The 144,179-nt window shown below is 40.6% G+C and overlaps 1 protein-coding gene across 1 annotated transcript; it reads left to right on the plus strand.

Annotated features, from left to right (window-relative positions):
- The first annotated feature begins 36,776 nt into the window (after nt 1–36,776).
- Nucleotides 36,777–100,530, plus strand: ARL14EP (ADP ribosylation factor like GTPase 14 effector protein). The gene is made up of 3 exons (XM_053688910.1): nt 36,777–36,893; nt 44,555–44,685; nt 99,361–100,530. The coding sequence occupies exons 1-3, from the start codon at nt 36,822–36,824 to the stop codon at nt 99,587–99,589; spliced, it is 432 nt and encodes a 143-aa protein (XP_053544885.1). The 5' UTR covers nt 36,777–36,821; the 3' UTR covers nt 99,590–100,530.
- Nucleotides 100,531–144,179: the final 43,649 nt, after the last annotated feature.

Consider the following 144,179-nt stretch of genomic DNA (forward strand, 5'->3'; position numbering starts at 1 on the left):
GTTTAGGGGTTAATAGGTTGTTTATGGGTGTTAGTATACTTTTTATCACTTTAGCTAAGTGCTTTATGTTCCGGCGTTAGCCAATAAAACTCTTAACTACTGACTTTTAAATGCGGTAGGAGTCTTGACAGGAGAGGGTCTACCGCTCACTTTTTCAGGCGATCGTAATACAGGCGTTAGGCAAATCCCATTAAAAAGATAGGATACGCAATTGACGTAAGGGGATTTGTGGTATGCTAAAATCGCGGAAAAAAAGTGAGCGGTAGAGTCCTGCCTGACTCGCAATACCAGCGGGCATTAAAAAGCAGCGTTGGGACTCCTCAACGCTGCTTTTTAAGGCTAACGCAAGACTCGTAATCTAGCCGATAGTGTCTTGTGGATATTTTTCATGTTTTTGGAACAGTGGCTTGTTCCTATATATACATGTTTTGTTTCTCCTTTGGGATTCAGAATAGTTGCTTTAACTTTTCTGTTTCTCGTTTAGGTATTAAAGTTAAATGTTTGATTTGAGCCATTATGTCTCCCAGGATGAGGCTGTTTAGGCAATCCCACAGCTATCTCCTTTTTGTCCCATGCTTCATTGGTGTCACATGCAGTGCCCTGCGGTTCCTCTAATCCTCCTGTTGGAGTATAATTGCTGGCAGATTTTACAGCTCAGGTATCCCCGGCAGTATCTACAGCTTTTTCTGTTTTTCTTTCCTACTGGGAAAACGCAAGATGACATTTAAAGATCCAGATAATAAAGTTCTGCTCCACAGGCTGTTCCCTCTCCTAGGTCTGGCGAGGGGGATTTGCTGGTAGTTTCTGAGGGTGAAATCTCAGATTTGGACAGTATAATTCCTTCATCTGATCCTGATGTCATCTCCTTCAGATGTATGCTTGCACACCTCGTGTACTGCTATAGGAGGTTTTAGCAACTTGGACGACATCGATATCCCTGTCGTTGTCAACCCTTGGAAGTTTTGTAAACGTGATCATTTCTATGATGTTACTTCCTTTGAAGAAAGGTTTCTAGATGTGCTAGGGAACTTTCCACAGGTGTAGGAGCAGTTAGGGATACCTTTCTCCCTGTCTTCCAACCTTTATAAGATTTTCCTGTTGCTGACTGACTCCATTAAAATGCACGGTACCCTATATAGAATGGAGTTTTATTTGTTATTTTAGAGCAATGCATTGTCTTATTATCTAGACTCTGTATCTAGAAGAAGTTTTCTAACAGAGGTCAGATATGAACGCTTGGTTTTTCAAGGATTTATTCCTTTTCCTCTCTCTGAAGTCTACTGTCCAGCCAACAGCAAGCTCTAGTTGTCCGGTAGACAGCTTAGCCTTTTACAACCAGTAGGTTGGGAGTTTCGAATCTAGCTGCAGCTGATTTTCCTTCACTTTCAGCGATTCAATATTGGAGGGGATTGGTCTAATGGTTCCCATAGACATCTTTTCTTTTGCTATTTTCCATAAAATGAAGAACTTTCTAATCTGTCTCATAGGATAGATCTACATCAGTCATCAGGAGACTCTCTCCCATAGTATTTTTTCAGGATTATCTATCTCAGGGCGTGTGCTTCTGGAGATATTTCTGGGTGATGTGACCATGGATGCCAACCTGCTGGGCTGGTAAGCGGTCTGGGTCTTGTTAATATTATGGACTCAGAAGTGTCTGCTCTCCTCTTTAACATCTGGAGTAGAGAGCGATTTGCAATGTGCTGATGGCTTGGCCTCAGTCGTCCTTAGCTTGGTTCCAATCAGACAATAGTATCTCAATGGTTTATATCAACCAACAGAGAGGAACTAGGGGTTTCTTAGCCATAATGGAGGTGACTTGGATTGTTCAGTGGGCGGAAGCTCACAATTGCTGTATGTCATCCTCTTCCCAGGAGTGGACAATTGGGAATCAGACTTTTAAACAGACAGATATTTTCTCCAACATTGGTGTGTCCGGTCCACGGCGTCATCCTTACTTGTGGGAATATCTCTTCCCCAACAGGAAATGGCAAAGAGTCCCAGCAAAGCTGGCCATATAGTCCCTCCTAGGCTCCGCCCACCCCAGTCATTCTCTTTGCCGTTGCACAGGCAACATCTCCACGGAGATGGTTAAGAGTATGTGGTGTTTAGTTGTAGTTTTTTATTCTACTATCAAGAGTTTGTTATTTTAAAATAGTGCTGGTATGTACTATTTACTCTGAAACAGAAAAAGATGAAGAATTCTGTTTGTTAGAGGAAGATGATTTTAGCAGACAGTAACTAAAATCCTTTGCTGTTTCCACATAGGACTGTTGAGATGAAGTAACTTCAGTTGAGGGAAACAGTTAGCAGACTTTTCTGCTTAAGGCATGACTAGCCATATTTCTAACAAGACTGTGTAATGCTGGAAGGCTGTCATTTCCCCTCATGGGGACCGGTAAGCCATTTTCTTAGTCTCAAGCAGAATAAAGGGCTTAATATGGGCTATAAAACTGGTAGACACTTTTATGGGCAAAATCGATTGCTTTATTTGGGCATTTTATACATGTTTATGCTGGTATTTCACACTTATAAACTTGGGGAACGTTTTTTAACGTCAGGCACTATGTTAGACACCTTTTCCTGTCAGGAAGGGCCTTCCCAGTTGTAGGCTGAGCCTCATTTTCGCGCCATTACTGCGCAGTTGTTTTTGAGAGCAAGATATGCAGATGCATGTGTGAGGATCTGAAGATAGTTGGAAAAGTTCCTAGAAGGCGTCATTTGGTATCGTATTCCCCTCTGGGCTTGGTAAAGTCGCAGCAAAGGCTGTAGCTGAGACTGTAGAGGGGTTAAAACTGTAACCGGCTCCGGTTTCGTTATTTTAAGGGTTAAAGCTCTGAAAATTGGTGTGCAATACCTTTAATGCTTTAAGACACTGTGGTGAAATTTTGGTAAATTTTGAACAATTCCTTCATATTTTTTCACATATTCAGTAATAAAGTGTGCTCTGTTTAAAATTTATGTTTAAATATTTTTATTGATAACATAAATCTTGTATACTTACAATACAAAGGCTGATCAACCATTTCTCCAGAAACATAATCATCAAAATAACAGTGGATGATAATCCCAGTGTACCCAAGCAATGCTCCCCACCATCCTCCCTCAAATCCCAATACCTTTCATAGTCCCAAAGAGATCTAACTTTGTGTGCATTGGGTGCCGGAACATTGCACCAACATCCAGAGACATCCAAATTGAGTCTTTGTATCCTGGAGGTTGTTCCAAATTGATTGTTACAAAATAATTATCATATGTGACTGTTGCTCAGTAATAAACCAGCAAAAAAACAAGGTTGATAAATTCTAAATTCTCGGAATGATCAAGTAAACATTTAGATTAAGGTATATAATTTTCCTCAAAAATTCTTTTTCAAACTTAATGATTTCAGAAAAGGGTAGGGGGGGGGTAGGGGGGGAAAAAGGGGAAAAGGAGGGGGAAATAGTGTCCCCCCTCCCAGCGATCCTCCAAGGCCTACGGAAGTTATTCAAATCCAGCCTCTAGGGGTTAAGTCGGCCAGCTCTGTCTCCTCTGGGGAGTGTTGCATTACTGATCCAGTAGTATCATGTCTTCTGAAAAGAGGCCCTGTTGTTTAGCGTGTCTGTTGCGTATTCATACATAGTGTAGGTGTGGCATATTTTATTGTATACTTCTAACCATGGTGGTGATCCTATCTTCCAGTATTTTGCAATGCATACCTTTGTCACTGTGCACAGAATTCTGATGAATGTGTTGATGTATCTGTGGAATCTATCTATGTTGTCGTGTAGTAAGGCTTGTTGGATATTGAGTGTAACCTCTTCTTCTAATAGTTGGCTAATGAGAGCGGAGAGTTTTTGCCATGTCCCCTGTATTTCCCTACACTCCCACCACATGTGTTTATAGGATCCCAGCTCTCCGCATCCTCTATAACATAAGTTGCTGCTATGTGGTTGTATATGGGCCGTCCTCACTGGGGTTAAGTACCATCTGAATAGGGTCTTTGTAACATTTTCCTTCAGGTCCATGCTAATTAACCCTTTATCAGCTCTTTGGAATAGTTCCTCCCATTCCTGTACTTCCTTACTTATGTTCAAGTCTTTCTCCCATTTTGCCATTATCATGGATTTAGATCTGTTTGGAGGTGTCTGTAGTGTTATGTATATTTTAGAGATATTGTGTTTGGTCCTTGTGAGGCTTGTGCCATAGGTCTCTAACACCGTATTTTGTCCCTTTTTTGAGTTTTTCAGGAATAAGTGTAAGGAGGAGCGTAACTGGAGATATAGGTACCAGTGGAGCTTAATAGGACTTAGTTTTGTCTGTAGCTGGGTAAAAGGAAGTAATTGTCCCCCCTGTATTGCATCCGCTACTCTGTAAAGCCCCTTGTTTTCCCATTTGGTCACTAGTCTACGGGAGTCTCCTGATAAGAGGCATCTGATTGGTATCATTAAAGAGAATTCCGGGAACAGGTCTGCTCTTTTAAGTGTCTGTGTCCAAGTCTTTATAGTCAGGTCCGTAGTGTATGTTTTGGTGTATGTCTTAGCTGGGTGATTGGTTTGTGCGTCCCATAGAATCGAGTCTCTTTCCTCCCATCCCCCCAGTTCCATCTCCAGGAACACCCAGGTGGCCTCTTCCGACCTTCTCAGGAGGCAGGAGTCTTGGGCTAGTCTGGCCGCTTTATAGTATTCCAAGAGATCTGGGGCTCCCACTCCCCCCGCCGCTCTACTCCTACAGACCACTTGTTTTGCTATTCTGGCCGATTTTGGCCCTCTAATAAAGGCTAATATATCAGCCTGTAGTTTAACAATATCTGTTTTGATCAGTTTGATGGGGAGGGCCCGAAAAAGGTATAATATGCGTGGGAGTATGTTCATTTTGATCAGCGCCACTCTACCCATCCAGGAGAAGCCACACATCCGCCACCCTGCCAGATCTTTTCTGAATTGGTTGAGGAGCGGAGTATAGTTGTATTTGTACAATAGTTGCATCTGAACCGGGAGATTGATACCTAAGTATCTTATTGTTTTGGGAGCCCACCGAAACTCAAAGTTGAGTTCTATTATTTTCCGCGTGTGTGGGGGAATGGCCACCGGGAGGAGTTCGCTTTTTTCCACATTTATTTTGTATCCCGATATATTTGAAAATTCACCCAGTAACAAATGTAGATTAGGAAGTGATATGAGTGGCTTGGTGATGGTGAGCAAGATGTCATCCGCGAATAAAGAGATTTTGTATTCAGAGTGGGCTGTCTGAACTCCCGATATGTCCGGGTGGGCCCGAATCTTGGCCGCCAGTGGTTCAATACAGAGGGCGAATAACAGGGGCGACAGAGGGCACCCCTGTCTTGTCCCGTTCAGTATGGGGAAGGAATTGGATCTATACCCCCCCGAAGTCACCTGGGCCCGTGGGTTGGAGTAAATAGCCCGCAAAGCGGACAGAAAAGTGTCTCCGAAGCCCATTTCTTCCATGACTGCAAACATATATTTCCAGTCTATCCTATCAAACGCCTTCTCCGCATCCAGTGATAGGACTAGAGAAGGCGTTTGTGTTTTTTCTAAGTGGTGAACCAAGTTAATCACTCGTCTGATGTTATCTGGGGCTTCTCTATGTTGTATGAATCCCACTTGGTCAGGGTGGACTAGGGATGGCATGATCGGTTTGAGGCGGTTGGCTAAAATTTTTGTAAAGATCTTGAGATCCTGATTGATTAAGGATATAGGGCAATAGTTTCTGCATTTTTTATGGTCCTTATCTGGTTTGGGGATAACTACTATTTTTGCATCTAGTAATTCCCGGGGGATGGGATTACCCTCTAGGATAAAATTACAAAATTTAGTTAAGTGAGGGACAAGTGTGCTTTTGAAAAGTTTATAATACTCTTCCGGGAAACCGTCGGGTCCTGCTGCTTTCCCCGGTTTTAAATCTTTAATGGCCCCTAGGATCTCCGCAGGAGTTATCTGGGCATCAAGGGTGTCTCTTTGTTCTATTGTAAGCGATGTTAGTCTGCAGTCATTTAAGAATTTTCCTGTTTGAGTCACTGTCTCCGCATTGTGAGTCACCTTTTCTCCGTCATAGAGTTTGCCATAAAAATTTGCAAAGGTATCAACTATCTTTTGGGGATGGGAGGTTAGTGTGCCCCCCTCTGTTTCTATTGAGGGTATCGCTGATGCTTTGCATCTTTCTCTAATCCTATGTGCCATAAATCTGTCTGGCTTGTTTGCATAGATAAAGTACTGCGATTTAAGTCGCTGCGCCGCCCTTGCTGCTTGTGTATTTAGTAGTGTGGTTAGTGATTGTTTTCTGTCTTGTAGGTCTCGCAGCGCTGCTGGACTCTTGGTCAATTTGTGCTGTCTCTCCAATACTTCAATATCTTTGTGTAATTGTGCTATGTGGGTTCTATATTTCTTGGTATGTTGAGCTTTGAGTTGGATTAATAAACCTCTAAGCACTGCTTTATGAGCAGCCCAAGAGTACATAGGATTAGTGGTGGAGTCGGTGTTAATAGTCCAAAATTCAGTCATGGCACGGAGTATGTCATTATGGTCTTGGTTGGATCTCAGCAAGGTGGGGTCATATGTCCAAGTCCTGGCTCTATTAATATCCCTTAATCCCTCTAGATCAGCCGAAATTATGGAATGGTCTGACCACACGCAAGCGTGTATGCTCGAGCTTTGTAACATGGGCAGCAGTATCTGGCTTGTATAGATGTAGTCTAGTCTAGTATAGGAGTCATGTGCAGCTGAATAAAAGGTAGTGTCTGTGGTAGTACCATATAGCGTGTTCCATGTGTCCCTAAGAGTGTGTGGTGCAAATGAGTCTTGTATGTCTTTGATAATGCGGTTGTGTCTGTGGTGTTTAGGAGTCAGTGTTTTGATATGTGGGGTTTGAATAGGGGTCATAGTTATGTTAAAGTCTCCTGCTAATATAATCTTAGTTTGTGACCAACCTGTCAAGAGTCGGGCCACAGTGGCAAAAAATGTATGCTGGTTATCATTGGGTGCATATATATTACATAGGGTGACCTCACTGTCCAGGATGCGTCCCTTCACTATTAGGTATCTACCTTCAGGGTCGGCTAGTGTGCTGTCATGATGGAACCCTACCGAAGAATGTATCAGGATAGACACCCCTCGAGTCTTCTTGGGTGCTGTGGCGTGGTAGTGTGTGGTGAATTGCTTTGTCCAGTATTTCGGGGGGTTGTCTCTAAGAAAGTGTGTTTCTTGTAGGAACACTATGTTGGCGTTCAGTGCCCTATACTGATTCATTGCCATCCTTCGCTTAATATCAGTATTGAGGCCCCTAACATTGTGAGATATCAGTCTGATTTTGTTATTCATAGGTGTTTGTGTAGGTTTGCATGTGTATGATTGGTGGAGTATGCAAGTACATGTATTCTAGACAATGAATTATCTTACCCCAGGAGTTCTGGTCCATTGTAGCGGGTTGCAGTTTATGAGCCTTTATTTCGGAGGGATCGCTGAGAGGGGGAAAAAGAGGAGCAAAGAGTAAATAACAACATATTAAACAGTCGATATCTAACTGGTCCCTAACAATGGGACAAATTAACAGTGCCCGAGGGCATCTTAAAGGTTGTGTGATAGCCACTCAACCTTAGGTAGTGGGGGGTATCTGTCCACTTCTTTGAGATATTAGCAGGGCGAGAGTAATCACAGAGTGCATCTGCCCCCCAACCAGCTAGGATAAGTGATGGAAGAATAATATCTGTCCATGATATGGTGTTAATCTCATGTAGTTCAGATAGCTGGTGGGGGTTAGTTCCAAAGGGCGGTCAATGATGCTCAAATGTTGAGGTCTCTTGTCTATGAAGAGTGTTTATGGTTTCCCCTTTCTCTAAGTCTCTTGTTGTATGAGAGGGAACCCAAGAGAAAAAAAAAGAAGGGGGAAGAAAAAAAAATTCACGATATTTTGTCTCTGGGTTCACTGGTTTTTTGCCTCTTATTATTAACCTTCTGCCAGGTTATTTGGGTTTTGGAGCTCCCTGAGGGTTCCTTCCGTGGTGGTGGTAAATCTTTTTCCGGGAGGGTCGGTGGCTCCAAGCCCAGTAAGTCACATACCTCCGGGATATCCTCTTGATTTTTAATATTTATGGTTTTAGAGTCCTTGAGGATGCTTAAGACAAAGGGGAATCCCCATCTGTAAGGGATTTGCTGTTTGCGTAAGATGGTAGTTAGTGGTCTCAGTGATCCCCTACGCTGTAGGGTGCGTAGACTCAGATCTTGGAAGAATTGTATTATGTTTCCCTGAAATTTAAAGGTGGGGTTTTTCCTAGAAGCCTGCAGTATTTTTTCTTTATCAGGAAAGAATGTCAATTTAACTATCACATCTCTTGGGGGTATTCCATTCTTTGTTTTAGCTTTAAGAGCTCTGTGTGCTCTCTCCACGTGGAATGTGTACTCAGGGGGTGAGCCTGTTATCTGGCTGAAGAGTTGTGCAATATATGCTGGGATGTTTTGATTTGCGACATCTTCTGGGATTCCCTTTAACCGAATGTTGTTTCTTCTGCTCCTGTTCTCTAAATCCTCCATTTTATCCTGCATGTCCTGTAGGAGCTGTTGTTGGTTAGAGACAGTTTGCGTTATTTCATCTACATTTTCCACCATCGCATCTTTTTGATCTTCCAATATGTCGATTCTGTTTCCCATATCTGTGAGATCAGATTTAATTTCAGCAAGACTGGATGTCACTGTCGTGTGTATGGTATCTATCTTCTCCCACAGCTTTTCAAAGTTATCAGTTAGGTCTTTTTTGGACACTAGGGAGTGCAGATCCGCTCTAGTAATAGGGGATTGGTCTACATTGGATGGTTGTGAGGGTTGATCTAATTCTTCGTCTGTCTCCATGTCCTTATTAATTTTGGTTGATTGAGAGGTTTTAAAAAAGGAAGATACTGTTGAAGGAGTGTTTGGGTTAGTTATTTTTTCTCCCTTCCCTCCTCTCCTGGTCGCCATTGCTTTGGTATGTTAAATATATCAGATATTGTCTCTGGGGGCGCCAGAAAGAGGGGTCACTGTTGTAGTTTAGGGTGGTGAAAAAGTTCCTTGTCTTTCTCTGTCTCAGGATATGGTGGAGCACAGTTCCAGGAGCGATAGTCTCCCCAGGTGGGGTAATATTTTAAGAGAGTTGAGGCAATAAGAAAAAAGAGGCAAAAGGAGAGAGAAAGGGGGAGGTAAAATCTCTCACTAAGGTATGGTTATATGTTAGCTGTTCCTCTTCATTTAAGTGACCGGCAGCGTCTTGCTTAGTCTCCTTTGCAGCATATGTCGAAGCAGGTGTCCCCCCCTTCTGTTGTCGTAGGCTACATGTTGCTTATATGAGGTGAAAAATTGTGGAAGGTATACTCAATAGATTGATGCATCAAATCAGCAGCGGGTAGTGTTGAGCAATTTATATCAGGTGCTTAGATCTTAGGTAGGGTGGATGGAACCCACTACAACCTCATAAAAGTTATCTCAATAGGTCTAGGAGGTGCAAGTAATTCTTTAGGCTATATCAGGCAGACAATACTTTATTTAAAATGTAGGAAAGCTGTCTGTTGGTTTATGTTGCACTTATCTGATGCCAATACTCTGTGTCGTGTAAAGGTGGTTGCTGTGCACTTAAGTCAGTAGTTGGATGATTAAGAGCAGTCAGTAATAAGTCTCTCCCAGATGTGGGGTTAGGAATTGTTCAGGAGGTTCGATTTTACAGTGGGGTGCAGATAAATATGCAGTTTAGAAAAGTTAGTATGAGAGCGTCCAGCTGCACGTTTTAACCACCACCCAGGCTCAGTTTACCTCCCGGTTTACTTACACTATTTCAGGTGCAGTCAATTTCGCAGGGAGGTTCTTCAGTGCCCTCTTCTTGGTTCACTACTTGCTTGCTCCTTAATCACAGTGCTCCGGATCGGAGTTCCGACCCCCCCTCCGGAGCAGGACAAAAAGTTAGTTTGCCGCCGATGCCTTTAGAAATGCTTAGCCAGTCGGATCCCCACGGCAGCAAGTTATACTGACTAGTGGCTATAAGACCGCCACAAGAATAGCTTCCTAGGTTCAGTGCAGTGTAGTGTAATGTCCAACTACTCGACTGCGAGTACACTGCTACAGGCCTCCTTCTCGTGACGTCAGTCACAATAATGGCGCCGTTCGCGCCAGTAGTTCCCGGTCTGCTGTTAAGTCTTCTCAAATGCCGCCTAGCATCAGCGGCTCTGCCACCCTCTGTGTACTCACTCCAGAGCCCTGTGCATAGGGCAAATCGTAAGAACTCCCTTCCGATCTTCTTCTGGGTTACCCCTTCAGCAGTAGCGCGCTCAGATGAGCTGGATAGTTCGGCCGATAGGGAAGGGAGTCAAATTATGGTCAGTGCCCTGACCTATTGAATCAGCAAGTCCTCCGGTGTGTTAGGATAACTTTGTGCTCATATAGGACACCTAATAGCAGTTGATTTATAACTTTGTATAGCCTAAATGTGCCGGAGCTCTATCAAGTTGCGTCTTCTCCCTTTCTAGGCTAGCTCCGCCCCCCCTCTGTTTAAAATTTAAAGAGACAGTAACGGTTTTGTTTTAAAACGGTTTTTGTGCTTTACTGACAAGTTTAAGCCTGTTTAACATGTCTGTGCCTTCAGATAAGATATGTTCTATATGTATGAAAGTCAATGTGTCTCCCCCTTCAAAATTATGTGATAATTGTGCCATAGCGTCCAAACAAAGTAAGGACAGTACTGTCACAGATAATGAAGTTGCCCAAGATGATTCATCAGATGAAGGGAGTAGACATGGTTCTACATCATCTCCTTCTGTGTCTATACCAGTTTTGCCCACGCAGGAGGCCCCTAGTACTTCTAGCGCGCCAATGCTTATTACCATGCAACAATTGACGGCTGTAATGGATAACTCCATAGCAAATATTTTATCCAAAATGCCTGCATATCAGAGAAAGCGCGATTGCTCTGTTTTAAACACTGAAGAGCAGGAGGGCGCTGATGATAATTGTTCTGTCATACCCTCACACCAATCTGAAGGGGCCATGAGGGAGGTTTTGTCAGATGGGGAAATTTCAGATTCAGGAAAAATTTCTCAACAGGCTGAACCTGATGTTGTGACATTTAAATTTAAATTAGAACATCTCCGCGCACTGCTTAAGAAGGTGTTATCTACTCTGGATGATAGTGACAACCTGGTCATTCCAGAAAAATTATACAAGATGGACAAGTTCCTAGAGGTTCCGGTGCACCCCGACGCTTTTCCTATACCCAAGCGGGTGGCGGACATAGTGAATAAGGAGTGGGAGAAGCCCGGCATACCTTTTGTTCCCCCTCCTATATTTAAGAAATTATTTCCTATGGTCGACCCCAGAAAGGACTTATGGCAGACAGTCCCTAAGGTCGAGGGGGCAGTTTCTACTCTAAACAAGCGCACTACTATTCCTATCGAGGATAATTGTGCTTATGGATAAAAAATTGGAGGGTTTGCTTAAAAAGATTTTTGTACAGCAAGGTTACCTTCTTCAACCCATTTCGTGCATTGTTCCTGTCACTACAGCAGCGTGGTTCTGGTTCGAGGAACTAGAAAAGTCGCTCAGTAGAGAGACTCCATATGAGGAGGTTATGGACAGAGTTCACGCACTTAAGTTGGCTAACTCTTTTATTTTAGATGCCGCTTTGCAATTAGCTAGATTAGCGGCGAAAAATTCAGGGTTTGCAATTGTGGCGCGCAGAGCGCTTTGGCTAAAGTCTTGGTCAGCGGATGTATCATCCAAGACAAAATTGCTTAATATCCCCTTCAAGGGTAAAACTCTCTTTGGGCCAGAATTGAAAGAGATTATCTCAGACATCACTGGGGGAAAGGGCCACGCCCTCCCACAAGATAGGCCTTTCAAAGCCAAGAATAAGTCTAATTTTCGTTCCTTTCGTAATTTCAGGAACGGACCGGCCTCTAATTCTGCATCCTCTAAGCAAGAGGGTAATGCCTCACAGACCAAACCAGCCTGGAAACCGATGCAAGGCTGGAACAAGGGTAAGCAGGCCAAGAAGCCTGCCGCTGCTAACAAAACAGCATGAAGGAGTAGCCCCCGATCCGGGACCGGATCTAGTGGGGGGCAGACTCTCTCTCTTTGCTCAGGCTTGGGCAAGAGATGTTCAGGATCCCTGGATGCTAGAAATAGTTTCTCAGGGTTATCTTCTGGAATTCAAGGAACTACCCCCAAGGGGAAGGTTCCACATGTCTCACTTATCCTCAAACCAAATAAAGAGACAGGCATTCTTACATTGTGTAGAAGACCTGTTACAGATGGGAGTGATACACCCAGTTCCAATGACGGAACAAGGAATGGGATTTTACTCAAATCTGTTCGTAGTTCCCAAAAAAGAGGGAACCTTCAGACCAATTCTGGATTTAAAGATCCTAAACAAATTTCTCAGGGTGCCATCGTTCAAAATGGAAACCATTCGAACGATTATACCTACTATCCAGGAAGGTCAATTTATGACTACCGTGGATCTAAAGGATGCGTACCTACATATTCCTATCCACAAAGAACATCATCAGTTCCTAAGTTTCGCCTTTCTGGACAAACATTACCAGTTTGTGGCCCTCCCATTCGGGGTAGCCACTGCTCCAAGGATTTTCACAAAGGTACTCGGGTCCCTTCTAGCGGTTCTAAGACTGAGGGGCATTGCAGTAGTACCATACTTGGATGACATTCTAATACAAGCGTCGTCCCTTTCAAAAGCAAAGGCTCATACAGACATCGTTCTGGCCTTTCTCAGATCTCACGGATGGAAGGTGAACATAGAAAAAAAGTTCTCTGTCTCCGTCGACAAGAGTTCCCTTCTTGGGAACAATAATAGATTCCTTAGAAATGAGGATTTTTCTGACAGATGTCAGAAAGTCAAAACTTCTAAGCGCTTGTCAAGTTCTTCATTCTGTTCCACGTCCTTCCATAGCTCAGTGCATGGAAGTAGTAGGGTTGATGGTTGCAGCAATGGACATAGTTCCTTTTGCGCAAATTCATCTAAGACCATTACAACTGTGCATGCTGAAACAGTGGAATGGAGACTATACAGACTTGTCTCCAGTGATTCAAGTAGATCAGAAGACCAGAGATTCACTCCGTTGGTGGCTAACCCTGGACCACCTATCCCAGGGAATGAGCTTCCGCAGACCAGAGTGGGTCATCGTCACGACCGACGCCAGTCTAGTGGGCTGGGGCGCGGTCTGGGAATCCCTGAAAGCTCAGGGACTATGGTCTCGGGAAGAGTCTCTTCTCCCGATAAACATTCTGGAACTAAGAGCGATATTCAATGCTCTCAGGGCTTGGCCTCAGCTAGCAAAGGCCAGATTCATAAGATTCCAATCAGACAACATGACGACTGTTGCGTATATCAATCATCAGGGGGAACAAGGAGTTCCCTGGCGATGAAAGAAGTGACCAAAATAATACAATGGGCGGAGGATCACTCCTGCCACCTATCTGCGATCCACATTCCAGGTGTGGAAAACTGGGAAGCGGATTATTTGAGTCGTCAGACATTCCATCTGGGGGAGTGGGAACTCCACCCGGAGATCTTTGCCCAGTTGACGCAACTATGGGGCATTCCAGATATGGATCTGATGGCGTCTCGTCAGAACTTCAAGGTTCCTTGCTACGGGTCCAGATCCAGGGATCCCAAGGTGACTCTAGTGGATGCACTAGTAGCGCCTTGGACCTTCAACCTATCTTATGTGTTTCCACCGTTTCCTCTCATTCCCAGGCTGATAGCCAGGATCAAACAGGAGAGGGCCTCGGTGATCTTGATAGCTCCTGCATGGCCACGCAGGACTTGGTATGCAGACCTGGTGAATATGTCATCGGTTCCACCATGGAAGCTACCTTTGAGACAGGACCTTCTTGTTCAGGGTCCATTCGAACATCCAAATCTGGTCTCCCTCCAGCTGACGGCTTGGAGATTGAACGCTTGATTCTATCAAAGCGTGGGTTTTCAGATTCTGTGATAGATACTCTGGTTCAAGCCAGAAAACCGGTCACTAGAAAGATTTACCATAAAATATGGAAAAGATATATCTGCTGGTGTGAATCCAAGGGATTCCCATGGAATAGGATAAAAATTCCTAAGATTCTTTCCTTTCTACAAGAAGGTTTGGATAAAGGATTATCTGCGAGTTCTATAAAGGGACAGATTTCTGCTTTATCTGTCTTACTACACAAACGACTGGCTGTTGTGCCAGATGTTCAAGCATTTGTTCAGGCTTTGGTTAGGATCAAGCCTGTTTACAGACCTTTGACTCCTCCCTGAAGTTTAAATCTAGTTCTTTCAGTTCTTCAAGGGGTTCCGTTTGAACCTTTACATTCCATAGATATTAAGTTGTTATCTTGGAAAGTTTTGTTTTTGGTTGCTATTTCTTCTGCTAGAAGAGTTTCTGAGTTATCTGCTCTACAGTGTACTCCGCCCTATCTGGTGTTCCATTCAGATAAGGTTGTTTTGCGTACTAAGCCTGGTTTTCTACCAAAGGTTGTTTCCAACAAAAATATTAATCAGGAGATAGTTGTACCTTCTTTGTGTCCGAATCCAGTTTCAAAGAAGGAACGTTTGCTACACAATTTAGATGTAGTCCGTGCTCTAAAATTCTACTTAGAAGCTACAAAAGAGTTCAGACAAACTTCTTCTCTGTTTGTCGTCTATTCTGGTAAAAGGAGAGGTCAAAAAGCAACTTCTACCTCTCTTTCCTTTTGGCTTAAAAGCATCATCCGATTGGCTTATGAGACTGCCGGACGGCAGCCTCCTGAAAGAATCACAGCTCACACCACGGCAGCCTCCTGAAAGAATCACAGCTCACTCCACTAGGGCTGTAGCTTCCACATGGGCCTTCAAGAATGAGGCTTCTGTTGATCAGATATGTAAGGCAGCGACTTGGTCTTCACTGCACACTTTTGCCAAATTTTACAAATTTGATACTTTTGCTTCTTCGGAGGCTATTTTTGGGAGAAAGGTTTTGCAAGCCGTGGTGCCTTCCGTTTAGGTAACCTGATTTGCTCCCTCCCTTCATCCGTGTCCTAAAGCTTTGGTATTGGTTCCCACAAGTAAGGATGACGCCGTGGACCGGACACACCAATGTTGGAGAAAACAGAATTTATGCTTACCTGATAAATTACTTTCTCCAACGGTGTGTCCGGTCCACGGCCCGCCCTGGTTTTTTAATCAGGTCTGATGAATTATTTTCTCTAACTACAGTCACCACGGCACCCTATGGTTTCTCCTATTTTTTCCTCCTGTCCGTCGGTCAAATGACTGGGGTGGGCGGAGCCTAGGAGGGACTATATGGCCAGCTTTGTTGGGACTCTTTGCCATTTCCTGTTGGGGAAGAGATATTCCCACAAGTAAGGATGACGCCGTGGACCGGACACACCGTTGGAGAAAGTAATTTATCAGGTAAGCATAAATTCAGTTTTTTTGTGAGGAGTGGATTCTCCTTCCGGAGGTGTTCTCTACGTAAACCCTCAAATGGGGGGTCCGGAAGTTGGCTTCTTAGAGCGTTTCGGCAGAACGCCAAGTTTCCAAGGTACGATTCACGGTCAAGTTATCCCCTGACTCCCCTAATAGATGTTCTGGCGTTTTTTTCTTGGATTACAGTCTGGCATACCTGTTTGCTCTGTTTGTTCTCCTTTCATGAGTCATTGATCGTATTCAACAGGAGAGAGTGGCGGGAATTCTTATAGCCTCTGCGTGACCTTGCAGGATCTAGTTTGCAGACCACCTGATAATGTCGTCTCTCCTCTTTGGTGACTGTACCTGAGGATGAACCTTCTGAGTCAAGGTCCCTTTCTTCATCTAAATCTAGTTTCTCTGATGCTGCCTGCTTGGAGATTGAATGCTTGTTTTTGTTTAAGCGTGGGGTTTCTGAGTCAGTCATTGAGACCATGACTCAGCCTTGCATGCCTGTTGCTGCAGGATTGACGTAGAATATGGCATACTTCTCCTTATTGGTGTGAATCCAAGGGCTTCTCTTTGAGTAGAGTCAGGATTCCTAGAATTTTGTCCTGTCTCTAGGATGGCTGGAGAAGGGTTTTCAGTCAGTACCCTCAAGGGTCAGATTCTGCATTGTCTATTTTGTTACATAAGTGTCTGGGGGTCGTGCCTGCTGTGCATTCTTTTGTCAGGCCTGGTCAGAATCAGGCCGCCTGTCTTTTTAAGTCGGTTGCTACCCCTTGGAGCCTTAATCTGGTTCTTCAAGTTTTGTGGTACATTCCATAGATTTCTTGGAAGGCACTCTTTCTGCTCGGAGAGTCTCAGAACTCTCAGCTTGGCAGTGTGATTTGATTTATCTTATCTTTCTTGACAATAAGGTGGTTCTTCGCACTAAGGTTTTCTTCCTAAATTGTTTCGGAGGGGATTAATATTTAGGAAATGGTTGTTCCCTCTCTATATCCTAATCCTTCTTCTCATAAGGAATGTTGATGGCACAACTTGGATGTTGTGCCTTTTCTTGATTTCTATCTACAGGCAACTAAGGATTTTTCGCCAGTTTGTTTTTTGTTTGTTTGTTTGTTTGTTTGTTTCTCTGGGACAGCTACTTCTCTTCCCTTTGGTTGGAAGTATAATCGTTGGTTATGAGACTGTGTGACAGCAGCCTCTTGAGAGAATTACAGCTCTTTTCCCTAGGGCTGTCTCTGCTTCTGGGCTTTTCTAGAATGAAGCTTCTCTGTAAAAGATTTGCAAGGATGCAACTTGGTCCTCTCTGTTTATTTTTTTCTGAATTTTACAAATTTGAGATTTGTCTCGGCTGAGGCTTAATTTGGGAGAAAGGTTCTTCAAGTGGTGGTGCCTTCTGTTTAGGTTACCTGTCTTGTCCCTCCCTTATCATCTGTGTCCTCTAGGGTACTGATTCCCTTCAGTAATTGATGATGATCCGTGGACTCACTGTGTCTTAAAAAAGAAAACAAAATTTATGTTTACCTGATAAATTTATTTATTTATTTCTTGACACTGTGAGTCCACGGCCCTCCCTGTTTTTCAGACAGTTTTTTATATAGACCTCAGGCACCTCTGTACCTTGTGTTATTCCCTTTATCTCATTTTCCTTTGGTTGAATGACTGGAGTTTGTGGGAAGGGAAGTGATACTTGCATGTTTAGCCTGGACCAAAGTTATAACAACAGGTGTTCAGCATAAAAATAAATGATTAATCGTATATACATTAAAATACAACGATAGATATTGAGCTAACAGATTATACTAAAATCCTAATGTAGATGAATAAAAAAACAACACATAAAATGCATATATAGTACTGTGAGCATTTCTGTTTACACCTGATGATTGTTATGTTCTGACAACGAGTATTCTTAATTACATATCTAAATACCAAAGTTTAGATCTGTCCATTTTATGTTATACACCAAGCTAAGTAGCCAAGCAACAATGTCAATTAAATATGACTGTAGATCTACAGAAAATGTATATAAATATACAGTATATAACTTTGGTGTCATTATTTGTAATGTTATTGGGAGAATGCTAAAAAAAAATATTGACAATAGCAACCTATTATGCGTTTCAGCATCTTCAAAATTATATCTAGTTGTAACGAAATACACCAGATATATATGCTGTGACATTTTGAGGATGTATCCTTAATATTCTTTAACTTCTGTGGTTACTATCCTTGTTAGTCTGACCTGTAAAGGGACGTAATCCGTGAAGTGCAGAAATAACTTAGTACAGCTAAAATACTTGGAATGAATCCCTTATAGATAAATATATTTGACAAATTAATTTGCTCTATTGCATCAAGGAATACTGGTTTACTGAATAACTACCAGTGGGAACCAAGAAAAATATTTCCATATCGCTAAAGATAAATACCAAAATAATATAAAAGTGGTTTATTGTATTAATTAAGACTGGTTTACTAAATAACTACCAGTGGGAACCAAGAAAAATATTTCCATATCGCTAAAGATAAATAACCAAAATAATATAAAAGTGGTTTATTGTATTAATATCTCCTTTTGTGTGTATCTTAGCTAGAAATGTGTGTTCGTGCTGAAAAAAGAAGTGAGAAAGTGTATTTCCATAATGAAATAAAGTAATTGGTGTGAATGATTTCAACTCTATTGTGTTTTTGTTGGATCAATACTGTGTAGATCCTAGAGTAAAAGCCATATTGAAACATTTTTTTACAAGTGAATGCAGACTATAACTAACTAAACATGTAAATAAAATATTGTGAAAAAAACATGGTGAAAAAAACCTTTGAATAAATGTGTAGAGTGAATAAGGTTTGTGATGTTAAAAATTACCTCTGTGTTATTGTTATTATCCTGTGAATAATTTTATATCTGATTTTTCATTTATACCTATTGGCGCTCCTGTTTGTAATGTGAATATCCAGAAGGTTTCACATTTATTTATTTTATCATGTCTATTTCCTCCAGTATTTATTTTGGGAACATGGTCAATGGCCTTAAATGAAAAATATTTATGTGGTTTATCACAATGTGATCTAAAGTGCTTAGCTACCGGTGTCTTAGTCTCCTTATCTGATAAAGATAAAAGGTGCTCCCTTATTCGATCTTTGAGCATACGAGAAGTACAACCTGTATATTGTTTTTTTACATAGTTTACAGGTGATTAGATATACCACAAAAATTGAATTACATGTCAAATTGTATTTTAATTTAAATGTTTCACCAGTATGGTTAGATGAAAAAGAGGATTCAACTTCAGCGTATTCACATGACTTGCATGGATTGGTGCCACATTTAAAAAAAAAAACAATCTTGGTTCTAACCAAGTTCTCTGTACATTATCAATTTTTTTGTCAAAATGTCTCTTTAGACTATTACCAATATTTCTTGCTTTTCTAGATACAAATTTTATGTTGTTTAAGGTACTACTATCAAGAAGTTTGTCTTTTTCTAATATAACTAAGTTTTTTCTTATTACTGAGCAAATTTGTTGGTATTGGCTACTGTATTTTGTTGAAAAGGCTACTGTTGATCCTGAAAAGTCCGTTTTTTTTACCTTATCTGCCAGAAGTACTTTTCTATCCATAGATAGGACTTCATTTGATATGTTTGTTAGTGTGTTCTTTTTGTAACCTCTGGCTGCTAATCTTTGCGTAAGATCATCAGCCTGTTGTTTGTACTGTGATATATTAGAGCAGTTCCTACGAAGGCACATATATTGGCCCTTAGGAATCCCTCTTTTTAAGTGTTCAGGGTGATGTGAATTTGCCCTAAGAATGGTATTTCCTGCTGTTGGCTTTCGATAAGTTTCAGTCTCTATTTTATTTGCATGGACTTTAAGCAGAATATCCAAAAAGGCTAATTGGGTCTTAGAACTGCTGTGTGTAAATTTAAGGTTCATGTTGTTATCATTTATGTATTCCAAAAAACATTGTAATTGTGTGTCAGTACCATTCCAAATTACCAACAGATCATCTATGTACCTAAAATATGCTTTTATGCATGATTTAAATGGATTTGTATTGGTATAAATTTTAATCAATTCAAAAAAACTTAGGTATAAGTTTGCATATGAGGGGGCAAATTTTGCCCCCATCGCTGTTCCACATTTTTGCAAATAATATTGTCCCAAAAACAAAAAATAGTTATGAGTTAAAAGATAACCTACTGTCTCAATGAGAAATTCAATGTAATCCAATTCATAATTGGTGTGTCTTCTCAGCATGTGATAAAGTGCATAACACCCTTGGTTATGGGGGATGCAAGAATACAGAGAAGAGACATCAATAGAGACAAGGATACAGTTGTCATCCAATTCAACCTGTTCAAGCATATTCAGGAGATGTTTGGTGTCTCTGACATGACCAGGTGTAGAACTAACGATAGATTGTAAATGTTCATCTACAAAAGCACCTAATTTCTCCCCTAGTGTGCCAATGCCAGAAATGATAGGCCTGCCAGGGGGAAATTTTGGGTCTTTATGTATTTTAGGTATATGCTTAAAAACTAAAATCTGTGGATGGGTCACTTTAAGGTTATCTGCTGTGATTTTTGTAATAAATCCTCTATGTACTGATTGGTTTAAAAATTTCTCAAGGTCTTGTTGAAATTTTATGGTTGGATTAAAACTAAGTCTACTATAAGTATCGGCATCTTCAAGTTTTTTTATGGCTTCCTTAATATAGCAGTCTCTGTTTTGGACCACTACAGAGCCTCCCTTATCTGAACTAGTAATGACAAGATTGTCATTACTTTTTAGCTTATTGAGAGCCATTCTTTCTAGTTTACTAAGATTATCACCCTTGATTTTCTTTCTTTTATTGTTCTTGTATGTGTTCTGATGTAGCTCAGTTAGTTCTTTTTCCACTATTGTATGAAATGCTTCTATTAGGTCACCCCTCATTTGAACAGGATAAAACTTTTCATTTTTTGTTTTTACTTTAACAGATGGTATAATGTGTGAACTGGTGTCATATCTAGAGCTTTCACTGTTGAGGCTGTTGCCACATATATACTTAGTGGGACTATTTATACTGACTGAATATCACAGGGGCTGTGAAGAAATAGGGGTTACAGGAGCTATTGGAACTTTATATTCTTTCGTATACATTTACTACACCTGATTAACCTCTGAATAAAAACAGCCACCCTGATTTGAAGAAAAGTTAAACACATCATTTATTCCCTTAGGCTTGTATTTGATATAGATACAAGTTATCTTTTGGGATATAGTTCAGTGTCCTTTTTAATTTAGGGAGTGTTAGGTTATGGGGCTTAGTAATTAAATTAGTTATTTGCATTGTGGGGGGTTTGCGGTTTAGGAGTTAATAGCTTAATTAGGTTTATTGGGATGTGGGGGTTTGGCGTTTTAGGGGTTAATAATGTAATAAGGTTTAATGCGTTGTGGAGGAATGGTGGTTTAGGGGTTAATAGGTTAATTAGTTACTTTGCTATGTTTGGTATGGCGGATTAGGGTTTAATACATTTATTAGGTATATTTACGATGTGGGTGAATGGCAGATTAGGGGTTAATACGTTTATTAGGTAGATTTGCAATGTAGGTGAATGGCGGATAAGGGGCTAATAATTTTTTAAGGTAGATTTGCAATGTGGGTGAATGGCGGATTAGGGGTTAATAAATGTATTAGGTAGTTTGCTATGTGGTGGATTAGGGGTTAATATATTTTATTAGATATTGCGGTGGGGGGATGATGGTTGACAGGTAGATATTGTGCATGCTTTAGGTGTTAGTTAGAACTTCCAGAGAGTTTCGGTGCTCATATATTCAGGGCAAGGCTTGCTGCACCTGCCTATGTGTGGCGAGGTGAAAATGGAGTAAAATTTCTCCATTTTCGCTGCGTAAGTCCTTGCACTGAATATTTGATACCGACTTGCGATGCGGTTCTATGTTAGTTTATGGGAGTAAAATTAGCAGGTGACAGGTGAAATATACTCGCTGGATTTATATACGGCACCCTATATGTAATAGCAATACCCGACTAAAAACTGGCAACGCCGGCTTTTGCGGGCGACGCCACATATGTAATTGCGCCCTTGATATCCAATTGTTAATTATGCAATTTTAGTGTGTTCAATGGTCCTTTACAAGTTTACTAGCAGCTAAAGACCAAAAAAAACTACAAAGGTTCTAGATGGGGGGAGGGAGGCTAAGAGTCAACACCCATAGTAAACCTAAAGTACACATCAGAGAGCTGTATGTAGGACCCAGCATTCCTGAAGTGGAGTATTTATAAATACTGTATTTGTCATTATTGTATTTGCCAGGGCTCAAAATTTCCACTAGCCCACTAGCCATTGACTAGTGGAAATTTAACATTGGCGAGTGAAAGTTAGTGAGTGAATGTCTACAAATAATATCTAAAGGAATATTATATATCCATAAAAAGGCAAGGATATGTTATTCCTCTAGGGCTATAAGGACCCCGTTAAAGCTTAAAGGGACACTGAACCCAAATTTTTTCTTTCATGATTCAGATAGAGCATGTAATTGTAAGCAACTTTCTAATTTACTTCTATTATCAATTTTTCTTCATTCTCTTGCAATCTTTATTTGAAAAGAAGGCATCTCAGCTAAGGAGCCAGCAAATTGTGGGTTCAGAACCATGGACAGCACTTGTTTAAAGGTGCTGTCCAATCAGCAAGGACAACCCAGGTTGTTCACCTAAAATGGGCCGGCATCTAAACTTACATGCTTGCTTTCAAATAAACATAACAAGAAAATGAAGACAATTTGATAATAGGAGTAAATTAGAAAGTTACTTAAAATTGCATGCTCTATCTGAATCACAAAATAATTTTTTTGGCTACAGTGTCCCTTTAAACTGTTACTTCTGAGAGGGTAAACAGGGGCAGAGAGAGATTGGAGAGGAAAAGTGAAAGTGGAGATAGTGTTAAAGGGACAGACAACACCAGAATTTTTGTTGTTTAAAAAGATAGATAATCCTTGTATTACCCATTCCTCAGTTTTGCATAACAAAAACAGTTATAATAATACGTTTTACCTCTGTAATTACCTTGTATCTAAGCCTCTGAAAACTGCCCCCTTATTTCAGTTCTTTTGACAGACATTTATTTTAGCCAATCAGTGCTTACTCCCAGGTAACTTCACATGTGTGAGCTCAATGTTATCTATATGACACACATGAACTTTTGCCCTCTAGTGGGGAAAAACTGTAAAAATGCATTCACATAAGAGGTGACCTTCAAGGTCTAAGAAATTAGCATATGAGCCTACCTTGGTTTAGCTTTCAACTAAGAATACCAAAAGAACAAAGCAAAATTGGTGATAAAAGTAAATTGGAAAGTTGTTTAAAATTACATGCCCTATTTGAATAATTAAAGTTTATTTTGGACTTGACTGTCCCTTTAAGAAAAGGGGAGGAAAAAAAACAGTGAAGAGATTTGAGAGAGAAGAGAGATATGACCTGAGAGAGAAGAGAGGGGGTAAAACAGAGATTGAAGAGAGGAGGGAGTGGAGAAAGATAGATGATAATTTTAAAACCATATTTTCCAATTCTGCTATCACCTCATATTAAAGAGTCAGTAAACCCAAAAATGTTTGTTTTTTTTTATTTATTCAGATAGAACATACAATTTTAAACAACTTCCCAATTTAATTCTATAATCACATTTTCTTCATTCTCTTGTTATCCATTGCTGAAGGGACAGCATTGCACTACTGACAGGATCACAAGACAAATGTGTGCAGGCACCAATTAGCAGCAGCTCCCACTAGTGTATGATATGTGCGTATTCATTTTTTAACAAGGGATACTAAGGCCTAGATTTGGAGTTCGGCGGTAGCCGTCAAAACCAGCGTTAGAGGCTCCTAACGCTGGTTTTGGCCGCCCGCTGGTATTTGGAGTCAGTGATTAAAGGGTCTAACGCTCACTTTTCAGCCGCGACTTTTCCATACCGCAGATCCCCCTACGCCATTTGCGTAGCCTATCTTTTCAATGGGATCTTTCTAACGCTGGTATTTAGAGTCGTTTCTGAAGTGAGCGTTAGAGCTCTAACGACAAAATTCCAGCCGCCTGAAAATAGCAGGAGTTAAGAGCTTTCTGGCTAACGCCGGTTTATAAAGCTCTTAACTACTGTACCCTAAAGTACACTAACACCCATAAACTACCTATGTACCCCTAAACCGAGCTCCCCCCACACCGCCGCCACTCGATTAAAATTTTTAACCCCTAATCTGCCGACCGCCACCTACGTTATATTTATGTACCCCTAATCTGCTGCCCCTAACCCCGCCGACCCCTGTATTACATTTATTAACCCCTAACTTGCCCCCCACAACGTCGCCGACAGCTACTTAAAATAATTAACCCCTAATCTTCCGACCGCAAATCGCCGCCACCTACGTTATCCCTATGTACCCCTAATCTGCTGCCCCTAACATCGCCGACCCCTATATTATATTTATTAACCCCTAATCTGCCCCCCTCAACGTCGCCGACACCTGCCTACACTTATTAACCCCTAATCTGCCGAGCGGACCTGAGCGCTACTATAATAAAGTTATTAACCCCTAACCCGCCTCACTAACCCTATCATAAATAGTATTAACCCCTAATCTGCCCTCCCTAACATCGCCGACACCTACCTTCAATTATTAACCCCTAATCTGCCGACCGGAGCTCACCGCTATTCTAATAAATGTATTAACCCCTAAAGCTAAGTCTAACCCTAACACTAACACCCCCCTAAGTTAAATATAATTTTTATCTAACGAAATAAATTAACTCTTATTAAATAAATGATTCCTATTTAAAGCTAAATACTTACCTGTAAAATAAATCCTAATATAGCTACAATATAAATTATAATTATATTATAGCTATTTTAGGATTAATATTTATTTTACAGGCAACTTTGTTATTATTTTAACCAGGTACAATAGCTATTAAATAGTTAAGAACTATTTAATAGTTACCTAGTTAAAATAATAACAAATTTACCTGTAAAATAAATCCTAACCTAAGTTATAATTAAACCTAACACTACCCTATCAATAAAATAATTAAATAAACTACCTACAATTACCTACAATTAACCTAACACTACACTATCAATAAATTAATTAAACACAATTCCTACAAATAAATACAATTAAATAAACTAGCTAAAGTACAAAAAATAAAAAAGATCTAAGTTACAGAAAATAAAAAAATATTTACAAACATAATAAAAATATTACAACAATTTTAAACTAATTACACCTACTCTAAGCCCCCTAATAAAATAACAAAGCCCCCCAAAATAAAAAATTCCCTACCCTATTCTAAATTAAAAAAGTTACAAGCTCTTTTACCTTACCAGCCCTGAACAGGGCCCTTTGCGGGGCATGCCCCAAGAATTTCAGCTCTTTTGCCTGTAAAAAAAACACATACAATACCCCCCCCAACATTACAACCCACCACCCACATACCCCTAATCTAACCCAAACCCCCCTTAAATAAACCTAACACTAAGCCCCTGAAGATCTTCCTACCTTGTCTTCACCATACCAGGTTCACCGATCCGTCCTGAAGAGCTCCTCCGATGTCCTGATCCAAGCCCAAGCGGGGGCTGAAGAGGTCCATGATCCGGTCAAAGTCTTCATCCAAGCGGGGCAGAAGAGGATCTTCCATCCGATTGAAGTCATCATCCAGGCGGCATCTTCGATCTTCTTCCATCCGGAGCGAAGCGGCAGGATCCTGAAGACATCCAGCGCGGAACATCCATCCGGACCGACGACTGAACGACGAATGACTGTTCCTTTAAGGGACGTCATCCAAGATGGCGTCCCTCGAATTCCGATTGGCTGATAGGATTCTATCAGCCAATCGGAATTAAGGTAGGAATTTTCTGATTGGCTGATGGAATCAGCCAATCAGAATCAAGTTCAATCCGATTGGCTGATCCAATCAGCCAATCAGATTGAGCTTGCATTCTATTGGCTTTTCCGATCAGCCAATAGAATGCGAGCTCAATCTGATTGGCTGATTGGATCGGCCAATCGGATTGAACTAGATTCTGATTGGCTGATTCCATCAGCCAATCAGAAAATTCCTACCTTAATTCCGATTGGCTGATAGAATCCTATCAGCCAATCGGAATTCGAGGGACGCCATCTTGGATGACGTCCCTTAAAGGAACAGTCATTCGTCGTTCAGTCGTCGGTCCGGATGGATGTTCCGCGCTGGATGTCTTCAGGATCCTGCCGCTTCGCTCCGGATGGAAGAAGATCGAAGATGCCGCCTGGATGATGACTTCAATCGGATGGAAGATCCTCTTCTGCCCCGCTTGGATGAAGACTTTGACCGGATCATGGACCTCTTCAGCCCCCGCTTGGGCTTGGATCAGGACATCGGAGGAGCTCTTCAGGACGGATCGGTGAACCTGGTATGGTGAAGACAAGGTAGGAAGATCTTCAGGGGCTTATTGTTAGGTTTATTTAAGGGGGGTTTGGGTTAGATTAGGGGTATGTGGGTGGTGGGTTGTAATGTTGGGGGGGGGTATTGTATGTGTTTTTTTTACAGGCAAAAGAGCTGAAATTCTTGGGGCATGCCCCGCAAAGGGCCCTGTTCAGGGCTGGTAAGGTAAAAGAGCTTGTAACTTTTTTAATTTAGAATAGGGTAGGGAATTTTTTATTTTGGGGGGCTTTGTTATTTTATTAGGGGGCTTAGAGTAGGTGTAATTAGTTTAAAATTGTTGTAATATTTTTATTATGTTTGTAAATATTTTTTTATTTTCTGTAACTTAGATCTTTTTTATTTTTTGTACTTTAGCTAGTTTATTTAATTGTATTTATTTGTAGGAATTGTGTTTAATTAATTTATTGATAGTGTAGTGTTAGGTTAATTGTAGGTAATTGTAGGTAGTTTATTTAATTATTTTATTGATAGGGTAGTGTTAGGTTTAATTATAACTTAGGTTAGGACTTATTTTACAGGTAATTTTGTTATTATTTTAACTAGGTAACTATTAAATAGTTCTTAACTATTTAATAGCTATTGTACCTGGTTAAAATAATTACAAAGTTGCCTGTAAAATAAATATTAATCCTAAAATAGCTATAATATAATTATAATTTATATTGTAGCTATATTAGGATGTATTTTACAGGTAAGTATTTAGCTTTAAATAGGAATCATTTATTTAATAAGAGTTAATTTATTTCGTTAGATAAAAATTATATTTAACTTAGGGGGGTGTTAGTGTTAGGGTTAGACTTAGCTTTAGGGGTTAATACATTTATTAGAATAGCGGTGAGCTCCGGTCGGCAGATTAGGGGTTAATAATTGAAGGTAGGTGTCGGCGATGTTAGGGAGGGCAGATTAGGGGTTAATACTATTTATGATAGGGTTAGTGAGGCGGATTAGGGGTTAATAACTTTATTATAGTAGCGCTCAGGTCCGCTCGGCAGATTAGGGGTTAATAAGTGTAGGCAGGTGTCGGCGACGTTGAGGGGGGCAGATTAGGGGTTAATAAATATAATATAGGGGTCGGCGATGTTAGGGCAGCAGATTAGGGGTACATAGGGATAACGTAGGTTGCGGCGGTTTACGGAGCGGCAGATTAGGGGTTTAAAAAAATATGCAGGGGTCAGCGATAGCGGGGGCGGCAGATTAGGGGTTAATAAGTGTAAGGTTAGGGGTGTTTAGACTCGGGGTACATGTTAGGGTGTTAGGTGCAGACGTAGGAAGTGTTTCCCCATAGGAAACAATGGGGCTGCGTTAGGAGCTGAACGCTGCTTTTTTGCAGGTGTTAGGTTTTTTTTAAGCTCAAACAGCCCCATTGTTTCCTATGGGGGAATCGTGCACGAGCACGTTTTTGAGGCCGGCCGCGTCCGTAAGCAACTCTGGTATCGAGAGTTGCATTTGCGGTAAAAATGCTCTACGCTCCTTTTTTGGAGCCTAACGCAGCATTTGTTTGAACTCTCGATACCAGAGTTAAATTTATGGTGCGGCCAGAAAAAAGCCCGCGGAGCGTTAGCAGCCCATTTACCGCCGAACTCCAAATCTAGGCCCAAGAGAACAAAGCACATTTGAAAATAGAAGTGAATTTAAAAGTGTCTTAAAATGACTTGCTCTATCTGAATCATGCACGTTTAATTTTGACTTTCCTATCCCTTTAATGTCAACACTCTCTGCTTTCTCTCAGTTTAACAACTTCCTTTTTCTGTCCAGCCGTTGTCTTCCCCAGAACCCTAGTTGATGTTGCTAACTGCTATGCACTTATTTTTGTTAATTTATTACTGTATGTAGCATTATATAATCTATGGCATAAAACGAAAACAATATTAAAAAAATGAATGCACAATAAGGTGTTTCACATTGGCTAAACATATGCAAAGAGGGGGCTTAGTGGGTATGGGTGGGTATTGGGTGGGATCAAAAGTGGTGAGTACCATTTTGTGCTGGCTAGTTGCTTAGGGCTTGAAAATTTGAGTCCTGATATCGGCAATTATTTTTATAAGGATATTGGTTAGTGCTTCATGGACTAAATAAACATATAGCCAGATATTCTGATCCCTGAAAAGGAAACCGATATTAAGTTTATAAAAATTTCTGAGCGCAGGGCAGAAGTGTTTAACTGGCACAATATATCAACATAACTCATAATACCTTTGTATGTTAATGCCTTTTATAAAATAAATTTGCTTTATTTTTTGTAAATATATGTCTTGTAAGGACAGTGCAAATCTCTGTTCTAAACCATTTTAACAGGGGAAGCTTGGATTAAAGTCTTAGTTATCTATTTTTAGCTGAGAAAAGTTGGTCTCCATGGACACGATAAATCCCCTTCAGATCTGCCTCTGAATTTACTGACTGCAATGTTTGTCTCCATAAAACTTATGAAAGTGGTCTGTTTAGAACATAGAAATATTGATCTATTTATTTAATAATACATTTATGTTACCAAGTTAAAGTGATGGTAAATTTTCACTAATTAAGCAATCAATTATTAATCATCAAGTACTTATAACATAAATCACCAAGTTTTTTGTTAATTCCGTTATTCCTATATCTAATAAATTAGTATTTTACTTACAGAGCGTTACCTCTGCTTGCTCCTCCCCCGGCATTACTTCCGGTTATTATCTTCATCCCGGCGACAGCGCTGAACCTCCCCTCTCCACGTCAGAGCATTGGCATGTCAATCTTTGTGCTTCGTTCAGCACATGCGTGTCTTTATGAATGCAATACATTGTATCTAATGTATTGTATACTTTGTGTTCATTCTAAGTGCAGCTTATTTTGGAGACAGAATACTAACGGAGATTCTAAATTTGTCTGCTTCTGAGTGATGCGAGATTCTATATCCTGTACATAACGAGCAATAGTCTATGTAAGTATTTAGCTAATATAACAATCTATATAACTTACTTTATCGGATATCTTTTATTATAATATCCAAATTATTTAGAAATTATATGTTTATTGTCATCGCACTATTTCCTACTAATTTAAATATTACTCTATACTTATTTTTTGCACAACAATTGCATATAATATTTATAATTTTAGTGAGTATAGACTTTCAGTTATTGCTTATTTAGATATGGTTTTATTTATCATCATTCAAAACAATAACGATATCCATCTTTAATTTACTTTGCTGTACAGGTTGAAAAATTGATATAGACAGCAGCTGCTCGATCGATTGAGAAAATTATGTTTTTAAAATCAGCGTTTAGAAAATCGCACCAGTCGAAAAAAACCCAAAAAACTCAATTGCCTTATACAATATTGCGGCCGATGTTATCCTCAATACAATGTTTCAGATCTCACTAAATAAATGTTGAGCATTCGCACAATTCAACGCTATAGCACTCTCAGGCAAGGATACACAAAGAAATGATCGTATCCCAGTGAAGGGATAGAAAAGCGCGCTCATAATATGAAAGAAAAAAATATAAAATGTCAAAAAAATAATGTACTTGTAAGTCTAATGAAACGGGTCTACCGTATCAGTTCTGGGATGTGTCCATATAATAATGGTAAATTGAAGGGATGGAAGTATCCTTCTTTTTCGTGTAGTGGGTCAGGCTGCTCCTCTTGATCCCAGAGAGTGTAGGACAGCTGTTGGAATACAAAGGGTAGAGAGAGGGTGCCACAATAGCGTGATACCGTCTGGAAATGCAGGTACAGATGAAAGTAAGTAATATGCTTACCAGATGGTGTAGCACTGTGCTATGACCAGTGCGTGAAAGCTGGCTAGCACTTAGCAGTGGCTAGTACACTGTGGAAACCAAGTTCCAAGGGTTCTTTTCCCGGTTCCAGCTTGATGTATGCCTCCTAGTAACTGGACTTCAATTGCTACAAAAGGTCAAATCTTTCTGTGTGTTGTTCTATTGGTGTTGGAGTAGCACAACACAGACAACTTCATAAATATAATAGCTTTAATGTTATGACGCGTTTCTCAACACCAACTGGGTCGTTTCATCAGATAAAAACGACCCAGTTGGGGTTGAGAAACGTGTTCAGATAGAACATACAATTTAAACAACTTTCCAATTTAATTATATTATCAAATGTTCTTCATTCTCTTGTTATCCATTGCTGAAGGGACAGCATTGCACTACTGACAGAAAGCTGAACATATCTATTTAGCCAATCACAAAAGACAAATGTGTGCAGGCACCAATTAGCAGCAGCTCCCACTAGTGTATGATAATGTGCGTATTCATTTTTTAACAAGGGATACTAAGAGAACGAAGCATATTTGAAAAAAGAAGTTAATTTAAAAGTTTCTTAAAATGACCAGCTCTAACTGAATCATGCAAGTTTAATTTTGACTTTCATATCCCTTTAACTCTGTGTAGTTAAAACAATTTTGCAGTATACTGTTATTATTTACTTGCCTCCTTCTCCATAGTTATTAACTATTTAATAGCTACCTAGTTAAAATAATTACCCAATTACCTGTAAAATAAATCCTAACCTAAGTTACAAATACACCTACACTATCAATAAATTAAATAAACTACAAATATCTATCTAAAAATACAATTAAAATTACAAAAATCAGATTCAAGTTCAATCCGATTGGCTGAACCAATCAGCCAATCAGATTGAACTTGAATCTGATTATCTGATTCAATCAGCCAATCAGATTTTTCTACCTTAATTCCGATTGGCTGATAGAATCCTATCAGCCAATCGGAATTCGACGGACGCCATCTTGGATGACGTCATTTAACGGTACCTCATTCGTGGTTCAGTCGTCGGCCGGGATGGATGCTCCGCGTCGGAGGAGCGACGAATGAAGATTGAAGATGCCGTTTGATGGAAGATGCTGCGGATGGAAGAAGACTTTGCTGCCGCTTGGATAAAGACATCGCCCGGACCGGATGAGGAGTTCGGCCCGGTGTGGTGAAGACAAGGTAGGGAGATCTTCAGGGGGGTAGTGTTAGGTTTATTTAAGGGGGGTTTGGGTTAGATTAGGGGTATGTGGGTGGTGGGTTGTAATGTTGGGGGGTGGTATTGTGTTTTTTTTTTCAGGCAAAAGAGCAGTTTTCTTTGGGGCATGCCCCCACAAAAGGCCCTTTTAAGGGCTGGTAAGGTAAAAGAGCTTTGAACTTTTTTTAATTTAGAATAGGGTAGGGAATTTTTTTTTATTTTGGGGGGCTTTATTATTTTATTAGGGGGCTTAGAATAGGTGTAATTAGCTTAAAAATCTTGTAATTTTTTTTATTTTTTGTAATTTAGTGGGGTTTTTTTTGTAATTTAGTTTAGTTTATTTAATTGTATTTTTAGATAGATATTTGTAGTTTATTTAATTTATTGATAGTGTAGGTGTATTTGTAACTTAGGTTAGGATTTATTTTACAGGTAATTGGGTAATTATTGTAACTAGGTAGCTATTAAATAGTTAATAACTATTTAATAGCTATTATACCTAGTTAAAATAATTAACAATTTACCTGTAAAATAAATATAAACCCTAACATAGCTACAATGTAATTATTAATTATATTGTAGCTATCTTAGGGTTTATTTTATAGGTAAGTATTTAGATTTAAATAGGAATATTTTAATTAATAATATTAATATTAGATTTATTTTAATAAGAGTTTAGTTAGCATGTTAGAGTTAGATAGGATTATTATACTTAATATATATATATAATATAATAACGATATTAACTATATTAACCCTAATATAATTAGGGTTAATATAGTTAATATATATAATATAATAACTATATTAACCCTAATATAATTAGGGTTAATATAGTTAATATAGCTGGCGGCGGTGTAGGGGGATTAGATTAGGGGTTAATACATTTATTATAGGTGGCCGCGGTGTAGGGGGATGTAGATTGTAGGCAAAAGAGCAGTTTACTTTGTGACAAAGCCCCGCCAAAAGCCCTTTTAAGGGCTGGCAAAAGAGCTGAATTCTTTGGGGAATGCCCCGCAAAAAGCCCTTTTAAGGGCTGGCAAAAGAGCTGTTACTTTGGGGCAATGCCACGCAAAAAGCCCTTTTCAGGGCTATTTGTAGGGTTAGACTTAGGTTTAGTGGTAGGGATAGTTTAGTATTTTAGGGGTTAAATAATTTAATATAGATGGCGGCGGGGTAGGGGTATTAGATTAGGGGTTAATAATTTTAAAATAGATAGCGGCGGGGTAGGGGCTCACTTTAGGGGGTAGGTAAGGTAGATGGCGGCGGTGTTAGGGGCTCATTTTAGGGGGTTATAGATTTAATATAGCTGGCGGCGGTTTAGGGGTTAATAACTTTATTAGGTTGCAACGGGGTTTGGGAGCGGCGGTTTAGGGGTTAATACATATTTTATTGTTAGGCTAGTGAGGGGGGATAGTGGATAGAGGGTTAGACGTGTCGGGCTATGTTAAGGAGGCGTGTTAGACAGTGCGGGTGATTTCATACTTTAGTCAGGTTTTGTAGGCGGTGGCAGTTTCTAACGTGGCGCAAGTCACTGGCGACGCCAGAAATTTGTACTTGCGCAGATTTCTGGACATCGCTGGTTTATCCGACTTACGGCACGTTAGCATCTGACGGCGCCGTATATTGGATAGCTCGAGATGCGAGCTGAAACTGCGGGCGACGCGGGTTCCCTTGCTTGCGCCGCAAACTACGCCGTATATCGGATCGCGCCATTAATTTGCTTTATTCTCTTGATATTCTTTGTTGAAAATCATTTCTAGATAGGCTCAGTAGCTGCTGGTTGGTGGCTACACATAGACGCCTCATGTGATTGGCTCACCCATGTGCATTGCTATTTCTTCAACAAAGGATATCTAAAGAATGAAGCAAATTACATAATAGATGTAAATTGGAATGTTGTTTTGGAATGTTGTTTAAAATTGTATTCTCTATCCGATTCATGAAAGAAAAATGTGGGTTTCATGTTCCTTTAATGCATCAGTAGTAATGAATATGCACTATAACTTACATTTTAATATAGATATGAAATTTAAATACCCCGTGCTCCGCCGCCTACTTAAAAAGTACATTTTTATGTGAGCTAACGGTTTCAATTGTTGTCCAATCAGCGTTCTCCCCATATGGCACTTTTGTTGTAGCTAGAGCAATGATTGGAGAGCAATTCCCACCGTTAGCTCAGAAAATTTTACTTTAAAAATGGGTGGCAGAGCGGGGGGGATTTGCATTTCATATCGTTACAGCGCATCTTCATTGCAACTGATGAATCCACCTAAAATATCACTAACATTACGCATCTGTTTTTAAAAAGAATGAAAATGAAGTGTTCCAATTCTCAAAACTGGAAGAGTACATGGCAGGCTTCACAAGCCTAACCCGTTTACATTGGTTCCTTACTGTCTTCAGCAGAGATTATTAAATAAGGAACTGCCAAACAATGAATATTTTGCTAACATATTAATCGTTTCTTGCCTTGTCTACTCCAGTAAATTCTTGATTGGTTCCATCACATAAGGCAACTGGTGTAGGGTTGCCACTTTTAGTTCAGGCCAAACCCAAGCACTCTTTTGCTGTGTACAACAAATTTGTTTTTACAGGGTACACACTTTGTATAATAGTACCTAAACACAAACTTGCACATAAATATTCACACTCTTACTATCTCACACACATTCTCAAACATGTTCATACTCGCAAAAACTCACACAAAGACTAATGCTCTCTCACACACTAAGACACACACACACATTCTCTCTCATACACACTTTCTCCCTCCCTCACACACACGTACACTCACTCTTTCACACACAGACTCACACACACAGAAAGACACAGACAAACAAAGACACACACAGACCCACTTCAACATAAGGACACATATGCAAGAGACAAATTACAGTAGGCATGTGCAGTATATTGCAAAAGCACAATGTCACCTTTTTGGCTGTGGCTGTTTCCTACCATACCTGGACATTTGCATGTCCGGGCCTGACTCGGAAATCCTGAAGTGTCTAGGTCATTACTGGACAGATTGCAACCCTAAACTGGTGGGAGAAGTTTGCCAATCAAAAAACAATTGCAGCAAGAAAGATGTTAATCTACTCAAAACATTTTTCAAAGTCACCCTATATGTTAATTTATTGCAAGTTTGCATACAATCTTGTAATTATAAGGTGTTCCCAATCCGTTTAAATATATATTTTAGTGCAAAAATAGCATGTTTTGATTTGCTAGAGCATATAATTTTATCACTACTGACCCGCCAAGTCTATGTGTTTAACCCCCAAAGGGCTTAAAGGGACATGAAACCTAAAAAAAATATTTTATGATTCAGATAGAGAATACAATTTTAAACAACTTTCCAATTTACTTCTATTATTTTAATCTAGAAAGCTCAAGAGCAGCAAAGAACCTAGGTGCTAGCTGCTGATTGGTGGATGCATATATATATATATATATATATATATATATACTGTATATAATGATTGTCATTGGCTCACCCATTTGTTCAGTTAGAAACCAGTAGTGCATTTCTGCTCCTTCAACAAATGATACAAAGAAAATTAAACAAATAAGATAATAAATAGAAGTAAATTAGAAAGTTGTTTCAAATTGTATTCTCTTTCTGAATCATGAAATAATTTTTTGGGGTTTCATGTCCCTTTAATTCAGTTTTGCGACTGATGATGCTAATTGGCTATTTTTTTTACCTCTGAAAACTATATATTTTCTAGGCCCATTTTGGTATATTTGATGTCACTATTTGGCAACAAAATAAAATTGTATAAAACTTAACTTTTTTGCAAACTTTGGGATCTCACTAAAATGATTTACACACAAATACTGAAGTCATAAGATAATTGGTTGTAAAAGCTTCTTTGGGGTCCCCTTTGATCTTAAACAGCAGGCATGCATAGCTTTGCCTTTGGTTTTTGGCAATTAGAAGGCTGACAATTGCAGCTGTGCACCACACTTCTGAAATTCCTATAAAAAATAAAATAACATAGTGTAGATCATAGAGATAAAATTACAATAATTAGAATTTTGCTTACCCACTGTCGACGCGTTTCGGCCCCCGATGTCTTGAAAAAGGCCTCACAGGGGCCGAAACTTGTCGACAGTGGGTAAGCAAAATTCTAATTATTGTAATTTTATCTATATGATCTACACTATGTTATTTTATTTTTTATAGGGCACTTCATCAAATAAGATTTAAAGATACAACAAGGATCACTTCTGGAGGATTGTGTTTTTTGTTTTCACTTTTTTCTCACATTTTCAATATATTTTTTCAATTTTCTGTTACCATTTTTTCCACTACATTTTTTACCACTTGTTTTTGTGATTTTGTATTATATATATATTTAGGTGCTGTGAAGGTACAGCAAAACAATAGCTTGGTCTTTTGTTTTGATGATACATATAAACGTAGTATATAGTTGAATGGTGATTGTAGATTTTCACCTATCAATGAAGAGGGGTGGTTCCACTGAATAGTGGTTGAATCCATTTTGAGCACTTTGAAGGGGTGAATCTTTAATATGTAGTATGCAAATTTGCACTTAATTTGTACTAATTTGATTATTATGATCAATGGTTATGAGGATACACGAGGATTATACTTATAATGATCTTTTAGTTGTTTCTATGGTATACACTTTCATAATTACACATGATACACTATCACTTGTCCACACCTTATTGTTGGTGTGGTCTTTACTTTTGCACACGCTTACCTGTGATTGGTAGCATTATAGGGGAGGGTCTGTATGGTCTATTTAAGTTTGAGTTTTGCAGTGTTTGACTGTCAGAAGAAGGGACAGGTCTGGTCCCGAAACGTCACTATCACAATAAATTTTGTCTTTGTTGTCAGAAGTCCAGCGAGTGCTTTGAATCATTTATCTACTACATACTCCTGAGAGCACCCTGGCAGTTGTGGAGATTTGGTGAGAGTGCAGATACTGAATTTTGCTATATATATATATATATATATATATATATATATATATATATATATATATATATATATATATATATATATATGTTCACTTATTTTCCTTTTTAATTTTTTCATATATAATTTTTATACATATATATTTTTTCACCCATCATATATTTTTTACATTTTTAATTTTTGACTTTATCACATCAGCTTTGTTATAGCCAACACTTGGAGAAAACTTTTTGTGACTCTTACTAATTGGATAACTATCATTTCTTGGACTTTACCCATTGGACAATTTATTGGACATTCATTGGACAGTATATGGAAACTTATTAGATCCGGATTTTATATATCTCATTTACATTGTACCACGGTTCATTTTATTTTTATACTTTTTTTAATGTCATTATAACCTGTAATAAATTAATATTTTAAATATATTTTAACTCTATTTTAATTCACCACCAATTTATTATGGGCTTTTAAACTTCGATCTCATTTATTATGGGCTTTTAACTGCTACCTGATTTGGTCAGTACATTGGGCGAGATATTACCCAGCCTTTTTAGGCGCTTTATACATTGTTTACATCATGCAAATTATTACACAGGTTGAAAATATTTAGTTGCAATTATTTTTCAATGGTCCATCCACCAATCCTGACTTGTTGGCCATTGTTATTTAGTAACTATATTTTATGTTACGGTCATCGGTTTCCCATAACAATTTTAATATATAGATAATACTTTCAGAATTCCAGCTAAAACACGAAGTCCCTAACTTTAATTTCCATAAAGATAAAAAAAAGAACTGTCCCGACTCCCTAAACGCCGAATGGAGAGCTCTGCGCTTGCGTTTAAACCATGGACCTTGTTAACATGGCAACGGAACTCCCCTCTCTAGTCATAGAGATGAGACGGAAAGGCAGCCAGCTGGTGATAAACTGGCCACTCTTCTAGCCGTCTTCTTTTAGCAGCTCTATGATCATTGTTTGTAGCTGCGTCAGTGGGCGGTAGTTACGCTGTGCATGGCGGGAAGGCGGGAGTCTGGGGCAAGTGGCGGCAGCACTATGCAGCACAAGAAGAAATCCCAGGGGAAGGTACGGCGTGCGGTGGGGTTACTCTCGGTCACCTAGGGTATTGTGCAGAATGATTAACCCATTAACTGCTAAAAGTTGCTTGATTCGTTTGGCAGGTAAAGGGTTAACCTACGCAAATAAATGGGAATTGAGTATCCTGACAGGTTAAATTCGAGAGTGTTTAATTATCCCAAGAGACAGTTCAGTTAAAGCAGTCACAGACAACCATATATTGGAGTGAATGGTATTCTGCATTGCGATATGCCTGTAGTGATACCTGGTATTATACACCAGTGTTTTTTTGTGAATGCAGCACCCAGAATTATACACCCCTACGTGTCCTTGTAAGCCTAGTACCCTTTATAATACACCCCCTATGTGCCCTTGTAAAATTAGTACCCTGTATAATACACCCCTATGTGCCCTTGTAAGCCTAGTACCCTTTATAATACACCCCTATGTGTCCTTGTAAAATTAGTACCCTGTATAATACACCCCTATGTGCCCTTGTAAGCCTAGTACCCTTTATAATACACCCCTATGTGTCCTTGTAAGCCTAGTACCCTTTATAATACACCCCTATGTGTCCTTGTAAGCCTAGTACCCTTTATAATACACCCCTATGTGCCCTTGTAAGCCTAGTACCCTTTATAAAACACCCATATGTGTCCTTGTAAAATTAGTACCCTGTATAATACACCACTATGTTCCCTTGTTAAATGCCCTGTATAATACATCTCTATGTGCCCTTGCAAACTTAGTGCACTGTATAATACAACAATATGCACCCTTGTAAGTTTAGTGCTCTGTATAATACACCAGTTTGTGTAAGCGGAGTGCCCTGTGTTAAGTACCCTGTGTAATACACAACTATGTGTCATTGAGAATGCAGCACCCCTTATAAAACACCAGTGTTCCCTTGTGAATGCAGCACCCTGTTTAATACACCATTGTGTGCCTTTGAGAATGTGGCACCCTGTATAATACACCACTCTGTGCCCCTGTGAAGGCAGCACCCTCTATAATACACTACTGTGTGCCCTTGTGAAGACAGCACCCTGTATAATACACCACTATGTTCCCTTGTGAACACGGCACCCTCGTATAATACACCAGTGTGCCATCTTGAATGCAGCACCCCATATAATAGAACATTGTGTGCACTTATGAAGGCAGTACCCTCTGTAATACACCACTAAGTACCCTTGTGAAGGTTGCACCCTGTATAATACACCACTGTGTGCCCTTCTGGAGGCAGCACCCCGTATAATACACCACTGTGTTCCCTTGTGAAGGCAGTTCCCCATATAATACACCACTGTGTTCCCTTGTGAAGGCAGTTCCCCATATAATACACCACTGTGTTCCCTTGTGAAGGCAGCTCCCCATATAATACACCACTGTGTTCCCTTGTGAAGGCAGCTCCCCGTAAAATACATCACTGTGTGCCCATGTGAAGGCAGCTCCCCATATAATACACCACTGTGTTCCCTTGTGAAGGCAGTTCCCCATATAATACACCACTGTGTTCCCTTGTGAAGGCAGCTCCCCGTAAAATACATCACTGTGTGCCCATGTGAAGGCAGCTCCCCGTAAAATACATCACTGTGTGCCCATGTGAAGGCAGCTCCCCGTAAAATACATCACTGTGTGCCCATGTGAAGGCAGCTCCCTGTATAATACACCACTGTGTGCCCTTGTGAAGGCAGCTCTCCGTATAATAAACCACTGTGTGCCCTTGTGAAGGCAGCTCCCCGTATAATAGAGGCGCCTTATGGGACAGTATCGTCCAACAACAGAAGAGCAGAGTAAGCAAAGCGGGGGTACTCACAAGTGTAGCAGCATAAACGTATGCCTCACAGTGCAGGACGGGACCTTTGGTCGCCCGACAGACAAACACACTGAACCTGCACGTGAAATCCAAGACCCAATCAGCAGCAACTTGCGGGACCACGTCACGATGGGAGATGTCTGTAGGTCCGTTGCTCCCCTCCCGCTCTAAAAGGTTTGACTGGAGCGGGAGAGGAGCAACGGACCTGCAGACATCTCCCATCGTGACGTGGTCCCGGAAGTTGCTGCTGATTGGGTCTTGGATTCCACTTGCAGGTTCAGTGTGTTTGTCGGGCGACCAAAGGTCCTGTCCAGCGCTGTGAGGCATACGTTTATGCCGCTACACTTGTGAGTACCCCCGCTTTGGGCTGCTTTGCTTACTCTGCTCTTCTGTTGTTGGACGTTACTGTCCCATAAGGCGCCTCTGTTTTCTGCTCACACAGATTCTTCTCATTGTTCCCACTTCCAAGAGTGCTGCCTGACCGTTTGAGTGATCTGCTGTCCCAAGATCATCTTGATACCCAGGATTGGTTGCTATCGATCAATTGCGCACCTCATTTAGAGACTCCTTATGCTCTATTATCTTATCCCCGTATAATACACCACTGTGTCCCCTTGTGAAGGCAGCTCCCCGTATAATACACCATTGTGTGCCCTTGTGAAGGCAGCTCCCCGTATAATACATTGTGTGCCCTTGTGAACGTAGCGCTCTGTATAATACACCACTGTGTGCCATTGTATAGAATAATAGTAACACCAAATAATACACACCACCATTCACCCTTGTGTATGTGTAGTAATAACATATATTCTCTATGTACCAGCTTGCGTTTGCAGAAATGCCAAGTATTTTTTACCATCTAGCTCACTTGCATGTACATGCCAATACCAAATATTATACACCACCATCACTTCTGTGTATAGTATCAAAAATTATGCATTGCCATGCTCTCATGTGTACTTAAATTGTGACAAGGTATTGTGAGTCATAGTGACAAAACACTATAATAAGCCTTTGTGTGTCCTAATATTATGTTTTATTATAACTGGGTTATATATGTCATCTTGTAATGTGTTATTAGTGCACTAAGTATTATAATTATACAGTACCTTGCCAAATTATTAGACCCATTGGTTAAAAAAAATCCTAATTTTGATATTAATTTCATATGTATTCTTATTAGTGTTGATTGTTTTGTCTTTTTATTTTGTAACCATTTTTTTATTCCATGTTTAATTGGCAACATCTGCAATACATTGTTACGTGTAATTTGATATAATATTACAAAAAAATTTGGTAAATTAACAAATGTATATGTTTTTACAGATAGGTAAACAAAGTGACTTGTTGTTAAAGTGATGGTCAAGTATGACTAACTACATCTTGCGATCCTAATGTAACTAGCAAAATAATGTGACTTTCATTCATCATTTCGCCATATTCATTCTAGTTTGTGCGCTATCTTATATTATTTTCCTACCTTACTAATATCCATCCTCCTCCTGTCGATTGTCCGCCATTGTTTTTTCTGCCGTCACGTGTTTTTATTATCCAATTACAGTACAGGCCACTCGGGGAATCAGCTCTAAGTAAAAACACCCTTATTCAATTCTGCGTATGCCCTAGCTCCGTAACCGCAGTGAGACGGAGATTAGGATGCGATTACGGAGCTAGGGCATGCGCAGAATTGAATAAGGGTGTTTTTACTTAGAGCTGATTCCCCGAGTGGCCTGTACTGTAATTGGATAATAAAAACACGTGACGGCAGAAAAAACAATGGCGGAGAATCGACGGGAGGAGGATGGATATAGTAAGGTAGCGCACAAACTAGAATGAATATGGCGAAATGATGAATGAAAGTCACATTATTTTGCTAGTTACATTAGGATCGCAAGATGTAGTTAGTCATACTTGACCATCACTTTAAAGAAAGTCGGTCAAATTGTCAGCCTGTTAAAGGCAAAAAAAACATGTTGCAGTACAAGATTGCTGAACTTGTAGGTGTATTACGTAGTTCTGTAAAGAATATTAAGAAAAAAATGGATTGTGGGGATGATTTGAACCCAAAACGGAATGGTGCTTGTGGTAGATATTGTGTTACTACTCCAAGAACTGACATAAGAATTCAAGATATCTGCACTCAAAATAGGAAACTGCCTGTTAGTCGTGACCAGGGCCACCACTAGAAATTTTGGGGCCCCATACTTAAAGGAACTGAACCCAAAAAATTTCTTTCGTGATTCAGATAGAGCATGCAATTTTAAGCAACATTCTAATTTACTCCTATTATCAATATTTCTTCTTTCTCTTGCTATCTTTATATGAAAAAGAAGGCATCTATGCTTTTTTCTTGGTTCATACCTCTGGACAGCAGTTTTTGATTGGTGGATGAATTTATCCACCAATCGGCAAGGACAACCTAGGTTGTTCACCAAAAATGGTCCGGCATCTAAACTTACATTCTTGCATTTCAAATAAAGATACCAAGAGAATAAAGAACATTTGATAATAGGAATAAATTAGAAAGTTGCTTAAAATGTCATGCTCTATCTGAATCACAAAAGAAAAAATTTGGGTACAGTGTCCCTTTAACCATTGATCAGGCCCCCCCCCCCACATTTGACATGTGCAATTTTTGACAAAGGGACTAAAATGTATATGCATTTTTTTCTTAAGTGTAGTCAAACTTGGAAATGTTGTAAAGGTAGTAACATACAGACACACTCATATACTGAAACACACACTCAAAGAAACACACAAACACATTAAGACAAAGACACAAACACTCGCACTTGTTTACATTGACCTGGCAAGTAATGAGGTAGACTACAGTTTTGTCAAAAAGGAGATTTACAAGACAAAATACTGAGTTCTGATAAACTTTTTTTTCACGGAAGATGCCAACTATATGACGACAACAGCATGCAGCGGCTGAAAGGAAGGGCCCTGAACTGCCTAAACAATAATTTAAAGGTTAAGTGGTGGATTGGGTAATTCCGGAAAGGTCTCATTATTCTCAAAGTCTGTAGAAAGATGTGAATGATCAGTAGTAAGGTCAAAATGTCCTAAAAAGGAACAGACAATGGACACACACAAACTTGCACATACACCCAAGGAAACGCCCACAGAGACAGCCTCAGAACGCACACAGACATACACACTCACAGAGAACGCACACAGACATACACACTCACAGAGAACGCACACAGACATACACACTCACAGAGAACGCACACAGACATACACACTCACAGAGAACGCACACAGACATACACACTCACAGAGAACGCACACAGACATACACACTCACAGAGAACGCACACAGACATACGCACTCACAGAGAACGCACACAGACATACGCACTCACAGAGAACGCACACAGACATATGCACTCACAGAGAACGCACACAGACATACGCACTCAGAGAGAACGCACACAGACATACGCACTCAGAGAGAACGCACACAGACATACGCACTCAGAGAGAACGCACACAGACATACGCACTCAGAGAGGACGCACACAGACATACGCACTCAGAGAGGACGCACACACAGACATACGCACTCAGAGAGGACGCACACACAGACATACGCACACAGGCGACCTACGCACTCAGAGAGGACGCACACAGGCGACCTACGCACTCAGAGAGGACGCACACAGGCGACCTACGCACTCAGAGAGGACGCACACAGGCGACCTACGCACTCAGAGAGGACGCACACAGGCGACCTACGCACTCAGAGAGGACGCACACAGGCGACCTACGCACTCAGAGAGGACGCACACAGGCGACCTACGCACTCAGAGAGGACGCACACAGGCGACCTACGCACTCAGAGAGGACGCACACAGGCGACCTACGCACTCAGAGAGGACGCACACAGGCGACCTACGCACTCAGAGAGGACGCACACAGGCGACCTACGCACTCAGAGAGGACGCACACAGGCGACCTACGCACTCAGAGAGGACGCACACAGGCGACCTACGCACTCAGAGAGGACGCACACAGGCGACCTACGCACTCAGAGGACGCACACAGGCGACCTACGCACTCAGAGAGGACGCACACAGGCGACCTACGCACTCACAGGCACGTGCTCACACCCCAGAAAATGCACAAATACAACACACATACACCCTCACAGACACCCACAGAAAACAGACATACGCGCACACATCCCTTCATAGACACCCACAGAAAAAAATACATACACTCATAGAGACACCAACAAATGCACAAAGACAACCACAGAAACACTCACAGGAGGTAAAATGTCTGCACATTGCCATCCCCTAAATCAACCATGTGTGACATGCATGATAAAAAATAGCAAAAATTAAGAGATCACTTTTTAAAGAATCAAATTTGTAAATGTGCAAGCAATAATACTTCTGTGAATTCAAAATTGTACATTAATGATCTGTCAGAATGGGAAGATGAAGAAAAGTGCTCTGGGGCGTAGTGTCTATGCTCTCTATCAGGGTAGGAGTTTGACAAAGGGTTCTTTGTAAAGAGGCCTTGCCCTTTGCTGTGTTGGGATCACTAAGTGCACTTAAGAACGGCTTTCCTTTAAAAGGACCTGAAATCCCAAATTGTTCGTTCGTTTTTTTTTATTCTTATAGAACATGCAATTTTAAACTTTTCTAATGTACCCCTATTATCAAATGTTCTTTGTTTTCGTTGTATCTTTTGTTGAAAAGCAGGGATGTAATTTCAGGAATGTGCACATGTCTGGGGCACTATGTGGCTGCAATGTTATCCATTTGCAAGAGCACTAGATGACAGCACTATTTCCTGCTATGTAATGCTCCATACTGAATCACAAAAGACAAATGTTGAGTTTCATATCCCCTTAAGAGCTACCTGGGCTAATTAGACATCAGAACATTAGTGAGTTTTTGTGGGGAAATATATGTATGAATTTGGTGTTGTGAACATGGCATTGGTGTAGCAACATTGTTTTAATTTAAAAAGGTAGAAATGTTCTTATTGCCGCAATACTTGCATGTAACTGTGTTCAGCCACCGCAGATGGTTATTCTTCTACAGAAACATGGCTAGTGATTGCCCTGCTTACATGCAGCAATGTATTGCAGCCCTTTTTTTGTTTGACCCTTTTAAAGGGGCTATATATGAAAAATAATCCTCTAACAGTCTAACTCATTTTTTTATTGCACTATTTCCTTTTAAGAGCTTTAGGTTACTAAGCATTGCTGAGGCTTGCCTTAAGTACAGGGACTTTGGTCAAATTCATTCTAAAATATTTGCATTTTATCTTGTATATAATTCATTTTTTGATGGTAAAGTCAACATCACAGGTACAAGTCCCCCAATACGGAATTCCAAAATCCAAACTTCTTCTGAAATCCAAACTTTTTAAAAAAAAAATTTAAAATTATCAAATTACTATTTCCTCACCTGTAAGTTACAATTGTTCTGTGTTTTTTTTTTCCCCTATGATCTTAAATGCAAATAATAGTCCTTATTTATTTAAAACCACAAATATTACCTTTCTGATTACAGTGCTGTATTATCACATGTAAATATGACCTAAATTACATAAAATATTGTTGTTTACATATCCCATCTCCAAATTGTTCCTTTTTAAAGATACAGATATTCTGGAATCCAAACCTTTTTCGGTCCGGTTTTCTTCCTGTACTAACCATAAACACTGTGAAACTCACCCCAGAGACTGTAAACCAGCACATTCTTTCTATCTTAAAAACTGTTCTTTTTTTTGTTTTGTTTTTCCTGCTTTTTTATGTGTATACTAAAAATAGTGGTTAATGCCTCTCTTAAATAAAATAAAAAAAATATATATATTTTTTTGTGTTCAGGGGAAGCAAGCCAAAGCTTTGAAGTCCTTACAGTTTGCAAATCCAGGACGACAAACAGAAATTGCCCCAGAAACAAGTAAAAGAGAGAAACGCCGGACAACAGCAGCTAAGGCTGCAAACCATTCTGATAGGTGCGTTCTATTTATTTTTCAGCAAGGTGGATTAGATTTAAATCACCAGTCAGTAAGACTGACTGGTGATGTGGATTAGATTTAAATCACCAGTCAGTAAGACTGACTGACTGGTTTTCTACATAAATCATGGTTTTCTACATAAAGGTTTCATTTTTAGAATAACAACTTTTCAGATTATTTTTCCAGTATATCAGAAAAATGTCTGATTTAGTTATATACTGAACCTTTTAGAAATACATAGATAATTATGAAATAATTGGTAGGTGAACGAACTATCTCCAGTTTATTAGGTTAATCATTCATATTTGATCAACTTTTCAGTAGTACTTTATAGGAAGGAGAAAAATAATTGTTTCCCTAATAATAGCAATTGCAATAGTTTTATTTAACTAAAACACTAACATTATAGGTTTCACTGTTTTTTACTATTTGCCCCTCCATAATACAAAGGTCCTATTCCACTCCAGACAATCCTCTTTTCGTTGAGATTCTTGAAACTTAGTAAGGAGTTGATTCTGTGAACACATAATTGCAGGGAAATAATGGGATAAAAGGGACAGTAAATTCAAAATTATAATTTTAAAGTAATTTCCAATCTTCTTCTATTATCAAATTTGCTTTATCCTCTTGATATCCTTTGAAAAGCAAACCTATGTAGGCTCAGGAGCAGCAATGCACCACTGGGAGGCGGGAGCTAGATGCTGATTGGTGGCTTCACATATATTCCAATTCTCATTTGCTCACCTAATGTGTTCAGCTAGATCCCAGTAGTTGGTTAGTGCTCCTTTGACAAAGGATACCAAGAGAATGAAGCAAATTTGATAATAGAAGTAAATCTGAAAGTTGTTTAGAATTGTAATTTTCTGGGGCTGCAACTAATGATTATTTTCATAATCAATTGGCAGATTTTTTTGATTTTTTTCTGATTAATCGGATAAAAAAAAAAAAATCAATACAATTTATTTTTTCCTTTATTTAAAATAAAATCCACAAACCTACTGTTACAAATGCAAACTTCAGACTAAAACTTTACATTAACACAACTATTTGTCCAATATGTAAGCAGCAGAACACAATTTTATGATTTAGGACGATGTAGACTATCACTGTATATCATGTTAATCACTCTTTCAGAAACTTTGCATTGAAATGCAAAAATGCCAACATGTCCACATGCTCCTGGCTGAGGCTGGATCTCTTTTGAAAGCTATGTTGTCTGCAGCAGATGGTGTTGAGGTGCCTAAGATGCATAAGTGTGATTTTGCCAAGGTGGGATATATCCACCAATGCAAAGGGTTTTCCTCCTTGGCAAGGGGCCTAGACTTAATTTCTAACTTGGCTGTAGATGTCCTCCTTAGGTTGCCTCTTTATTCTCTTTCTCTGGCTCCTAGCTGTTCTCACTGGCCTCCAGCACACACTGTGATTTATGTAGGTGACCGTGAGAAACACAGTAAATTGTTTGTCACACAGCCAGACCAGGTGAGTTGTCAGATTTAATAGATACAATCCAAATGATGACCCCTATTATTTCTGGGTTGCACAGGTGATTTAACCTACATAAGCCAGATGTAGTTGTAAGCTGAAAAAGGAACATTATATATGTGTGGTTAGAAAATTTCAGGGAAGATGAGCTAACAAAAATACTAATTATTGTGGCATAGTACTTAAAGGGGCATTAAACAGTAAATAAATGCTAGATAGAATGATGTATACAAAAATAAGATTAGTCTGAGAATAACAAGTAGATGTATTTTTTTAAAGTTTCATTAGTTGTTTAAATAGTGACAACATGAGTGTAAAGTTTTAATGTCTATAAAACAATGGGATGTGCCCTATTGTAACTTGTTACTTTTTCTGCTGTAGCCAATTAGGGAAAGTTATAAATAAGTCACTAGAGTGGGCACCAAATGGCTGTGTGGAATCTAACAGGAACTGCAATGCTCACAATTTCAGAATGGAATTACTGGAAAAGGGGACAAAATTAAGTAATGAAAGTATATTGCAAAGATTTTTTTTATCTTTTTATATTTCTATCTCAAAGTGTTTAATGTCCCTTTTAAGGTTTGTGACTCATAATAATCCAATATTAGAGCTTTATAGTGACTATCCTAAATCTCCTAATTGATACATAAGTAAGTAATGTGAGAAATGGGTTACTAAACATGCGTCAGGAAGGTGCTAATTTCCAGCCCTAGAAACTTTTACTATAAAACAATAAAAATATACTGGCCAACAACTGTTTAATCTATTGCATTTGTTAAGATTTTTTTCTTTGTTGCATATTAAGGACATTTTAAAATATATTAGGCTGTAAAAAAAATAAAAATAAACTGTCAGCAGCAGTAATGCCTGCGCCATTGACAAAAGAAAGCATAACATGCTCCGCATCTGTGCTGTAGCTATTTTGTAATAACTAAAATGGATCCATAATCCACAGTTATGCTGCTCAATGACTGTAACATAAAAAAAAATAGCCAAAAGGGACAGCCAGGAGACTCTGTCAGTGTGCAACTATGGAAGCAAAATATATCAGTGTTAACGGTAAGCAGCCTCACTGTTTATGTTGAGCAAATAGCGTAGTGAGATGTGTGTTCGCAATTCAACTTCCAGCCTGAGTTCCAAGCACGGGAGCGTGCTGTGATTAATTTACATGGGGCACATAATGAGGCTCTGATTGGCTGAAACAGCTGCCAGTCAAAGAAGCCTAAGAGAAAATCATTCAGAGAGGCTGCATTGAATCGGGTAACGGAGCCTGACAAAAAAATGCAGAGTATTAAAAGTAGATTTGACTTTGGAACAAAATAGGCATATCGATATGCTAGTTAGAAGAACTTTCAGACTGTGAAGTTATGGAAGCGAATTTACCATCACTTTTTAATGTACCTTTTGCCTCTGATTACCTGGTATCTAAGCCTCTGCAGACTGCCCCCTTATTTCAGTCCTTTTGACAGACTTGGATTTTAGCCAATCAGTGCTGACTTATAAATAACTCCACGGGAGTAAACACGTTATTTATATGGCACACATGAAGTAGCACTGTCTAGCTGTAAAAATTGTCAAAATGCTCTGATAAGAGGCGGCCTTCAAGGGCTTAGAAATTGACGCATGAGCCTACCTAGTTTTAGCTTTCAACAAAGAATACCAAGAGAGCAAAGCAAACTTAAAGGATTATGAAACCCAAATAATAATTTTGGGATTCAGACAGAACAAACCATTTTAAAAAAAGTTTCCAATTTACTTCTATTATCAAATTTGCTTCATTCCCATTATTTTCTTTGTTTAAGAGATATCTAGGTAGGCATCTGGAGCATTACATGGCAGGAAATAGTGCTGCCATCTAGTGCTTTTGCAAATGGATAACGTTCTTGCAAAACGGCTGCCATATAGTGCTCCAGAAATAGGCCAGCTCCTAAGCATACATCCCTGCTTTTCAACAAAAGATACCAAGAAAACAAAGATTAATAGAAGTAAATTAGAAAGTTGTTTAAAAATAAATGTTTTGGGATTCATATCCCTTTAAAAAAGGTACATTTACTGTCCCTTTTAAATGTTGGTTTTGAAGAGAAAAAAATCCTCCCTTGTGGAGTCCATAATACTTACAAAATGCCAAATTAAAACATGTATAGAAACACTTGCAAAACGAGGCATACACTTTGTTTCACACACACACACACACACACACACATATATATCTCAAAATAACGAGTATTGCATTGAGCAATGATACTTTTTTTTTTATTGGACTAACTATACATTTATAAGTTGACAAGCTTTCGGAAGAGTTCCTTCCTTTATCAAGTCTAAAGCTATACTGACCGATACTGGTCAGTATTGCTTTAGACTTGATAAAGGAAGGAACTCTTCCGAAAGCTTGTCAACTTATAAATGTATAGTTAGTCCAATAAAAAAAAGTATCATTGCTCAATGCAATACTCTTGTTATTTTGATATCTAAATCTCTGGACTAACACGGCTACTCCAATCAACGTATATATATGTTTGTGTGTATATACATGTGTGTGTATATGTGTGTGTGTATGTATATGTATATATATATATATATATATATATATATATATATATATATATATATACATATATATACATATACATACATATACATACACACACACACACATATACATACATACATGAAGACGGGAGGGGTATGTAAGTATAAATAGTACTGTTATAAATGCCCCTAACTACAGCCCAATAAAGGCTAATGGTGCAGACCCTTTAAAATAATATATCAAGAACATATATAGAATAGAAGGAAGCAAAGAAAATACTTTACTTCAAAAAGACTGGGAATTCAGCACTCTTTTGTAAATAGATACACAACTCTATATTAAACAAAGTATCCGTTTATTGATACAGAGAATTTGCTACTAGGACATATTTCATCGTCTGTGGAATAGACAGAACAATAGTAGGTTGAAGCGCAGGCCAACATGACCTAGACCAGCATACAAGATAACAAAATGTTATCATTATTAACAAAAACAAAACCTGACTGGTCAGGTAAGCAAGGTACCATAGAAAATATTACCACAATAAAATTTATAGTGTAGTTGTATAATTAAGGAAACCACACCCAGCTGCACTCAGGACCCCCTCAAGATGGACGGAGGATATAACCTGGGCAGGTGAACAAGGGGATCTAGGTTTCCAAAACTACACTCTAAACTATGAGCATTATAAGGTGCAGTATTAATAAAATTTCAAGTATAGCATGCTAGATAGAGAGTCACAGGATAAAGGCATAACATTGGTACAAAAGGTGACAAAGTAATCCACCCAACTACACCCTGCTGCTCACAGAACCCTATATAAGTATGGATAGGGAATTGTCTGGGCAGGTAAAGTAATGGGATCTAAGTTGTGGGGATAAGTCACACTGAATATAGAAAAGAATGAAGCCTAGTATAAATACATATTCAATAAACTGACACTGGTCATATATATACTTATACTGTCCTTGCGACATCCAGTAAGAGTTCTTTGCTACAAAAGTGCCGATCAGAATATCCTGAGTGCAAATGGGTGTGGTTTCCTTAATTATACAACTACACTAAATTTTATTGTGGTAATATTTTCTATGGTACCTTGCTTACCTGACCGGTCAGGTTTTGTTTTTGTTAATAATAACATTTTTTTATCTTGTATGATGGTCTAGGTCATTGCAGATGTGGTTTTAAACCGCGAGAGTACGCAATTTAAAAAATAAATAAAATCTTCAGATGTGTCTGTACTGCATTGATTTGTATGTGATTTCTTGCAAACCAGCTCCATCTAGTGGTTGCTTTTAGCACACATTTGTAAAATTGCCGTTTTACTTTCTGTTTGTGATCTCAGTAGCAGCCGATCAATTTATAGAAGTCTAAAAGCAGAGCCCATGCAGGAGATGTGAAGAGGAGGGAAAGCCACTTATATTCCCCCCCTAGGGACGTCTGCAGTCTGAAACTTGGGGTATGTAATCATTATGGAACCTCCCACACAATCTCCTGCTCTCTGAAAAACGTCTCAAATACATAGCAGATACGGTTAACCCCACGGCTGCCAAACAGGCTAAAACTGCAGTCCCCTCTGCTAGCTAGCTGCTGGGTTAACTGCATCTACAATGTATTTGATATCAGCAACGCACAGCATTTCTGAAAGGAGCAGCCCTTCTTTCTATTGTAGTTGTACTCAGCAGTTTAATGTCTCTTTAAGTAAACTTGTGCTAGACTTGACCCATCTCTTATGGGGCTGCCCAAAGATGAAAAGCTTCTTGGGAAAGATTGTTTTGGCGCCCAAAAATGTGTGACAGGCCAATGAAAAAAAAAAGTACCATCTTAAAGTGAAGGTCAATTTTTGCTATTATCTATATACCATGTTAAAATTTATGTTATAAATATTAGTCGCTGAGTTTATATGTAGAAATAACGAATCCATTTAAAATAAAATGTATTTATAATATACCTCCATTATCGCGATTAGCTCCGCCCCACCACACTTCCTTATTGACGATGCTTTGTTTCTTACAAGCGGACTACGCTCGTGCACCCGTATTTTGTTTGAACTGCGTATCAAGTCAATAGCGCATGCGTTTCGTCAACCCACGTAACAAATACTTTATGATGTAGAGATCGATTATAATTTAGCCCAATTTGTTTTGTAAATGCGCAGCTTATTGATTCTTACCTGTTATAGTTGCAGGCTAATTTGCTAGGATGCGAGAGAGCGTTGATGTTGATTCAATGTATCAACAATTGTCAGAGCGGACAACGCATGCGCGAAACATGAACGAGCGTGCCGATGATGACGAGCTATTTGTTTAAATGCATTCGCATAAGGTTGCAATGACGAAACCGAAAAAGGGCTGTACGCCACGTGGGTAAACTCTAGATTCGATAGAGAAACTGTCACTCAATAACGGCAGTATGGCGGGCGGATTATACAGGTGAAACTGAGCAGATTGAAAACCTTAAAAATAAAACGTTTGATTGTATTTATATATAATTTGATGAATGAACATCATACTGAATTTAGCTAACATATTGAAAAATTATAACCAGAACGCCAGACTTGACCTTCACTTTAAATCAGGAATGTTAAAAATTCTCACTATTATTTGTACAGTAATTTTAAAAAATTGTTTTGAGGTTACAGAATACATTATTTATTCATAGGTTTTTATTTAAGGAATAGGTTTTACATGTGCTTTTGTGGAGGATGTGAGTGTTCTAAATGTATTTTAAGGCTTATATGTTTGACCTCAAAAGTTCAGTGTAAACACAACAATTTATTACTTTGCTAGTACTTTGTGACGTTAAAGTGACATTAAACATATTTCTGCACTGAAATGTTGCATTGCATATTGCCACCTACTTGCCTTATAAAACAGTGTGCAAGGCATATTTTAGTAGTCTTTCTGGTGCTAGTTTGTATGCCATGCCACAAATGCCTATTTTAGAACATTAAACACTAAATACATTTCATGCACCTCCCTCAAATCATGGTTGCTGCCACTATGTAACCTAGGTTACTCTGCAGGTATCTGAAGGAGAGTTGTTGCACATGTGCAAACTTGTCATCACTAGAATGTAGTGAAAGCCAAATTTAAACATGGGGACACTTATGACCAGAGAGAGGTGGGAAAAATCCTCACTACTATACTTATAGAAAGTTTTTAGTTTTGAATGTCCCTTTAAAGGAAATACCACATATTATTCACGTCTAAACATTTTGAAAATAAATTAAAGGGATACTAAACCCAAATGTGTTCTATTCAGATAGAGCATGCAATGTTAATCAACTTTCTAATTTACTCGCATTTTCAATTTTTCTTTGTTCTTAGTATCTTTATTTGAAAAACAGGAATGTAAGCTTAGAAACTGGCTCATTTTTGGTTCAGCACCTGGGTACCGCTTGCTGATTAGTGGCTAAATGTAGCCACCAATCAGGAAGTGCTACCCAGGTGCTAAACCAAAAATGGGCCAGCTCCTAAGCTTTTTTTATTCCTGCATTTTAAATAAAGATAGCAAGAGAACAAAAAAAAAGTACCGGTAAATTAGAAAATTGCTTAAAATTGCATTCTCTATTGCATTCTTCATGTTGGTGACACACTTTTCAGACCTACATCTTGTCCGCGACACAATAATTGTGCTAGCAAACAGGAGGTTAAACTAACTTGTTTTAAGAGATACGTACACATACATAAAATATATAATAACGAAATGTATTTACAAGTAACAGTATGTATGTGCAAGAAGTAAAAAACAGTTCGATACTACACGTGCTGTCACACGTGCCGATTGAGGTGACTACACATGTAGTCAGGAGCCAATGTGCTGCCAGTGGGAATAGTTTCAGTTCCCAAGCTGCGCCAATAGGTTAAGATGATCTGTGATCCATTAGGTGTCAATCACATGTCAACTACGTGATATGCGTAGCAGGCAGGCGGAAAGTCGGAAACCCCCCAAAAAATTAAAAATTTGTGGTGAAGCAGGGACACACCTACACACTGCCGCTGACACACTAATATGTCACGACACACAGTTTGGAAAGCACTGCTCTATCTGAATCATGAAAGGGAAAAAAAAAATTGGGTTTAGTATCCCTTTAACAAAAGTTGCAAATGCTTTTCAACAGCCAACCTCCATCTACTATTTGCTTTATTCTGAGGAGTCAGTCTGGGCTTCAGTTCAGATTACAAGGCTAGCTACTATAATGTTAGTAAGAGATGTAGTGTTTTGCAGTTGTCATCTGCTACACCCAGTTAGGGAAAGATCGTTAGCAGTGTTAGCCTGAGACATCTGTTCTGTGCATTTCCAGTTGAGTATTAATAAATCCCCAATTACAGAGCTAAATTAAATCAAAAAGGCGTATATTGCAAAGTTGTTTATTACCCATAACTTAACGTTTTTTATAAAAAATCTTATTTACTGTTCCTTTTAAAGGACCACACAACCCAGTAGAATAGCACAATCGGTAAATGCATAATAAAAAAAAATGCAAAAGCACTTATTTTCAAATTAGTAGTAGATTTGTTTCTGCCATATTTTTTAAGTTCTGTTTTCCCTCCCACTACGACATGTGACAACCATCAGCCAATCACATGTATATACGTATATTCAGATTTATTTTTTTGGCACACGCTCAGTAGGAGCTGGTGCCTCAAAGTGTGCAAATAAGACTGTGCACATTTAGATAATGGAAGTGAATTGAAAAGTTTTTTACAAGTGTGCGCTCTATCTGAATCATGAAAGTTTAATTTCTTTCTAATGACACGGTGAGTCCACAGATCATCATCAATTACTGTTGGGAATATCACTCCTAGCCAGCAAGAGGAGGCAACGAGCACCGTATCAATTCCCACAAACCCCAGTCATTCTCTTTGCCACTAGTGCAAGGAGGAGGTGAAGTTCCCTGGGAGGGATAGTTACAGTTTAGGAACAGGGTTTAGTTCCTTTTACATTCTGTTCCAAATTCTCTTTGTTCTAATTTAGACATGAAATGTCTAAATAAGTTTCTCTGAGTACCGTCTTTCAAGATGGAGACTATTCGCTCCACTCTTCCTTGGTTCAGGAGGGTCAGTTTATAATGGCCTTAGACCTAAAATATGCGTACCCTCAGTTTCCCATTCAAAGGGATCATCTCAGATTTGAGTTTTGCTTTTCCAGCGAACTTTTTCAGTTTGTGGGCCAACATTGGCTTTTATCAGCTCCCAGAGTTTTCTTCAGGTTTTTCTGGGCCGCAATTCGGTTACGGGATTGCAGTGACATCCCTCCTGGACTCCCTATTAGTCCAGGCGCCATCCTTCGATCAAGATCTCATTGGAGGTTTTGTTTTCTATCTTCGTTCCACAGATGGAAGTGGAGCCGGAAAAGAACCCCTTTGTCCCAGCTACATGGGATATTCTGCTTAGGAATTATTATTGAATGCTCTGTGGTTAGCATGCCAGACTTGCAAGTAAATGGTCAAGAGTTTGAATCTAACCATGGATATGGTTCATTAATTCTTTTAATGAAAGTTCTTCTTTCGGAGGTCAGGAAAGCCTAAATCCTATCCTCTTGCCTCCTTCTTCTTCTGTCCACTGTTCGGCCTCAGTGACTTAGTGTCTGATTCCATTTGAGAGCTCAGCAGTTCTGCATGCTCAGTTAGTGGAATGGGGATTATCCAGATCTCTCAGTATCTAGATCTGTCGACAATAGTCTTTTTGGCTGGATTTTTGGCCTCAGGACTCACGCTTTGGAGGCCTTTCCTGGCCGTTTTGACCGCGGACACCAGCCTGCAGGAATGGGCAGGTGCCTGGGACTTGAGTCTCGCCGGGGTTTTAGCTCAAAGGGTAGAGCGCTCACTTATCAGGTGAGAGGTAGCAGGATCACGGCCTGCATTTTATCTCAGGGACTTTGGTCCTGGGAGAAGTCTACTCTCTCCGTCATCAGTTCCTTAGTCATGTGGTGTTTCAGATTTTTTCTGTGGGTGTTTACAGTTATGGTCCATTGGCCATCCGCATTTCTGGAATGGACAATTGGGAATGGGATGTGTTCTCCTGGATATCTACCAAATGGGGGGTTCCCAGAATTGGTTTTGATGGGGTCTCGTCAGAACGCCAAGTTCCTAAGTTTGATTCGAGGTCAAGAGATCCTCAAACCTTTTTAATAGATGCTCTGGCAGTTCCTGGGAACCTTAGGTGACATATCCTCCCTCTCTGTTTGTAGGAGAGAGCTTTGTTTTTCTCCTAACTCCTGCGTGACCTCGTAGGATCTGGTAGACGGATCTAGTAGAGATGTCGTCCCTGCCTCCCGGGAAATTTTCCACTGAGGAAGGTTCTTCTGTTTCAGGAGTTTTTTCCTTCATCCAAATTTAGTTTCTCTGAAACTGCCGGGAGATTGTACGCCTGTTTTTTGGCTAAATGTGGGTTTTCGAGTTGGTTGAGACCACGATTCAGACTCGTAAGTCTATCATTAAAAAGATTTACTATAAGATATGGCAGGATCCCTAGGATCTTATCCTTTCTCCAGGTAGGCCTTGAGAAGGGGTTATCTGTTACCCTCAGGGGTCAGATTCGGCTCTTTCCATTCTGCTGTTCAAGCGTCTGTCGGATGTGCCGGATGTACAATCTTCTTATCAGGTCCTAATATTGTATTTGTATTTAAGTCAGTTGCTCCCTTGGAGCCTTATCCTTGTTTTTATAATTTTTTTTTCTTTGGGCTCCGTTTGAGCCTATGCTTTCCATAGATATTAAGTTATTATCTTGGAGAGTTTTGTTGTTCTTCTGCTCAGTTTTTTTAAACTCTCAGCTTACAGTGTGTTTTTCCTTATCGTGTATTTCGGCAGATAAGGCAGTTTCGTACCAAGTGGTTTCGGGCAGAGATTGTGATCAGGAATTGTTGTTCCTTCTCTCTGTCCTAATCATTCTTCTTATAAAGATCGTTTGTTGCCCAACTTAGATGTTCTGTGGGCCCTAAAATTTTATCTACAGGCTTCTGCATTGTTGGTGGTTTTGTTTTTTTCTGGATAGATATAAAGGTCAGTACGTTTCCGCCACTTTTCTCTCTGGCTGAGAGGTGTTATTAGGATTTTTGAGCCTGCTGGGCAGCAGCCTCCTAAGAAATGGTTTTTCAAGAAAGAGGACTCTGTAGAACAGAATTGTAAGGAGGCAACGTGGCCTTCTTTGTTCTCTTTTCTAAAGTCTATAAATTTGATACTTGCCTCGGCTGAGTTTTCTTTTGGGAGAAAGGGTCATTAAGCAGTGGTGCCTTCTGTTTAGGTTACCTGTCTTGTCCCTCCCGTATCATCTGTGTCCTCTAGTTTGGGTATTGATTCCCAACAGTAATTGATGATGATCCGTGGACTCACCGTGTCATTAGAAGAAAAAAAAATTATGCTTACCTGATAAATGTATTTATTTCTTGATTCAGTGAGTCCACGGCCCTCCCTGTTTTTCAGACAGTTTTTTTAATAAATCTCAGGCACCTCTGCACTTTGTGTTATTTCCTTTCTCTCCTTTTCCTTTGGTCAAATGACTGGGGTTTGTGGAAAGGGAAGTGATACTTAACGGCTCTCCTGTGGTGCTCTTTGCCGCCTCCTGCTGGGCAGGAGTGATAATCCCAACAGTAATTGATGATGATCCGTGGACTCAGTGTCAAAAAATAATCAGGTAAGCATACATTTTTTTTTAATTTTTTTTTGAATTTAGTATTCCTTTAACTTTGAAAAATGTTCCAAAAGTTACCGCTGCAGCATACTATACAGCGATAGCTAGATCAGAGTAGGGACTAATTTATTTGCTCTAACTGACCATAGCAAATGAGAAGAATAAACTTTTTAAATATGCTTTTAGCAGTTCATCCCAGAGCTGCAAAATAAATCAAACTCTGCTTACAAAATTGCTGTTTAAACTCTTAAATATAATATATAAAGCAATACTGAAATCTTCCTTTAATTTTAAAAACATACTAGTTACACATAAACCTAGTTTTCCTACTCCAATGCATTTTCAATCCTAAATATATTTATAGAGCAAATAACTGCTTGGTCCACTAGATGGCAATACAAGATAGCCAAAAATATTCACTACTTCTGTACCATTGATAATTTGTTCCAGCACGTTTCTGTACTATTTTATTTATTTTCAAGTTTGCTGCTTATCATTTCAGATTCACATCTATAAGTTAAAGGGGAAAATTACTAATTTCTTACTCATAACTTTTTTTTTTTGTTTTTTCCCTCTAACATTTATCTAAAGAGTATTGGCTTATGAATTCCCTAGGAGAAATCATTTGAGGGTCTGTCTTGATCATTGTTTGATCAATAGTGATTTAAGCATTTGATTATTTTCCAATTTGTTATACAAGGGGTGAGGGAGCCCTGAAAGTTGCTGTATCCCCTTTACTGAGATGGTGATTCTCTTTCGTTGTAACTTAATTTCAGAGATATAAAGGAAAACGAGAGCCAAAGTTGAAGTGTGTGTGCATGTATGTGTGTGTATATGTGTATATATATATATATATAATATATATATATATATATATTATATATACAGAATATATTATATGGCCATTTTTCAGAGAATATGAATGATAACACAAAAACTTTTCTTTCACTCATGGTTAGTGTTTGGCTGAAGCCATTTATTATCAATCAACTGTGTTTACTCTTTTTAAATCATAATCACAACAGAAACTACCAAAATCACCCTGATCAAAAGTTTACATACCCCAGTTCTTAATACCGTGTATTGCCCCCTTTTACACCATGCGCAGCTTCCAGCATGATGAATGCAAATTTTCCTCCAATATTTTTTGATAACATACTGCATTCATCTTGCCATCAATTCTGACCAAATATCCTCTGCCATTGTAGCTCACACATCCCCAAAACATCAGCGATCCACCTCTGTGTTTCACAGTAGGAATGGTGTACCTTTCATCATTGACCTTGTTGACTCCTCTCCAAATGTAGCGTTTATGGTTGTGGCCAAAAAGCTCAATTTTGGTCTCATCACTCCAAATGACTTTGTGCCAGAAGGTTTGAGGCTTGTCTCTGTGCTGTTTGGCGTATTGTAAGCAGGATACTTTGTGGCATTTGCATAGTAATGGCTTTGTTCTGGGGACTCGACCATGCAGCCCATCTTTCTTCAAGTGCCTCCTTATTGTGCATCTTGAAACAGCCACACCACATGTTTTCTGAGAGTCCTGTATTTCACCTAAAGTTATTTTTGGGTTTTTCTTTGCATCCCGAACAATTTTCCTGGCAGTTGTGGCTGAAATTTTAGTTGGTCTACCTGACCGTGGTTGGTTTTCAACAGAACCCCTCATTTTCCACTTCTTGATTAGAGTTTGAACACTGCTGATTGGCATTCTCAATTCCTTGGATATCTTTTTATATCCCTTCCCTGTTTTATACAGTTCAACTACCTTTTCCTGCAGATCCTTTGACAATTCATTTGCTTTCCCCATGACTCAGAATCCAGAAAAGTCAGTGCAACACTGGATGAAAGATGCAAGGATTTGCCAGGGGTCCAGAAACTCATTGACCTTTTATACACACACTAATTACAAGCAAACAGATCACAGGTGAGGATGGTTACCTCTTTTTTATTGAGGTAATGATTAACAGCAACAAAACAGAAGATATGCCCAGGAACGGGTCAGAGGTGATAAAAGTAATTATACGATTCACATATATCAAATAAGCTTGAGATAAAACTTTAAAGAACCAGTATGACAGTTGTAATCATCATGTCCAACCGGAAGTAGTGCCCTATACATATAGATGAGAGCTGTTATACAATATAGTAGTTCCGATAGTAAGAAAATAGCTATTGATATAAGCTATAACACTATGTCTGGAATTGTGATTACAAAATATAAACTAGTTTATGGTAGGTATGGGTAACTGGGACATATAATAATGAAACCTCGTTTTTTATGTGATGTGACTAATGATCCCTACATTAACAAAAAAGGGACTCTGTAATCTAACGATGGTAAGGTGTAGGGAATTGCCTTTTGTCTGGCCACTCATGGGCCGAAGTGTATGGGGGGGGGGGTTCAGCGGACAAAAGCCGCTTTGAGTTAAGAAGGGGGGGGTTGGGGGGAGGAGGTTGAATAAGTAATGTAGCCTTTAATGAGATGGTTATTATGAAAGCGGGAGTCAGGTCCAATTAAATTTTAAAGTCTAATTATGTGACAGTAAGTTATGGATAGTGGGAAAGAAAATATTATGGTTTGGGCAATAAATGTTATTAACTAGGGAGCATATGAATGTGTGGTCTTGCAAATATTATAAATGAGGGAGGATTAGGGCAGATCGTAAGGAGAAGTTGGTTAATATGAGGAACCCTAACTATGTGAGAGAAATATGCAAAAGGTAGAAAGGGTTTGTCCCCTAGTTTAAAATGAGCTAGGGCTTCAATATGATCCCTAACCTGTTGCGTTAAATAGCCTTATGGAATATTCTAGCGAGTTATTAATAGTCAGAATAAAGTATATGTGTGACAAGCACTATGGGGATGCGTATTAATGAGTGTAACAGTGAGGTCAGCTGATGTATCTAAACCTAGGTAAGTTAGAGGGGTTCAACCCCCGAAATTACAGATATAGTGAATAATAATATATACATAAAGCGGGCCCGTCAAAATTAAGATATCCATTTATCAATCCAATGTAGTACGTGCAATCTGTATATAAATAATGATTACCGGTATAAACCCTGAGACGGCTAAGTGGTATATCTATAAAATCTGCAAACATATACCTAAGACGTGTATGACTGAAGCCTCTCTCGGGCCCATAAGGGGATAGGACTATACTGGAGTGAATGTAGAACTTTAGGGTACACTTATATGGAGATGGATAGCCTGGGTTCTATGTAACTATTTGGAACTAGGGCTTGGGTGTGACTCCCAACTGGTTTCGATAACTAGCCTCCTGAAATATTTTAGAAAGTTTTGGATAATCAGAATTAGGTATATGTGTCCAATACTATGGGGTGTATCCTGATGAATGTAACAGTAAGATCAGCTGATAGTGCTAAATCTAATAAATTAAAGGGAGCGAATGATCCCGCATCACCAGCACGGTAAATAATAGTATATAAGTAAGACAAAAGAGTTAGCATAAAGATAATCATAACACATTCTAAGGAAATACATGTTCATGTATGGGCCTTTAGATAAACTATGAGGAATTTAAGTGGTATACCTATAAAATCTGCAAATATATACATAAGACAGCTAGGGAATTGCAGCTATACAGATAGATGGACACACTCTTGTATGACTGATGCTTCTTTAATACCTATGTGGGGTAGGACAAAGCTGGTGTGAATACAGAGCTTAAAAGAACAGGGAGAATATAAATTTAGTAAAGTCCCCTTTTATACACATAGGATTACAAAGGCAGTACAAAACCGTCAATTATGAAGCTCCATATGCACTACATTACAGCATTACACTACTCTCTAAATTATTGCTTGGGAAATACATGTCCTATTGATAATAAATGCAGAAATATGTATAAGTACTTGTAATATGAGTAAATAGTCGTGTTACTGACACAAGAAATTAATCATCTTACTGTAATTAGTTGTGTGAGCTGCTAGAAATTAAAGCTTAAATGGCAATCTGCCTGCACTTCAATCCCATGTTGTCTGAATGTTTAATCAGGTTTAACAGGACGCCCATTGTAGAAAAATATTAAGACACCTACACAAAATGCCAGTACAAACTTGTAAACAACTATATGGAATGAAAGATTCCTATATTCAAATGATTATTGCTAAATTATTTTAAGCATACCATGAGTAGGCAGAACAGTAAAAAACATAAACAAGGGATTTGTCTTATGGGACAACAAAGTTTAACATGTATCAAGCCCATATTTCCAAGACTTAACCGATACCAGACTTATGGGTCATAGCTGTTGAGCGGCTATGAACTGGTTTCAGACCATGAAAAAAACATGATCGGTTCCAGATGTCTGCTGTGTCTATCGTTAGAATTCTGTAACCCAACTTGTAGCAGCCGATCTTCTGTGACTCCTCCTTTATAAGAGACCGGACCGTCCTTTGCGATGTTCTGCAGTGGAATAGAGCCACAGCCTGTAGCTGTAGAGGTGTGGGCAGTGGAGAGTTGCACCGGGCAAGGTCTATCTGGCAGCTGTAACTCGCAAGTAGGTGGACCAAGATTCAAATAATGGACCCTCTGAACCGCTGGAAGTAGTCTGGTCTTGCTCGCACACCTCCACATGCTTGTGCTATAGAGGACCGCAGTCTCTCTCTTCTGCACCCTCAGCATCGCAGGAACGGGACTTTCACAGTCAGCTTGGAGGTGGTCTGCTTCCATATTGAGTGTCGAGGGCTCAGTAGACAATGTAGGAGAGAGCAAGTCGCCATCTTGAAGATCGTAAGTAAGATTATGTGTGAGGTGACATTCAGAGAAACAGTGTGAGAGCTGGGCAAAGTGATCGTCCATTTTGTCACTCAAGCTCTTTAGAAAGAGAAGTAGTGCGGCCTCCATGTCTACTCTATAGGACCCTGCATTAGTTAGTAGAGGGGGGGAGGTGGGAGATGCTTCAGTGCCCCCGCGGTTACTGTGTTTCCTGTGCGCCAAAGATCCACAAATGACTCCCGATTGCAGGGAGTGTAGGCCCCAAGTAGTAATGTCAGTTTCGAATGAGATTACTGTCCAGCAGCTCGTAATGTCCCTTCTAGATGTGGTCAATAGGCTTTGTTGGCTTCAGATGTAAATTTTAGGGTATCATTTGACGTTTGGACACTTTTCTAAGGTTTCTATCACGGAGCTCTAATACTGTGCGGCCATACTCGTCAGCAGTTGGCTCCGCCCCCCGGATGGTTACCTTTTAATAGCCATTCAAACCCCTCTGTGTCATCTTGGGTGCATGCTATCAGGCCAACATCACCAGCTTATGTAAACTTTTGATCAGGGTCATTTGGGTAGTTTCTGTTGTCATAATGATTTAAAAACAGTAAACACAGTTGATTGATAATAAATGACTGAAAGAAAAGTTTTTATTAAAAGTTATCATTCATATTCTCTGAAAATGGCCAAGAAATCATAAATTCTGCCAGGGTATGTAAACTTATGAGCACAACGGTGTGTGTATGTATGTATATATATATATATATCTATCCAGCACCTCCCGGTATTTTAGAAGATAAAACTTAACCTCTATTGGGACAATTTAAAACCCATACACCTAGATTACGAGGTTTTTGTCGGTAAGGCTTGCGTTGCTAACGCACAGTATATGCTCACCGCTCACTTAAGACAACGCTGGTATTACAGGTTTTTTTTAAAAAACTGAGCGTAGAGCAGAATTTAGCTCCACATCTCACCTCAATACCAGCGTTGCTTACGGTAGCGGTAAGCTGTAAAAACGTGCTCGTGCACGATTTCCCCTTAGGAATCAATGGGGCAGAATCGGCTGAAAAAAACCTAACACCTGCAAAAAAGCAGCGTTCTGCTCCTAACGCAGCCCCATTGATTCCTATGGGGATATACATTTTACTTTTACACCTAACACACTAACATGAACCCTGAGTCTAAACATCCCTAATCTTACACTTATTTACCCCTAATCTGCCTTTCCCAACATCGTCGCCACCTGCATAATATTAACTCCTGATCTGCCGCTCCGGACACCGCCGCCACCTACATTATACTAATGAACCCCTAATCTGCTGCCCCCAACATCGCCGAACCCTACATTATATTTATTAACCCCTAATCTGCTGCCCCCAATGTCTCCGCCACCTAACTACAATTATTAACCCCTAATCTGACGCCACTATAATAAAAATATTAACCCATAAACCTAAGTCTAACCCTAACACCCCCCTAACTTAAATATAATTTAAATAAAACGAAATATAATAACTACAATTAAAAAAATATTACTATTTAAAACTAAATACTTACCTGTAAAATAAACCCTAATCTAGCTACAATATAACTAATAATTACATTGTAGCTAGCTTAGGAGTTATTTTTATTTTACAGGCAACTTTGTATTTATTTTAACTAGGTAGAATAGTTATTAAATAGTTATTAACTATTTAATAACTACTTGTCTAAAATAAATACAAAAGTACCTGTAAAATAAATCCTAACCTTGGTTACAATTACACCTAACACTACACTATCATTAAATTAATTTACTAAATTACCTACAATTAACTACAATAAAATAAACTGAAGTACGAAAATCCCCCCCCCCCCACTAAATTACAGAAAAAAATAAAATAATTACAAGAATTTTAAACTAATTACACCTAATCCCCCTAATAAAATAAAAATCCCTACCCTATACTAAATTACAAATAGCCCTTAAAAGGGCCTTTTGCGGGACATTGCCCCAAAGTAATCAGCTCTTTTACCTGTAAAAAAAAAAAAAAAAAGACAATACCCCCCACCCCAACATTAAAACCCACCACCCAATCCCCCCTTAATAAACCTATTACTAACCCCTTGAAGATCACCCTACCGTGAGATGTCTTCACCCAGCTGGGCACAAGTGGTCCTCCAGAGGGGCAGAAGACTTCATCCGATCCGGGCAGAAGAGGACCTCCAGACGAGCAGAAGTCTTCATCCAGGCGGCATCTTCTATTTTCTTCCATCCGGAGCAGTTCCATCTTGAAGCCAGCTGACGCGGAGCATCCATCCAGACCGACGACTACACGACGAATGAAGGTTCCTTTAAATGACGTCATCCAAGATGGCGTCCCTTGAATTCCGATTGGCTGTTAGAATCCTATCAGCCAATCGGAATTAAGGTAGGGAAAAATCCTATTGGCTGATCCAATCAGCCAATAGGATTGAGCTTGCATTCTATTGGCTGATTGGAACAGCCAATAGAATGCAAGCTCAATACTATTGGCTGACTGGATCAGCCAATAGGATTGAACTTCAATCCTATTGGCTGATTGCATCAGCCAATAGGATTTTTCCTACCTTAATTCCGATTGGCTGATAGAATCCTATCAGACAATCGGAATTCAAGGGACGCCATCTTGGATGACGTCATTTAAAGGAACCGTCATTCGTCATGTAGTCGTCGGTCTGGATGGATGAAGATAGAAGATGCTGCCTGGATGAAGACTTCTGCTCGTCTGGAGGTCCTCTTCTGCCCGGATCGGATGAAGACTTCTGCCCCTCTGAAGGACCACTTGTGCCTGACTGGGTGAAGACGTCTCACGGTAGGGTGATCTACAAGGGGTTAGTGTTAGGCTTTATTAAGGGGGGATTAGGTGGGTTTTAGAGTAGGGTTGGGTGTGTGGGTGGTGGGTTTTAATGTTGGGGGGGGTATTGTACTTTTTTTTAGAGGTAAAATAGCTGATTACTTTGGGGCAATGCCCCGCAAAAGGCCCTTTTAAGGGCTATTTGTAATTTAGTATAGGGTAGGGATTTTTATTATTTTGGGGGGGATTTTTTATTTTATATGGGGAATTAGATTAGGTGTAATTAGTTTAAAATTCTTGTAATTTTATGTATTTCTGTAATTTAGTGTTTTTGTTTTTTCCGTACTTTAGTTTATTTTATTTAATTGTAGGTAATTTAGTAAATTAATTTAATTATAGTGTAGTGTTAGGTGTAATTGTAACTTAGGTTAGGATTTATTTTACAGGTTATTTTGTACTTATTTTAGCTAGGTAGTTATTAAATAGTTAATAACTATTTAATAACTATTATACCTAGTTAAAATAAATACAAAGTTGCCTGTAAAATAAAAATAAACCCTAAGATAGCTACAATGTAGCTATTAGTTATATTGTAGCTAGCTTAGGGTTTATTTTACAGGTATTTAGTTTTAAATAGTAATAATTTATTTAATTGTAGTAATTTTATTTCGTTTTAATTAAATTATATTTAAGTTAGGGGGGGGTAGACTTAGGGTTAGACTTAGGTTTAGGGGATAATAAATTTAATATAGTGGCGGCGACGTTGGGGGGGCAGATTAGGGGTTAATAATTGTAGGTAGGTGTCGGCGATGTTAGGGCCGGCAGATTAGGGGTTAATAAAATTTAACTAGTGTTTGCGAGGCGGGAGTGCGGCGGTTTAGGGGTTAATATATTACAGTGTTGGCAATGTCCGGTCGGCAGATTAGGGGTTAAATTTTTTATTTAACTGTTTGCGATGTGCGGGGGGGCCTCGGTTTAGGGGTTAATAGGTAGTTTATGGGTGTTAGTGTACATTTTATCACTTTAGTTAAGAGTTTTATGTTACGGCGTTAGCCCATAAAACTCTTAACTACTGACTTTTAAATGCAGTAGGAGTCTTGACAGGAGAGGGTGTACCTCTCACTTTCTCCAAGACTCGTAATACCGGCGTTATGCAAGTCCCATTGAAAATATAGGATATGCAATTTACGTAAGGGGATTTGCGGTAAGCTCGAGTCGCGGAAGAATAGTGAGCGGTACACCTGTACCTGCCAGACTCTTAATACCAGCGTTAGGAAAAAACATAATTTATGCTTACCTGATAAATTCCTTTCTCCTGTAGTGTAGTCAGTCCACGGGTCATCCATTACTTATGGGATTATATCTCCTCCCTAACAGGAAGTGCAAGAGGATCACCCAAGCAGAGCTGCTATATAGCTCCTCCCCTCTACGTCATAGCCCCATCCATTCGACCGAAACCAAACGAGAAAGGAGAAACTATAGGGTGCAGTGGTGACTGGAGTTTAATTTAAAATTTAGACCTGCCGTAAAAACAGGGCGGGGCCGTGGACTGACTACACTACAGGAGAAAGGAATTTATCAGGTAAGCATAAATTATGTTTTCTCCTGTTAAGTGTAGTCAGTCCACGGGTCATCCATTACTTATGGGATACCAATACCAAAGCTAAAAGTACACGGATGACGGGAGGGACAGGCAGGACCTTTACACGGAAGGAAGCACTGCCTGAAGAACCTTTCTCCCAAAAACAGCCTTCGAAGAAGCAAAAGTGTCAAATTTGTAAAATTTTGAAAAGGTGTGAAGTGAAGACCAAGTTGCAGCCTTGCAAATCTGTTCAACAGAGGCCTCATTTTTAAAGGCCCAAGTGGAAGCCACAGCTCTGGTAGAATGAGCTGTAATTCTTTCAGGAGGCTGCTGTCCAGCAGTCTCATAGGCTAAGCATATTATGCTACGAAGCCAGAAGGAGAGAGAGGTAGCCGAAGCCTTTTGACCTCTCCTCTGTCCAGAATAAACGACAAACAGGGAAGAAGTTTGTCGAAAATCTTTAGTTGCCTGTAAATAGAATTTCAGGGCACGGACAACGTCCAGATTGTGCAGAAGTCGTTCCTTCTTTGAGGAAGGATTAGGGCACAATGAAGGAACAACAATCTCTTGATTGATATTCTTGTTAGTGACTACCTTAGGTAAGAACCCAGGTTTAGTACGCAGAACTACCTTGTCTGAATGAAAAATCAGATAAGGAGAATCACAATGTAAGGCTGATAACTCAGAGACTCTTCGAGCCGAAGAAATAGCCATTAGGAACAGAACTTTCCAAGATAACAGCTTGATATCAATGGAATGAAGGGGTTCAAACGGAACACCCTGTAAAACGTTAAGAACTAAGTTTAAGCTCCATGGCTGGGGGCAACAGTTTTAAACACAGGCTTAATCCTGGCCAAAGCCTGACAAAAAGCCTGAACGTCTGGAACTTCTGACAGACGCTTGTGTAAAAGAATGGACAGAGCTGAGATCTGTCCCTTTAATGAACTGGCAGATAAACCCTTTTCTAAACCTTCTTGTAGAAAAGACAATATCCTAGGAATCCTAACCTTACTCCATGAGTAACTCTTGGATTCGCACCAATGTAAGTATTTACGCCACATTTTATGGTAAATTTTCCTGGTAACAGGTTTCCTAGCCTGTATTAAGGTATCAATCACTGACTCCGAGAATCCACGCTTTGATAGAATCAAGCGTTCAATCTCCATGCAGTCAGCCTCAGAGAAATTAGATTTGGATGTTTGAAAGGACCCTGAACCAGAAGGTCCTGTCTCAGAGGCAGAGACCATGGTGGACAGGACGACATGTCCACTAGATCTGCATACCAGGTCCTGCGTGGCCAAGCAGGCGCTATTAGAATCACCGATGCTCTCTCCTGTTTGATCCTGGCAATCAGTCGAGGAAGTATCGGGAAGGGTGGAAACACATAAGCCATGTTGAAGACCCAAGGTGCTGTCAGAGCATCTATCAGAACCGCTCCCGGGTCCCTGGACCTTGATCCGTAACAAGGAAGCTTGGCGTTCTGGCGAGACGCCATGAGATCCAGATCTGGTTTGCCCCAACGCCGAAGCAGTTGTGCAAATATCTCCGGGTGAAGTTCCCACTCCCCCGGATGAAAAGTCTGGCGACTTAGGAAATCCGCCTCCCAGTTCTCCACGCCTGGGATGTGGATCGCTGACAGGTGGCAAGAGTGAGACTCTGCCCAGCAAATTATCTTTGAGACTTCCATCATCGCTAGGGAACTCCTTGTCCCTCCCTGATGGTTGATGTAAGCCACAGTCGTGATGTTGTCCGACTGGAACCTGATGAACCTCAGCGTTGCTAGCTGAGGCCAAGCCAGAAGAGCATTGAGAACTGCTCTTAATTCCAGAATGTTTATTGGAAGGAGACTCTCCTCCTGAGTCCATGATCCCTGAGCCTTCAGGGAATTCCAGACAGCGCCCCAACCTAGTAGGCTGGCGTCTGTTGTTACAATTGTCCAATCTGGCCTGCTGAAGGGCATCCCCCTGGACAGATGTGGCCGAGAAAGCCACCATAGAAGAGAATCTCTGGTCTCTTGATCCAGATTCAGCGTAGGGGACAAATCTGAGTAATCCCCATTCCACTGACTTAGCATGCACAATTGCAGTGGTCTGAGATGCAGGCGTGCAAAAGGTACTATGTCCATTGCCGCTACCATTAAGCCGATTACCTCCATGCATTGAGCCACTGACGGGTGTTGAATGGAATGAAGGACACGGCAAGTATTTTGAAGTTTTGTTAACCTGTCTTCTGTCAGGTAAATTTTCATTTCTACAGAATCTATAAGAGTCCCCAAGAAGGGAACTCTTGTGAGTGGCAATAGAGAACTCTTTTCTACGTTCACCTTCCACTCGTGCGACCTTAGAAATGCCAGAACCAATTCTGTATGAGACTTGGCAGTCTGGAAACTTGACGCTTGTATCAGAATGTCTAGGTACGGAGCTACCGAAATTCCTCGCGGTCTTAGTACCGCCAGTAGAGAGCCCAGAACCTTTGTAAAGATTCTTGGAGCCGTGGCTATCCCGAAGGGAAGAGCCACAAACTGGTAATGCCTGTCTAGGAAGGCAAACCTTAGGTACCGATAATGATCCTTGTGAATCGGTATGTGAAGGTAGGCATCCTTTAAATCCACTGTGGTCATGTATTGACCCCTTTGGATCATAGGTAAGATTGTCCGAATAGTTTCCATTTGAACGATGGAACTCTTAGGAATTTGTTTAGGATCTTTAAGTCCAAAATTGGTCTGAAGGTTCCCTCTTTCTTGGGAACCACAAACAGATTTGAGTAAAACCCTTGTCCGTGTTCCGACCGCGGAACTGGATGGATCACTCCCATTAGTAAAAGGTCTTGTACACAGCGTAGAAACGCTTCTCTCTTTATCTGGTTTGCTGACAACCTTGAAAGATGAAATCTCCCTTTTGGAGGAGAAGCTTTGAAGTCCAGAAGATATCCCTGAGATATGATCTCTAACGCCCAGGGATCCTGGACATCTCTTGCCCAAGCCTGGGCGAAGAGAGAAAGTCTGCCCCCCACTAGATCCGTTTCCGGATCGGGGGCCCTCACTTCATGCTGTCTTAGGGGCAGCAGCAGGTTTTCTGGCCTGCTTGCCCTTGTTCCAGGACTGGTTAGGTTTCCAGCCCTGTCTGTAGCGAGCAACAGTTCCTTCCTGCTTTGGAGCTGAGGAAGTTGATGCTGCTCCTGCCTTGAAGTTACGAAAGGCACGAAAATTAGACTGTCTAGCCCTTGGTTTGGCTCTGTCTTGAGGCAGGGCATGACCCTTACCTCCAGTAATGTCAGCGATAATTTCTTTCAAGCCGGGCCCGAATAATGTCTGCCCTTTGAAAGGTATGTTAAGCAGTTTAGATTTAGAAGTCACATCGGCTGACCAAGATTTAAGCCACAGCGCTCTGCGCGCTTGAATGGCGAATCCTGAATTCTTAGCCGTAAGTTTAATTAAGTGTACTACGGCATCGGAAATAAATGAATTGGCTAGCTTAAGCACTCTAAGTTTGTCTGTAATCTCATCCAATGTAACTGAGTTAATGGTCTCTTCCAGAGACTCAAACCAGAATGCAGCCGTGACAGGCGCAATGCATGCAAGGGGTTGTAATATAAAACCTTGTTGAACAAACATTTTCTTAAGGTAACCCTCTAACTTTTTATCCATTGGATCTGAAAAAGCACAGCTATCCTCCACCGGGATAGTGGTACGTTTAGCCAGATTAGAAACTGCTCCCTCCACCTTAGGGACCGTCTGCAATAAGTCCCGTGTGGTGGCGTCTATTGGAAACATTTTTCTAAATATAGGAGGGGAGAAAAGGGTACACCAGGTCTATCCCACTCCTTGTTAATAATTTCTGTAAGCCTTTTAGGAATAGGAAAAACGTCAGTACACGTCGGTACCGCAAAATATTTATCCAGCCTACACATCTTCTCTGGAATTGCAACCGTGTTACAATCATTAAGAGCCGCTAATACCTCCCCTAGCAATACACGGAGGTTCTCAAGCTTAAATTTAAAATTTGAAATGTCTGAATCCAGCTTACTTGGATCAGATCCGTCACCCACAGAATGAAGCTCTCCGTCCTCATGTTCTGCAAAATGTGACGCAGTATCAGACATGGCTCTAATATTATCAGCGCACTCTGTTCTCACCCCAGAGTGGTCGCGTTTACCCCTAATTTCTGGCAATTTTGATAATACTTCAGTCATAACATTAGCCATGTCTTGCAAAGTGATTTGTATGGGCCGCCCTGATGTACTTGGCGCCACAATATCACGCACCTCCTGAGCGGGAGACGAAGGTACTGACACGTGAGGAGAGTTAGTCGGCATAACTTTCCCCTCGTTGTCTGGTGAAATTTTCTTTACATGTACACTTTTATTTAAAGTAGCATCAATGCAATTAGTACACAAATTTCTATTGGGCTCCACATTGGCCTTTAAACATATTGCACAAAGAGTTTCCTCTGTGTCAGACATGTTTAACAGACTAGCAATGAAACTAGCAAGCTTGGAAAATACTTTTGAAATAAATTTACAAGCAATATAAAAAAACGTTACTGTGCCTTTAAGAAGCACCAATAAACTGTCACAGTTGAAATCACAATGAACCAAAATTGTTATAGCAACCAAATTTTCACAGTAAATGCATTAAGTTAGCCAAGGTTTGCACCCACCAGCAAATGGATGATTAACCCCTTAATACCCAAAAAATGGATAACAGAATATAAACGTTTTAACACAGTCAAAAGCACAGTCTCACAGGTCTGCTGTGAGTGATTACCTCCCTCAAAACTAGTTTTGGAGACCCCTGGGCTCTGTAGAGACGTCCTGGATCATGGAGGAAGGAATAGGAAGACTGTGAGTGAATTCTTACTGCGCAAGAAAGCGCCAAAATAGGCCCCTCCCACTCATATTATAACAGTGGGGAAGCTCAGTAAACTGAATTAATTCATAAATAAACGACAGCCATGTGGAAAAATAATGCCCAAAATTTTTTATCACCAAGTACCTCAGAGAAAAACGATTAACATGCCAGTAAAACGTTTTAAAATAAAATTATGAAATGATACTAATAAGCCTGCTGCTAGTCGCTTTCACTGCAGTGGGGGCTCAAATATAAGTTAAATGTATACAGTATTTTCTTAGTGAAGTTCCATTCCCCAGAAATACCTCAGTGTAACATACATACATATCAGCCTGATACCAGTCGCTACTACTGCATTTAAGGCTGCACTTACATTATATGGGTATTAGCAGTATTTTCTCAGTCAATTCCATTCCTTAGAAAATAATAAACTGCAACATACCTCCTTGCAGGTGAACCCTGCCCGCTGTCCCCTGTTCTGAAGTTACCTCACTCCTCAGAATGGCCGAGAACAGCAAATGGATCTTAGTTACGACCGCTAAGATCATACACAAACTCAGGTAGATTCTTCTTCTAATGCTGCCTGAGAAAAAACACACTCCGGTGCTGTTTAAAATAACAAACTTTTGATTGAAGATATAAAAACTAATTTTAATAACCACAGTCCTCTCACACGTCCTATCTATTAGTTAGGTGCAAGAGAATGACTGGGTATGACGAAGAGGGGAGGAGCTATATAGCAGCTCTGCTTGGGTGATCCTCTTGCACTTCCTGTTAGGAAGGAGATATAATCCCATAAGTAATGGATGACCCGTGGACTGACTACACTTAACAGGAGAAAAGCAGCGTTGGGACCTCTCAACGCTGCTTTTTGAGGCTAACGCAAAACTCGTAATCTAGGTGATTAGCGTCCAAACATTTCGGTTTCCAAACTGACACCTTTGTCAATGGTCAAAGTGCAGATAAAAGCAGCGGTGTGAGCCAAAGTTGAAGTGTATGTGTATATAATATTTATTTTTTATATATATAATATTGTGTGTGTGTGTGTGTGTATATGTATGTATATATATATATATATATATATATATATATATATATATATATATATATATATATATATATATATATATTATTAGTTAGGAGACACAGCTCCTGGCTGAAAACCAACTGTGCACCCTCTACTAAAACAATATCATTCCATTTCCAAATAAATTATGTATAAAACAGTGATTAAAACATAGACGTGTAAATTAATAAAATCAATCACTCCAAAAACACAGTTCTTAGCTTTGATGAGTAATAACTTATTTTCTCTTCTTGTGTCCCTTCTTACTCCACAGGAAATGCTAGCTGCTTGTTAAAGAACTCCTCAGGTTTCCAATCCGAGTTTCACAAATTTGTTTTATCTAAAAAAAAGTGCACAAGGCACCTATCATAGTGCAACACATTTATTGTAATAATTAGAAATTAGCCAGTCACAAGTAAAATTTCCTGTGCAATGGGTACTCACAAAGAAACCCTCAATCAAATTAGGTAAGGTACAGATGTCTCCTTGTAGCTGCTATCTAGGTGATGCTGGTCGTCACAGTGGAAGACAAAGTCCTTATTCAAGTTTGAGCTAAAGCTCCACAAATTAATCGCTATAGTCAAATACCAGGGCTAACAGGAACACATTAAATCCTCTGGGACAATGTGTGTCTCACAAACATGCCCAGCAGTATATTAACCAAGCTGAATAAATGCAGACCGTCAGTTATTTCCGTATTGTGCTCCGGAGTGAACGTGACGTAAGGTGGGCGTGGCCTAACGCGTTTCACAGGAATACCGTTTCGTCAGACTCATAACTACCCACCTTACTGCTCTGCTTTAAATACAGGCCAGAACACGCCCCCTACCTATGTCACGTTAGAGCTGTGGGTTAATTCAGAAAACAATGTCTCCATTAAATAGCTCACCTCTCCATTGGAAACTAGAATAGATCAATTTTATACGAAATATATTTATGCTCCTCCTTTGCACTTCATCTATGGATTTACAGTACTAAATAGTCCTTGTTTTTTTAAGAGTAATAATAAGAATCTTAGAATATGTACAAGAGTTTAATCCAATATAAGATACTTCAGTGCTCCTCTCCCGTATTTTACCTATGAATTTATAGATTGTTTTTTAATCCTTCACATAAAGGGTTTGTAGCAGTATAAATTAAAAATAAAACAATTTATACATGAATTTTAAAAATGACCTTTGACTTAGAATAAGAATTATACTCTCTTTTATTCATTTTTTGGTGTTCCTTTTAAGGATTTTCCCTGTAAGAAGTAGGGAATAAGATTGTTTTTTATTATTCATATAAATATTTTTTACTTTTTGGGTGCCATTATTAGATATATTTATATAATATTTTAAATGTGCATCAGATTTAAGATGAGTTTTTTAATGAATAAGCTGTGTATTTTTGATGCAATGATTATTTCCAATCGAGTACTGAGCTATGTTTTCTGAATTAACCCAGAGCTCTAACGTGACATAGGTAGGGGGCGTGTTCTGGCCTGTATTTAAAGCAGAGCAGTAAGGTGGGTAGTTATGAGCCTCTGATAAAGCGTTTTTTCCCGTGAAACGTGTTAGGCCACGCCCACCTACATCACGTTCACTCCGGAGCACAATACGGAAATAACTGACGGTCTGCGTTTATTCAGCTTGGTAAATATATACCATTGGGCATGTTTGTGAGACACACATTGTCCCAGGAGGATTTAATGTGTCTCTGTTAGCCCTGGTATTTGACCATAGCGGATCATTTGTGGAGCTTTAGCTCAAACTTGAATAAGGACTTCCACTGTGACGACCAGCATCACCTGGATAGCAGCTACAAGAGGACATCTGTACCTTTATTTTGCGCCTTTTACCTTGCCTCATTTGATTGAGGGTTTCTTTGTGAGTACCCATTGCATGGGAAATTTTACTTGTGACTATCTTCTTTCTAATTATTACAACAAATGTGTTGCACTTTGAGAGGTGCCTATAAAAGGACCCTTTTGACAGTTTACTTCTCATGACCTATATTGTAAGGCTTCATTGCAACCATTGTGTTATGTCATTAGACTTGTTTAACTATGAAGTCTGCTTTTTTCTTTTTTTTTTCCCAGTCTTAAAAAATAAAAAAAAAAAGCCTTCAAATTATTTCCGCTTCTCAGGGAGCTGCACTGTATTTATTGCAGCTTCCTGCATAGCTTACAAATTTTACTGCCACTGGATTCTATATGGTAAAATTATAGCACTATTGCATGTAGTTTTTGGAATTTATTTACATAGTAACATTAGTAGATGAGGTTGAAAAAAGTCCATATAGTTTAAACTATACAAATCTTAATATACTTACAAAAAAGTTCCAGTTGAGCTTAAATTCATCTGATTAAAGTGAATGTAAAGTCTGCTTCCTGTCTAAAGTCCGGCGTAACATTGGGTGTTAAAAAACATGAGTTTCATTCATCAAATTTTTTATATGTCAGTAAATACCTTGTTTTTTTATTTTTTTTTTGTCTGTAGCCGTCATTGTAATCCTCCACCTGTCATTTGCGCTCACTCGTTCTAATTAAAATTCACGATCGTGCGATCCAATAACGGCTCTAACCACAGGGGGACCCAACCCCTTTGGATGTCGTCACTAGTACTTCTTGCGCTTGCGTTAGACCCCTCTTCTCATACTATTCGCAAAAGCGCGTTCACATTTCGCGCATGCGCAATCGATCACTTTATGGACTCCGTTCATTGCTGAAGTAATATTACGCTCGGTAAGTTCAGTTGTCAAAGGGCTCTGAGTAGTAAAATACAATTGGCTTACTTTATAAAAAAAGAATGTTCATATTTATATTTCATCAAATGAATTTTATGATTGGCACAACAAGTTAATCTATATATATATATATATATATATATATATATATATATATATATATATATATATATATATATATATATATATATATATATATATATATAACAAAAATACACTTTATTTCATTCCATTATTATTTCATTATTTCCCAGTATTACGGGCTTGGGTAGGAGATCCTTTGATTTGCTCGATTCACAACGATAGTATTCATCGAATGTAAAGATTCAATGAATACTACGTTGATTGACAGCGGAAACGGTGTTTAACGCATGCGCAGTTATTAACTGAGACAGGAGCGTGCATTGCTGATACGTAAACAGCGGGTGGGACCGCTGAATACGTAATATTGAGGATAATAAGGAAGTTGAGAGTGGGAGGAGCAGGTACAGTCAATCGACGATATTTTGATTTGTAAATTAAAAATATATTTCCAATTTTTCTAACAAATGAAAGAGGTGGTTTGGTTATTATAATGATTATCTATATAAATATAGTGTCCAAACAGTTAGAATTTACATTCACTTTAAGAATGGTTACCCATTTATCACAAGCAATGATTTCCCTGCATTCTGTTTGTAGACAGAAATGTATTTAAACCATTTTTAAATGTATGCAAGGTATTGGCGTTTACTACCTCCTTAGGTAATGAGTTCCACAATTTGATTTCTCTTACAGTGAATAAATGTTTCTGTTGCAGGAGATTAAATCTCCTCTCCTCCAGCCTTATATTGTGACCTCTTGTCACAAACAATTTTCTTGCAATAAACAGAGCTTCTGCCCTCTCTGTATATGGGCCTTGAATATATTTGTAAAAAGTAATCATGTCACATCTCAAGCCCCTTTTTTATAGAGTAAACAGATCCAGTTTGGCTAACCTCTCCTCATAGTTTAATGTGATCGTAAATGCTAGGATTTACCAGTGGAACAAATAAAGGGGACTTTCAGTCATGAAGTAAAAAATACTTAAAGGGACACTGAACCCAAATTTTGTCTTTCGTGATTCAGATAGAGCATGCAATTTTAAGCAACTTTCTAATTTACTTCCATTATCAAATTTTCTTCATTCTCTTGGTATCTTTATTTGAAATGCAAGAATGTAAGTTTATATGCCGGCCTATTTTTGTGAACAACCTGGGTTGTTGCTGATTGGTGGATAAATTCACCAATAAAAGAGTGCTGTCCATAGTACTGCACCAAAAAATAGCTCAGATGCCTTTTTTCAAATAAAGATAGCAAGAGAACGAAGAAAAATTGATAATAGGAGTAAATTAGAAAGTTGCTTAAAATTGCATGCTCTATCTGAATCACAAAATAATTTTTTTGTGTTCAGTGTCCCTTTAATGCTGAAACTTCCTTTTATTCACTGTGCTGACTGAGCACCTCAGGCTGCCCGCATCAGAATGCTCCCTACCTGGACGAAATTTTGGTTCAAGCTCCATCTTTACCTTTAGCGACTGCTCATATAGAGACTACTCTGGTTGCTTTGCAGTCATGGCTAAAAGGTAAATGTGGCCAAGAGTTCGCTTGCTCCTCTTACAAGGGTGTCCTTTCTGGGGGTAGTAATAAATTTGATCTCCAAAAGGTTGTTTTTGACAGACCAACGCAAGCTCAAGCTGCATTCATTTTGATCCGCTAGTCAAACATTCTGTCTTTGGGGATATCCCCCACTCCGGTGTCTCGGGATGGTTTTTGTGTGTCCATTATGGGGAATAATCTCTACATATGCCAGCTTGTCAGGTTGGGGAGCAGTCTGGGGTCCTAGGACGTCTCAGGGAGTTTAGTCACTTCAGTTGGCGAGGCTACCAATAAATGTCTTGGAACTCTGTGCTATCTTCAGGGCAATTCAGACTTGGCCTCTTCTCAGTTTGCTTCCTTTAATTTGCTTTGTCAACATCACAGTAGTAGAATATCCATCATCAAGGTGGTACTTGCAGTGCTCTAGCGATGAAAAAGGCTTCTCTGTTCTTGAATTGGGCAGAGGTTCACCAGTGTGTCATTTCATTTTCAGGGTCAACAACTGGGAAGCGGATTATCTGAGTCGTCAGACCTTACACTCTTGAACGGGCTCTCAACTAGAATTTTTTTTTTTTTTTTTTTGATCAGTTAAAAATTTTTTTTTATCAGTTTGAACTTTGTTGGGGTCTTTCAAAGATAGACCTAATGGCGTTTAACCTGAATTGCAAACTTTCCATATACGTGTCATGGTCAAGAGATCCTCAGACGGAATTGATAAGACACCCTTAACAGTCCTTATGTTTAACTAGTTTATCGGTTCCCACCAATAGTCTTCCTACCAAGTATGATTGCTCGAATCAAGCAGGAAAACATTTTTGCAATATTAGCCCCTGCGTGGCCTCGTAGGGCGTAGTATGCAGATCTGGTACAGATGTCCATCTCGCCTCCGTGGCGTCTTCCACAACGTACAGATATACTATCTCAAGGTCCGTTCTTTTTATCAAAATCTTCAATCCCTCAGTTTAACAGCCTGTAGAATAAATGCTTAAAGGGACATAAAACAGATTGAGATCTGTGCATATCCTAAAAGGGTTAATTAATTAAAAATAGTTTGCATAAAAGTGTTTAAAAATTTTGGGCAAGTATTTAAAAAAGAAGCAAAATGAATTGCATGGCTAAGCTGCCTGGAGAAGCCAACTCCACCCCCCTTATCAGTGTTTAGACACAGGCATTATATTTCAACTGAGTTCACAGCTTCTAGGCATGCTCCAGCAGATAATCCCTATGCATTTTTGCATTCTAGCAAAACAACAATAGATATAGATACAGCCCTAGAAGGAAATGTGTGGGGGGAATTAGAGCATTACAATTCAGAAACTAAAAAGAAAGGGTTAATGGTGAAGCACTACATTTATAAATTTGCAGGTAAAGTAATTAAAGTTAGAAACAAAAAAGTATACCATACGGATATCAACTCCCCTCTGGTTTCAGAACCGCTGCCTTCCCACAGTTCAATTGGTTTGTGCGTGTAGGAGGCGGCACAGGGTCCCAGGGGATTCACTTGGGTAGATCGTTGATGGGTGGGAGTGTAAGGAGGGAGGCGGGTGGGCGCCCAATCGCTGGAGGAGGGCGGGACCGCTACTCCACACAGGGAAAAAATAAAAAGAGCCGGGGGGATCCTATGTGGGATCCATTAAAGGGAAAGGGATCTGGGAGGGGGTAGGGTAATGAGGGTGGACAGCTACACTACAAAAAAAATGGTTAATGATTTAAAAAAAAAAAAAACATATCAATTAAGGCAAACTGGCTACGGGCAGACAGCTGCCAGTACCAAAGATGGTGGCAAATATGTAGAGGGGGGAGGGTTAGAAAGCTGTTTTGGGGGTGATCAGGGAGGTTGGAGGGTAAAAGGGATCCTACACTGCAGAAAATATTTAAAAAAAAATATATATATATATATATATATATATATATATATATATATATATATATATATATATATATATAATTAAAAAGAAAAAAGAAGCTGCCTTTTATTTTAGTACTACTGGCAGACTTTCTGCCAGTACTTAAGATGGGGGTGACCATTGTTGGGTGGGGGAGAGAAGAGAGCTGTTTGAGAGGGATTGGGGTGGGGGATCAGGAGGTGAGATGTGTCCGGTGGGAGGCTAAAGTCTACACTAAAGCTAAAATTAACCCTACAAGCTACCTAATTAACCCCTTCACTGCTGGGCATAATACAAGTGTGGTGCGCAGCGGCCTTCAAATTACCAAAAATGAATGCCAAAGCCATATATGTCTGCTATTTCTGAAAAAAGGGGATCCCAGAGAAGAATTTTCAAACATTTGTGCCATGATTGCACAAGCTGTTTGTAAATAATTTCAGTGAGAAACCTAAAATTGTGAAAGTTAACCAATTTTTTTTATTTGATCGCACTTGGAGGTGAAATGGTGACATGAAATATACCAAAATGGGCCTAGATTAATACTTTGGGTTGTCTACTAAAAAAAATTATAGTTTTGATAGGTAAATGTAAAAAAAAGGCTCTATTTCTGTTTATATGTAGTGATGGCAAAAATGCTAAAAATGCTCTGGTCTTTTGGGGAAGTTTTTGTCTGAAATGCCCGGTTCTTAAAGGGACATTAAGCACTAAATATATGCTAGATAGAATGATGCATTCAAAGAAAAGATTAGCATGAGAATAACATGTAGATATATTTTTTAAAGTTTCATTAGCTGTTTAAATATTGACAAATTAAGTGTAAAGTTTTGGTGTCTGTAAATCAATGGGAGCTGTCATATTGTAACTTAGGTTACCTTCTCTGCTGTGGCCAATTAGGGACAGTTATAAATAGGTCACTAGAGTGTGTAGCCAGTGGCTGTGTGGAATATATCAGTGTTCTGCACTTCCATTTCTAACAGGAACTGAAAAGCTCACAATTTCAGAATCAAATTACAGAAAAAGACAAAATTAAATAATGAAAGCATATTGCAGGGTTATTTTTCTATATATGATTTATCATTTTATGTTACCATCTCAAAGTGTGTAATGTCCCTTTAAGGGGTTAATAACTTTTGTGTGCAATATTTTTTGTGAATAATTTTGCGCTCCACTTGTAATATGGCCCTTTGTGTTTAGATTGAGGCCATTTTTGCCATTCTGTAAGAATTTCCTCATATCTTACAATTCCTACAGGACGGCCTAGACAAGGGCTTTATTGGCCAGTACCCTTAAAGTGAATGTCAATTTTGATGCTAAAGTTCCCAGTTTTAAAAAATTAGATTAAAAACAGGGGCACTTTAATTCATCAAAATTTACATTTCACTCCTGTTGTGAAAAAAAACTTACCTTTTACATTTGACAGCAGCTCCAGCTTCCTCCGGTTATTGCAAGCCATTTCTGACGTCAGAAATGATGGATAGGTCATCCTCCAATCACAGCTTCACCCCCGGGGGAATCGGTGTCTGATTCAACACCGTGATTGGAGGAAGCCGGATTCCTAATTTTAGACCCAGGAAGAGGCTTTGCAACGGGTGGCGGAAGTTAGAGCGGCTGTCTAGCATATTGACATTCACTTTAAGGGTCACATTTCTGCCCTCTTGTTTTATTGCATAGGAAACTTGCTTGTCTTTCTGATATTCAGGCATTTGTTCAAGCTTTTGTTAGAATCAGACTGGTTATTAAAGGGACACTAAACCCAAATGTTTTCTTTCATGATTCAGATAGATCATGCAATTTTAAGCAACTTTTTAATTTACTCCTATTATCAATTTTTCTTCGTTCTCTTGCTATCTTTATTTAAAAAGCAGGAATGTGATGCATAGGAGCCAGCCCATTTTTGGTTGAGAACCTGGGTTATGCTTGCTTATTGGTGGGTAAATGTAAGCCTCCAAGAAGCAAGTGCTATCCATGGTTTTGAACCTAAAATGGGCTGGCTGCCCATTACATTCCTGCTTTAAAAAAAAAAAAAAAAAAAGCAAGAGAACGAAGAAAAATTGATAATAGGAGTAAATTAGAAAGTTGATTACAATGTCATGCTCTTTCTGTCTGAATCATGAAAGAAAAAAAATTGGCTTCAATGTCCCTTTAAGCATATTTCTCTTCCATGGAGTTTGAATTTGATTCTCAGACTTCTAAGATCCGCCACCCTTTGATCCTATGCATTCTTTGGATATTCAGTTATTGGGCATTTTGTTTGGGCCTGGTCTAGACGTCATAATTTCTACTTTGACTGGAGTTAAATTAGCTTATCTCCCTCAAGATAAGATGTCTAAAAGGGAAACAGCAGAGCTACTAGTCACTTTCGTTTCTTTCATCAATTTGTGAACCAAAGGGGATCCTCTTCTTCACAAAAACAAGATTCTTCCAGTTCCTCCTGGAGGTCCAACTCCATTGGAACAAGGTCAATCTGTCAAAAAAGCCATCTTCCTTTACAAAGTCAGCTTGAAATGGCAGCTTACCTTCATATTCCTATCCACAAAGGCCATCTCCAGTTCATGAGATTTGCATACCAGGACAAACATTTTCAGTTTGTTACTGTTCCATTTGGTCTATCTACTGCTCTCATAGATGTTATAAAAGTTCTGGGGCTCTCTTGTCTATAATAAGAGCTCTAGGTATTTTAGTGGCTCCATACCTGAATGATATCTCAGTATAAGTTCCTCCTTCACCTTTAGCAGAATCTCATACCAACAGTTTTGTTTCTTCTTCGCAAACATGGTTGGAGTATTAATGTTCCAAAGAGTTATTTCTCCTACATTGGTGTATCTGGTCCACGGCTTCATCCTTACTTGTGGGATATTCTCAATCCCTACAGGAAGTGGCAAAGAGAGCACACAGCAAAGCTGTCCATATAGCTCCCCTCAGGTTCCGCCCCCCCAGTCATTCTCTTTGCCGCTCTAACTAGTAGCATCTCCCCGGGGGTGGTAAAGAGTATGTGGTGTTAGTTGTAGTTTTTTATTTCTTCTATCAAGAGTTTATTTTAAAATAGTGCCGGCTTGTACTATTTACTCTGCAGCAGAAAGTGAAGAAGATTTCTGCTAAGAGGACTGATTTTAGCACCAGTAACTAAAATCCATTGCTGTTCCCACGCAGGACTGTTGAAACCAGATAACATCAGTTGGGGGGAACAGTTTGCAGGCTTAACTGCTTCAGGTATGATCAGTCATTTTTCTAACAAGACCCAGTAATGCTAGAAGACTGTCAGAAATTCCCTCTGGGATAGGTAAGCCATTGTTATTAGATTCAGCAATAAAAGGATGGCTTATTTTAAGGGCTTATGCTGGTTGACACTATTGTGGGCTAATCAATTGCTTTTTAGCAAGTTTTCAACTTAAATAGGTGTTTTTTTATCAACTTAAAACACTTTTGGGGATTAATTTGCGCCTGGCACTTATTTGGACACCTTATCTAGTCAGAAAGGCCCATCGACTCTGGTATGCAGAGGAAGGAAGCCTCATTTTCGCGCCTCAATTGCGCACTTGTTTTGACTAGCCAGTTCATGCTGCTTCATGTGGAGAGTCCGGAGGCATCAGAAAGGGCTCCAGGGAGGCTTATATTCTTACCAAAATAACCCTAAGGAAGGTAAAAGCCACAGGGCAAGCTGTGGCAGAGTACTGTAGTGTGTTAACCGGTTAACTGCTATTAGCTCCGGTTTGGGCATTAAGGGGTTAATTGGTCTGAAAATTCGTGTGCAACCTTTTCAAAGCATTATGACACTGGTGAAAATTTCATAAAAATCGGTTTTTGATGATTTTTTGATGTTTCAGTAATAAAGTGTGCACTTTTATTATTTAAAGAGACAGTAACGTTTTTGTCAAAAATAAATTTTATTGCATTGAAGTTACTTTTAAGTCTGTTAAACATGTCTGAACCTTCAGATAGCCTATGTTCTGTATGTTCAAAGGCCAAGGTGGTTCCCCCATTAAATTTATGTGTGAAATGTGCTATAGCGTCCAAACAGCTTAAAGGGACAGTTTATTACTCATTCCCCAGTTTTGCATAACCAACACAGTTATATTAATGTACTTTTTACCTTTGTGATTACCTTGTATCTAGGAACCTTCTTCCAGCCCCCTGATCACATGACTGTGACTGTTTATTATCTATTGTCTTAAATTTAGCATTGTATTGTGCTAGATCTTAAATAACTTTCTGTGCCTGAACACAGTGTTATCTATATGGCCCACGTGTACTTTCTGTCTCTTTGTGTTGAAAAGAGATTTAAAAAGCATGTGATAAGAGGCAGCCCTCTAAGGCTTAGAAATTAGCATATGAGCCTACCTATGTTTAGTTTAAACTAAAAATACCAAGAGAAAAAAGCAAATTTGATGATCAAAGTAAATTGGAAAGTCAATTAAAAGTCTTATCTGAACAATGAAAGTTTAATTTATACTTGACTGTCCCTTTAAGGACCGTACAATTGCACTTAAAGATATAGCCCAAGATGATTCTTTAGCTGAAGGGTGTGAAGATAGCTCGCTATCCTCCCCTTCTGTGTCAACACCAGCTATGCCCGCTCAAGCGATGCCCAGTACATCTAACGCACCAATTGCGATTACTATGCAACAGTTAGCGGCAGTAATGGATAATTCTCTCTCAGCATTTTTATCCAAACTGCCTGCTTTTCCTGGAAAGCGTGATTGCTCAGTTTTAAACACAGAGGATGAGCAAGCAGACGCAGAGGATATCTGTAGTTCCCTCACACCAATCGGACTTAGCGGTGAGGGAAGGCCTGTCTGAGGGAGAAATTTCTGACACAGGAAAGGTTTCTCAGCAGGCAGATCCTGATACTATAGCATTTAAATTTAAGCTAGAACACCTCTGCGCCCTACTTAAGGAGGTCCTAGCTACACTTGATGATTGTGATCCTTTGGTGATCCCAGAAAAATTGTGTAAAATGGACAAATTCTTACAGGTCCCAGTACACACTGATGCGTTTCCAATACCTAAGAGGGTGGCGAATATCGTTAATAAGGAGTGGGAGAAGCCAGGAGTACCTTTTTGTTCCCCCTCCTATATTTAAGAAAATGTTCCCAATTGTTGATCCCAGAAGGGACGCGTGGCAGACGGTCCCTAAGGTAGAGGGGGCAGTTTCAACGCTAGCTAAGCGCACGACTATACCAATAGAAGACAGTTGCGCTTTCAAAGATCCTATGGATAAAAAATTAGAAGGTTTACTTAAGAAAATCTTTGTTCAACAGGGTTTGCTTCTTCAACCAATTTCTTGCATTATTCCTGTAACCACTGCAGCGGCTTTTTGGTTTGAGGAACTAGAAAACTCGCTCCAAAAGGAGACTTCTTATGATGAAGTCATGGACAGAATTCACGCCCTGAAGTTGGCTAATTCTTTCATTACAGACGCCGCTTTCCAGTTAGCTAAATTAGCGGCGAAAAATTCTGGTTTTGCAATTGTGGCGCGCAGAGTGCTTTGGTTAAAGTCTTGGTCGGCGGATGTGTCGTCCAAAACAAAATTACTTAATATTCCTTTCAAGGGTAAGACCCTATTTGGGCCAGAGTTGAAGGAAATTATTTCAGATATAACTGGGGGAAAGGGCCATGCCCTTCCACAGGATAGACCTTTCAAGGCTAAAAATAAGTCTAATTTTTGTTACTTTCGCAATTTCAGGAACGGACCGACTTCCACCTCTACAGCCACTAGGCAAGAGGGTAACGCATCCCAGCCCAAACCAGCATGGAAGCCATTGCAAGGCTGGAACAAGGGCAAACAGGCCAAGAAGCCTGCTGCTGCTACCAAGACAGCATGAAGGGGTAGCCCCCAATCTGAGTTCGGATCTAGTAGGGGGCAGACTTTCTCTCTTTGCTCAGGCTTGGGCAAGAGATGTTCCGGACCCCTGGGCACTAGAAATTGTTTCTCAGGGGTATCTTCTAGAGTTCAAAGACCTTCCTCCAAGGGGAAGGTTCCACATGTCTCGCTTATCTTTAGACCAGATAAAGAACAGGCATTCTTACGTTGCGTAGAAGACCTATTAAAGATGGGAGTGATACACCCAGTTCCAACAGCGGAACAAGGACTGGGTTTTTACTCAAACCTGTTTGTAGTTCCCAAAAAAGAAGGAACTTTCAGGCCAATTATGGACTTAAAAATTCTAAATAAATTCCTCAGAGTTCCATCATTCAAAATGGAAACCATTCGGACAATTTTACCAACGATCCAGGAGAGTCAATACATGACTACCGTGGACTTAAAGGATGCGTACCTGCATATTCCTATCCACAAAGATCACCATCAGTTCCTGAGGTTCGCCTTTCTGGACAAGCATTACCAGTTTGTGGCTCTTCCGTTCGGATTAGCCACTGCTCCCAGAATTTTCACAAAGGTGCTAGGGTCCCTTCTAGCGGTGCTAAGGCCGAGGGGCATTGCAGTAGCACCTTACCTAGACGACATTCTAATACAAGCGTCGTCCCTTCCCAAAGCAAGGGCTCATACAGACATTGTTCTAGCCTTTCTCAGATCTCACGGGTGGAAGGTGAACATAGAAAAAAGTTCCCTGTCCCCGTCCACAAGGGTTCCCTTTCTGGGAACAATAATAGACTCCGTAGAAATGAAGATCTTTCTGACAGAGGTCAGGAAGTTAAAGCTTCTGAACGCTTGTTGAGTTCTTCAATCCATTCCTCAGCCCTCCATAGCTCAGTGCATGTAGGTAATAGGACTAATGGTTGCGGCAATGGACGTGGTTCCTTTTGCTCAAATTCATATAAGACCATTGCAACTGTGCATGCTCAAACAGTGGAATGGGGATTATGCAGACTTGTCTCCCCAGATTCAAATGGACCAGAAAACCAGAGACTCACTCCTCTGGTGGCTGTCTCTAGATCACCTGTCTCAGGGAATGAGTTTCCGCAGACCGGAGTGGATCATCGTCACGACCGACGCCAGTCTTTTGGGCTGGGGCGCGGTCTGGGAGTCCCTGAAGGCTCAGGGTCTATGGTCTCGGGAAGAATCTCTTCACCCGATAAACATATTGGAATTGAGAGCGATATTCAATGCGCTCCAGGCATGGCCTCAACTAGCGGAGGCCAGATTCATCAGATTTCAGTCGGACAACATGACTGTAGCGTACATCAATCATCAGGGGGGAACGAAGAGTTCCCTGGCGATGAGAGAGGTATCCAAGATCATCAAATGGGCAGAGGATCGCTCCTGCCATCTATCAGCAATTCACATCCCAGGAGTGGACAACTGGGAAGCGGATTATCTGAGTCGTCAGACTTTCCATCGGGGGAGTGGGAACTTCACCCAGAGGTTTTTGCCCAGTTAACTCAACTATGGAGCATTCTGGATCTGATGGCGTCACGTCAGAACTCAAAAGTTCCATGTTACGGGTCCAGGGATCCCAAGGCGACACTGGTAGATGCCTTAGCAGCGCCTTGGTCGTTCAATCTAGTTTATGTCTTTCCACCGTTTCCTCTTCTCCCACGGCTAGTAGCCAGGATCAAACAGGAGAAGGCTTCGGTAATTCTGATAGCTCCTGCGTGGCCACGCAGGACCTGGTATGCAGACCTGGTGAATATGTCATCGGTTCCACCATGGAAGCTACCTTTGAGGCAGGACCTTCTAATTCAAGGTCCATTCGTACATCCAAACCTAGTCTCTCTGCAACTGACTGCTTGGAGATTGAACGCTTGATTCTAGCTAAGCGTGGGTTTTCGGATTCAGTTATAGATACCCTGATTCAGGCTAGAAAGCCTGTCACTAGGAAAATTTACCACAAGATATGGCGGAAAAAATCTTTGTTGGTGCGAATCCAAGGGTTACTCATGGAGTAAGATTAGGATTCCAAGGATTTTAGCTTTTCTCCAAGAAGGATTGGAGAAAGGTTTGTCAGCTAGTTCCTTAAAAGGACAGATATCAGCTCTGTCTGTTTTGTTACACAAACGTCTGGCAGCAATGCCAGATGTTCAGGAGTTTGTGCAGGCTTTAGTCAGAATCAAGCCTGACTACAGACCTGTGGCTCCTCCATGGAGTCTAAATTTTAGTTCTTTCAGTTCTTCAGGGGGTTCCGTTTGAACCTCTACATTCCATAGATATTAAGTTACTATCTTGGAAAGTTTTGTTTTTGGTTGCTATCTCTTCCGCTGGAAGAGTTTCTGAATTGTCTGCTTTGCAGTGTAATTCACCCTATCTGGTGTTTCATACAGATAAGGTCGTTTTACGTACCAAACCTGGTTTTCTTCCAAAAGTGGTTTCCAATAAGAATATTAACCATGAAATAGTTGTTTCTTCTCTGCGTCCTAACCCAGCTTCTAACAAGGAACGTCTGTTACACAATCTCGATGTGGTTCGTGCTTTGAAGTTTTACCTAAAAGCAACTAAAGATTTCAGACAAACATCGTCCTTGTTTGTCGTCTATTCTGGTAAGAGGAGAGGTCAAAGGCGACTGCGACCTCTCTGTCTTTCTGGCTGAAAAGCATCATCCGGTTGGCTTATGAGACTGCTGGAAGGCAGCCTCCTGAACGAATTACAGCTCACTCTACTAGAGCTGTGGCTTCCACTTGGGCTTTCAAGAATGAGGCTTCTGTTGAACAGGTCTGTAAGGCAGCGACTTGGTCTTCACTGCATACATTTGCCAAATTGTACAAATTCGATACTTTTGCTTCTTCGGAGGCTATTTTTGGGAGAAAGGTTTTGCAAGCAGTGGTGCCTTCCATTTAGGTTACCTGACTTGTTCCCTCCCTTCATCCGTGTCCTAAAGCTTTGGTATTGGTTCCCACAAGTAAGGATGAAGCCGTGGACCGGATACACCAATGTAGGAGAAAACAGAATTTTTGTTTACCTGATAAATTTCTTTCTACTACTGTGTATCCGGTCCACGGCCCACCCTGGCATTTTAGTCGGGTTTAAATTTATTTTTTCCTTTTTCTCCTAACCGTCGGTCGAATGACTGGGGGGGGCGGAGCCTGAGGGGAGCTATATGGACAGCTTTGCTGTGTGCTCTCTTTGCCACTTCCTGTAGGGATTGAGAATATCCCACAAGTAAGGATGAAGCCGTGGACCGGATACACCGTAGGAGAAAGAAATTTATCAGGTAAACATAAATTCTGTTTTTTCTCCTCAGACCAGTCTCTTTCCTATGAGTTGTTATAGACTCAATATCAATGAGACTTTCTTTGGCTATACGGGAAACAAGCCTACCAGAAGGGTTGGAAGGATTAAATGCTCTTGGGGTTTTGGAAATTTTTGCCTCCTCCTAGTGGCAGGAGTTATAGCTTGTGGATTCCCACCACCATGAAATGTATTTATCAGGTAAGCAACATTTTAGATTTTTGGTTTAGTTTTCTCTTACTTGGTGTATTCAGTCCACGGATTCATCCTTACTTGTGGGATATTCTCAATCCCTACAGGAAGTGGCAAAGAGAGCACACAGCAAAGCTGTCCATATAGCTCCCCTCAGGCTTTCTCTTTGCCGCTCTAACAAGTAGCATCTCCACGGGAGGGTAAAGAGTATGTGGTGTTAGATTTGTAGTTTTTATTTCTTCAATCAAGAGTTTATTTTAAAATAGTGCCGGTTTGTACTATTTACTCTGAGGCAGAAAGTGAAGATTTCTGCTGAGAGGAAAAAGATTTTAGCATGTTGTAACTAAAATCCATTGCTGTTCCCACACAGGACTGTTGAGTACAGGAGAACTTCAGTTGGGGGGAACAGTTTGCAGGCTTATACTGCTTAAAGTTGTTCAGTCATTTTTTCTAACAAGATCTGGTAGTGCTAGAAGACTGACAGAAATCCCATGAGGGAAGGTAAGCCATTTTCTGAGGCACAGTATAGAATGATGGCTTCAGTTAAGGGCTTTAATACTGACAGACACTGTGATGGGCTAAATCGATTACTTTAAGGTAATCTTATATTTATTAACCGTTTTAGACGTTGGAAACACTTTTTGGGGACTTTTTTTTTACGCCTGGCATTTTGTAAGACAGTTAATCTAACTCAGAAAGGCCCCATAACTCTGGATTAATGAAGGAGGGGGCCTAATTTTCGCGCCTCAATTGCGCAGTTGATTGCAACACAGCTCCATGCAGCTTCATGTGCAGAGCCTTTAGAGTACAGGAGGACTTCAGGGAGGCTTAATTTACACCTGCAAATAACCCTAAAGGAAGGTAAAGCCACAGCAAGACTGTGGCATCGTACTGTAGTGGGTTAAACCGGGTGTTTACTTCATTTTGCTCCGGTTTGGGCATTAAGGGGTTAAACGATTTGAAAATTTGCGTGCAATCATTTCAAGGCATTAGGATCATGTGGTGAATTTCATTAAGATCGGATGTTTTTTGATGATTTGGTAAAAAAGTGTGTGCCTTTTATTATTTAAAGAGACAGTAACGTTTTTTCAAAAAGTATTTCTTTCAATATTTTAGTGTTGTCTGAGTCTGTCAAACATGTCTAAGCCTTCAGATAGACCTTGTTCTTTATGTTCAAAAGCCATGGCAGTACCCCCATTGCATTTATGTTTAAAGTGTGCAAAAACATCTAAGCATTTTAAAGATCATCCAGTGACAATTAAAAATGCTGCCCAAGATGATTCCTTAATGGAGGGTAATGAGGATAGTCCTTCTTCCTCCCCCCATGTGTCTACACCAGTTACGCCCGCACAGGCGATGCCTAGTACCTCTAGCGCATTGGCCCCTATTACTTTACAACAATTAGCAGCAGTAATGGATAATTCCCTTGCAGCATTTTTATCCAAACTGCCAGTTTTTCCAAGAAAGCGTGATAGCTCAGTTTTAAATACAGAGGATGAGCAATCTGAAGCTTTGGATAATTTATCTGTAGTACCCTCACAAAACTCAGAGGTAGCAGTGAGGGAAGGGCTGTCTGAGGGAGAAATTTCTGACACAGGAAAAGTTTCTCAGCAGGCAGAATCAGATTCCTTAGCGTTTAAATTTAAGCTGGAACACCTCCGCGTCCTGCTTAAGGAGGTTTTAGCTACGCTGGATGATTGTGACCCCATGGTGGTCCCTGAAAAATTGTGTAAAATGGACAGATTTTTAGAGGTCCCCTTATACACTGAGGCATTTCCGATCCCAAAGATGGTGGCAGATATTGTGACTAAGGAGTGGGAGAGACCAGGTGTACCCTTTGTTCCCCCACCTATCTTTAAGGAAATGTTCCCCATAAACGACCCTAGGCGGGACGCGTGGCAGAGGGGGCTGTTTCAACACTGGCTAAGCGTACAACTATACCAATAGAGGACAGTTGTGCTTTCAAAGATCCTATAGATAAAAACTTGGAAGGATTGCTGAAGAAAATTTTTGTTCAGCAAGGTTTTCTGCTTCAACCAATTGCCTGCATTATTCCGGTAACTACTGCAGCAGCTTTTTGGTTTGAGGCCCTGGAGGAGTCGCTCCAGAGGGAGACTTCATACGATGAGGTCATGGATAGAATTCATGCTCTAAAGCTGGCTAATTCTTTTATCACTGATGCCGCTCTACAGTTAGCTAAACTAGTGGCCATCATGGCGCGAAGAGCGCTTTGGCTCAAATCATGGTCGGCGGATGTGACGTCCAAAACAAAACAGTTGAATATTCCCTTCAAGGGGAAGACCCTTTTCAGCCCTGAGCTGAAAGAAATTATTTCAGATATCACTGGGGGCAAGGGTCATGCCCTTCCACAAGATAGGCCGTTTAAGGCCAAAAACAAGGCTAATTTTCGCTCCTTTCGCAACTTCAGGAGCGGACCTGCTGCAACCTCTGTCGCAAAACAAGATAACGCTTCCCATCCCAAAGCAATCTGGAAACCCTTGCAGGGCTGGAATAAGGGTAAACAGGCCAAGAAGCCTGCTCCTGCTACCAAGACAGCATGAAGGGGTAGCCCCCGATCCGGGATCGGATCTGGTAGGGGGCAGACTTTCTCTCTTTGCTTGGGAAAGAGACGTTCCGGATCCCTGGGCATTGGAAATATTTGCTCAGGGGTGGTATCTTCTAGAATTCAAGGATTCTCCCCCAAGGGGAAGGTTCCACATTTCTCGTTTGTCTTCAGACCAAACAAAGAAACAGGCGTTCTTACACTGTGTAGAAGATCTACTAAAAATGGGAGTGATACACCCAGTTCCAATTGCAGAACAAGGACTGGGCTTTTACTCAAACCTGTTCGTAGTTCCCAAAAAGGAAGGAACTTTTCAGGCCAATCCTGGATCTAAAAATTCTAAACAAATTCCTCAGAGTTCCGTCTTTCAAGATGGAAAACATTCGGACAATCTTGCAGATGATCCAGGAAGGTCAATATATGACTACCGTGGATCTAAAGGATGCGTACCTACATATTCCTATCCACAAAGATCACCATCGGTTCCTAAGGTTCGCCTTTCTGGACAAACATTACCAGTTCGTGGCCCTTCCTTTCGGGTTGGCCACCGCTCCCAGAATTTTCACAAAGGTGCTAGGGTCCCTTCTAGCGGTTCTAAGACCGCTGGGCATTGCAGTAGCACCTTACCTAGACGACATATTAATACAGGCGTCGTCCTTTCACAGAGCCAAGGCTCATACGGACATCGTTCTGGCCTTTCTAAGGTCTCACGGGTGGAAGGTGAACGTAGAAAAGAGTTCTCTGTCCCTGCTCACAAGGGTTCCCTTCCTGGGAACACTAATAGACTCGGTAGAAATGAAAATCTTTCTGACAGAGGTCAGGAAGTCAAAACTGCTGAATACTTGTCGAGTTCTTCATTCCTCGGCCTTCCGTAGCTCAATGCATGGAAGTAATTGGTTTAATGGTTGCGGCAATGGACGTAGTCCCTTTCGCCCGAATCCATCTCAGACCACTGCAGCTGTGCATGCTCAAACAGTGGAATGGAGATTACGCAGATTTGACTCCTCAAATACAAATGGATCAAAAAACCAGAGACTCTCTTCTCTTGTGGTTGTCTCAAGTTCACCTGTCTCAGGGAATGAGTTTCCGCAGACCGGAGTGGATCATTGTAACGACCGATGCCAGTCTGGTAGGCTGGGGTGCGGTCTGGAACTCCCTGAAGGCTCAGGGACTATGGTCTCGGGAAGAATCTCTTCTCCCGATAAACATTTTGGAACTGAGAGTGATATTCAACACGCTCCAGGCGTGGCCTCAACTAGCAGAGGCCAAATTCATCAGGTTTCAGTTGGACAACATCACGACTGTGGCGTACATCAATCATCAGGGAGGAACAAAGAGTTCCCTAGTGATGAAGGAAGTAACCAAGATCATCAAATGGGCGGAAGATCACTCCTGCCATCTATCTGCAATTCACATCTCAGGGGTAGACAACTGGGAGGCGGATTTTCTAAGTCGTCAGACTTTCCATCTTGGGGAGTGGGAACTCCACCCAGAGGTTTTTGCTCAGCTGACCCAGCTTTGGGGCATTCCAGAGTTGGATCTGATGGCGTCCCGTCAGAACACCAAACTTCCCCTTTACGGATCCAGATCCAGGGATCCCAAGGCGGCATTGATAGATGCATTAATAGCGCCTTGGTCATTCAGTCTAGCTTATGTCTTTCCACCGTTTCCTCTTCTCCCTCGGCTAATAGCCAGAATCAAACAGGAGAAGGCTTCGATAATTCTGATAGTGCCTGCGTGGCCACGCAGGACTTGGTATGCAGACCTAGTGGACATGTCATCGGTCCCACCATGGAAACTGCCATCTAGGCAGGATCTTCTAATCCAAGGTCCTTTCAAGCATCCAAATCTAGTTTCTCTGCAACTGACTGCTTGGAGATTGAACGCTTAATCCTAGCTAAGCGGGGTTTCTCTGATTCAGTTATAGATACTCTGATACAGGCCAGAAAGCCTGTCACCAGGAAAATTTACCATAAGATATGGCGGAAATATCTTTCTGTTGGTGTGAATCCAAGGGTTACTCGTGGAGTAAGGTTAGGATTCAAAGGATATTGTCTTTTCTTCAAGAAGGTTTGGAGAAAGGTCTGTCAACTAGTTCCTTAAAAGGACAGATATCAGCTCTGTCTATTCTGTTACACAAGCGTCTGGCAGCTGTACCAGACATTCAGGCGTTTGCACAGGCCCTAGTTAGAATCAAGCCTGTCTACAGACCTGTGGCTCCTCCATGGAGTTTAAATTTAGTTCTTTCAGTTCTTCAAGGGGTTCCGTTTGAACCTTTGCATTCCATAGATATCAAGTTATTATCTTGGAAAGTTTTGTTTTTATTAGCTATTTCTTCTGCTCCAAGAGTTTCAGAATTGTCTGCTTTGCAGTGTGATTCACCCTATCTGGTGTTCCATGCAGATAAGGTTGTTTTGCGTACTAAACCTGGTTTCCTTCCAAAGGTGGTTTCTAATAGGAATATTAACCAGTAAATCATTGTTCCTTCTCTGTGCCCTAATCCAGTTTCTAAGACGGAACGACTGTTGCACAATCTTGATGTGGTTCGTGCTTTAAAGTTCTATTTAAAAGCAACTAAAGATTTCAGACAAACATCATCCTTGTTTGTTGTGTATTCTGGTAAGAGGAGAGGTCAGAAAGCGACTGCTACCTCTCTGTCATTCTGGCTGAAAAGCATCATCCGATTGGCTTATGAGACTGCTGGTAAGCAGCCTCTTTAACGAATTACAGCTCATTCCACCAGAGCTGTGGCTTCCACATGGGCTTTCAAGAATGAGGCTTCTGTTGAACAGATTTGTAAGGCAGCGACTTGGTCTTCACTGCATACATTCACCAAATTTTATAAATTCAATACTTTTGCTTCTGCGGAGGCTATTTTTGGGAGAAAGGTTTTGCAAGCAGTGGTGCCTTCCGTTTAGGTTACCTGACTTGTTCCCTCCCTTCATCCGTGTCCTATTGCTTTGGTATTGGTATCCCACAAGTAAGGATGAATCCGTGGACTGAATACACCAAGTAAGAGAAAACAGAATTTATGCTTACCTGATAAATTACTTTCTCTTACAGGTGTATTCAGTCCACGGCCCGCCCTATTTAAGTCAGGTTCAAATTTAATTTACAATAACTACAGTCACCACTGGTTCTCCTTTTTCTCCTAACCGTCGGTCGAATGACTGGGGGGGCGGCGCCTGAGGGGAGCTATATGGACAGCTTTGCTGTTTGCTCTCTTTGCCACTTCCTGTAGGGATTGAGAGTATCCCACAAGTAAGGATGAATCCGTGGACTGAATACACCTGTAAGAGAAAGTAATTTATCAGGTAAGCATAAATTTTGTTTTCTCTTGTTAGGTGTATCCAGTCCACGGATCATCCATTACTTGTGGGATATTCTCCTTCCCAACAGGAAGTTGCAAGAGGATCACCCACAGCAGAGCTGCCATATAGCTCCTCCCCTAACTGCCATATCCAGTCATTCTCTTGATTTAAAGTGTTTTCCAAGCTTGCTAGTCTCATTGCTAGTCTGTATAAACATGTCTGACATAGAGGAAACTCCTTGTTCATTATGTTTAAAAGCCATGGTGGAACCCCATAGGAGAATGTGTACTAAATGTATTGATTTCACTTTAAACAATAAAGATCAGCTGTTATCTTTAAAAGAATTATCACCAGAGGATTCTGACGAGGGGGAAGTTATGCCGACTAACTCTCCCCACGTGTCGGACCCTTTGACTCCCGCTCAAGGGACTCACGCTAAAATGGTGCCAAGTACATCAAAGACGCCCATAGCGATTACTTTGCAGGACATGGCGGCAATCATGGATAATACCCTGTCAGCGGTATTAGCCAGACTACCTGAATTCAGAGGAAAGCGCAATAGCTCTGGGGTTAGACGTAATACAGGGCGCGCAGATGTTTTAAGGCCCATGTCTGATACTGCGTCACAATATGCAGAAGCTGAGGAAGAGCTTCAGTCTGTGGGTGACGTCTCTGACTCGGGGAAACCTGATTCAGATACGTCTACTTTTAAATTTAAGCTTGAGAACCTCCGGGTGTTGCTTGGAGAGGTTTTAGCTGCTCTGAATGACTGTGACACAATTGCAGTGCCAGAGAAATTGTGTAGACTGGATAAATACTACGCGGTGCCGGTGTGTACTGACGTTTTTCCAATACCTAAAAGGTTTACAGAAATTATTACTAAGCAGTGGGACAGACCCGGTGTGCCTTCCCCCCCCCCCCCCCTCCTATTTTTAGAAAAATGTTTCCAATAGACGCCACCACACGGGACTTATGGCAGACGGTCCCTAAGGTGGAGGGAGCAGTTTCTACTTTAGCAAAGCGTACCACTATCCCTGTCGAGGACAGTTGTGCTTTTTCAGATCCAATGGATAAAAAATTAGAAGATTACCTTAAGAAAATGTTTATTCAACAAGGTTTTATCCTGCAGCCCCTTGCATGCATTGCTCCTGTCACTGCTGCTGCGGCGTTCTGGTTTGAGTCTCTGGAAGAGGCCTTTCAGACAGCTACTCCATTGACTGAAATACTTGACAAGCTTAGAACACTTAAGCTAGCTAATTCTTTTGTTTCTGATGCCATTGTTCATTTGACTAAACTAACGGCTAAGAATTCTGGATTCGCCATCCAGGCGCGTAGGGCGCTGTGGCTTAAATCTTGGTCAGCTGACGTGACTTCAAAGTCTAAATTACTTAACATTCCCTTCAAGGGGCCGACCCTATTCGGGCCTGGTTTGAAGGAAATTATTGCTGACATTACTGGAGGTAAGTGTCATACCCTTCCTCAGGACAGGGCCAAATCAAGGGCCAAACAGTATAATTTTCGTGCCTTTCGAAACTTCAAGGCAGATGCAGCATCAACTTCCTCTGCTACAAAACAAGAGGGAACTTTTGCGCAATCCAAGCCGGCCTGGAAATCTAACCAGGCCTGGAGCAAAGGCAAGCAGGCCAGAAAGCCTGCTGCTGCCTCTAAGACAGCATGAAGGAACGGCCCCCTATCCGGCAACGGATCTAGTAGGGGGCAGACTTTCTCTCTTCGCCCAGGCGTGGGCAAGAGATGTTCAGGATCCCTGGGCGTTGGAGATCATATCTCAGGGATATCTTCTGGACTTCAAAGCTTCCCCCCCCCCACAAGGGAGATTTCACCTTTCGAGATTATCTGTAAACCAGATAAAGAAAGAGGCATTCTTACGCTGTGTGCAAGACCTCCTAATAATGGGAGTGATCCATCCAGTTCCACAGATGGAACAAGGACAGGGATTTTATTCAAATCTGTTTGTGGTTCCCAAAAAAGAGGGAACCTTCAGACCAATTTTGGATCTAAAGATCTTAAACAAATTCCTCAGAGTTCCATCGTTCAAAATGGAAACTATTCGGACAATCCTAACTATGATCCAGGAGGGTCAGTACATGACCACAGTGGATTTGAAGGATGCTTACCTTCACATACCGATTCACAAAGATCATCATCGGTTCCTAAGGTTTGCCTTTCTAGACAGGCATTACCAGTTTGTGGCTCTTCCCTTCGGGTTAGCTACAGCCCCAAGAATTTTTACAAAGGTTCTGGGGTCTCTTCTGGCGGTCCTAAGACCACGAGGCATAGCAGTGGCCCCTTATCTAGACGACATCCTGATACAGGCGTCAAACTTCCAAATTGCCAAATCTCATACGGACATAGTGTTGGCATTTCTGAGGTTGCATGGGTGGAAAGTGAACGAGGGAAAGAGTTCTCTATCACCCCTCACAAGGATTTCCTTCCTAGGAACTCTGATCGATTCTGTAGAAATGAAAATTTACCTGACGGAGTCCAGGTTATCAAAGCTTCTAAATTCCTACCGTGTTCTTCACTACATTCCGCGCCCTTCGGTGGCTCTGTGCATGGAAGTGATCGGCTTAATGGTAGCGGCTATGGACATAGTGCCATTTGCGCGCCTACATCTCAGACCGCTGCAATTATGCATGCTCAGTCAGTGGAATGGGGATTACACAGATTTGTCCCCTCTGCTAAATCTGGATCAAGAGACCAGAGATTCTCTTCTCTGGTGGCTATCTCGGGTCCATCTGTCCAAAGGTATGACCTTTCGCAGGCCAGATTGGACAATTGTAACAGATGCCAGCCTTCTAGGTTGGGGTGCAGTGTGGAATTCCCTGAAGGCTCAGGGATCGTGGACTCAGGAGGAGAAACTCCTCCCAATAAATATTCTGTAGTTAAGAGCAATATTCAATGCTCTTCTAGCTTGGCCTCAGTTAGCAACCCTGAGGTTCATCAGATTTCAGTCGGACAACATCACGACTGTGGCTTACATCAACAATCAAGGGGGGACCAGGAGCTCCCTAGCGATGTTGGAAGTCTCCAAGATAATTCGCTGGGCAGAGACTCACTCTTGCCATCTATCAGCGATCCACTTCCCAGGTGTAGAGAACTGGGAGGCAGATTTTCTAAGTAGTCAGACTTTTCATCCGGGGGAGTGGGAACTCCATCCGGAGGTGTTTGCTCAATTGGTTCATCGTTGGGGCACACCAGAATTGGATCTCATGGCGTCTCGCCAGAACGCCAAGCTTCCTTGTTACGGATCCAGGTCCAGGGACCCAGAAGCGACGCTGATAGATGCTCTAGCAGCACCGTGGTTCTTCAACCTGGCTTATGTGTTTCCACCGTTTCCTCTGCTCCCTCGATTGATTGCCAAAATCTAACAGGAGAGAGCATCGGTGATCTTGATCGCGCCTGCGTGGCCACGCAGGACCTGGTATGCAGACCTGGTGGACATGTCATCCTTTCCACCTTGGCCTCTGCCTCTGAGACAAGACCTTCTACTACAAGGTCCTTTCAATCATCCAAATCTAATTTCTCTGAGACTGACTGCCTGGAGATTGAACGCTTGATTTTATCAAGGCGTGGCTTCTCAGAGTCAGTCATTGATACCTTAATACAGGCACGAAAGCCTGTAACCAGGAAAATCTACCATAAGATATGGCGCAAATATCTTCATTAGTGTGAATCCAAGAATAACTCATGGAGTAAGGTTAGGATTCCTAGGATATTGTCCTTTCTCCAAGAGGGTTTGGATAAAGGATTATCAGCTAGTTCTTTAAAGGGACAGATTTCTGCTCTGTCTATCCTTTTGCACAAGCGTCTGGCAGAGGTTCCAGACCTCCAGGCATTTTGTCAGGCTTTGGTTAGAATTAAGCCTGTGTTTAAACCTGTTGCTCCTCCATGGAGCTTAAACTTGGTTCTTAAGGTTCTTCAAGGAGTTTCGTTTGAACCCCTTCATTCCATTGATATCAAACTTTTATCTTGGAAAGTTCTGTTTTTGATGGCTATTTCCTCGGCTCGTAGAGTCTCTGAGTTATCATCTTTACAATGTGATTCTACTTATCTGATTTTCCATACAGATAAAGTAGTTCTGCGTACAAAACCTGGGTTTTTACCTAAGGTAGTTTCCAACAAGAATATCAATCAAAAGATTGTTGTTCCATCATTGTGTCCTAATCCTTCTTCAAAGAAGGGAACGTCTTTTACATAATTTGGACGTAGTCCGTGCTTTAAAGTTTTACTTACAAGCGACTAAAGATTTTCGTCAAACATCTTCCCTGTTTGTTGTTTACTCTGGACAGAGGAGAGGTCAAAAGGCTTCAGCAACCTCTTTCTTTTTGGCTTCGGAGCGTAATACACTTAGCCTATGAGACTGCTGGACAGCAGCCCCCTGAAAGGATTACAGCTCATTCTACTAGAGCTGTGGCTTCCACCTGGGCCTTTAAAAATGAGGCTTCTGTTGAACAGATTTGCAAAGCGGCGACTTGATCTTCGCTTCATACCTTTTCAAAATTTTACAAATTTGATACTTTTGCTTCTTCGGAGGCTATTTTTGGGAGAAAGGTTCTACAGGCAGTGGTCCCTTCCGTTTAAGTACCTGCCTTGTCCCTACCTTCATCCGTGTACTTTAGCTTTGGTATTGGTATCCCACAAGTAATGGATGATCCGTGGACTGGATACACCTAACAAGAGAAAACATAATTTATGCTTACCTGATAAATTTATTTCTCTTGTGGTGTATCCAGTCCACGGCCCGCCCTGTCCTTTTAAGGCAGGTCTTTATTTTAAACTTCAGTCACCACTGCACCCTATGGTTTCTCCTTTCTCGGCTAGTTTCGGTCGAATGACTGGATATGGCAGTTAGGGGAGGAGCTATATGGCAGCTCTGCTGTGGGTGATCCTCTTGCAACTTCCTGTTGGGAAGGAGAATATCCCACAAGTAATTGATGATCCGTGGACTGGATACACCACAAGAGAAATAAATTTATCAGGTAAGCATAAATTATGTTTTTGTGTTCAGAAATACAAATAGTCTATATTTAAAACTGTAACTATTACCTTTCTGATTACACTACTGTACTAATTTTCTGATTATGTATACAAAAGTATTAAAGGTTACATGTATAAGTTGTATCATGACATGTTAATATTTCCTAAATGATATGAGTTTGTTTTTTACGCTTGGTTTTATCCCCTCTTTAGCTGTCCCATTTTACAGATGCAAATATTCCAAACCTTTTCTGGTCCCTAACAATTTGGATAAAGTGTTTAATACCTGTATAAGCATTTTTATTGGTAAAAACATGAACATAACCTACTGATGATGATGATACCATAGACTAGACCATGTGCTCATTTATTGATTGTTACTTGTGGTTCCAGTGTCTGACAATTCAGCAGCTGCACTTGAAGTGTGGAAGATGGTGCAAACCTGTTCTTCCTTGCAAATTGTTTTTATTTTACTTTGAATTTAAAATTTAAGCTTAAAGGGACATGAAAGCCAATTTTTTTTCTTTCGTGATTTAGAAAGAGCATGTCATTTTAAACAACTTTCTAATTTACTTCTATTATCTAATTTGCTTCATTCTCTTGATTTCACTTGCTGAAAAGCATATCTAGATATGCTCAGTAGCTGTTGATTGGTTGCTGCACTTAGAGGCCTTGTGTGATTGGCTCACATACGTGCATTGCTATTTCTTCAACAAAGGATATCTAAAGAATTGAGCAAATTAGATAATAGAAGTAAATTGGAAAGTTGTTTAAAATTGCATGCCCTATCTGAATCATGAAAGTTTAATTTTGACTAGACTGTCCCTTTAATTGTGTAATAACTAAGCAAGCTAATTGCATGAGATGTGATCATTCTGATAAGTATGATGAATAAAATGTTATACACTGTTGCAAACACTACTGTCATGGAGTGCTAAGCACATATGCACGCCCCTGAGTTCCTAGGAACTTACATAGGCTTACTCTTCAACAAAGGATCTCAAGGGAACAAAGTAAATTTGATAACCTAAGTAAATCTGAAAGTTTTTTTTTTTAATTGAATGCTCCCATCTTTTTGATGTGTTAAACTGTAGTGAAAGTCATTAGTCATTAAAGGACTGACAATAATCCTGCAGAGAAACTTAACAGGACATGCAGTTTTAAGAGACTCAAAATTACTTCTGTTATCAAGTTTACCTTGATTGCTTGGTATCCTTGCTTGATAAGCATACCTACCTAGGTAGACTCAAGGTCAGCGGTCAGCAGTGCATTAGTGTGAACTAGCTGAGAATTGGCAGCTGCACACACTTTCCTCTCCATTTGCTCCCAGTGTTAATCACACATTTGACTATTTTTTATTTTTGCACTTATGTCCCTTTAAAATCGAGTTCTAATGTAGGAAGCTAAGTAGAAATGGCAGGAGATACTATTGGCAACATTGATCAATATTTTATTAACCCTCCAAGTGCAGCATAATTTTGGGAAGTGTATGATTACTTCTCAGACATTTCTGGGCAGATGATGACTAGCTAATAATAAACCGTCAAACTATTTTAATATCTTACAGACAAACAATACCAGCAAAGAATAAAGTGTATGATCAAAATGGAATCCTACTCTTCAATGGGATGGATCTTTGTGACTGTTTGGATGAAGATTGCCTAGGGTGCTTCTACTCATGTCCCAAGTGTGGTTCAAACAAATGTGGTGTAGAATGCAGATGTGACCGAAAATGGCTATATGAACAAATTGAAATAGAAGGGGGTGAAACAATTCGCAATAAACATGCGGGTTGAGAATTGTCTCATTGGTGATTAAATATTTTTAACAAACTGAAGATCTGTAGCCAGTATGCCATGAAGCTACTTCTTTGCTTTTGGAGAACATTTTCTCCCACTGTATAAGATGGATCTCCTTTTCAGGGTGCTGAAGCTTATTCAACCGAATATTGAAAAGTAGCCCAAGTGTCTTCAATCCTCAGAGTTGCATTATGTGCAGGTTTTTATAGAAAGGTTTATCGTTCTCACGAAATAGTTTGAATGGAAATGTTATTTACAAGTCAAATTCAGGCAAATGATCTCCAAAGAAGATCCTTTTGAAAATGTTTACAGATAAAAAAGAAGTTACATATTTTCATGTTATGAAGTTCTCATTTAGCACAAGATTGCAATATTTAAGCATTAATATCTTTCTTACATCCTTTAAACATATCATAACGTGGTTTTTTAAACCTCTTCAGTTTGTTACTTTTTTATTAAATAAACTGATCAATTTGGCGAGTTATATATGGTTATATATATATATTTGTGTTGAACCTTTGGTCCTCTTTTTGGTTTTATTTATGCATTCTATGTATGTGCACTGAAAATAAATCCTTCCCCCCCCCCCCCTTCTCTTGCATATTATTTTTATGTTGAGGAACATTTTTTCAGGTATCTTACACTTGTCTATAGAACCAATTAGCATAATAAGTTTTAAACCTAAAAATGTAATTTACAATTCTGGTGGTGAGGCATGCAGTCTACGTGATTTGTACATGGCTTTGTTTTTTTATCTTTTTCTGTTTTATGGCATACAATGCATTGGTAACCATTACATTTTCTATATTATAAACAAACATAACGACTTTGGCCATAATTTTAGTTTAAAGGGACATTAAACACAAACTGTAAACTACATGGTTATGAACCTTCATATATAAAAATAATTTTGCAATAAAATCTGCAGCTTTATTTTGTCCAATGAGTACATTGTTTTATGTTCTTTTCACTGATTTCCCTGTCCCCAGAACAAAAGAACCCCTGCTAACCAATCACAAACTAATATTCAGATAGAGCACAAACTCTGTTTGCACATGTGCAGACTGGGGTAGCCTGTCCTCTTGTATTCCCTTAAGGTGGTTTAGCACTGATTGAACTTAGTGACTATTGGAAAAAAATGTTTCTTTTTCAAGATAAGATGAGTCCACGGATTTCATCCTTGTGGGATTACGCCTCCTGGTCAGCAGGAGGAGGCAAAGAGCACCACAGCAGAGCTGTATAAATAGCTCCTCCCTTCCCTCCCAACCCAGTCATTCTCTTTGCCTGTGTTAGACAGGAGATGGCAAAGTGAGGTGTTAGTAAAGATTCTTCAATCAAGTGTTTATTATTTTTTAAAGTGGTGCCACTGAGTGCTACTTTGTGCTAGGGTGTAGCCTAGACCAGATCAGTCTCTTTAGTAAAAAGAGAAGCATTTGGAGGCTTTAAAGCAATGGGAACTTGTGGGACATAATTCTCACTGTGCCTCCCATACTGTGATGCTGCCCTTTCTGTGATGGCCTAAGCTGCATTTAACTCAGGCTTCATCTTTTTGCAGGACTACAGGAGGGACCCAATGGACCTCTGAACCCTGTTGAGGTTGTCCTGCTGTCGGACAGAATAAGAGGTAAGTGCAGCCTTTATTTCTCTATAAAAGTTCCTCAGGGACTTATTTACCTCAGGGAGGTTTTTCTGCACTTATGTACATCTAGGGGACTCGGGCTCTATCCGTAAAGAGCTCTTTTTTCCCTGACAGCGTTAACAGACTGGGCCACGCTTGTGGGGGACTAAGTCTCATTCACAGTAGGGGACTCCTCACATGGCGACTTATTTTAGTAATGGGGCACGTTTTACTATGGGCTCACTACGTGACAGACGTGTCTTAGCAATTGTCATTGACTTTGTCGACCATGGCTACCGGCTACCCTTTCCATTGGGCATATTGAGGAACAGTATGTGTGAGTTTCCCTCCCGGCGCTTTCTGTGTTAAACTGTAATGGCGACCGGGAAATGGACGGGGTTTTCGTAGTTTTCATACAATGTGTAGTATGGCCCATTAGGCTGTTCTTAGGGGCAGCAGGCTGCTCAGCTTTTATTTGCACATGTTGCTCCCGGTGCCTTTGCATATAACAATGGCGCCCGGGAGGTGGACTTCCGGTGCAAGGCGGAGCATTCAGGTGGAGTGAAGCTGGTGTGCTGCTCGGCGCCTTACAAACACCGACACTTGGATGCGCAATTGCCTTGGCCAGACCCCGGAACGGGCCGGACCCAATTCGGGAGGAAGCGCAACGGAAGTCCCATAGCAGCGATTGCTTCGTGGCTGAAGCGGCTCTATTCGATAAGCCAAGGGCAGGGTATTTGGCTGGTTACTACCCCTGGCTGCTCTCCCCCGGGTCCCCAGATGGGATACACAGTTGGCGTGTGACGTCATCAACCTTAGACCGGGCTCAGACAGCGGCAGAGACAGCAAACAGAGGGAACACACAAGGAGAACGGTATCGTTTCTTTTGCTACATACACCTGATATTAACCCTAAGGCACTAACAAGTAACAAGCATATAGACTGAAAGCTTTTTGCTTAACGCTCCATTGCATACAAACCTGCTATACTAACCATTATTGGACATATGCCTGCTTGCTATAATTACTGCAACTGCTTAAACACTTAACAACTAAGCATATAGACTATGATTGAAACTGGCTACTAAGTGTTTTAAATGCCTTTAACTTGCTTGCAAAATACTCTATAACAAAATACAGTTGCTCCATTGGACATATGCTAGTTTGTTATAAGAACATAAGTTATCCTGCACTAAAGAGTAAAGGCAGTAACCTGAGCTGAATCGTATGTCAATTACTGTTCTAGATAACTTTGTGCTAGTTTGGGCGTATTAAATAACTCATATCCCACCTCTGCATAAAATAGGGGCAAACCCCCAATTCTAGAATCATCATAAAAATAATCCACTGGACTCTCCCATAACCCTAAGGGTAGGAGTAGAACTGGATCAATCTATAATAGTCAGTGGACACAGAAAGATCTAGAAGCTCAGACTGCACAGTCCCAAAATAAGAAGAAAGGAAGGAAAACTTACTGGAAACGTTTAACTGTTAAAAATCTGAGTAAGCCTGTGCTGGGAAATTCTAACCTAAGAGGCAATTGTGCACCTGGAAATTGGCCCTCCCATAACCCAATGGTTAGGAGACTGTAGAAGGCCAAAATATATCCAATTAAGTCAATAGTCTGGTTGAATACCATCCCAAAGGACGAACACTCTCAGAAAAAAGAATAAAACAAGATACTGGACATACTATTGTAACACACTTCTTATGTAAAATCTAGAGAGGTTAACTATATAAAAGGGATCTGCATTAATATAAAATAAGTCCTTTCAAGCAAGGAAGAAGAAGAAAGGGAAAGCTCACTGGCTTGGCTGACGTGGCAATAGACACTAACCACGGTTTTGTGTTTGCTTTGTTTGGTTTTTGTTTTTTTGCCTTTTTTTTTTTCTCATTATTATTAGTAAAAAAAAAATTTTCTGCTTTAGTTTTGAGTACACTATTTCTCCAACATAGGTGTGTCCGGTCCACGGCGTCATCCTTACTTGTGGGATATTCTCTTCCCCAACAGGAAATGGCAAAGAGCCCAGCAAAGCTGGTCACATGATCCCTCCTAGGCTCCGCCTACCCCAGTCATTCTCTTTGCCGTTGTACAGGCAACATCTCCACGGAGATGGCTTAGAGTTTTTTAGTGTTTAACTGTAGTTTTTATTATTCAATCAAGAGTTTGTTATTTTAAAATAGTGCTGGTATGTACTATTTACTCTGAAACAGAAAAGAGATGAAGAATTCTGTTTGTATGAGGAAAATGATTTTAGCAACCGTTACTAAAATCCATGGCTGTTCCACACAGGACTGTTGAGAGGAATTAACTTCAGTTGGGGGAACAGTGAGCAGTCTTTTGCTGCTTGAGGTATGACACATTCTAACAAGACGATTTAATGCTGGAAGCTGTCATTTTCCCTATGGGATCCGGTAAGCCATTTTTATTCAGACAGTAAATAAGGGCTTCACAAGGGATTATTAAGACTGTAGACATTTTCTGGGCTAAATCGATCATATTTACACATATTTAGCCTTGAGGAATCATTTAATCTGGGTATTTTTTGTAAAATAATATCGGCAGGCACTGTTTTTGACACCTTATTCTATAGGGGCTTTCCCTAATCTTAGTCAGAGCCTCATTTTCGCGCCGGTATGGCGCACTTGTTTTTGAGAAAAGCATGACATGCAGCTGCATGTGTGTGGAGCTCTGATACATAGAAAAGTCTTTCTGAAGGCATCATTTGGTATCGTATTCCCCTTTGGGCTTGGTTGGGTCTCAGCAAAGCAGATTCCAGGGACTGTAAAGGGGTTAAATATAAAAACGGCTCCGGTTCCGTTATTTTAAGGGTTAAAGCTTCCAAATTTGGTGTGCAATACTTTTAAGGCTTTAAGACACTGTGGTGAAATTTTGGTGAATTTTGAACAATTCCTTCATACTTTTTCGCAATTGCAGTAATAAAGTGTGTTCAGTTTAAAATTTAAAGTGACAGTAACGAATTTATTTTAAAACGTTTTTTGTGCTTTGTTATCAAGTTTATGCCTGTTTAACATGTCTGAACTACCAGATAGATTGTGTTCTGACTGTGGGGAAGCCAAGGTTCCTTCTCATTTAAATAGATGTGATTTATGTCATAAAAAATTTAGTAAAAATGATGCCCAAGATGATTCCTCAAGTGAGGGGAGTAAGCATGGTACTGCATCATCCCCTCCTTCGTCTACACCAGTCTTGCCCATACAGGAGGCCCCTAGTACATCTAGCACGCCAATACTCCTTACTATGCAACAATTAACGGCTGTAATGGATAATTCTATCAAAAACATTTTAGCCAATATGCCCACTTATCAGCGAAAGCGCGACTGCTCTGTTTTAGAAAATACTGAAGAGCATGAGGACGCTGATGATATTGTGATATTTGAGATTATGGACAGAATTCGTGCTCTTAAATTGGCTAATTCTTTCACCCTAGACGCCACCTTGCAATTGGCTAGGTTAGCGGCGAAAAATTCTGGGTTTGCTATTGTGGCGCGCAGAGCGCTTTGGTTAAAATCTTGGTCAGCGGATGCGTCTTCCAAGAACAAATTGCTTGACATTCCTTTCAAGGGGAAAACACTGTTTGGTCCTGACTTGAAAGAGATTATCTCTGATATCACTGGGGGCAAGGGCCACGCCCTTCCTCAGGATAGGTCTTTCAAGGCCAAAAATAAACCTAATTTTCGTCCCTTTCGCAGAAACGGACCAGCCCCAAGTGCTACGTCCTCTAAGCAGGAGGGTAATACTTCTCAAGCCACTCCAGCCTGGAGACCAATGCAAGGCTGGAACAAAGGAAAGCAGGCCAAGAAACCTGCCACTGCTCCCAAGACAGCATGAGATGCGGGCCCCCGATCCGGGACCGGATTTGGTGGGGGGCAGACTCTCTCTCTTCACTCAGGCTTGGGCAAGAGATGTTCTGGATCCTTGGGCGCTAGAAATAGTCTCCCAAGGTTATCTTCTGGTAGTGATTCATCCTGTTCCATTAAAAGAACGAGGGATGGGGTTCTACTCCAATCTGTTCGTAGTTCCCAAAAAAGAGGGAACGTTCAGACCAATCTTAGATCTCAAGATCCTAAACAAAATGGAAACCATTCGAACAATCCTTCCATCCAGGAAGGTCAATTCTTGACCACGGTGGATTTAAAGGATGCGTATTTACATATTTCTGTCCACAAGGAACATCATCGGTTCCTAAGGTTCGCATTCCTGGACAAGCATTACCAGTTCGTGGCGCTTCCTTTCGGATTAGCCACTGCTCCAAGGATTTTCACAAAGGTACTAGGGTCCCTTCTGGCGGTGCTAAGACCAAGGGGCATTGCTGTAGTACCTTACTTGGACGACTTTCTGATTCAGGCGTCGTCCCTTCCTCAAGCAAAGGCTCACACGGACATAGTCCTGGCCTTTCTCAGATCTCACGGATGGAAAGTGAACGTGGAAAAGAGTTCTCTATCTCCGTCGACAAGAGTTCCCTTCTTGGGAACAATAATAGACTCCTTAGAAATGAGGATTTTTCTGACAGAGACCAGAAAAACAAAACTTCTAAACTCTTGTCGGATACTTCATTCCGTTCCTCTTCCTTCCATAGCGCAGTGCATGGAAGTGATAGGTTTGATGGTAGCGGCAATGGACATAGTTCCTTTTGCGCGCATTCATCTAAGACCATTACAACTGTGTGTGTTCAGTCAGTGGAATGGGGACTATACAGACTTGTCTCCGAAGATACAAGTAAATCAGAGGACCAGAGACTCACTCCGTTGGTGGCTGTCCCTGGACAACCTGTCACAAGGGGTGACCTCCCGCAGACCAGAGTGGTCATTGTCACGACCGACGCCAGTCTAATGGGCTGGGGCGCGGTCTGGGGATCCCTGAAAGCTCAGGGTCTTTGGTCTCGGGAAGAATCTCTTCTACCGATAAGTATTCTGGAACTGAGAGCGATATTCAATGCTCTCAAGGCTTGGCCTCAGCTAGCGAGGGCCAAGTTCATACGGTTTCAATCAGACAACATGACGACTGTTGCGTACATCAACCATCAGGGGGGAACAAGGAGTTCCCTGGCGATGGAAGAAGTGACCAAAATCATTCAATGGGCGGAGACTCGCTCCTGCCACCTGTCTGCAATCCACATCCCAAGAGTGGAAGATTGGGAAGCGGATTTTCTGAGTTGTCAGACATTGCATCCGGGGGAGTGGGAACTCCATCCGGAACTCTTTGCCCAAATCACTCAACTGTGGGGCATTCCAGACATGGATCTGATGGCCTCTCGTCAGAACTTCAAGGTTCCTTGCTACGGGTCCAGATCCAGGGATCCCAAGGCGACTCTAGTAGATGCACTAGTAGCACCTTGGACCTTCAAACTAGCTTATGTATTCCCGCCGTTTCCTCTCATCCCCAGGCTGGTAGCCAGGATCAATCAGGAGAGGGCGTCGGTGATCTTGATAGCTCCTGCGTGGCCACGCAGGACTTGGTATGCAGATCTGGTGAATATGTCATCGGCTCCACCATGGAAGCTACCTTTGAGACGAGACCTTCTTGTTCAAGGTCCGTTCGAACATCCGAATCTGGTCCCACTCCAGCTGACTGCTTGGAGATTGAACGCTTGATCTTATCAAAGCGAGGGTTCTCAGATTCTGTTATTGATACTCTTGTTCAGGCCAGAAAGCCTGTAACTAGAAAAATTTACCACAAAATTTGGAAAAAATATATCTGTTGGTGTGAATCTAAAGGATTCCCTTGGGACAAGGTTAAGATTCCTAAGATTCTATCCTTCCTTCGAGAAGGATTAGAAAAAGGATTATCTGCAAGTTCCTTGATGGGACAGATTTCTGCCTTGTCTGTGTTACTTCACAAAAAGCTGGCAGCTGTGCCAGATGTTCAAGCCTTTGTTCAGGCTCTGGTTAGAATCAAGCCTGTTTACAAACCTTTGACTCCTCCTTGGAGTCTCAACTTAGTTCTTTCAGTTCTTCAGGGGGTTCCGTTTGAACCCTTACATTCCGTTGATATTAAGTTATTATCTTGGAAAGTTTTGTTTTTGGTTGCAATTTCTTCTGCTAGAAGAGTTTCAGAATTATCTGCTCTGCAGTGTTCTCCTCCTTATCTGGTGTTCCATGCAGATAAGGTGGTTTTACGTACCAAAAGTTGTTTCTAACAAAAACATTAACCAGGAGATAGTCGTGCCTTCTCTGTGTCCGAAACCAGTTTCGAAGAAGGAACGTTTGTTGCACAATTTGGATGTTGTTCGCGCTCTAAAATTCTATTTAGATGCTACAAAGGATTTTAGACAAACATCTTCCTTGTTTGTTGTTTATTCTGGTAAAAGGAGAGGTCAAAAAGCAACTTCTACCTCTCTCTCCTTTTGGATTAAAAGCATCATCAGATTGGCTTACGAGACTGCCGGACGGCAGCCTCCTGAAAGGATCACAGCTCCTTCCACTAGGGCTGTGGCTTCCACATGGGCCTTCAAGAACGAGGCTTCTGTTGATCAGATATGTAGGGCAGCGACTTGGTCTTCACTGCACACTTTTACCAAATTTTACAAGTTTGATACTTTTGCTTCTTCTGAGGCTATTTTTCGGAGAAAGGTTTTGCAAGCCGTGGTGCCTTCCATTTAGGTGACCTGATTTGCTCCCTCCCTTCATCCGTGTCCTAAAGCTTTGGTATTGGTTCCCACAAGTAAGGATGACGCCGTGGACCGGACACACCTATGTTGGAGAAAACAGAATTTATGTTTACCTGATAAATTACTTTCTCCAACGGTGTGTCCGGTCCACGGCCCGCCCTGGTTTTTTAATCAGGTCTGATAATTTATTTTCTTTAACTACAGTCACCACGGTATCATATGGTTTCTCCTATGCAAATATTCCTCCTTAACGTCGGTCGAATGACTGGGGTAGGCGGAGCCTAGGAGGGATCATGTGACCAGCTTTGCTGGGCTCTTTGCCATTTCCTGTTGGGGAAGAGAATATCCCACAAGTAAGGATGACGCCGTGGACCGGACACACCGTTGGAGAAAGTAATTTATCAGGTAAACATAAATTCTGTTTTTCTTTCATGTAATTAGCAAGAGTCCATGAGCTAGTGACGTATGGGATATACATTCCTACCAGGAGGGGCAAAGTTTCCCAAACCTCAAAATGCCTATAAATACACCCCTCACCACACCCACAAATCAGTTTTACAAACTTTGCCTCCTATGGAGGTGGTGAAGTAAGTTTGTGCTAGATTCTACGTTGATATGCGCTCCGCAGCAGGTTGGAGCCCGGTTTTCCTCTCAGCGTGCAGTGAATGTCAGAGGGATGTGAGGAGAGTATTGCCTATTTGAATGCAGTGATCTCCTTCTACGGGGTCTATTTCATAGGTTCTCTGTTATCGGTCGTAGAGATTCATCTCTTACCTCCCTTTTCAGATCGACGATATACTCATATATACCATTACCTCTACTGATTCTCGTTTCAGTACTGGTTTGGCTTTCTACTACTTGTAGATGAGTGTCCTGGGGTAAGTAAGTCTTATTTTCTGTGACACTCTAAGCTATGGTTGGGCACTTTTATATAAAGTTCTAAATATATGTATTCAAACATTTATTTGCCTTGACGTTCCTTATTTCAGACGGTCAGTTTCATATTTGGGATAATGCATATGAATAAATCATTTTTTCTTACCTTAAAAATGTGACTTTTCCCTGTGGGCTGTTAGGCTCGCGGGGGCTGAAAATGCTTCATTTTATTGCGTCATTTTTGGCGCAGACTTTTTTGGCGCAAATTTTTTTTTTTCTGTTTCCGGCGTCATACGTGTCGCCGGAAGTTGCGTCATTTTTGACGTTTTTTTGCGCCAAAGGTGTTGGCGTTCCGGATGTGGCGTCATTTTGGCGCCAAAAGCATTTAGGCGCCAAATAATGTGGGCGTCTTTTTTGGCGCTAAAAAAATATGGGCGTCACTATTGTCTCCACATTATTTAAGTCTCATTATTTTGTGCTTCTGGTTGCTAGAAGCTTGTTCACTGGCATTTTTTCCCATTCCTGAAACTGTCATTTAAGGAATTTGATCAATTTTGCTTTATATGTTGTTTTTTCTATTACATATTGCAAGATGTCCCACGTTGAAGCTGAGTCAGAAGATACTTCTGGAAAATCCCTGCCTGGTGCTGGAGCTACCAAAGCTAAGTGTATCTGCTGTAAACTTTTGGTATCTGTTCCTCCAGCTGTTGTTTGTACTGTTTGTCATGACAAACTTGCTAATGCAGATAATATTTCCTTTAGTGCTGTTACATTACCTGTTGCTGTTCCGTCAACATCTAATACTCAGAGTGTTCCTGATAACATAAGAGATTTTGTTTCTGTCCAAGGGGATGATCTTTCGCATGCCAGATTGGACGATTGTAACAACAGACGCCAGCCTTCTAGGCTGGGGAGCAGTCTGGAATTCCCTGAAAGCTCAGGGATTATGGACTCAGGAGGAGAAACTCCTCCCAATAAATATTCTGGAGTTAAGAGCAATATTCAATGCTCTCCTAGCTTGGCCTCAGTTAGCAACTCTGAGGTTCATCAGATTTCAGTCGGACAACATCACGACTGTGGCTTACATCAACCATCAAGGGGGAACCAGAAGTTCCCTAGCGATGTTGGAAGTCTCAAAGATAATTCGCTGGGCAGAGTCTCACTCTTGCCACCTGTCAGCGATCTACATCCCAGGCGTGGAGAACTGGGAGGCGGATTTTCTAAGTCGCCAGACTTTTCATCCGGGGGAGTGGGAGCTTCATCCGGAGGTCTTTGCTCAACTGATTCGTCGTTGGGGCAAACCAGATCTGGATCTCATGGCGTCTCGTCAGAACGCCAAGCTTCCTTGTTACGGATCCAGGGACCCGGGAGCGGTGCTGATAGATACTCTGACAGCCCCTTGGGTCTTCAACATGGCTTATGTGTTTCCACCATTCCCGATGCTTCCTCGTTTGATTGCCAAGATCAAACAGGAGAGAGCTTCGGTGATTCTGATAGCGCCTGCGTGGCCACGCAGGACCTGGTATGCAGACCTAGTGGACATGTCGTCCTGTCCACCGTGGTCTCTGCCTCTGAGACAGGACCTTCTAATTCAGGGTCCTTTCAAACATCCAAATCTAATTTCTCTGAGGCTGACTGCATGGAGATTGAACGCTTGATTCTATCAAAGCGTGGCTTCTCGGAGTCGGTTATTGATACCTTAATACAGGCTAGGAAGCCTGTTACCAGAAAAATTTACCATAAGATATGGCGTAAATATTTACATTGGTGCGAATCCAAGAGTTACTCATGGAGTAAGGTTAGGATTCCTAGGATATTGTCCTTTCTACAAGAGGGTTTAGAAAAGGGCTTATCTACTAGTTTGTTAAAGGGACAGATTTCTGCTCTGTCTATTCTTCTACACAAACGTCTGGCTGAAGTTCCAGACGTTCAGGCTTTCTGTCAGGCTTTAACTAGGATTAAGCCTGTGTTTAAGTCTGTTGCTCCGCCGTGGAGCTTAAACTTAGTTCTTAATGTTCTTCAAGGCGTTCCAGTTGAACCCCTTCATTCCATTGATATCAAGCTGTTATCTTGGAAAGTTCTGTTTTTGATGGCTATTTACTCGGCTCGAAGAGTCTGAGTTATCTGCCTTACATTGTGATTCTCCTTATCTGATTTTTCATTCAGACAAGGTAGTCCTGCGTACTAAACCTGGGTTCTTACCTAAGGTAGTTACTAACAGGAATATCAATCAAGAGATTGTTGTTCCATCTCTGTGTCCTAACCCTTCTTCAAAGAAGGAACGACTTTTGCATGATCTGGACGTAGTCCGTGCCCTGAAATTCTATTTGCAGGCAACTAAGGATTTTCGTCAAACTTCTTCCCTGTTTGTCGTTTACTCTGGACAGAAGAGAGGTCAAAAGGCTTCGGCTACCTCTCTCTTTTTGGCTTCGTAGCATAATACGCTTAGCCTATGAGACTGCTGGACAGCAGCCTCCTGAAAGGATTACAGCTCATTCTACTAGAGCTGTGGCTTCCACCTGGGCCTTTAAAAATGAGGCCTCTGTTGAACAGATTTGCAAGGCTGCGACTTGGTCTTCGCTTCACACTTTTTCAAAATTTTACAAATTTGACACTTTTGCTTCCTCGGAGGCTATTTTTGGGAGAAAGGTACTTCAGGCAGTGGTTCCTTCATTTTAATGTTCCTGCCTTGTCCCTCCCTTCATCCGTGTACTTTAGCTTTGGTATTGGTATTCCATAAGTAATGGATGACCCGTGGACTGACTACACTTAACAGGAGAAAACATAATTAATGCTTACCTGATAAATTCCTTTCTCCTGTAGTGTAGTCAGTCCACGGCCCGCCCTGTTTTTACGGCAGGTCTAAATTTTTATTAAACTCCAGTCACCACTGTACCCTATGGTTCCTCCTTTCTCGTCTGCTTTGGTCGAATGACTGAGTATGATATGTGAGGGGAGGAGCTATATAGCAGCTCTGCTGGGTAATTCTCTTGCAGTTTCCTGTCAGGAAGAGATATATTCCATAAGTAATGGATGACCCGTGGACTGACTACACTACAGGAGAAAGGAATTTATCAGGTAAGCATAAATTATGTTTTTTCAAGACATTTCGGTGGAAACTTGCACCAAAAGAACGGAGATGTCCCCCTATTGCTCAAGATTAATTGAAGCCAAAATCAACGCTAAACTAATATACCCAGCAAAACTACTCATAACAAAGAATGGAGACACAACAGTCTTAAAAAAATGTACAAGAAGCACAAGATTTTTGTAAAAATATGGGCCTAGAGTAATTTGTTTGCTATCCTGTTTTTGTCTTATCATAAGAATGGAGTGCTATGATTTTAAGTTTCTTTTATATAATGATTTTGGCAGATGAATTTTTCTACTGCTCTGTTTATGTATGTTATTTTTTTATTTTTGCTTTGTTGTTTTTTATTAAGGATATAGATTTGAAGTTCCAGAGAGTATATGTAACGACAATGTATATATTAGATTACGTTTGTAACATGTATATGTGTCTCTCTCCCTCCCGCATATCCAGGGGGCCATGTCCCTCGTTTATTTCCGGAGTATATTAATATTACATTATATAATGTTACCGTATATACATAAAGAGTATGCTTAAGATCCTGTCTTGGAATGTAGGGGGGGTTACCTCCCCAATTAAGAGGAAGGTAATTATTAAAGAATTAGCACAATATAAACCAGATATAGCAATGCTACAGGAAACTCACCTGAACACTCAAGAAGCAAGTAAATTAAGATATAGATGGGTTGGAGAGGTTCTTTCCTCCCCAGGCAAAGAAAGGAAGAGGGGAACAGCTATTTTAATAAGTAAACATCTGACATACCAAATCTTAGACCAAATAACAGACACAGAAGGTAGGTTTCAAATCATAACTATAAAAATAGATAAAACTGATTTTACTCTATGCAACATATATGGCCCTAACAAAACTGATAACAACTTCTGGGATAATCTGGCATTAAAATTGATGGAATATACAGGGAAGAATTTGATAGTGGGGGGAGATATGAACTTAACACTTATGGCAAATATAGATAGAATGAGAATAAAGCCCACAAGAAACAGGGAAACGCGTATCTTACAGAGATTCTGTAATAAGATTGGTTTGCGGGATATATGGAGAATCCAAAACCCAGACTTAAAAGCATTCACGTGTATATCAAAAGGACACCAAACTATGTCCAGAATAGACATGTTTCTAATATCAGATAGATTGGCAGGTTTAGAAGTTAAAACAGAAATTCAAGATATATGCCTATTAGACCACGCCATCATATCACTAGAAATACAAAGAAAAACACTCCCAACAAATTCAATAATTTTTTTCTTTCCCAAATATCTTGTGCATAATCCTAAATTCCAGAACTGGTTAAAAAATAAATGGCAGGAATTCATGAGTTTTAACCAGGCGTATACAGAGAAAATAGAAATTCTATGGGAGACCGGGAAGGCGGTAATGCGTGGCGATATTAAAGCATATCTATGTGGACTTAAAAAAAAAAATATAGACAACAAAATGTACAACTATCAAACCATGTTAAGAACACATATAATAAATATCTGGCCTCACACAGTAGAAATAATTGGGACAAATATATAAATGCAAAAACGCAACGTGATCCTTTTTTTTTAAACAAAATATAATCCAAGAAGAACTGCGTCTCAAGGCACTATATGGAGGATTTAGGGGCAGATCAGCCAAATATTTAGCACACATTACAAAGCAAAAAATGTGCAATCAGATTACAGCAATCAAAGTAGGCCCCAACAGATACACAACAAATACAGATATCAAAAAAAAATTCATAACTTTTTAAAAACAATATATAAAGAAGAGGGAATTAATGAAGGACAGGAAAGCATGTTCTGGAGAGATGTTAAAATACCAAAATTACCAGATGAAGTAGTTCAAGAATTAAACCAAACGATAACCACGCAGGAAATAATAAATGAGATTAAAGCAGCCAAATCAAATAAAGCTCCTGGACCGGATGCCATTCCAATAGAATTTTATAAAATCCTATATCAACAGGTGGCACCGAGTCTACATAAATTGTACAATACCTATTTTAAGACAGATATTAAACAGGCCCCTAACTTTACCACATCCAATATAATATTAATACCTAAAAAAGATAGAGATTTAGAAAATCCAACATCATATAGACCAATAGCCTTACTTAATGTGGACTATAAAATTTTGACATCAATAATTGCTAATCGGATAAACCACATTTACATAAGATAATCCATGAAAACCAAACTGGATTCATGCCTAATAGGAACCCAGCAAGGAACATACGTAAGACTATGTTATTGTTAGATTTTTTTTTGGAAGGAGCATAGATACAAAAAACTATCTAAAAAAAGAGAGTACGGCAATTCTAACAGTCAATGCAGAGAAGGCATTCGACTATATAAATTGGGACCACCTATTCCATACACTGGAAAGATGTGGCCTCTCAGGTAACATATATAATTGTATAAAATTAATTTATAATAAACCAACATCAGCTATCATAGTTAATGGACTGGTCTCTGAAAGATTTCAACTGTTCCGAGGCACTAGACAGGGCTGCCCACTCTCACCCCTTCTTTTTAACATCTCTCTGGAACCTCTAGCAATACGACTTAGACAACAATTACATGGCATTAAAATAGGTGGACAACAATTTATCCTCTCTCTATATGCAGATGACTTAATACTATATCTAAGTAACCTAGAAATAACCCTTCCAATACTGATTAAAACCACACAACAATTTGGAACTATATCAGGATATAAGATTAACATGGAGAAATCAGAACTGCTATGGTTAATTAAATAAGCCAACAAAATTTACATACAAACATCCATTTAGAGAAGTACGAGAAATAAAATATCTAGGAATAACCCTAACACGAGATCCACAGGAATGGTATGAAAATAATTTTACTCAATTCTTTTCATACTGTAAAAAGAAAACCTTAGATTGGATGAGTCTTCCAATTTCTATCACAGCGTGAATAATGTTAGTCAAAATAATTCTATTCCCTAAATTATTGTACCTATTACAAAATATTCCTCTTCTTTTAAATAAATCAGATATAAACAAGTTCAACCAAATATGTACAAAATTTATATGGGGAGGAAAAAGAGCATGAATCTCCATAAACAAACTGATGAGGACTAAAGAATATGCCGGCCTGGATTACCCAAATATAGAATTTTATAATTTAGCTGCACTTCTTAAATTTGCTCTAGACTGGGTAACTGAACAAGATTATGTGACATTCTTCCAATGTGAAAATAACATTATTGCGCCATATAAGTTAAAAGCGATACTTCATTGCCACAAATCTAAATTACCAGTAATAATCACTAACATGTACACTTTTAAGCATATAATATTGGCATGGCAAAAGTATTGCCTGGAAAATAAAATCAGTCCCCACTGTTCAAATTATCTAACTATTATGGGGAACCCAGAATTTACACCAGGTCTTTCCTATGGGGTTTTTTCACAATGGGAATCCAAGGGTCTAATATATATTAAACAACTCTTACTACCAAATCTAAGTATTGACTCCTTCCAAAATATAGCAAGCCAATTTAATTTACCTAATCGAGACTTTTATGCTTACCTACAAATCAGGAACTATATCAATAAGCTACAAATAAAGTACAATTCAACATGGACATTAGGGGCATTAGAAAGTAGAATCAAACTATTTCAAGGTGGAATACACTCAATAGCCCATTTATACAGTTTGATAAACTCCAATTCTAATTTAACCCAGACGGTCCCTAAGGTGGAGGGAGCAGTTTCTACTTTAGCAAAGCGTACCACTATCCCTGTCGAGGACAGTTGTGCTTTTTCAGATCCAATGGATAAAAAATTAGGTTACCTTAAGAAAATGTTTATTCAACAAGGTTTTATCCTGCAGCCCCTTGCATGCATTGCGCCTGTCACTGCTGCTGCGGCGTTCTGGTTTGAATCTCTGGAAGAGACCTTTCAGACAGCTACTCCATTGACTGAAGTACTTGACAAGCTTAGAACACTTAAGCTAGCTAATTCTTTTGTTTCTGATGCCATTGTTCATTTGACTAAATTAACGGCTAAGAATTCTGGATTCGCCATCCAGGCGCGTAGGGCGCTATGTCTTACATCTTGGTCAGCTGACGTGACTTAAGTCTAAATTACATAACATTCCCTCTTCAAGGGGCAGACCCTATTCGGGCCTGGTTTGAAGGAAATTATTGCTGACATTACTGGAGGTAAGGGTCATGCCCTTCCTCAGGACAGGGCCAAATCAAAGGCCAAATAGTCTATTTTTCGTGCCTTTCGAAACTTCAAGGCAGCTGCAGCATCAACTTCCTCTGCTACAAGACAAGAGGGAACTTTTGCTCAATCCAAACCGGGCTGGAAATCTAACCAGTCCTGGAACAAGGGCAAGCAGGCCAGAAAGCTTGCTGCTGCCCCTAAGACAGCATGAAGGAACGGCCCCCTATTCGGTAACCGATCTAGTAGGGGGCAGACTTTCTCTCTTCGCCCAGGCGTGGGCAAGAGATGTTCAAGATCCCTGGGCTTTGGAGATCATATCTCAGGGATATCTTCTGGACTTCAAAGCTTCCCCCCCCCTCAAGGGAGATTTCAACTTTCGAGATTATCTGTAAACCAGATAAAGAAAGAGGCATTCTTACGCTGTGTGCAAGACCTCCTAATTATGGGAGTGATCTGTCCAGTTCCACAGACGGAACAGGGACAAGGTTTTTATTCAAATCTGTTTGTGCTTCCCAAAAAAGAGGGAACCTTCAGACCCATTTTGGATCTAAAGATCTTAAACAAATTCCTCAGAGTTCCATCGTTCAAAATGGAAACTATTCGGACCATCCTGCCTATGATCCATGAGGGTCAATACACAACCACAGTTTATTTGAAGGATGCTTACCTCCACATACCGATTCACAAAGATCATCATCGGTTCCTAAGGTTTGCCTTTCTGGACAGGCATTACCAGTTTGTGGCTCTTCCCTTCGGGTTAGCTACAGCTCCAAGAATCTTTACAAAGGTTCTGGGATCGCTTCTGGCGGTTCTAAGACCGTGAGGTATATCAGTGGCCCCTTATCTGGACGACATCCTGATACAGGTGTCAAGCTTTCAGATTGCCAAGTCACATACGGACATAGTTCTGGCATTTCTCAGGTCACATGGGTGGAAGGTGAACGAGGAAAAGAGTTCTCTATCCCCACTCACAAGAGTCTCCTTCCTAGGGACTCTGAAAGATTCTGTAGAAATGAAGATTTACCTGACAGAGTCCAGGTTATCAAAGCTTCTAAAATCTTGCTGAGTTCTTCTCTGGTGGCTATCTCGGGTCCATCTGTCCAAAGGTATGACCTTTCGCAGGCCAGATTGGACAATTGTAACAACAGATGGCAGCCTTCTAGGTTGGGGTGCAGTCTGGAATTCCCTGAAGGCTCAGGGATCGTTGACTCAGGAGGAGAGTCTCCTCCCAATAAATATTCTGGAATTAAGAGCAATATTCAATGCTCTTCTAGCTTGGCCTCAGTTAGCAACCCTGAGGTTCATCAGATTTCAGTCGGACAACATCACGACTGTGGCTTACATCAACTATCAAATTCGCTGAGAAAATAATTCGCTGGGCAGAGACTCACTCTTGCCACCTATCAGCAATCCATATCCCAGGTGTAGAGAACTGGGAGGCGGATTTTCTAAGTCGTCAGACTTTTCATCCGGGGCAGTGGGAACTCCATCCGGAGGTGTTTGCTCAATTGGTTCATCGTTGGGGCAAACCAGAACTGGATCTCATGGCATCTCGCCAGAACGCCAAACTTCCTTGTTACGGATCCAGGTCCAGGGACCCAGAAACGACGCTCACAGATGCTCTAGCAGCGCCTTGGTTCTTCAACCTGGCTTATGTGTTCCAACCGTTTCCTCTGCTCCCTCGACTGATTGCCAAAATCAAACAGGAGAGAGCATTGGTGATCTTGATAGCGCCTGCATGGCCACGCAGGACCTGGTATGCAGACCTAGTGGACATGTCATCCTTTCCACCATGGACCCTGCCTCTGAGACAAGACCTTCTACTACAAGGTCCTTTCAATCATCCAAATCTAATTTCTCTGAGACTGACTGCATGGCGATTGAACGCTTGATTTTATCAAAGTGTGGCTTCTCCGAGTAAGTCATTGATACCCTAATACAGGCACGAAAGGCTGTCACCAGGAAAATATACCATAAGATATGGTGTAAATACCTTTATTGGTGTGAATCCAAGAATTACTCATGGAGTAAGGTTAGGATTTCTAGGATATTGTCCTTTCTCCAAGAGTGTTTGAAAAAAGGATTATCAGCTAGTTCTTTAAAGGGACAGATTTCTGCTCCTGTCTATTCTTTTGCACAAGCGTCTGGCTGAAATTCTAGACATTCAAGCTTTTTGTCAGGCTTTGGTTAGAATCAAGCCTGTGTTTAAACCTGTTGCTCCCCCATGGAGCTTAAATTTGGTTCTTCAAGAGGTTCCGTTTGAACCCCTTCATTCCATTGATATTAAACTTTTGTCTTGGAAAGTTCTGTTTTTGATGGCTATTTCCTTGGCTCGGAGAGTCTGAGTTATCTGCCTTACAATGTGATTCTCCTTATCTGATTTTCCATTCAGATAAAGTAGTTCTGCATACAAAACCTGGGTTTTTACCTAAGGTAGTTTCTAACAAGAATATCAATCAAGAGATTGTTGTTCCATCATTGTGTCCTAATCCTTCTTCAAAGAAGGAACGTCTTTTACATAATCTGGACGTGGTCCGTGCTTTGAAGTTTTACTTACAAGCTACTAAGGATTTTCGCCAAACATCTACACTGTTTGTTGTTTACTCTGGACAGAGGAGAGGTCAAAAAGCTTCGGCAACCTCTCTTTCTTTTTGGCTTCGGAGCGTAATACGCTTAGCCTATGAGACTGCTGGACAGCAGCCCCCTGAAAGGATTACAGCTCATTCTACTAGAGCTGTGGCTTCCACCTGGGCCTTTAAAAATGAGGCTTCTGTTGAACAGATTTGCAAGGCTGCGACTTGGTCTTCGCTTCATACCTTTTCAAAATTTTACAAATTTGATACTTTTGCTTCTTCGGAGGCTATTTTTGGGAGAAAGGTTCTTCAGGCAGTGGTTCCTTCCATTTAAGCCTGCCTTGTCCCTCCCTTCATCCGTGTACTTTAGCTTTAGTATTGGTATCCCACAAGTAATGGATGATCCGTGGACTGGATACACCTTACAAGAGAAAACATAATTTATGCTTACCTGATAAATTTATTTCTCTTGTGGTGTATCCAGTCTACGGCCCGCCCTGTCCTTTTAAGGCAGGTCTAAATTTTAATTTAAACTACAGTCACCACTGCACCCTATGGTTTCTCCTTTCTTGTTTCGGTCGAATGACTGGATATGGCAGTTAGGGGAGGAGCTATATAGCAGCTCTGCTGTGGGTGATCCTCTTGCAACTTCCTGTTGGGAAGGAGAATAACCTCCAAATGTAATGGATGATCCGTGGACTGGATACACCACAAGAGAAATAAATTTATCAGGTAAGCATAAATTATGTTTTTGCTATAGGGTGTAGCCTTATTCCTTGTCAGCCTCTAGAGTAGAGCTACAGGTGGCTTTAAAGCAGTGGGAACTGGTGGGGTTTTACCCGCACACTGCCTCCCATACTAGTGCTGCCCTTTGTATACTGATGGTCTTAGCAGATATTAACTAAGGCCCCTTTGTGTCCACAGAGCTGCTGGAGGGAGAAGACCTCTTGATCCTGTGGACCTTCTCATGCTGTTGATCAGCACTGAGGTAAGTGCAGTCTTATTTTCTGGGACACTGGCTCAGAAGGGACTGTGTCATTATAAGCTGTTGGAACATGAGCCCTGGCAACAAGTAAAAGGGCTGTTCTTTAACTATGTGTGTATGTCACAAGAGGGGGTTACATTAGAAGTTAATGTTATGCCTATCGTGATCCTACGAATGGGGCTTAATACAGGGCCTGAGAACATAGCTGCAGTGTGAATGCTTTGGGCTATGGTGCCTCTGTGTTACACACTGGAGTGATTACCGAAGTCCTTGCAATAGGACTCCGGTTTACGGCTGCATGTTTTTCTTTGGTCTGCTGTACTTTCAGACTGTGGTAGGGGTTAACAACCAGCTTTTTATTGCCACGCGGTGAACTTCACAAAATATGGAAGTTCTTTGCCGTGCGGAGTTACGGCCGATGCGCCGCCCACGATGGGCGGGACTTGCTTTGGTGCACTGTTAGCCGCGCAGACTGTCTTGCTTCCGAATGCTGGATAGACTAAACTCACGCTGAGACCGCATGGTTACTAGTGCACACGAGTGAGGTCGGAAGACCGTGGGGGCAGGTAGGTGCCTCAGCAGAGCTGTGGCAAGGTGCTGAAATAAATTCTAAACAGACTGTTTTTGATTGTTGCTTTTTTCACATCATTAATACATATTTAAAGGCACAGTAGCTGCCCGGTTTTCATATAATCTGTGCTTGTTAACCCTTTCAGGCTCTGACATCGTTTATGCCTGTTTAGTTTTTAAAGGCACAGTAGCTGCCCAGGTTTAAAATACTGTGCTGCTGTTTTTTTCTATGCAATTAGCTACAAATTTAGTGAACAATTTTTCAGACCAAATTGCTTCTTGCTTTCTGTTCTGATGGATGCAGACAATATCCAAACTGTAGCGTGTTTAATGTGTTTGGATGCCACTGTGGAACCCCCTGCTCCTTTCTTCTGTTAAGTGTGATCAGTCCACGGGTCATCATTACTTCTGGGATATTACTCCTCCCCAACAGGAAGTGCAAGAGGATTCACCCAGCAGAGCTGCATATAGCTCCTCCCCTCTACGTCACTCCCAGTCATTCTCTTGCACCCAACGACTAGATAGGATGTGTGAGAGGACTATGGTGATTATACTTAGTTTTATATCTTCAATCAAAAGTTTGTTATTTTAAAATAGCACCGGAGTGTGTTATTATCTCTCTGGCAGAGTTTGAAGAAGAATCTACCAGAGGTTTTGTTATGATTTTAGCCGGAGTAGTTAAGATCATATTGCTGTTTCTCGGCCATCTGAGGAGAGGTAAACTTCAGATCAGGGGACAGCGGGCAGATGAATCTGCATAGAGGTATGTAGCAGTTTTTATTTTCTGACAATGGAATTGATGAGAAAATCCTGCCATACCGATATAATGTCATGTATGTATACTTTACACTTCAGTATTCTGGGGAATGGTACTTCACTAGAATTACACTGTAAGAAATACATAAAGCTGTTTAATAACTAGAGATTTTGTTTAACGTTTTTGCTGGAATGTAAAATCGTTTTCATTTACTGAGGTACTGAGTGAATAAATGTTTGGGCACTATTTTTCCACTTGGCAGTTGCTTAATCTGTTTTCTGACAGTTTCTGTTCTCCCTCACTGCTGTGTGTGAGGGGGAGGGGCCGTTTTTTGGCGCTTTTACTACGCATCAAATATTTCAGTCAGCAACTCATTGTATTCCCTGCATGATCCGGTTCATCTCTACAGAGCTCAGGGGTCTTCAAAACTTATTTTGAGGGAGGTAATTTCTCTCAGCAGAGCTGTGAGAATTATAGTGTGACTGAGATAAAAAACGTTTATTCTGTAATTTGTTTCCTGCTTTCAGAATTTGTTATCTTTGCTAATGGGATTAAACCTTTGCTAAAGTTGTGTTATTTACAAGGATTGAGGCTATAAATGTTTCAATTTATTAATTTTCAACTGTCATAGATCTTCTGTGCTTCTTAAAGGCACAGTACGTTTTAATATTATTCTAATTGAATTGTATTTCCAAGTTACAAGTTTATTTGCTAGTGTGTTAAACATGTCTGATTCAGAGGATGATACCTGTGTCATTTGTTGCAATGCCAAAGTGGAGCCCAATAGAAATTTATGTACTAACTGTATTGATGCTACTTTAAATAAAAGTCAATCTGTACAAATTGAACAAATTTCACCAAACAACGAGGGGAGAGTTATGCCGACTAACTCGCCTCACGTGTCAGTACCTACATCTCCCGCTCAGAAGGAGGTGCGTGATATTGTAGCGCCGAGTACATCTGGGCGGCCATTACAAATCACATTACAGGATATGGCTACTGTTATGACTGAGGTTTTGGCTAAATTACCAGAACTAAGAGGTAAGCGTGATCACTCTGGGGTGAGAACAGAGTGCGCTGATAATATTAGGGCCATGTCAGACACTGCGTCACAGGTGGCAGAACATGAGGACGGAGAACTTCATTCTGTGGGTGACGGTTCTGATCCAAACAGACTGGATTCAGATATTTCAAATTTTAAATTTAAACTGGAAAACCTCTGTATATTACTAGGGGAGGTGTGAGCGGCTCTGAATAATTGTAACACAGTTGCAATACCATAGAAAATGTGTAGGTTGGATAAATATTTGCGGTACCGACGAGTACTGAGGTTTTTCCTATACCTAAGAGACTTACTGAAATTGTTACTAAGGAGTGGGATAGACCCGGTGTGCCGTTCTCACCCCCTCCGATATTTAGAAAAATGTTTCCAATAGACGCCACCACAAGGGACTTATGGCAAACGGTCCCTAAGGTGGAGGGAGCAGTTTCTACCTTAGCTAAGCGTACCACTATCCCGGTGGAGGATAGCTGTGCTTTTTCAGATCCAATGGATAAAAAATTAGAGGGTTACCTTAAGAAAATGTTTGTTCAACAAGGTTTTATATTGCAACCCCTTGCATGCATTGCGCCGATCACGGCTGCAGCGGCATTCTGGATTGAGTCTCTGGAAGAGAACATTGGTTCAGCTACTCTGGACGACATTACGGACAGGCTTAGAGTCCTTAAACTCGCTAATTCATTCATTTCGGAGGCCGTAGTACATCTTACTAAACTTACGGCGAAGAATTCAGGATTCGCCATTCAGGCACGCAGGGCGCTGTGGCTAAAATCCTGGTCAGCTGATGTTACTTCTAAGTCTAAATTGCTTAATATACCTTTCAAAGGGCAGACCTTATTCGGGCCCGGGTTGAAAGAGATTATCGCTGACATTACAGGAGGTAAAGGCCATGCCCTGCCTCAGGACAAAGCCAAGACTAGACAGTCTAATTTTCGTTCCTTTCGTAATTTCAAAGCAGGAGCAGCATCAACTTCCTCTGCACCAAAACAGGAAGGAGCTGTTGCTCGCTACAGACAAGGCTGGAAACCTAACCAGTCCTGGAACAAGGGCAAGCAGACTAGGAAACCTGCTGCTGCCCCTAAAACAGCATGAATTGAGGGCCCCCGATCCGGGATCGGATCTAGTGGGGGCAGACTTTCTCTCTTCGCCCAGGCTTGGGCAAGAGATGTTCAGGATCCCTGGACGCTAGAGATAATATCTCAGGGATACCTTCTGGACTTCAAATACTCTCCTCCAAGAGAGAGATTTCATCTGTCAAGATTGTCAGCAATCCAGACAAAGAAAGAGGCGTTTCTACGCTGCGTACAAGAGCTCTTGTTAATGGGAGTAATCCATCCAGTTCCACGATCGGAACAGGGACAGGGGTTTTACTCAAATCTGTTTGTGGTTCCCAAAAAAGAGGGAACTTTCAGACCAATCCTGGACTTAAAGATCCTAAACAAATTCCTAAGAGTTCCATCGTTCAAGATGGAGACTATTCGGACAATTTTACCTATGATCCAAGAGGGTCAGTACATGACCACTGTAGATTTAAAGGATGCTTACCTTCACATACCGATTCACAACGATCATTATCGGTACCTAAGGTTTGCCTTCCTAGACAGGCATTACCAGTTTGTGGCTCTTCCATTCGGATTGGCTACAGCTCCAAGAATCTTCACAAAGGTTCTGGGTGCTCTTCTGGCGGTACTAAGACCGCGGGGAATCTCGGTAGCTCCATACCTAGACGACATTCTGATACAAGCTTCAAGCTTTCAAACTGCCAAGTCTCATACAGAGTTAGTGCTGGCATTTCTAAGGTCACATGGATGGAAGGTGAACGAAAAGAAAAGTTCACTCGTTCCACTCACAAGAGTTCCCTTCTTGGGGACTCTTATAGATTCTGTAGAAATGAAGATTTACCTGACAGAGGACAGGCTAACAAGACTTCAAAGTGCTTGCCGCACCCTTCATTCCATTCAACACACATCAGTGGCTCAATGCATGGAGGTAATCGGCTTAATGGTAGCGGCAATGGACATAGTACCCTTTGCACGCTTTCACCTCAGACCACTGCAACTGTGCATGCTAAGTCAGTGGAATGGGGATTACTCAGACTTATCCCCTTCTCTGAATCTGGATCAAGAGACCAGAAATTCTCTTCTATGGTGGCTTTCTCGGCCACATCTGTCCAGGGGGATGCCATTCAGCAGACCAGACTGGACAATTGTAACAACAGACGCCAGCCTTCTAGGTTGGAGTGCCGTCTGGAATTCTCTGAAGGCTCAGGGACAATGGAGTCAGGAGGAGAGTCTCCTGCCAATAAACATTCTGGAATTGAGAGCAGTTCTCAATGCCCTCCTGGCTTGGCCCCAGTTGTCAACTCGGGGGTTCATCAGGTTTCAGTCGGACAACATCACGACTGTAGCTTACATCAACCATCAGGGAGGGACAAGAAGCTCCCTAGCTATGATGGAAGTATCAAAGATAATTCGCTGGGCAGAGTCTCACTCTTGCCACCTGTCAGCAATCCACATCCCGGGAGTGGAGAACTGGGAGGCGGATTTCTTAAGTCGTCAGACTTTTCATCCGGGGGAGTGGGAACTTCATCCGGAGGTCTTTGCCCAAATACTTCGACGTTGGGGCAAACCAGAGATAGATCTCATGGCGTCTCGACAGAACGCCAAGCTTCCTCGTTACGGGTCCAGATCCAGGGATCCAGGAGCAGTCCTGATAGATGCTCTGACAGCACCTTGGGACTTCAGGATGGCTTACGTGTTTCCACCCTTCCCGTTGTTTCCTCGATTGATTGCCAGAATCAAACAAGAGAGAGCATCAGTGATTCTAATAGCACCTGCGTGGCCACGCAGGACTTGGTATGCAGACCTGGTGGACATGTCATCCTGTCCACCTTGGTCTCTACCTCTGAAACAGGACCTTCTGATTCAGGGTCCCTTCAAACATCAAAATCTAACTTCTCTGAAGCTGACTGCTTGGAAATTGAACGCTTGATTTTATCAAGACGTGGGTTTTCTGAGTCAGTTATTGATACCTTAATACAGGCTAGGAAACCTGTTACCAGAAAGATTTACCATAAGATATGGCGTAAATACCTATATTGGTGTGAATCCAAAGGTTACTCTTGGAGTAAGGTTAGGATTCCTAGGATATTGTCTTTTCTACAAGAAGGTTTAGAAAAGGGTTTATCTGCTAGTTCATTAAAGGGACAGATCTCAGCTCTGTCCATTCTGTTACACAAACGTCTGTCAGAAGTTCCTGACGTCCAGGCTTTTTGTCAGGCTTTGGCCAGGATTAAGCCTGTGTTTAAAACTGTTGCTCCACCATGGAGTTTAAACCTTGTTCTTAATGTTTTACAGGGCGTTCCGTTTGAACCCCTTCATTCCATTGATATAAAGTTGTTATCTTGGAAAGTTCTATTTTTAATGGCCATTTCCTCGGCTCGAAGAGTCTCTGAATTATCAGCCTTACATTGTGATTCTCCTTATTTGATTTTTCATTCGGATAAGGTAGTCCTGCGTACTAAACCTGGGTTCTTACCTAAGGTAGTTTCTAACAGGAATATCAATCAAGAGATTGTTGTTCCTTCTTTATGCCCAAATCCTTCTTCAAAGAAGGAACGTCTACTGCACAACCTGGATGTAGTCCGTGCTCTAAAATTTTACTTACAGGCAACTAAGGAATTTCGACAAACGTCTTCTCTGTTTGTCATTTACTCTGGGCAGAGGAGAGGTCAAAAGGCTTCTGCTACCTCTCTTTCCTTTTGGCTTCGTAGCATAATACGTTTAGCTTATGAGACTGCTGGACAGCAGCCTCCTGAAAGAATTACAGCTCATTCTACTAGAGCTGTGGCTTCCACTTGGGCCTTCAAGAATGAGGCCTCTGTTGAACAGATTGCAAGGCTGCAACTTGGTCTTCGCTTCATACTTTTTCCAAATTTTACAAATTTGACACTTTTGCTTCTTCGGAGGCTATTTTTGGGAGAAAGGTTCTTCAGGCAGTGGTTCCTTCTGTGTAAAGAGCCTGCCTATCCCTCCCGTCATCCGTGTACTTTTGCTTTGGTATTGGTATCCCAGAAGTAATGATGACCCGTGGACTGATCACACTTAACAGAAGAAAACATAATTTATGCTTACCTGATAAATTCCTTTCTTCTGTAGTGTGATCAGTCCACGGCCCGCCCTGTTTTTAAGGCAGGTAAATATTTTTTAATTTATACTCCAGTCACCACTTCACCCTTGGCTTTTCCTTTCTCGTTGGTCCTTGGTCGAATGACTGGGAGTGACGTAGAGGGGAGGAGCTATATGCAGCTCTGCTGGGTGAATCCTCTTGCACTTCCTGTTGGGGAGGAGTAATATCCCAGAAGTAATGATGACCCGTGGACTGATCATACTACAGAAGAAAGGAATTTATCAGGTAAGCATAAATTATGTTTTTTGTCCCTCATGTATTGAGAGGGCCTTGCATTTTAGAGACAAGATTGTTTTTGACAAATCAGTGACTAAGTTGAATGCTTCTCAAGAGTCTACAGATGAGATGCAGAGCATGCCGCAGCTTTCTCCCCAAGCGTCACAGCCCTTAACTCCCGCTCAAGCGGGACCTTGTATTTCTCCAGTATCTGCAGCTTTTACATTAAAAGACATAGCTGCAGTGATGTCCTCTACTCTTTCTGATGCGTTAGCTAATTTGCTCATGTCGCACGGCAGGCGTTCAAGACAGGACAATTATGTAGTAAATTCTGCCTCTGATTCTATGATGGCGATTACGGACCTACCCTCCCGGGGTTCTGAGTTTGAGAGTACTGCGGTACTTTAGAAGGTGAACTGTCTGACTAAGGGAGTGCCTTACCTCTGACTGACTCTGATATCTGGAAGTCCCATCTTATTCGGATGTCTTTCCAGTCCCAAAGAGGACTTCAGAGATTATTGCAAAAGAATGGGAGAGACCAGGTATTCCCTTCTCTCCTTCTCCAGTTTTTAAAAAGATGTATCCTATAGCCAACGCTATTAGAGATTCCTGGCAGGCGGTCCCTAAAGTTGAGGGTGCTTTTTCTACTATCGCCAAGCGTACTACTATTCCTATTGAGGATAGTTGTGTGTTTAAGGACCCTATGGATAAGAAATTGGAGGGTGTTATTAAGAAAATTTACATTCATCAAGGATTCCTGTTACAACCTGCGGCTTGCATTGTCACAGTCACCACTGCGGCTGCTTATTGGTTTGATGCTCTGGAAGAGTCTCTTAAGACTGAGACTCCTTTGGAAGAGATACAGGATCGAATTAAAGCTCTTAAGTTAGCTAATTTGTTTATTATGGATGCTTCCCTGCAGATTACTAAATTGGCAGCTAAAACTTCGGGCTTTGCCATCTTAGCACGCAGAGCTTTATGGCTAAAATCTTGGTCTGCGGATGTGTCATCCAAATCTAAGCTTTTGGCTATTCCTTACAAGGAGAAAACCCTGTTCGGGCCTGACTTGAAGGAGATCATTTCTGACATAACGGGAGGAAAGGGTGATCTCCTCCCGCAGGATAAAAAGTCCAAACAGAGAGGCAACAGAGTAATTTTCGTGCCTTTCGAAATTTCAAGTGAGTTCCCTCTTCCGCTAAACAGGAAGGGAATTATTCACAAACCAAGTCCACTTGGAGACCCAACCAGTCCTGGAACAAGGGTAAACAATCCAAGAAGCCTGCTGCTGCTGCCACAAAGTCAGCATGAAGGGTCGGCCCCCGATCCGGGACCGGATGTAGTGGTGGGGCAGACTTTTTCTCTTTGTCCAGGCCTGGATAACAGATGTTCAGGATCCCTGGACACTGTAAATTGTGTCTCAGGAATATCAGTTGGAGTTCAGAAACTCTTCCCCCAGGGGAAGGTTTCTTCTTTCAAGATTATCTGCAAACCAGATAAAAAGAGAGGCGTTCTTTCGTTGTGTAGGAGACCTTGCTTCCATGGGAGTAATACGTCCTGTCCCAGTACAGGAACAGGGCCAGGGGTTTTATTCCAATCTTTTCTTTCATGTAATTAGCAAGAGTCCATGAGCTAGTGACGTATGGGGATATACATTCCTACCAGGAGGGGCAAAGTTTCCCAAACCTTAAAATGCCTATAAATACACCCCTCACCACACCCACAATTCAGTTTTTACAAACTTTGCCTCCCATGGAGGTGGTGAAGTAAGTTTGTGCTAGATTCTACGTTGATATGCGCTTCGCAGCAGGCTGGAGCCCGGTTTTCCTCTCAGAGTGCAGTGAATGTCAGAGGGATGTGAAGAGAGTATTGCCTATTTGAATTCAATGGTCTCCTTCTACGGGATCTATTTCATAGGTTCTCTGTTATCGGTCATAGAGATTCATCTCTTACCTCCCTTTTCAGATCGACGATATACTCTTATATACCATTACCTCTACTGATTCTCGTTTCAGTACTGGTTTGGCTATCTACTATATGTAGATGAGTGTCTTAGGGTAAGTAAGTCTTATTTTATTATGACACTCTAAGCTATGGTTGGGCACTTTCTATGTAAAGTTCTAAATATATGTCTTTAAACTCATATTTGCCATGATTCAGGATAATCAGTATTCCTTTAAAATTCAGACTGTCAGTTTCATTATTTGGGATAATGCATTTTAATTCAATTTATTTTTCTTTACCTTGAAAATTTTCAATTGATCATTTTTCCCTGTGTGCTGTTAGGTTCGCGGGGGCAGAAAATTTTTCTTTTTTATTGCGTCATTCTTGGTGCAGACTTTTTTGGCGCAAAAAATTCATCATTTCCGGCGCCGTAGTTGACGCCGGAAATTGTATTCTGTTAATACGTCATTTTTGACGCATGTGTATTCAGACATTTTTTTGCGCCAAAAAATGTGGGCGTCGGTTCTGGCGTCAGAGGATGTGGCGTCATACTTGGCGCCAGATATATGGGCGTTGTATTTAGCTCCAATAATGTGGACGTCATATTTTGCGCCAAAAAATGTGGCCGTCATATTTGGCGCCAAAAAATGTGGGCGTATTTTTTGTTTCATTCTTTTATTGCTTCCGGTTTCTAGAAGCTTATTATTTTGCATTCTTTTCCCATTCCTGAAACTGTCATTTAAGGAATTTGATAATTTTGCTTTAAATATTTTTTTTTCTATTACATATTGCAAGATTTCACTGTTCCTGTTTCAAAACAATCTAAGAGGATTCCTGTTGACTGAGTTCAGTCCTACCAAAGCTAAGTTCATTTATTTTAAATGTTATGAATGTTTCTTTAGCTATGATTTGTAATAAGTTATCATGATAAACTTTTACATGCAGAATCCATTAGTATTTATGCTTTATATATTGCCATTCTTTTTACATCTTATGTACAAGAAATATTTAGAAGATTTATAAGAAATATTTTTCTGATTCTATTTTAAAGGCTTTGTCTGACATCGTGCCTTCTAATAAAATTTTTAGGTCTTTTTCAAACTTTTTTTTTAATTATTGAAGTTTCAAATGACTAACAACATACTGATTTATCCTTCTCTGATGATGTTTTTTCTCATTCAGAATTTTCTTCATCAGATATTGACACTAACAAATCTACTTTTCTCTTGTTAAGTGTATTCAGTCCACGGGTCATCCATTACTTATGGGATATATTCCCTTCCCAACAGGAAGTTGCAAGAGGATCACCCAAGCAGAGCTGCTATATAGCTCCTCCCCTCATGTCATATCCAGTCATTCTCTTGCAACCCTCAACATAGAAGGAGGTCGTGAGAGGAGTGTGGTGTTTTATACTTAATTATTTCCTCAATCAAAAGTTTGTTATTTTTAAATGGCACCGGAGTGTGCTGTTTTTTTCTCAGGCAGTATTTAGAAGAAGAAATCTGCCTGCGTTTTCTATGATCTTAGCAGAAGTAACTAAGATCCACTGGCTGTTCTTGCACATTCTGAGGAGTGAGGTAACTTCAGAAAGGGAATAGCGTGCGGGGTCTCCTGCAAATGAGGGATGTGCAGTAAAATATTTTTCTAAGGAATGGAATTGACTAAGAAAATACTGCTGATACCGAAGTACTGTAAGTACAGCCTTAAATGCAGTGGTAGCGACTGGTATCAGGCTGATTAAATGTAGGTGCAGTAATGTAATTTTCTAAGGAATGGAATTTGACTAAGAAAATACTGCTAATACTGAAAGTAATGTAATGAGCCTTAACTGCAGTAGAAGCGACTGGTAGCAGGCTTATAAATAACAATACATACTCTTTAAAAAGGAATCTTTAAAACGTTTACTGGCATGTTTAATCGTTTTTGTGAGGTACATTGGTGATAAAACTTATAGGGGCATGAATTTTTCCACATGGCTGACTTATATTTCTGCATAGAAACAGTTAACTGAGGTTTCCCACTGCTGTAATAATGAGTGGGAGGGGTATATTTTAGCGCTTTTTTGCGCAGTAAAAATTCAGTCACAGTCTTCCTGCTTCTTCCTGCATGACCCAGGACGTCTCTAGAGAGCTCAGAGGTTTTCAAAAGTCATTTTGAGGGAGGTAATCTGTCACAGCAGACCTGTGACAGTGTGTTTGACTGTGTTAAAAACGTTTATTTGCATATTGATTATCCGTTTTTGGGTATTAAGGGGTTAATCATCCATTTGCTAGTGGGTGCAATGCTCTGCTAAACTAATATATTTACTGTGAAAATTTGGTTGCTATAACAGATTTGGTTCATTGTTATTTCAACTGTGACAGTTTTTTTGTGCTTCTTAAAGGCACAGTAGCGTTTTTTATATTGCTTGTAAATTTATTTTAAAGCATTTTCCAAGCTTGCTAGTCTCATTGCTAGTCTGTTTAAACATGTCTGACACAGATGAATCTGTTTGTTCACTATGTTTGAAGGCCAATGTGGAGCCCCATAGAAATATGTGTACTAAATGTATTGATGTCACTTTAAATAATAAAAGTCCGTCTTTATCTGTAAAGGAATTATCACCAGACAACGAGGGGAAAGTTATGCCGACTAACTCTCCTCACGTGTCAGTACCTTTGCCTCCCGCTCAGGAGGCGCGTGAGATTGTGGCGCCAAGTACATCAGTGACGCCCATACAAATCACGTTGGAAGACATGGCTACTATTATGAATAATACCCTGACAGAAGTGTTATCTAAATTGCCAGAATTAAGAGGCAAGCGCGATAGCTCTGGGATAAGGACAGAGCGCGCTGGTGATATGAGAGCCATGTCTGATACTGCGTCACAGTTTGCAGAACATGAGGACGGAGAGCTTCATTCTGTGGGTGACGGATCTGATCCGGGGAAGCCGGATTCAGAGATCTCTAATTTTAAATTTAAGCTTGAGAACCTCCGTGTATTGCTTGGAGAGGTTTTAGCGGCTCTGAATGACTGTAACACAGTTGCAATTCCAGAGAAAATGTGTAGGCTGGATAGATACTATGCGGTGCCGGTGTGTACTGACGTTTTTCCTATACCTAAAAGGCTTACAGAAATTATTAGCAAGGAGTGGGATAGACCCAGTGTGCCCTTTTCCCCACCTCCTATATTTAGGAAAATGTTTCCAATAGACGCCACTACACGGGACTTATGGCAGACGGTACCTAAGGTGGAGGGAGCAGTTTCTACTTTAGCTAAGTGTACCACTATCCCGGTGGAGGATAGTTGTGCTTTTTCGGATCCAATGGATAAAAAATTAGGTTACCTTAAGAAAATGTTTGTTCAACAAGGTTTTATCTTACAGCCCCTTGCATGCATTGCGCCTGTCACTGCTGCTGCGGCATTCTGGTTTGAGTCTCTAGAAGAGGCCATTCGCACAGCTCCATTGGATGAAATTATGGACAAGCTGAAAGCACTTAAGCTAGCTAATGCATTTGTTTCTGATGCCATTGTACATTTAACTAAACTAACGGCTAAGAACTCCGGATTCGCCATCCAAGCTCGCAGAGTGCTATGGCTTAAATCCTGGTCAGCTGACGTGACTTCTAAATCTAAATTGCTTAATATTCCTTTCAAAGGGCAGACCTTATTCAGGCCCTGTTTGAAAGAAATTATCGCTGACATTACTGGAGGTAAGGGTCATACTCTTCCTCAGGACAGGGCCAAATCAAAGGCCAAACAGTCTAATTTTCATGCCTTTCGAAACTTCAAGGCAGGAGCAGCATCAACTTCCTCCGCTCCAAAACAGGAAGGAACTGTTGCTCGTTACAGACAGGCCTGGAAAACTAACCAGTCCTGGAACAAGGGCAAGCAGGCCAGAAAACCTACTACTGCCCCTAAGACAGCATGAAGAGAGGGCCCCCTATCCGGAAACGGATCTAGTGGGGGGCAGACTTTCTCTCTTCGCCCAGGCGTGGGCAAGAGATGTCCAGGATCCCTGGGCGTTGGAGATTATATCTCAGGGATATCTTCTGGACTTCAAAGCTTCTCCTCCACAAGGGAGATTTCATCTTTCAAGGTTATCAGCAAACCAAATAAAGAAAAAGGCATTTCTACGCTATGTACAAGACCTCATAGTAATGGGGGTGATCCACCCAGTTCCGCGGACGGAACAAGGGCAAGGATTTTACTCAAATCTGTTTGTGGTTCCCAAGAAAGAGGGAACCTTCAGACCAATCTTGGACCTAAAAATCTTAAACAAATTCCTCAGAGTTCCATCATTCAAAATGGAAACTATTCGAACCATCCTACCCATGATCCAAGAGGGTCAGTATATGACCACAGTGGACTTAAAGGATGCCTACCTTCACATACCGATTCACAAAGATCATTATCGGTACCTAAGATTTGCCTTTCTGGACAGGCATTACCAATTACCGGGTTAGCTACGGCCCCGAGAATTTTTACAAAGGTTCTGGGCTCACTTCTGGCGGTGCTAAGACCACGAGGCATAGCGGTGGCTCCGTACCTAGACAACATTCTGATACAAGCGTCAAGTTTTCAAATTGCCAAGTCTCATACAGAGATAGTTCTGGCATTTCTGAGGTCGCATGGGTGGAAGGTGAACGTGGAAAAGAGTTCTCTATTACCACTCACAAGGGTTCCCTTCCTAGGGACTCTTATAGATTCTGTAGAGATGAAAATTTACCTGACGGAGTCCAGGTTATCAAAACTTCTAAATGCTTGCCGTGTCCTTCATTCCATTCCACACCCATCAGTAGCTCAGTGCATGGAAGTAATCGGCTTAATGGTAGCGGCAATGGACATAGTACCATTTGCGCGCCTGCATCTCAGACCGCTGCAATTATGCATGCTAAGTCAGTGGAATGGGGATTACTCAGATTTGTCCCCTCTACTAAATCTGGATCAAGAGACCAGAGATTCTCTTCTCTGGTGGCTTTGTCGGGTCCATCTGTCCAAAGGGATGACCTTTTGCAGGCCAGATTGGACGATTGTAACAACAGATGCCAGCCTTCTAGGTTGGGGCGCAGTCTGGAACTCCCTGAAGGCTCAGGGATCGTGGACTCAGGAGGAGAAACTCCTCCCAATAAATATTCTGGAGTTAAGAGCAATATTCAATGCTCTTCTAGCTTGGCCTCAGTTAGCAACACTGAGGTTCATCAGATTTCAGTCGGACAGCATCACGACTGTGGCTTACATCAACCATCAAGGGGGAACCAGGAGTTCCCTAGCGATGTTAGAAGTCTCAAAGATAATTCGCTGGGCAGAGTCTCACTCTTGCCACCTGTCAGCGATCTACATCCCAGGCGTGGAGAACTGGGAGGCGGACTTTCTAAGTCGCCAGACTTTTCATCCGGGGGAGTGGGAACTTCATCCGGAGGTCTTCGCTCAACTGATTCATCTTTGGGGCAAACCAGAACTGGATCTCATGGCGTCTCGCCAGAACGCCAAGCTTCCTTGTTACGGATCCAGGTCCAGGGACCCGGGAGCGGCGCTGAGAGATGCTCTAGCAGCCCCTTGGGTTTTCAACATGGCTTATGTGTTTCCACCATTTCCGCTGCTACCTCGACTGATTGCCAAGATCAAACAAGAGAGAGCATCAGTGATTCTGATAGCTCCTGCGTGGCCACGCAGGACCTGGTATGCAGACCTAGTGGACATGTTGTCCTGTCCACCATGGTCTCTGCCTCTGAGGCAGGACCTTCTAATTCAAGGTCCTTTCAACCATCCAAATCTAATTTCTCTGAGGCTGACTGCATGGAGATTGAACGCTTGATCCTATCAAAGCGTGGCTTCTGAGAGTCGGTTATTGATACCTTAATACAGGCTCGGAAGCCTGTTACCAGAAAAATTTACCATAAAATATGGTGTAAATATTTATATTGGTGCGAATCCAAGAGTTACTTATGGAGTAAGGTTAGGATTCCTAGGATATTGTCTTTTCTACAAGAGGGTTTAGAAAAGGGCTTATCTGCTAGTTCGTTAAATGGACAGATCTCTGCTCTGTCTATTCTTTTACACAGACGTCTGGCAGAAGTTCCAGACGTTCAGGCTTTTTGTCAGGCTTTGGCTAGGATTAAGCCTGTGTTTAAGACTGTTGCTCCGCCGTGGAGCTTAAACTTAGTTCTTAAAGTTCTTCAAGCTGTTCCATTTGAACCCCTTCATTCCATTGATATTAAGCTGTTATCTTGGAAAGTTCTGTTTTTGATGGCTATTTCCTCGGCTCGAAGAGTCTCTGAGTTATCTGCCTTACATTGTGATTCTCCTTATCTGATTTTCCATTCAGACAAGGTAGTTCTGCGTACTGAACCTGGGTTCTTACCTAAGGTAGTTTCTAACAGGAATATCAATCAAGAGATTGTTGTTCCATCATTATGTCCTAGCCCTTCTTCAAAGAAGGAACGACTTTTGCATAATCTGGACGTAGTCCGTGCCCTGAAGTTCTATTTACAGGCAACTAAAGATTTTCGTCAAATTTCTTCCCTGTTTGTCGTTTATTCTGGTCAGAGGAGAGGTCAAAAAGCCTTGGCTACCTCTCTTTCCTTTTGGCTTCGTAGCATAATACGTTTAGCCTATGAGACTGCTGGACAGCAGCCTCCTGAAATAATTACAGCTCATTCCACTAGAGCTGTGGCTTCCACCTGGGCCTTTAAGAATGAGTCCTCTGTTGAACAGATTTGCAAGGCTGCGACTTGGTCTTCTCTTCATACCTTTTCAAAATTTTACAAATTTGACACTTTTGCTTCTTCGGAGGCTTTTTTTGGGAGAAAGGTTCTACAGGCAGTGGTACCTTCCGTTTAAAGTTCCTGCCTTGTCCCTCCCATCATCCGTGTACTTTAGCTTTGGTATTGGTATCCCATAAGTAATGGATGACCCGTGGACTGAATACACTTAACAAGAGAAAACATAATTTATGCTTACCTGATAAATTTATTTCTCTTGTAGTGTATTCAGTCCACGGCCCGCCCTGTCTTTTTTTGAGGCAGATCTAAATTTTAATTAAAACTCCAGTCACCACTGCACCCTATGGTTTCTCCTTTCTTGTCTTGTTTCGGTCGAATGACTGGATATGACATGTGAGTTGAGGAGCTATATAGCAGCTCTGCTTGGGTGATCCTCTTGCAACTTCCTGTTGGGAAGGGAATATATCCCATAAGTAATGGATGACCCGTGGACTGAATACACATCAGGTAAGCATAAATTATGTTTTTTATTTTATTTATTTTTTAAAGTACATTTGTTCTTTGTTGAAAAGGTGTTGATTATTTTGGATATTAAGGTAACTAGTTCTTTTTCAAGACTAGCTAACACTATTTCTGCTTATTTATTCTTCTGTGTTTTCAGAGGTTTTTTTCTAATTCCTCATACTAGGGAATGGAATAGGCTGAGAATTTTCTGGCAGTTAAATTCAATTTGGAGGGTTCTCCAATTTATTGGGGCTATCTCTACTCCTACTAATTATGCTATTGTTTCTATAGCAAAATAGTATTTATTTTCCTTTAGATGGTTGTATCTTATTTATGGAAAATTATTTAGTTTCAGGTACTTTTCTTGGACCTGTGATTTATTTGGATGTTGCAATTGCTTAATTTTTTCTGTTTACTTTAAGATCAAGTATCAGATTATGATTTATTTTAGCATTGTTAAAGGGATAAAATTTACTAGACTAGGTGCTGTTGCATTTGTCTTGTTGTTTTGCATTTATTGATTATGCAAGTCCACTGTATTGACTGGTCCTTTAACTGGACTATCATGCTAATAATTTCATTTTTGTCTTCATTTTATTGATTTTTTTCGCAAATGAGGTTTAATCTATGTCTTTAGCTGTTTTAGCTAGAAGAATTTTGTGATTTCTAAAAATCCATATTTCCTTTGTTCTAAGATAATCAATTATTTGTTTTATAATTGGATTCAATTCTTAACTGTTACTCTGGGCTTCAAGATTGAGTTCTAAGACTAAAACTTTAAGCTTATACTAGTTTGGTTGTTCTTATTAAGGAACGAATTCCTGAATTCTTTCCCAAGTAACATGTTTTTAATTGGAAATTTTTCAGTTCGAAATCAGCTCCCTAAAATTGCGATGTACGTGCCGTATTCCAGCTTGGCTGGCAAGGGGCAGGTTAAGACTGTTTTGAAATGTATTTGGTTCTATTCGATCCAAATTTCTTTGATTTTATTCCAGTAAGGCTAACACTTTCTTTAAGTGTGTTTCGGTCCTATATATTTTGGGTACTGTTGAAGCATGGCTGATCACCCGTGGGGTTCAAGCGCTGCTCAGACCTGGAATCTTCTGGGGTATTCCAGTTCCATTTTTAGGAACTGGGTTTTGGAGTTTTATTCAAACTATTCTGCCTTTTTTTGGTCAGTGATAGCATTATTTGTTTTCATTAGATACAATAAATGCATATTTTCATTTTTCTGTTTTCATTCAGATTATTTTCTGAGGATGCGGAATCTCATATGATTCACTTTGTTCTTCCAGGACATAGTTAGAGGATCTTTTTTTCAAAAGCTATTGATTCCTCACACAAGGGTCACCTTTTTTAGGTTTCCAGATAGTTTGTGTCACTGTCTTTGTCTCTATCAGACAAGGGACAATTTTATTGGGTTCAGTCTGTCGGTACCTTTAGTCTCTATTATTTCCTTCAGCTGCTATATATGCATAGAAGTTTTAGGTTTTATGGCCACAGCATTGGATTCAATTCCCTTTGCTCATTTTCAATAGAACCTTTCCAGTCTTTTATGCTGAATTATGGTGCAGGGATTCTAGGATTTCGCATTTTAAATCTTCGAATCCTAATATTTATCTCTCTTGATTTGGTGGTTAAGATCACCATCATTTAGTTCTACAGGTCTCTTCGTTTCTTTCAACCTGGACCATGATCTCTACAGATGTGAGTCTTTTTGGTTGGGAGGCTGTCTGAGGATCTCTGTCAACACAAGGGGTTTGGAAATCTCAGGAGGCGAGATTACCATTTGATATTTTAGAACTCCGTGCTTTCTCAGAGTTTTTCAGTTAGTTTCTTTTTGAAGAAGAGACGTTTGTTTTTCAGACAATATCACAACTATGGTGTATGTCAATCATCAGGGTAGAACTATCAGTCCTTAGGCTGTGACAGAAGTGTCTCGGATATTAGCTTGGGCTAAATCCAGCTCCTATCTAAATTCTGTGTTTTTTTCCCAGGTATAGATATTTGGGAAGCGGATTATCTCTGTTAATCAAGCTTTACTTCCGGGAGAATGGTCTCTCTTACCAAGATATGTTTTTCAATTTTTCATATGTGAGCATTTCTAGAAATAGATCTGTTGGCATCTCATTTGAATAAAGAACTTCCCAGGGGCCTATTCAGGTCCGGGGATCTTCAGGCAGAAGTAGTGTATGCATTGACATTTCTTTGGAATTATCTTTTTGCCTATTTCTTTCCGCCTCTAGTTCTTCTTCCAAAGTGATTTCCAAAATTCTTATGGAGTATTTGTTTGTTATGCTGGTGGTTCCAGCATGGCCTCTCAGGTTTTGGTATGCGGATATCATTCGGATGGCCAGTTGCCAACCTTGGACACTTCCGTTTAAACCAGACCTTCTTTCTCAAGGCCCATTTTTTCCATCAGGATCTCAAATCATTAAATTTGAAGGGATGGAGATTGAACGCTTGGTTTTTAGTCATAGAGGTTTCTCTGACTCATTGATTAATACTATGTTTCAGGCTCGTAAATCTGTCTCTAGAAAAATTTATTATTGAGTCTGGAAGACCTACTTTTCTTGGCATTCTTTTAAAATTCATAGAATTTTATTATTTTTTCAGGTTGGTTTGGATAAGGTTTTGTCTTCAGTTCTTTGTTAGGACAAATCTCTACTCTTTCTGTTCTTTTTTCACAGAAAGATTGCTAATCATCCTGATATTCATTGTTTTGTACAGGCTTTGGTCCGTATCAAGCCTGTCATTAATTCAATCTCTCCTCTTTGGAGTCTCAATTTGGTACTGAGGGCTTTACAGGCTCCTCCGTTTGAAACTATGCATTTTCTGAACATTAAATTACTTTCTTGGAAAAGTATTGTTCCTTTTGGTTATTTCTTCTGCTAGAAGAATTTTTGAGTTATCTGCTCTTTTTTGTGAATATCTTTTTCTGATTTTTCATCAGGATAAGGCAGTGTTACTTCCTGATATTCATCATTTTGTTCAGGTTTTGATTCGTATCAAACCTGTCATTAAGCCAATTTCTCCTCCTTGGAGTCTTAATTGGGTTCTGAAGGTTTTTCAGGCTCTTCTATTTGAGCATATGCTTGCTCTGGACATTAATTACTTTCATGGAAAGTATTGTTCTTTTTGGACATCTCTTCAGCTAGAACAGTTTTTGAATTATCTGTTCTTTCTTGTGAATCTCTTTTTTCTGATTTTTTTCATCAGGATAAGGTGGTTTTTGCTGTCCTCATTTCAATTCTTACCTAAAGTTGTAAATTCTAACAAACATTAGGGAGGAATTATTGTTTTCCTAAGACTTCTTTGGTGAGATTCTTACTTTCTTTGGATATGGTAAGAGTGGTTGTAATTCTATGTTGAAGCTATTCAGATTTCATATAGACTTCTAGTCTATTTTTTTATCTTTTCTGGTTTTAGGAAGGTCAAAAAGCTTCTGCCATTTATTTGGCATCTTGCTTAAACTTTTGATTCATCATGCTTATTTGGAGTCGGGTGGATTCCCGCCTCGGAGGATTACGGCTCATTCTACTAGGTAAGTTTCTACTTCCTGGGCTTTTTAAGAATGAAGCTTCTGTTGATCAGATTTGCAAAGCAATGACTTGGTCTTATTTGCATACTTTTACTATGTTCTACCATTTTGATGTTTTCTCTTCTTTAGAAGCAGTTTTGGTAGAATGGTACTTCAGGCAGCTGTCTCAGTTTGATTCTTCTGCTTATAATTTCAGGTTTTTTTCATTATAAAAATTGAAACTTTTTTAATTTGGGTAGTGGATTAATTTTTCAGCGGAATTGGCTGTCTTTATTTTATCCCTCCCTCTCTAGTGACTCTTGCGTGGAAGTTCCACATCTTGGGTATTTATTATCCCATACGTCACTAGCTCATGGACTCTTGCTAATTACATGAAAGAAAACATAATTTATGTAAGAACTTACCTGATAAATTCATTTCTTTCATATTAGCAAGAGTCCATGAGGCCCACCCTTTTTTTGTGGTGGTTATGATTTTTTTGTATAAAGCACAATTATTCCAATTCATTATTTTTTTGATGCTTTCGCTCCTTTCTTATCACCCCACTTCTTGGCTATTCGTTAAACTGAATTGTGGGTGTGGTGAGGGGTGTATTTATATGCATTTTAAGGTTTGGGAAACTTTGCCCCTCCTGGTAGGAATGTATATCCCATACGTCACTAGCTCATGGACTCTTGCTAATATGAAAGAAATTAATTTATCAAGTAAGTTCTTACATAAATTATGTTTTTGTAGTTCCCAAAAAAGAGGGAACGTTCCGACCTATTCTAGACCTCAAAAGTCTAAACAAGTTCCTCAGTTTCATCCTTCAAGATGGAAACTATCCGTACCATTCTTCCATTGGTTCAGGAGGGTCAATTTATGACTACAATGGATCTAAAGGATGCATATCTACATGTTCCTATCCACAAAGATCATCACAAGTACCTCCGTTTTGCCTTTCTGGACAAACATTTTCAGTTTGTGGCTCTTCTGCAGGCGGTTCTCAGACCGCGGGGCATTGCAGTGGCGCCTTATCTGGATGATATTCTGATCCAGGTGTCGACTTATCAGCTAACGAAGTCTCATACAGACATTGTTCTGTCCTTTCTAAGGACTCACGGGTGGAAGGTGAATCTAGAAAAAAGTTCACTTGTTCCACAGACAAGGGTTCCTTTCTTGGGGACTCAAATCGACTCTCTATCCATGAAGATCTTTTTGACAGAAGTCAAAGATTCTGAATACATGCCGAACCCTTCAGTCCAATCCTCGGCCGTCAGTGGCTCAGTGCATGGAGGCAATTGAATTGATGGTAGTAGCAATGGACATCATTCCGTTTGCTCGTTTTCATCTCAGACCTCGGCAACTGAGCATGCTCAGGCAGTGGAATGGAGATTATACACATTTGTCTCCTCAAATAATTCTAGATCAGGAGACGAGGGACTCTCTTCTATGGTGGTTGTCACTGGATCATCTGTCCCAGGGGACATGTTTCAACAGACCCTCGTGGTTGATAGTGACAACGGACGCTAGCCTGATGGGGTGGGGAGCAGTCTGGAACTCCCTGAGGGCTCAGGGTGTGTGGACTCGATCGGAGTCTCTACTTCCCATCAATATCCTAGAGTTGAGAGCAATTTTCAATGCGCTAGAGGCTTGGCCTCGGCCAAATTCATCAGATTCCAGTCGGACAACATTACGACGGTAGCTTACATCAATCATCAGGGTGGAACAAGGAGTTCCTTAGCGATGTCAGAAGTAGCCAGGATAATTCAATGGGCAGAGGCTCACTCTTATCTGTCGGCAATCCACATCCCAGGTGTGGGAAAACTGGGAGGCGGATTTTCTGAGCAGACAGACTTTTCATCCTGGGGAATGGGAACTCCATCCGGATGTATTTGCCAACCTGATTGTCAGATGGGGCAGGCCGGGTTGGATCTTATGGCATCTCGTCAGAATGCCAAGCTTCCGAGATACGGGTCCAGGGATCCCCAGGCCGAACGAATAGATGCCTCGGCAGTGCCTTGGTCGTTCAACCTAGCTTAAGTGTTCCCTCCATTTGCTCTCCTTCCCTGGGTGATTGCTCGAGTCAAACAGGAAAGGGCTTTGGTGATCCTCATCGCTCCTGCGTGGCCTTGCAGAACTTGGTATGGCGATCTGGTGGAAATGTCATCTCAGCCACCATGGAAACTTCCATTGAGGAAAGACCTTCTCATTCAGGGACCCTTCCATCATCCAAATCTAATTTCTCTGCAGCTAACTGCTTGGAGATTGAACGCTTGATTTTATCTAAGCGAGGGTTCTCTGATTCGGTCATTGATACCTTGATTCAGGCACGTAAGCCTGTTACCAGAAAGATTTACCATAAGATATGGTGTAAATATCTTTATTGGTGCGAATCCAAGGGCTACTCATGGGGTAGGGTTAGGATTCCCAGGATTTTCTTTTCTCCAAGAGGGATTGGAGAAGGGGTTGTCTGCCAGTTCCTTAAAGGGACAGATTTCTGCTTAGTCTATTTTGCTACGCAAACGTCTGGCAGATGTTCAATCTTTTCTCTTGTAAGATGTATCGAGTCCACGGATTCATCCATACTTATGGGATATTCTCCTTCCCTACAGGAAGTGGCAGAGAGAGCACCCACAGCAGAGCTGTCCATATAGCTCCTCCCTTATCTCCACCCCAGTCATGCTTTCTGCCTGCTTAACTGCTAGGAAGGGCAAAGTGAGTGTGGTGACAAAAATGTTAAGTTTTTATTTTCTCAAGCAACTCAATTAGATGATATTATAGATAGAATTAAGGCCCTTAAGTTGGCTAATTCTTCCATTACAGATACCGCTTTCCAAATGGCTAAATTAGCGGCAAAGAATGCAGGTTTTGCCATTTTAGCACGCAGGGCGTTATGGCTTAAGTCCTGGTCTGCTGATGTGTCATCAAAATCTAAATTGTTGAACATCCCTTTCAAAGGAAAGACCCTATTTGGGCCTGCACTGAAAGAAATTATTTCAGACATCACTGGAGGGAAAAGCCATGCCCTCCCTCAGGATAAAACAAATAAGATGAGGACCAAACAAAATAATTTTCGTTCCTTTCGGAACTTCAAGGGGGGTCCCGCTTCAGCTTCCCCTGCAGCAAAGCAAGAGGGGAATTCTGTCCAATCCAATCCAAATCAGTCTGGAGACCTAACCAGGCTTGGAACAAAGGTAAACAGGCCAAGAAGCTTGCTGCTGCCTCTAAGACAGCATGAAGGGGTAGCCCCCGATCCGGGACCGGATCTAGTAGGGGGCAGACTCTCTCTCTCTTTGCTCAGGCTTGGGCAAGAGATGTTCATATCTTCTGGACTTCAAAGACTTCCCCCCCAAGGGGGAGATTTCACATTTCTCAATTGCAAACCAGACAAATGAGAGAGGCGTTCTTACGCTGTGTAGAAGACCTACATACCATGGGAGTGGTCCGCCCAGTTCCAAGAGCAGAACAAGGGACTAGGTTTTTACTCCAACCTGTTTATGGTTCCCAAAAAAGAGGGAACTTTCAGACCAATCTTGGATCTCAAAATTCTAAACAAATTCCTCAGAGTACCGTCTTTCAAAATGGAGACTATTCTGACTATTCTTCCTCTGAATAAAATAGTTAAAAAAGTAAAAAATAGTTAAAAATAATCAGGAGCGCTAAAAAAGCTAAAAACGATTGTATAAATATATTAAAGTGCTAAGTGGCGGCCCCTATGTGCCAAAAATATTAATAAAGTGCAAATAATCACTTATAGAATGAGTGTATCTAATTTGATTAATAATTTATCATAAAGTGCATTCATGTAAAAGTGAGTGTATCTAATTTGATTAATAATTTATCATAAAGTGCATTCATGTAAAAGTGTATCCAAACAGGTGTATGTCTAGTATTACATATGCCTATAGGATTTCTATGTATCTAAGAACATATAGAAAAAATGTAGAGAGAAAATGTCCTCTAGTGCAATATATTAAAAGCACAAGCTGTGATATGTGAATCTGTGTCTAGTATAACCAAAGTGCTATACCTACAATCAAGTGAAAAGAAAGTACAAGCTGGGATTCCCAGAGCTAATTTATAAATATGTGTATAGTGTAACAAAGTGCTATAACTAAATCCGGTAAAAGAAACAGTATCTACAATCGTTATTTTATGAATTAAAATCTACAAGTAAGATGGTAGGAAAATTATAAACATAATATGCTTAAAATCAATAAATGTGTCAAAACATTAGAATTGAACGTGAAAATTAAAATACAACAAATAGTTTTAAGGCTCTGCCTAAAATTTAATCAGTAGTCAACATGTGCAAACAAAATAAGAATAAAAACGGACGTCTCCGTATAACACTAACAAAGGTTGCCACCATATATAGATGAGAAAGGAATTGGCTTTTCAAATATAAAAATCCGGATAGCCAAATAAGCAGTTCTTATTGTAAACGGGAATACTTATCTTACCCGTAACCAGTTCACAAAGTTAGTTGGAGGGGAAATGTCCTAACTTGCCTCCAAACAATTCAGCGGTCAGTCCCGTAAATGACTGACGTCACTTTTTGTAGGCGCTGTTCATAGGGTGCAATCTGATTGGTCCTTAGGTGGGCAGTGTCAAATTTTTCTTCTGCCCTAGTCCTTAGAATGAGGTATCCACTCTTAAGTGCCAACGAGCATGCAGGATACTAGTTAGAACATCCGTTGTAAGGGGACAAATGCTCCGATCACTTTATGGCAATATAGTCTCACCTTACTTTAAAATAAAGCCAGTCCAGTGCGCACAATCCTCCCAAGTGTGCAGTGAATGTGGAATCTTCTATTTCAAAAGTGCTGATGCCTGTGTGGAAAGTGCTTGTGCTGTTCCAAGGGTTGTGTTAGCTTGTTCTTAACCCAGGCAATTTTAATGAAATAGACAGGATTCTTTAGCAGATTTATAGTTCAAACTGCAAATATAGTAACAAAGTCCAAAGGCAACTTAACATCAACGCGTTTCTCCCTATACAGGGCTTTTTCAAGATGAAGATGTTGCCGACAGTTGCACCTTTTTAAAAGTGTTCCCAATTTTTCATTGGTCCAAAGTAATTAGTTAAGGTGGTAGAAATAGTTACATAAGGTGGTATTGGCAGACCTCTATTTTTGGCAACCTTA

The sequence above is a fragment of the Bombina bombina genome, chromosome 7 (assembly GCF_027579735.1).
Source record: "Bombina bombina isolate aBomBom1 chromosome 7, aBomBom1.pri, whole genome shotgun sequence".
NCBI lineage: Eukaryota > Metazoa > Chordata > Amphibia > Anura > Bombinatoridae > Bombina > Bombina bombina.

Coding starts and splice junctions, on each gene's coding strand:
- ARL14EP (XM_053688910.1), top strand. CDS start 36,822: ATGGCGGGAAGGCGGGAGTCTGGGGCAAGTGGCGGCAGCACTATGCAG. Junction 36,894..44,554: donor AGAAGAAATCCCAGGGGAAG/GTACGGCGTGCG, acceptor TTTTGTGTTCAG/GGGAAGCAAGCCAAAGCTTT. Junction 44,686..99,360: donor GCTGCAAACCATTCTGATAG/GTGCGTTCTATT, acceptor AATATCTTACAG/ACAAACAATACCAGCAAAGA.